General features: G+C 48.1%; 2 protein-coding genes across 2 annotated transcripts; both read right to left on the bottom strand.

Annotated features, from left to right (window-relative positions):
• Positions 1–2957: 2957 nt before the first annotated feature.
• On the bottom strand, positions 2958–14331 carry LOC144118453 (carboxylesterase 3-like). The gene is made up of 5 exons (XM_077651392.1): positions 14255–14331; positions 12603–13021; positions 11919–12106; positions 5457–6914; positions 2958–3134 (listed from the first exon to the last, which is right to left on the bottom strand). Exons 1-5 carry the CDS (start codon positions 14274–14276, stop codon positions 2996–2998), a joined length of 2226 nt encoding a protein of 741 aa, XP_077507518.1. The 5' UTR covers positions 14277–14331; the 3' UTR covers positions 2958–2995.
• A 30236-nt stretch (positions 14332–44567) lies between these two features.
• LOC144120948 (uncharacterized) lies at positions 44568–123888 on the bottom strand. The gene is made up of 6 exons (XM_077653775.1): positions 123853–123888; positions 89492–89576; positions 79048–79098; positions 53346–53522; positions 52152–52343; positions 44568–50297 (listed from the first exon to the last, which is right to left on the bottom strand). Exons 1-6 carry the CDS (start codon positions 123853–123855, stop codon positions 45928–45930), a joined length of 4878 nt encoding a protein of 1625 aa, XP_077509901.1. The 5' UTR covers positions 123856–123888; the 3' UTR covers positions 44568–45927.
• Between the last annotated feature and the right edge of the window lie 14165 nt (positions 123889–138053).

Raw genomic sequence — 138053 nt, 5'->3', positions numbered from 1 at the left:
GATAGTGTAACTAGCGGGTATTCATGTGTGAAGCTAGGTTCATAGCTCAAGTGGTGCGGTGTCCGCGTGAAGTGTGTTGTCTCTCGTTCGGTTTATGTGGTGGTCAGACGGCCTGTTACATGGCGGCTGAGTACCATAGCTACTCCTCCGGTGTTGCCATTGATGCTTGCGTCTGGAACAAATTGCAGGTTCGGTGGCTTTAAGGCTGTGCTGAAGAACGAACTCGGCTTGTCTATAGCCATAGATTCTTTGCTCGTATGTCTTGGGGGGATTTCCATGGTTCGGTTATCGGGTCACGGAGAAGTATTGGGGCTTCTGGATGGCAGTGCATCGGTCCGGAAAGCTGGACATACGTGATGAATTCAATTCTGTTATAAAAATGAAAATTTTTATTTCTTAGGTTGTGAAGCGTCAAAAGAAACTGCATATGCCACGGTGTCTGGACAGATTGTTTTCATTTAGTTGTTTCTGTAACGCTTTAAAGAAGCGCGAGAACCTCTGGCGGATAATAATAAGATTGAGGATAATCGCGAGTTCTGATGGCGACTGCGCCTGAGCAGACCAGGGGCTGCACCGTTACAGAAAACGCTGGTTCCGCATCTGACCTTTAGGGTTTGGCATTCTCTGCTGTTCGAAGCGCGGAAAACATTTCTCCAGGAAAGCTTTCGCAACAAAAGTGATGCGATTATTTGTTTAGTTTGATCCTCTTCGAGCTAATGTTTGAAAACGTCGTATCTTCATTGGCACAAAAGTTGCCTAAATAATAAACAAAATATTAGCACGAAATACATATTTTGCTTGTTCTGGGTTACCGTCAACTTGTTCACTATTATTTTCGCAACCAGCACAATTTTCCTTTGCATTTTAGCGCTACGCTGATGTTAGCTGAAAACATTTGATAATGAACTCCATATCACTCATTTATAATCGCAATTACAATTAGGATCTTTATTACAAGGCTGCAGTAGGTGTTCTCCCAAAGTCTTGGCAAGAATCCTGCATGATGTCTTAGCTTCGTCGTACTGTTTCCACTAAGCAGGTTCAACTTGCAATGTGTAGACAAACACATCGGTACGGCACTTCACTGGCGTTGAGGGCTTTAGCCTTCAAGAGGGAAATTTCGTCTCCTGCAGGAAGCGGTGATTCGTAGTATTCATTCGAGGCTGAAATCGTTTGTGAATGATTGTGTACAAGTAAAGAATGATACAATATTATATAACAACGCTGTAATCCTTATGATATAAGCTTGGTATAAAATTTACTAACATTTATATAATGATAATAGACAAAATATAGGCTTTAGGTTAACATAGACGCGCATTTGAACATTGCAATCTCCCTGCGCTTTTCATGTATAACGGGAATGAAACCAAGCGTTCCTGTATTCGCTTCTCACGAGGTTATTTTTTGACGCCTGATATTAGCGTGAGGAGGTAGATAAACCAGTTTTTTTGGGTGCAATTTTCCTCTAAAATTCAACCTTGACCCTGTCTCTACTTGACAGGTATGCTTGTTTCTCCAAGTGCCTCGATATTCTTCAAGCTAGTGGTCCTATTTGAACCTTCGCTTTTGTGGTGTTCGAAATATGATTCAGCAGCTGATTCAGCACATTCCCAACACTATTGTAGTTAGCTGTTCCACACCTGTCCACCTGTTCCACTGTGCTAATTTTTCTGTGATGAACAGCTGGTTCAGCCCGTGTCGCCTCCCTTCACTTTGTGGGTGTGCTATTTTCTGCTTTTTGCTTAGTGGCCGACTCAGCATGTGTTCCACTCCAGCTTTCAGTTTTCAGTGGGCTAAAGCTTTGATCCTTGCTGAACGCCTGGCCTACAACAAAGACGGTTTGGTGGGCTCACCGTATGCCTTATTCAGGAGAGTTAGTTTTTGTTTTTGTACTTTTTTGTGGGAGGAAGAGGTATTTGTGACACATGAAGGTGGTTTACAGAGCTCAGGAAATGCACTAGTCGCAGAATCGTTAAATTTCTTCACAGAGTGGGTCCTGTGAGATAGGAGTACTGTTTATTGGACTCAGCAACTGCATTAGGCGTATAATAATAATAATAATTGGTTTTGGAGGGAAAGGAAATGGCGCAGTATCTGTCTCATATATCGTTGGACACCTGAACCGCGCCGTAAGGGAAGGGGTAAAGGAGGGAGTGAAAGAAAGGAAGAAAGAAGTGCCGTAGTGGAGGGCTCCGGAATAATTTCGACCACCTGGGGATCTTTAACGTGCACTGACATCGCACAGCACACGGGCGCCTTAGCGTTTTTCCTCCATAAAAACGCAGCCGCCGCGGTCGGGTTCGAACCCGGGAACTCCGGATCAGTGGTCGAGCGTCCTAACCACTGAGCCACCGCGGCGGGTCATTAGGCGTATGACCAGTTCGTTTCTATTAGGCAGGTGATGATGATGATTATTATTATGAATTTTTATTGCGCAAGGGCGTCTATGGCCAAAGAGCGCCATGGCTCAAGGTATTTTTCGTTTGCTCAAGGTGGGGTCAAAGACCCATTTTCCAAGCATTTCACCCTAAACAAGCCGAGCACGAGACCAGGGGAAAGCTTGTACCCATTGTATCACCGGTGGGTACCCGGCGGCACTGGGGATCGAACCCCGCACCTCCCGCATGCGAGGCGGATGCTCAAACACTCGGCCACCGCTGCGGTTTATAAGGCAGGTGAGGACAGTGATGGAATTTCTCGCATCATCTTCAACCGCAGAGTTCGCATTCTAAAATATGGGGGCATCATCTAGCATATTCTCAGTATCTTTATAATTAACCTAAAAAGCACGCATGAACGCATAAAGCGGCAAAAGCGCGAAAAAAAGAAAATAATACCCGCGAATATCTGAACCGCGTTTTGAAAAAAGACTTTCCGTGTATTTATACGTTGAAAAGATTGGGCAACCTTAAAATACAGTGAGCCCAATGGGATGACTTGCAGCTCCTGGTATTTCTACACACACATGTCCTTCGGGCTAAACAAGTTCGCTCTACGTCACAAGTGCATCGATGACCTCCCGTGTGATGCGACACTGCTCCTTTCGCAGCTTTGTAGAAGAGGTAGCGCTGGAAGTGCCGTTTAGGACCATAACACTGTTATAGACGCCGAAGGGCGGCCAATGTAGTACCCTGCAATGTAATAAAACGAGAGAGGAAGTCAGTATTTTTCATCTCGCTTCGGTCGAAATGACCGACCTCTTCCGTAATCAAAACAACACACTTCCATTAATTGCCAGAGTCATGCGAATATGACACATAATGACTAAATTCCATACAACAGAAATACGTATACAAACAAGTTTCAGGCGGTCTGATGAGTAACTATTACGTGTATGCTGGTGCACTGCTCTCCTACGAAGCGTCATTGCATTTTCTTCAAAGCTCTTACTCGCAATTTCGCTGTCTAACAATAAATGATTTAGTACCTTATTTTTGCTGACAGGACCGTTCATATCTAAGCTTGTTTCGCGTGTCTGAAACTTCGCCGTTGAAAAGAGGTTTATCGCTTGCCCCGGCCGCGTTTAAGAAAACGAGAACTCTCTAATCTTACACGTTCGAAATTGCAAGCAAGCTGTGAAAATCCAGCGCACTGGTTAGTCCACAATCTGGAGGTTCTCGAATCGTCACGCCACGTGTAGTCGCAAAGTTAACTGCGCACAGCTCTGCTCGATGGACTCGGAATGCAGCCGACTATGCTGCCACCGTAACACACAGGCTACGCTGAAGTCTGCTAGCTTTCGGAAAATTTCACTAGAAATGTCTGGATTTCTATTTGGTGTTTCATAAATGGTATAACTAAGGAGCTGTGGCATCTTGCTTCTCTCACACTCTTTCTGCCTTTCTTCCTCAACAGTGGACAGGTGAAAGCTCTAAAAGCACCGGCTGAACACGTAGAGTTGCTAAAGAAGGAGATCACAAAATATCCATGCGATTTATGCTGTGGTGTAAGCGTTAGCATTAGAGTCCACCTGGTGTTTGCGTCTACTGTACTCAGCTTCAGTTGATAAACAACGCTGCTTGTAGTGTTCACCCTCCGTTCGTCGCTTATGACGCTTTGCCTTCGCAATGACATCCCTGCTGCGCTGAACAGGAATCCCCAGCAAGATTTCGCCCCCCCCCCCCCCCTCTTCTAAGCCGCTGCAGTCCGCTGTGCTCGGCGTGCCCGTCGGGCTTCTGCATCGCTGAACGAAGAGGTAGAATCTATCCCTGGTCCTCAACTGTCTGTGCCTGTTTAAGCTGGGATCGTTCACTGAACAACCTCAGACACAGGATTACCCTCAGTATAGGTCCGACCGCTTCAAAGTGAGAAGGAGACCATGTGTCCCCACCACGCTCTCCACGTCTGACTGGCCGCCGCGCCTCCTCCTCTCCATGTGACTCCTCTCAGCTTCTGTGATTGGCCCCTCTCCTCCTCTCCACATTTCCCCACCCTCCTATTTACATTCCATTCTGCCGTCTCAACCTGACACTAAAGGGTAGATTTTGCGAAGATGGCAGTAGGTAGGTACGTAGGCAGCAGTGTGAGGCCTAAGATGGACCTCGCCCGTATCATTAAAGTATCACGGATATTTTAAAAGACGGCAGCAGTAATGATAACTCAATAAAAAATTACAAAGCTGTCCTGGTGCCCGAATATGTCATACCAAACTATTGTCAGAAGAAGAAAACACGTCTCAAATATTGCAGTGCCAATCGAGGTGTCCGTTCTTCCTGAATCCTTCTATACGACAACGAAGCGTACTCTACGCTGGAACCAGCTGAAGTCAACATGGAATGCGTCAGTGTGTCGCTGTTACTGTCATTCTCAGGAATACTTCGCCTGCATCCCTACAACCCACTCTATTGCTGCTTCGTAGACCTTCTATTTATTGGCAGCGTCGGTTCTGTTATGGGCTTGACGAGCTGCGAAGTTTCCTTCGCTTTAGGGTAAAGGCTTCCCCACAGCCTAAGCCATATATATTACGTTTGCTTGTGGCAAATTCACCGTCCCTGTCAATGGCGCACTCACCACCTGTAGTATGCGGCGTAGAAGTCTGAGCAAATATTGCAAGGACTAAAAGAACAATAAATGTAGTAGTTATCAAAGCCTGCACTGTGGTGTGTCCTTTTCGAATATCATCCGCGCTACTCCATCAAAAAATTCGTTGTCTTTTAACACATACAACTTATGTAAGAAGCACCATGACAACGGCCAACATTTTTCTAAAACGCCGTTGAGAGCTCTCGAGCCTCCCACCGCCCTTCGCACCTTCCAACATTTAGAACCTCAGAAGGGTCCCTCATGTGTCCACTCATTCCTCTCCCCAAACTTGTGCAAACTGTGCACAATACCTATATCCTTAGCTGAATGCTACGCTCCGCTAAAATCAATCCACATTTTCTGCTGATGTATATCATGAACAAAATTTTGCATAAAGCATATTCACAAATATATTCATAAAACAAACTTACCCCTCTTTCGCAAACGTCATGACCTCGGTCAAGACCTGCTTTGGTTCAAAGCCGCCAGGATCGACGCTAATGTAGAAGTAAACAATGCCTCTTTTATCATTAGTAGCAATTGCCAGTTCTACTAGTGGGCAGTGGTAGATGGCGTCGACGAGAAACTGGCGGATTCCGGTGTAATTCAGGGTCTCAAGTATCATTTCTGGCATCGTTGAGAGGTCCTTGAATACCTCGCTTTTATTCGCACTTGCGAAGACTTGGGTTACGCGAGCGAAAATCCCGTCCAGTTTAGCATCTTCCGGTGTCATATTCTGATTCTTTATCAAGGTGTCCACGAATGCAAGACTGTCTTCTTCATTGTATCCACAAAGAATGCTCACTCCCTGCAGTGACTGAGTGATGGCGTTGCTAACGGAGGAGCCAAACGTCAGCGGTGTTACGTCCCTGGAAGGCACGAATTGCAGTGGAGGTGGAGACCGGCTTATCGCCACGACATCTTCCCAGTTTCGGCTCCTCAGGCAGCTCAGAACGTTGTCGACGTTAGCGGTGGCGTCGCTGCACGCGAGGCGCTCGGCTAGGGATAACACGTTGTCCATTCCGTTCCGCGGTAGCAAAGACGTGGGCGACAGACCGTGCAGTATGAGCTGCTGAAAGTAAGGCTGGGAGTCTAGGCTGCTAAGAAATACCGCAGAAAGTATCAGTCCACCTCCGCCGAAGCCCAGTGCGACCATCGCGGTAGAGTTCCCGTGGAAGGTGGCGATGTTGGCACGGATCCAGGAAAGGGCGACAGAGACGTCGGTGAAGGCTACGTTCCCGGGTGCTGTTTTGGAGGGCGAGCTCAAGTAGCCCAGGACTCCAAGCCTGACGTTGAGAGCCACCACAACGATGTCTCCGTCAGCGGCCATCGTGAACCAGAGGTGCTCATAATCTTCCACGCGTCCAGTATGGAACCAGTCCGAGGCCAAGGCGACGACGACCTTCTTCGGCGGGTCTTTATAAGTGCAGATGAACGGCGCCCAGATGGATAGCGTGAGGCAGTCCTCGGACCCTTCCGGCTTGGATCCGTTAAGCGCCAACTGGGCGCACGGCGGGCCGTGTGCGTAGGCGTTGAACGTGCCGTTGGCGCTGAACGTCGTAGCTGACACGGCTGGACCGAAGCGGTTTTTACCCGCCGTGGAAGCTCCGTATCGTATTCCAAAGAACTGTCGGACCGAAGCGCGGGAGTAGTTGTTCTGAGCACTCTGGAATCCGAACACTGTGCCCCCAGGCAGTGCCAAGGCGAGCTGGAGGGATGGATCGACGCAGGCCGGCAGGTTCGTCACCGTAGGGTTTTCAATGTTGGCCCAAGGGTCGAGCGAGGCGGACACCTTCTGGCGGCGGTAGCGTGGCCACAAGTACATGAGAGCGAGGGTGGTGATCGCAAGGATTACGATGATGGACACTGCGACGGCTACCCAGCTCTTCCTGCAAGGACAACGGGGGGCCATTTCCACTCAAGCTTTTCGACGTTCTGCCATGTCGTCAAGTTAAAATAGTGACACATTTATGAGCATATCTATGAGTGGGCGGTATGAAGGGTAACGTTTGTCTTTGTACAATGTCTTTCCGAAGCTTCTTTTAAAAAATGGTGCGCTAACGAGTCCTGCAACGGAAAAGTTAATTCACTTACAGGCGGGGTATACCCTCTCTCCCCTTTGCGAATTCGCACCAGGCGTGGTATTTGCAAGTTTCGCCAAGACGAGCTGGGCTAGGACATAGCATCGATTTTATCTTTCAGCTCTGAACCAAGCACTAAGTTCGAAAACACCAGACTGGAACGTAATTGCTACAAAATTGTCACCCCTGTACATACTCCTGGCTGACAAAAATGTTACGTTTATTGCTAAAATAATTATTCCGACCGTGGAAAGTAATTGGCCTTTCGTGCATGTCGAGTCAGAGGAACAAAGCATGCAGCAGGGTAATGAAAGGGCACGTAGGTGGATTTCTTGTGAACACGAAGCAAACAAGGTGGGCCTCGGGGAACTTGCCAACGTTTCGACAAGAGGGCTGTTCTTCGCCCAAACGAAGAAAAGTCCTCTTGTCAAAGCATTCACCAGAAATGTTTAATTCCTAATCATCAGGCTCGTTACCTCTGACTCAGTTTTGAAGTACTTCATAAAGCGGGTTCACAAGCGAAAAAAAATGTAACAGCGCATGTAACAATGGACGCTTCTGTCCTTCGATCTGATATTAACCAAGTTTCGGAATGGCGTAAATCATGGCACACGGAACTTAGCATTATTAAGTGTAAACACATGGATGTTTCTCGACGTAACACTGGAATAGCCACTTACGGCCTCAATAATACTCCTCTTGAAACTGTGTCTTCGTATAAGTACCTTGGTGTGCACATAACTTCTAATCTTTCTTGGAATCTGCATGTGGAATTTATTACTAACAATGCTAACCGCATGTTGGGGTACCTGCGTAGAAACTTCTCTCTTTCTTCTACTTCAATAAAATTTCTCCTTTATAAAACACATGTTCGGCCTAAATTGGAACATGCAGCATCTGTCTGGGACCCTGACCTGTCATCATTAGCATCTGATATCGAATCTGTTCAAAACCGTGCGTCATGTTTTATAGTTTCCAATTATCACCCTACCTCCGGTGTTACCGTTATGAAAACTACCTTATCATTGCCACTGCTTTCACTCCGCAGAAAAATTTCTCGCTTACGCCTATTTCATAAGATCTATTACTACATTCCTGTCCTTAAGAGCCGGCTTCTAACTACCCCTACTAATGTTTCAGGCCGCATTGATCATGTTCGCAAAGTAGGTGTTCCGTCATGCCATATTAAACACGCTTTTTCTTTTTTTGTCCCCAACACTTCAGACAGTTGGAACCATCTCCCCAGACACATTTCCGACACTACTAACCCAAGTTCTTTTAAGACTGCCCTATTTAATCTCTATTTAAAGATTTTAGTCAGTTTTATTTTGCGTTCGTTTTCGCTGTCTTATTGCTGTATGCCGGAAATGTTTTTCTATTTTTGGGATTTGTTATTTTTCTCCTTTGCCTTCTATTGCCTTATCTTTGTGTGTTTTGTTTTGTTCATTTTTTAGCCGCGTTGTCATTTCTTCTATTTGTTTTTCTGCTGCACTGTATCTTACTCAATGTATGTCTTTCCCACTCCCCTCAATAATGCCTTCGGGCCCTGAGGGTATTTGAATAAATAAACAAACACTAATATTTTATTTAGAGATAGAAGTTAGTGGGTTTATTAGAAAACGAAAACTTGTTACTCAGACTCACCAAAAACCTTCAGAGTTGTGGAAAAAGCTAAGATTTTTGGTAGGAAGTCAGAGACTAATTCAAGTCTGGCGATTTCACGCGCGTACGATTTGAGCTGGGCCAAAAGTGCAGGTCACAAAGTTCATCGGTAATCTCTGATTGGCGAAAACAACGCAGGTATGCGTTTACTACCCAGCATTGTTGCCTAGCGTCGCTGCTTCGTTTAGATGCGCAGCTGTGCTGCCTCATACATACATACACTTCTGTCGGAACTCATGGGTCCCGTAAGAATGCATGGGAAGACAGCGCGAGACACGGCACCCGAAATTTTAGCATATTGGAATAGTCTCGCTGAATAATTCCATGTGATATACCTCAGTTTCTCAGAACTTTTATAGTTTAGCATAATATAAAGGGGGAATATGTTCGCTTATTAGCAAAGAGGGGACGGTACATGCGTACCTGCCGTGGAAACACAGGACCACCTAATTCCAATATGTGTTCCCGGTTCGCGGGGGCGTAATTTTGGTCGGAAATGCGGAACTTCGAAGCTGTTTGATCCGCGTTGTGAAATAAATGTAAACGTGTTGGTTTCTCTATAAATACTGATCATGAATACTATAGCCGGCAGTAAAACCTGCCGCCCGATCCGCTCCCGACACCAACCCAAACCCACTGAATATGTCATCTGCAGAGCGCATTTTCACTCAAACTGCCGCGCCCAGGACAACCCTAACGAGACAGTTACGAGCGCCACCTTGCCTATTAGAATAAAGTGAGTGTTTAATTATTGCGTATTTTAAAAACTTTTGGTTTAATTCTGGTTCATTTCCACTCTACGCTATTTTTTCGTATATTGCGTGCTATATTATTTCGAATTCTGTGATTGTGCGTGAAATGTTGAAATTCTGCTTTTACGCTACCAAGTTGTGTTAATCCTGCTTTTTTTATCCATAAAATCTCGAGTTTCCGCAAGGATGACCATGTCCTCCTTGATGATGATGATTATGGATTTTTATGGCGCAAGAATATCTATGGCCAAAGAACGCCATGACACAAGGTATTTTCGACTTCTCAAGGTGGGGTCAAAGACCCATTTGCCAAGCACCTCACCCTAAATAAGCCGAGCACCAGACCAGGGGAAAGCTTGTACCCATTATTTTACCGGTGGGTGCCCGGCGGCACAAGGGATCGAACCCCTCACCTCCCGCATGCGAGGCGAATGCTCAACCACTCCCATGTTTTCCTTGGTATCTCGATGTATAACCTTACAGTCTATAAGAACATGCCTAAAGTTTTAGTGCGAACGCGCTACCCCAGACGTATTAACCCCAGTTAAAATCTTGTCATCTTGTCATGTACGCGAGAGGTTGCTCAGGAAGAACAGTGTAGGTCACACAATCCCTACCGATGGATGTGATAGAAACAGCCACCTGCCAATGCTGCAGTGGCGCATCACTTAACCGCTGCGCCACCGCGCTGGTAGTGGTATGAGGACTCGCCGCGATCTATGAATGTTAAGTAGAAAATGACAAGTTCTGCATATACGGGCATTAACCCACTAAAGCTATCGCGTCATACGCTTAAGGCGGAGCTTTGGGATTGGGCTGCTGATCCCAGGGTCGCGGGTTTGATCCCGGCTATACGGTGGTATTATTTCGATGGAGGCGAAATACAAAATCGCCTGTGTGCTGTGCGATGCCACTGAACGTTAGAGAGTCCCGGGTGGTCAAAATTGCCCCGGAGTTCTCCACAACGGCTTCGCTCATTGCCTATGCGCCGCTTAGGGACGTTAAACCCTGCACTTTACTTTTTTTTTTCATCCACCTCGTGTCCATGTTTTTACTATACAAGTACCTTAAAGGAACACTGAGGAGAGCACCATCCAATTATTTTTCTCTGTAGAAATTAATTTCCTGGCTCTTCCTGACCGTGTTGACATTTGTCTGGAACCAGAAGACTAATTTATCACCATGGAAAAATTGGATTTAAAATCCCCCCTGCCTACGAATCCAAACTCATGACCATATAGTTTCTAAATATTACCTAGAGGGAAATATTGCGCCACCGTCTATGCGAGTTCCTTAAAGACACTTAATCCATTGCGGCGATGCCGAGAAGACGAGGTTTCGTGTTTGGCTTGGCCAGTGTGAAACCGAAAACGTGTATTTGTCTCGAAATTGGTAGCTGTCCTCTGTGAACAGATTAGGTTATTCACATACTGCGGCTTCCACTTCTTCACTAGGTTTAACGCAAGTGAAAGTACGTTGCTAGGCCGGCATGGAAAATTTCGCAGCATTTCTTCGAATTTTGCCTCGAGAGGAGTCGTACTGTAAGGCTGAATCCACGTGTTATGCCTAGCAATAGCGTAGCCAATTAAGAAACAATCTTCCCGGCATTGATCCGCCTTTCCATGGTTGATGAAGTGTATAGAGCCGCCAGCTTTCCCTCTAGTTATATTAAGAAACTCTATGCTCATGGCATCCTGAACGAAAAAGACTGACTGCCACCGTTTAGAAGTCAATGGCGGTGCAGCGTAGCCTCTAAGATCCGTGAAAATGATCAGTGTCGACGCTCGCATCTCTAGGCACATGCCATCCTTAACGATAAGGACTGGTTTCCGCCATTTAGAAGTGAATGGCGGTGCAGCGTAGCCTCAGAGATCCGCGTATGAAATCGGTGTTTACGCACGCATTTCACTTACGAAATCAGCCGCAGGCGGCGACACCTGTATTTAGCATTTCGACCTTTTTCAGCTTATAAAAGCTCTGTTTTCGATTGGAGCGGCGTCGCAGTGCAACCTACGTAGCACCCCCAAGAAACTCCGGGAGAGGACAAAGGAAGACGAGAACAAGAGAGGAGAAGCAGGAATGGAGAGGAGAGAAAGCAACTGAACCAGGAAATTTCTCTATTTCCAGCTCGTCCTGAATCGCCCGTCTAGGAAACCTAAGCGCAGTTAACGACTCAACAAATCGCATCATCAGATACAGTATGAGAAGACTGAACTTTACGGAGAAACCATGCTAGTCGACCCTGGCTTCCTGGTTGCATTCTCTCCGTTCTGTATGATGGTTCAAAATGCGGAAACTGGTCGAAAGCTTTCTGTTAAGAAATTACGAACACTTAAATGCGTTCTACGTTAGAATTCCGTGAAGGGACGTCTATTTCTTCAGTGGAAATTTAACTTACGGGGATATGCTGGTTTGGGCTAGAGCTGACGAAGATTTGGAGAGGAACATGGGATACAAGGCGCGAATAGGGCTGATCCCTGGCGTTGATTTGGTTGCGGACGGAGTCTCCCGGGTGCCCACCGCTGCAGACAGCGTCTCAGGGGACATGTTTTCGATGTCGTTTTCAGCGTTCCACTCGAATGGCACCTGCGGAACAAGAAGGAGCCCCCATGAGAACGGTTAGATCTTTACCTTCTAGTTACGACGGTCACCCAATTTCGTTGTCCAAAGGGAAGAAGCCTGTGTCGGAGAGAGCTGTAATTTTTGAACGAAATTTATGGGCTCAACTTGACCGCGTTCTAGCGTCTGTCGTCTTTCTCACACGACCTCCTTAAACAGGGACAGAGCACTGTATAGCACATAACCAGACTAGCACATGACGATGACGTTTGATGTATTTTTTATTGATTGATAAGTTAATTATTACTATTATTATTATATTTCCCAGAGTCTTAAGAGATGACGGGATACCTTCATTTGCATTGAGGCATGTGGTTCACATCGGGCATGAATGTTCCAGCAGCTCGGCTCAAGCCGGTTATACACAAGGTAAAATACGAAGGTAAAATACAAGGTTATACGAAGGTAAAATTGCGAAAGGGCTGGCTGTAAATGACTAGCGCAACCGATTGAATTTGCTAACCTCCTGATCCTCCGGAAAAGGGCACATGTCGGTCCAGGTCTCAAAGGGTAAATTAGAGCCTGCCGTGAACAGGTGGGGCCTGGGCGGCTCTGCGTTCGGCGACTCTGAGCTTTTGGCCATGTTCGATTCCGGTGATGGCCTTTTCGCTACCGGTTTAAAGGAACCCGCAGGAGACGACGAGCCAGACTTAGGCTTGTGTCCAGCGGAAAGAGGCTTCTTTGAGGTGTTTCGTTTTGGGCTCGGAGATTTCGAGGAAGTGGGCTGTTTGAAGGCCCGCATCGCCTTGGGCTTCATCGGCTTAGGCTTAGAGTCAGGTCTTGCTGCGGAGCCAGGGGAAGGGGACCTTCGTCCAATCTCTCTAGGAATGGGCGTAGCTGCGCGTCCAGAAGATCGGCTCGGGGACGCTGGTGACGCGGAGCCTGTAAATTATCATAATAAAAAAAAGTGAAATCTCTTGCCCAAACCAACAAGTTTGGCCAAGAACCAGCTCCGACAGTAAGCTCAAGTTGGCGAGGCATATTGTCTCATGAAAGAATCTTTTAACTCATTTGATTTCGTGGAAGAAAGCGGAGGGGATAAAAAACGGCTTGACGTGAATGCCGTCCCCTTTTCGTGTAAAGTAGCAGAGCGTATGTTCCTAAAGCGGCATATATCAAATCACACAACAATTACTGTCACAACATCACCGAGAAGAAACGTTTCCACATTGAAAACAGGATTAGCATTGAGTATTTTACAATTTATGTAGTTGGCATAGTTAGGCTAAAGGCAACAATAGACAGCGGCCTGCGTTGTGTCGACTGGTTTGTACTTTGTCAACGCGCTGCTTTTACGTTACGTCACGAACCATCAGTTTGATGAAGACAAGAAATTTATGGTAATTAAATACTCTCTAGGGTGTTTTTTTCTGCCAGCTGTGCATTAATAACAGGTAAGAAAGAAAAGACGGCGAAATTCGCATGTGTGCAAATTAAATTCACCGCGTACTAAAAATGTGAAACATGTGGCATTCAACCATTCAAGTATTTTGAGTTCGCATTCAGACAAACTTGAAAGGCTGGAATGGAACATGAAAGGTGGAAGAACATACCGTACCATACCATGCCATACCAATCCATACCATACCGTACCATGTCATGCCATGCCATACCGTACCGTACCGTACCGTACCATATCATGCCATGCCATGCCATGCCATGCCATACCATACCATACCATACCATACCATACCATACCATACCATACCATACCATACCATACCATGCATGCCATGCCATGCCATACCATGCCATACAATACACGATGCCGTGCCATTTCGTGTTCCATGCCTTTAAAATAATCTGAGTAACCATCATGACTGCCATAACCACAATAAGCGTGGCCATATTGACTGCAGCACAAGGACATCTCCCAAACGATATCAAATAAATCGGCCCATGCTATGGACGCGCCCTTTATTTCCCCAAGACCTCCCTAACGTTACCCTCTCTCACCTTCAGATAAATTATCGTTCCCTTTGATATCCACTCCGTTTCTAAAACAGCACCGCCATTGCTAGCCGTTGCACTAAGTGGCGAGCCTCATCTCCAGCTGCCAGACAGGAGAATTCGCGTCCACTTCCAGCCAGTACTGGAAAGCGTAAGGAAGCAAACCTGAGCGACGTGCCGGTTCCATGAATGCCTGCAACGGTACGGTGGCGTTTCTGGGGCCGAGGTCTTGACTCGATGATGCCGCGTTCGGAGTCGGCTCGGGGTCGTCGTCTTCTTCTCGCCCAGCAATGTGGCTCGCGTACCGACGAGCGCCACGGGCTGCGTCGCGAAAAACCTCCGACAAAAAATAACGCGGCGATCGGTGGTCGATGCGAAGGGAATTCGAGATATTGAATCGTTTCCATAATATGCGACACTCCGCTGCTTAGGTTACGCTTTCTCTATTTTGCTTTGCAATTCACACAAACACAAACTTTTCTTTCAATTTCTCAGATTTTATTGCACTTCAAATCGTTACTGTTGCTGCTTGCTTCCTTTCGTTTCTGCAGACAGCCGTCCGTTTTCCGTGACGCCGTTTCTTCGACGGATCTTGTCCTTCTCCTTGAGGAACGGCAGCCAACTCGTTGTCGGCACCACGTGTCCATCTTTCCCGCGTGCTCAGCGTGCGTGAGCGTAGCTCTCGCTTCCCCTCTCAGCCTGCACGTGTTGCTTCCGTCTTACGCAAGATTACGTCACAGCTACGCTCGTATTTGTTAGCGCGATGGCGTTAAAGCTCCCGTTGAGCAGAAAATTCGGCGGCGTCGTTGGCGGCGTTGTGAGCGCAAAATCCCCGAAGAAGGTGGGACACATAGGTCACCCGACCTTGTGGCGTCATGACAACCTGACCACTAGAGGCTGAGCAAACTCACCCACAGGGACCAATGTCAGCTAAATTAAGGATTGGTCACCCGGGAAGGGCAACGTGGGCCGTACAAGGCCCACTGCTGGGAGCACCTGCCATCGCAGGGCAATAGCGCATCGCCTAACAGCTGCACCACTGCGCAAAGCGTGCTACGAAGGCTGCCAGTGATTTATATGAATGTAAACTCGAGAATGGCCAGTTCCCCATGACCGACCGACCGACCGACCGACCGACCGACCGACCGACCGACCGACCGACCGACCGACACACACACACACACACACACACACACACACACACACACACACACACACACACACACACACACACACACACACACACACACACACACACACACACACACACACACACACACACGCACACGCACACACACACACACACACCTAAAACCCGGTGTGCGCCTTTACTTGTATTTTCCTCTTCCCTCTCGTATCCCTTTTTCCACTCCGGTTCTCCGACGGGCGCCCCCGCATCGGCTGCTTCCAGAGAAGGCGTGCCATTGTTCTACCTCCCCCTTTACGCGTTTAGTCTTGGCTCCTTCTCTCGCTCTTACCCTTTCCTCCTTTCCACGCATCATGCCTATGCATCACGCATCACTCCTGCTGCACTTATCTCGCCATAGCCCCTCTAATGCTCTTCGCAATAAATGAAACTGAATTAAACCTGAAAGTGTAGAAAAAATAGTGACAGTAACACCCGCGGTGATTCGAATGATGAGCGCTAGCTGCCCCTCCTGCTGCTTTTGCAATTGTTGCATTTGCCAGAATTGATGATGTGACGATGACGTATTGTTTTGCAAGGGTTAGTGCAAGGCGCGAGGCACGTGCTTTCTGCACGAGGGGATAAACCAGATGCGCCACCTGGGGTGGCACCCTGTGCGGAGTGGCCGTGCGGGGTCATGTTTGGACGCCGGTCGCTCGATAATCATAACCACCACTACTACTGATGCTACTGCTGCCGTATTTACACGATTATAAGTCGACCTATTTTTTGTATTGAAAATCTGAAGTTTGGGGGTCGAGTTACAATCGAAAGCAAAGCGCGGCACCATCAGTAAAAGCAAGACAAACGACATATCAGGGACGACATGGCGTGGTCCGTCATTCGACTAATATGTGCTACGGAACCACACCAGCGACGACGATGGCTAAAAGCAAAATAAAAGAATATGTAACTGAAAATCCTACATGGTTCCGTTGAGTGTGCTCGATGGAATTGCACATTGCTCAATTCGTGATTTTGCCTGTCGCCGTTTCTCTATTTCAAACGTTTGCAACAAAAAATTCAAATTATTGATGCACCTTTATGGTTTTATTTCTATGTACAAACAAGTGCCGATGTATCGCTGTGTTTTGCTTGAGTGATGTGCGTAGGCTTCGATATCTATCATGCGCTATATATTTATATATTCATTATTGCTGATTTTGTGTTTTACGCACACTAGATGTGTGTATTGCCGTGTGTCGTGGAGCCGAAGCCCAGCCAGGCTCACGGCCTCTTGCCTTCGCTTACTCTCTCTTTTGCAAGAAATAAACGCCAACTGAAACAAAATCAAAAGGTAGCGAAATGTTTTGCGCTCAAACTGCCTGGCAAACCCCTCAAATACTGAAAATAAAAATTTCGATTCGCGCCTGACATTCATCATTGGCGATAACGTTTTCTACAGTTATAGTTCGTAAGGCGAAGGTTCCCAGCCTAAGCTTAGCGGTACTATAGTTGTAGTAGTAGCAGCAGCAGTAGTAGTAGTGCCGCATTTCCGCGATTGTAAGTCGACTCGAAAGTAATTGAACCCTACATATCTCATGTCAAGAAAAAAAAAAGAGACTTGCCCGTGGACACATTGCACAATAAAAATGTATTCGTCACTGCACTGCTCGCTCACATTTGTGCCACCGTTCTTACTGAACTTGGAAATTTTCCGCCTAGGGAAGTTTTTTAATAATGAAAGGCACTTCAAAAGTAGCGTCCCTTTTCCGTAGCCACTTTCACGTAGTTGACAAATGCGACTTAGACTCGCTTTCAGTGTTCTCAAAACGTCCAGTGCCGAATTTCAGTTTCGTTAGGTTTGTGTGTCTAGTATTGCCGACCGCCTGGCATTGGCCGTGCGTACAGCGAGCGCTGAGCAGGTCTCAAACTGAAGGCTACGCCTCCGTGTCGCCCTCACGCTCACGGTAGTCTGGACGGAGGTGGTGAACGAAATTCCATGTTCCCTCCAGTGATTCATCTCGGTTCTGTTCCGCTCCTGTCCGCAAAACAGACACAGGTTATCCATTATATAGCTGCATGTTATTTCTCGAGACCCTTCGGTGAAAGCACCTGCTATACAGTACGGACCGTCCGCTCGTCCTTTGAACTTCGACGGTTGGATCTGGTGGTCCAGTCTCAGGGCCTTGTCCAGTTTTCTCCAAGAATCCGGTCCAGTGGACTTAGCAATCTCAAACACCTTCACTGAATTCAAAGAAGCCCAACTCGCCGCCCGAAAAGAATGACTACTCCAAACTACTATACAGGACGCACTCTTCTATCAGACTTGGCTACTCGGAGTGCGCGAGAAAGATCTAGAAGGCAAAAAGACGTCCCTGATCATATAAGGACCACGTACACTGTCTTCTCCCCAATCCCTCGCCATGTGCATCCTAACCTCCATCGAGGAGGGGGGGGGGGGGGGGCGGCCCGACCCAAATGGATTGAAAAACGAAACGCTGGTGACCCAGACTGCACCTGTGTGGACGTAGCCCAACCATACAGCAAGCTAGGTGGTCACAGTGGTTGATGCTACCCATAAAGAGCTCACCAGCGCCACCTTCAAGAACTAATAATAATAATAATAATAACAATAATAATAATTGGTTTTGGGGGAAAGGAAATGGCGCAGTATCTGTCTCATATATCTTTGGACACCTGAACCGCGCCGTAAGGGAAGGAATAAAGGAGGGAGTGAAAGAAGAAAAAAGAAAAAAAAAGAGCTTCACCATGGCAGAAGCAGAGGAGATAGAAACTGCTTTCGTCATCGCAGAAAACAATGGACGGCACAGATCTCTTACATTAATTTAAACTCCTAAACGACCTACCGTAATTACACTAACAGCAGACTTTACAAAAGCGCTTGTATCGTGTTTCCTTCTCTTCGTCTGTTTTGTAATCGAACCTCAGGAAGAGCACCATATCATCACATCGGCCCCGGGACACGCTGGCCTGAGTGGAAATAAAGTAGCCGATTCCACAGCTCGCGGACACACCAAGCAGCTGACGGCGAACGCTACTCCACTCGGGCGTTTCAGTCGTGCGATGCAATCCTGGTAGATCTTTGAGGAGCCCGCCAAAACTACTCCCCACCTCATTCAAAACACGGCATGGAGCAGTCGGTATGCTGGAGACAATTACAAACCGCCACATTACCAAACCTCTTTATTTTAAGCAAAATGCATCCCACTCAGCACCGGGACATTTGCCCTTGGTGCGTGGATGAACCTACCCTTCCTCACCTAGCATGGGGCTGCCAGCACAGTCCATCACATACCAAGAGCCACGGCAGAAAGTGGCTAGTGATCACCTGGAAGATGAACGTATACGTTCGACTGATCGACCTGGACTGTATCGCCGCAGCAGCCGCAGGGTCCCTAGACTACGGGTTCCATGTGAGGTGTAATTACGGCTCTAACCACCAAGCTCGCTAAGACCTCTATTGAGCAGTAAAAGTTTTTCATTCATTCATTCCTGGAATTTGGAGTCCTCTTATTTCTTGAGTTCCATTCTTTGTGCCAAGAGACATGTTGCTTTAACGATGTCCGTTAAGCCATCGCTTTGGAAAAGCTGCCTCTGCACTCTAGAGTTCCCGGGTTCGAACCCGACCGCGGCTGCTGCGTTTTTATGGAGGCAAAACGCTAAGGCGCCCGTGTGCTGTGCGATGTCAGTGCACGTTAAAGATCCCCAGGTGGTCGAAATTATTCCGGAGCCCTCCACTACGGCACCTCCTTCTTCCTTTCTTCTTTCACTCCCTCCTTTATCCCTTCCCTTACGGTGCGGTTCAGGTGTCCAACGATATATGAGACAGATACTGCGCAATTTCCTTTCCCCCCCAAAAACCAATTATTATTATTATTACTCTAGAAGATGTGCCCGCGTAGATTTTAGCTCCTTGTCCTGTATTTGTGTTCGCGCGGTTTTCCGCTAACTCCCTAAAAAAAGAAAAAAAAAACTCACGTACCTTTTACATCTCCAATAACTCCAACCTTCTCATTCTGTTGTTTCTTTGTTATCTGTAATGTTCGCGATGGCACTTTTTAAAGAACAACCGAACTGCACGTCAATTCTATGCATTACTGACTGATTTCGTTCAATTCAGATTCCCATTTGCATCACAAAACGTATATTTGGCAACGACTGTACGCGAATACAGGATGTCCTACGAAAAATTCAAATGAACCATAGGAACAATATGAACTATAATATAGCCGTGCTGTAGTGTGCATTATGACAGTATTCACGTGTGTCACACAATTACAACAATGATATGAAGAATTATGCAATATTCCCGAACAGTAGTAAAACTATGCTAAAAACTCGCGGAACGTAGCGGGAATACACAGAGTGAAACTTAAATGGTTTATATTTGTCCTAAGTGGAGCAACAAAGCATGAAGTCCTTTAGTTGACGGCTAAGTTATTTCGTATGACGCCCGAGATCATCAATTGCGAGCAGTAGATACAAAAAGATCACGCAGGTATTACATCTCCACGAATTCCAACCAGTTCCAGACCAGTTTCTTGCTGGGCGAATGGCGGCAGTTTCAAACTGGCGCATATCAATGGGTTGCAGGAGCTCCTGTATCGCGAATTGTCCTCGATCTTCAAGTTGATCGTGGTTATGGAGGTCCTCTGCGATGACTCGCCCGGCTTGCCCCCAGCTGTCGAAGGTGTTATCTCACTTTTTTAAAGCGCTGATTTTTTTCCCCTTCTTGGCTGGCAGCCCAGTGACCCCAATCCAAACTCCATGAACCTTGCTGTTCTTCTCAGGCAAGGCAGGTGACTATCTATCCGCCAGCATTCGTCAACTCCTTCGAAACATAAGCACGCTGGAAATTGTTCTTGAACTAGAAGTAAAGACATTTCGGTTCTCTTGAGATGATTTACACATCTCGCAAGAAATGAAGACCCAAGATGGCAGTTTCTTCCCCCATTTTCTTCTTGTCACTAGCACGGCTAAATTCTTCGGCCAATCTTTAGCATCAGAAGTTGAACTTTTACGTCATGTGGTTTCTTAATGTAGTCTTCGTGCTTTCGAGACAGCGGGTTTTTTTTCGTTCATCGTTTCTGCCTTCTCCATTTAAACCATTCCCAAGTCCACATTTCCTTCGCTTCTTTCAGCAGTGGGAAATGTTTTTCGTCGTGTGAACGATCATATAATGAGTAATTATTAGCGCTCGAACGCTGGGACAAAAGCGTATATGAACAAACGCGATAAAACAAAACGAAAAACATAGGGGTCTAATTGTCTAACAACGAAAATTAACACGTTTAAAAGACACCGTATTGTACAATAAGCAAACAGAAAGGGCATGGCGCTGCGTCAGTGGCCAAGTGCACGTCTTCTCACGACTAATAATGTCCGCCCTGCGCCGCCAACGAGTTGGCGATCTCTCGTATGATGGGGCAAAGCTCTGTTCGCCATTTTGAGACTGGGTAGTTCGTAGCACTGCTGTTTACGAGTAAGATGTTCTCGCTGACGCTGAAGGGTGACCAATCGATGACTCTAAGAAACAACAAAAAAGCAGTCTGTTAGTTGCAACTACTTTCTACAAAATTCGATGCAGCATGCAAACCCAGAAAGAATGAAGGCAGTTTGTTCAGCGCATGACGTATGTTAACTGTTCATACGCAGTGTCACTGCACACTTTCCTCTTATCTCTCGACTGCACTTTCAGATATCCAATAAGAAATGCGCTACCATATTATTTGTACGGCCAAGAACGTTCACGTCACGGCTTTCTTCGCAAGCCCGACGTGTTGCCATTATGCTACTGCTAATCGCGCGCCACGTGTTAAGGCTAGAAACCCCTATTTAATGGTAATGATCGGACCTCTTGAACAACAGATTCTCGAAAGAGGGGAAAAACTGGTTCGTTGTGCACATGGTCCAGCTGAAACTCTCAGACCGAACCAAGTCGAAATTCCATCAGACATCATGTTTCAGAGATAGTACACAGTTTACTTTTTTTTCTGGTAGAGGATATCAGAAAAATTGAACCTAGACCAGAGCTCGAAAGCAAGCGGGAATCGAAGATCATTAACGCTAACGCGAATAAGCGCTGTCTGAATGTGTGCTAGCGTCCGCAAACAGCCCGCAATAGATGGTCCGATTCGCTGCAGATTTTGCCTACGGAACATGTAACCCAGAAACACGACGTAGGAATCACCAACACCTGTCGCTATGCCTGCCACTGTCGTACCTGTCACCGATGCTCTTCCAAGTTTTTTTTTTTTTCAGGAACGGTACCTTTCTTCACAAGTAATTGTCTGCACAATAAGCCAAACTCGCATCACGCGTCAGAGGTAACGCGCTGCAATTAGGGAACAGACTTACCCGGTCTTGACAAACATTAGGATCTGGGTTAAGTAATGGATTATTGTAGATCTGGAAGAGTCGATGAGGACGTAGAAGAATACAAGGGCCGCCTTCTGCGTAGCCACAACGGCCAGTTCTTGTAAAGGGCAGTGGTAGATGGCGTCGACGAGAAGCTGACGGATTCCGGACTTGTCCTGACGCTCCAGAAGTGTTCTGGCGCTGGCGGAGAGGTTCTTGAATGCGTCGCTTTCATTCGTACGTGTAAAGAATTGAGCTATGCGATCGAGAATCGCGTCGGGCGTGGAGTTTTCCGGAGCCGTGCTGAAATTCATCATGGTGTCGACGACCCCTAGACCCTCTTTTCGGTCGTAACCACACAGAATACTCACTCCATCCAGGGACCTGCCGATGGCGTTGTTAAGAGAGGAGCCGAACGCCAGCGGGGTTATGTCCCTGGAGGGCACAAACTGCAAAGGAATGAATGACCGGCTCTGCACCACGACGTCCTTCCAGTCGCGTGTCTTCAGGCAGCTCAAAATTTTGTCGATATTACCGCTGGCGTCGCTGCACGCGAGTCGTTTGCCTAAAGAGATCGCGTTCTCGACACCATTCCGTGGCAGCAAAGACGTTGGCGACAGGCCGTGCACTATGAGACGCTGAAAGTAGGTGTCTGAATCGGGCGTTGAAAGGAGGAGTGTGGAGAGGACCAGGCTACCTGCACCCATACCTACAGCAGCTATCTCCGTAGGGTTCCCGTGGAAGGGAGCGATGTTGGTACGGACCCACGACAGGGCGACAGAGACGTCGGTGCAGGCCGCGTTCCCTGGGGCTTCCTTGGAAGTGGAGCTCAAGTAGCCAAGCACTCCTTGCCTGACGTTGAGAGCCACGACAACGACGTCTCCGTCGGCGGCCATCGTGCGCCAGAGGTCCTCATAGTCTTCCACGCGTCCCGTCTGGAACCAGTCAGAGGTCAAAGTAACGACAACCTTCTTCAGAGGGTCAGTCGGTTGGCAAGCGAACGGCGCCCAGATGGAAAGCGTGAGGCAGTCTTCGGACCCTTCTGGCTCAGATGCGCCAGGCGCCAACTGGGCGCACGGAGGGCCGTGGGCGTAGGCGTAGAGTGTGCTGTTGGCGCTCAAAGGCGCGGCTGCGACGGCTGGACCGAAACGGCCCTTGCCTGCAGTGGAAGCCCCGTAGCGGATGCCGAAGAACTGCCGAACGGAAACGCCGGAGGGGTAGATTTGAGTACTCTTGTTTCCGAGCACTTTGCCACCACTGAGTGTCAAGGCAAGCTGACTGGACGGATCGACGCAAGCCGCCGTGTTGGTCTCAACACCAGTTTTAGTGCTGGGCCAGGTGTCCAATGTGGGAAATCTTCCGTCAAGACGATGGACTGGCCATAAGTAAATGAGACCAACGGTGGTTATTGCGAGGATTGTGATAATGGAGACTCCGATGGCTGCCAAGCGATTCCTGGAACAAAAGGGAGGGACCATGAGGAAGCTACAACTTCGTCGCACACTTGTGTCGTAGTAACAGAAGTATACCAACAGATGTCGCTTGGAAATGTCGTCAGCACGACGAGGGGCCGTACGAAGTAAAGGTCCTTTTGTTTATTTATTGAACTGCGTCCTACGATTGGTTGCTTCCAAGTGATACGTAAGATATTAGAGATAACAAGAAATACAACCAGTCGGTTCCCGCGGCACTGACCATGGGTGAAGATGCAGGAAATAAATAGGCAAAAGAAACGTTAGAAAGTAGTGGCAGGGCTGGTTAGCAAACATGCTATTTTTTATTGCCGTGCATCTTTATCATCCGCCTCATTGCTTGCTAGTAGGGAAGGGAGTGGGGCGAGGACGCGTAGAAAGTAATAGCAAACGGTGATAATAAAAATGATAAAAGCACATTAGAATGTAGCTGTAAGCGTCTCCTGGCCATGCTAGTTTCTTAGGAAAAAAATGTCCCTTTATTTCATTATCATCATTAGCATGACTGCGCCCACTGCAGGACAAAGGCCTCTCCCAAATCTCTCCATAAGCCCTATCCTTGAAATCAAAAATGATTTCGGCCAGTCTCACTTCTCTTCCTCTCCTATCTAAAGCATACGTAAGTGTGAGAAATGGGGGATAACATCTAGGTGATGCTCTCTAATCAAGAAGTTGATTGGGGATTGTAAAAAGCATGCAGTCTTATTTTCTCGCGATCGCTCCAGCTGACTGAAAAAGTTTGTTGGTTCCTTAAGAAATCAGCTCTTAAAAAAACTTTCTTTAGACAGTCTATAAACTGCCTGAAGCCTTCTGACTAGAAAGCCTATAGACAATCTATAGATTTAAGACCATGCACTGTTAGTAGACTGTTGTCTATAGACTGTCTATAGACTATGAATAGAGAAAGATAATATCTATAGGAAGGCAACAGAGTCTATAAGAGGTCTATAGACTGTCTACAGACCATTTTCGTAAGACAATTGTTATAACCATGTGCGCCTACGAGGTCTACAGGGGAATGTCGGATCAGGTATAACGTCCTCATAGCCAGAGCGCTCGCTTTAGCCTTAAGCTGGACCGTGATTTCCTACAGTGCTCCATAGGACGAATCAGTAGTAAAGGCCCTCAGTAATCTAAAAGCAAAGCTATTTCCTCTCTCCTCCTCCTGCGCCACCGTTCAAACTTTCCCCTTTCGGCCAGTCCCAGCCCAACTACAGTCGGATACAAGTCAAGTCAAAAGAACCGCCGCGGTGGCTCAGTGGTTATGGCGCTCTGCTGCTGACCCCGGCCGCGGCGGTCGAATTTAGATGGAGGTGAAATTCTAGAGAGGCCTGTGTACTGTGCGATGTCAGTGCATGTTAAAGAACCCCAGGTGATCGAAATTTCTGAAGCCGTTTACTACGGCGTCCCTCATAGCCCGGGTCGCTTTGGGACGTTAAACCATCATAAACCGTAAACCATCAAGTCAAAAGCGACGCATAGAAAATGACAATAGGAAGCCGCAGCAACAATGACTGCTGTGACGGCGGCGGCGCCGTTTGCGATAGGCCGTGGTTTTGACGAAAGTTGTCGGCGCTGCAGTGGTAGTGGTAGTAATAGTAGAAGTAGTAGTAGTAGTAGTAGTAGTAGTAGTAGTAGTAGTAGTAGTAGTAGTAGTGGTAAAAGTAGTAGTAGTCCCAGTAGTAGTAGTAGTAGCTTATTAATAAAAATGCAAAAAGTAAGCAAGAGACGTTGCCAACCACGGCAATTGCTATCTAATACCTTATCCGTAGGAGCTGTGGCTGGTGGAAATGAAGGGAGAGGAAGTGGATAGCAAGAAGTACAGAGGGGAGCGATAGCGAGGTAGGACAGGGGAGGGCTTTATATACTATTTATAATATTTACAAAAAATATAAAAAAGGTGAACCGCTGCCGCCGCGTCACGACCAATGTCTGCGTTGGCACTTTCCAATCGAGCATTTGGTTCCCTCCAGACGTTTATGCACCTAAATAGACCGGTTCACATCGGATGGCAAAGCGCGAAAGAAGCATCTGTCAAGCGAGTGCATTAGTGTTTGTGGGAACTAGGTGTGAGTAGCACACCGTCCGTTCCGTAGCGGCATGACAAATAACCTCAGTAGGGACTCTCTATAAAAAAATTGGTGGTGGTTTAGCTCTGGTTAAACCTGGAGTGACGCGATAGCTACAGTTGGCAGAGTGGAACTTGGTCACGTGACCAATCACGTGACGAACCACGTAATCAGCCACAGCGCCGGGCCACCGCAGCTGCTCCGCGACACGTGACCAACCACGTGACAGCGTGGCGGCGCCGTGGCGGGGGCGGCGCCGCCACGCTGAAGGCTCGAAATGCTGCCGTAATGTAGCTGTCGCTACAAAAGTGACCGTTGGCATGAGCAGAGCAAGAAACGGCGTCTTAGCTACCGTTCCATAAAGCTCTCCAGAGATTCTTACGGCTTACTCGTTTGTCGCGCCCACAATTGCCACAGAAAACGTCGAACATGGTGACGTGGACAGCGGGCAAAACGCTTGTCGGGACACACGAACTGCGTGATCCGGACCGCCTGGGCTACGCGCGTGACATCTAGCGATAACGCCTTGGTTCGAGACGAGCTGGGTGTGAGCATGCGTGGCCAAACTGATAGCATTTGCTGTCTTTTCGCGGCTTGCTGGCCGCCGTGACTTTGCCACCTCCTTACGCCGCCAGAAGCGCTGTCTGCGGTGCCGGCTGTGAAAGGAAAACTGTAAGCAACTATGTGCAGAATGTTTCGCTTCTTTTTAACGGGAAAGTGTTGAGTTCGTGCAGCGGAAAAGCCAGCATCGTTGTCTTCCACGCCGGCGTCCGGCTGACCTTGGGCTGCCACGACTCCGTCGCGCCGTGCGTGGTGAAAAACCTTGCGCAAGCTTTCCACTTCTCCAAGAGGCCACCAGGAGCGTTATGAGTGAGTGTGACGTCACCGTTCGTCTTTGAGGAAGCGGAGTCGAAAGTTTCGCTCGCGCACGGGGACCTCTATAGAAGCAGTGCGGAGTGATGATCACGACGCGCATGTGTGATGGAGTCAGTAACGTCTACTAGTGCGGGCCTTTCTTGAGTCTGCGCCTTCCCTAAATGCTGATGTGCCATATACATCTACGGATGTTCGATAACGAGGGAACGCTGTCGCGTTTCGCTCCCAAGGCGCAGCTTAAGCATCTCCCAAGATTTTTTTTTTTCGTGGGCAGAACGTTTAGTGCGCAACCTTTTATCGCGTCATGGTTTCGCCTCTGTACTGCATGATGATTGTAAGCACACACCTCAAGATTTCGGGCAGCGGTTTGCGGGTCTTCGGCGAGTACCGAAATGTTCATGTCATTCTTCAAGGCGGCGCGGGAACTCAGGGATGCGAAGACAGCGCTTCTGACGAGGGAAATAGGTGGCAAGCTACGGCAGCAGGCCAGCCATAAAAAAAAAAAGCGGACAACGCTATCAGTTTGCCTGCCCACGCTTCCACCCGACCTGTCTCGAACGAGGCGTTATCGCCAAGAGCGGCTCAGAGCACGCAGTTTGGGCGTTCTAGATAAGCGTTTTGCCCTGTGTACTACAATATAGGTGACGTATCTGCTGCGACAAGCTTTTACTTGTAAGAGGCCGTGTTAAGGCATTAGCTTAACCGTTCGTGATTTTTTGTTCTTGTGCACTGTCTTCCGTGCTGTCTGCCACATGAAGACGCAAGAGCTAGACTCGCATCTTCTGGAGCCACCTGGCAGAGGGACTGCACCGCGCATGTATGGGTCATGAACTTCCTTTTCATACGCTTGATCGTAAAGAAAATGGGGGCTTCCGTGATTAAAACAAATAAGAAATTTGGTACTGCCAGATCACATGCGTCCGCAGCGATGTTGAAGGCGATTCGCTTTTTGGGAGGCTATTCAGTGCCAAAAATATAGCTTGTGAAATCGAGAGAAATCGTTGACTGATAGTGAGCTAGCAGTCCGATGTATTTAGGCTGAAGGCGCAGTAGATTTCAGCTTGGGAGTAGCCGTATGGCTGAGCTCTGGTGGATGCCAATGAGTAATTGCTCCCTAACAGTCAGTCAGCCTGAGGACTTGACTACGACCTTAGCAGTCCTTGGACTAGCGCTCCTGAAATTGTAACAGTATTTCGGCAGGGCACGCGTTGTAACCAAATCTCTCACGCCGGTGTAAATATGAGAATTCAGACTAGTGATGTGCTCCAGAAACTGGTCGTCCTCGCCAGTGGATATACCTCCGGGCAGTCGCATCGAAATGTGGATGCACCGCGACCTACGCCCTTGTTTCACATGCGCCCCTCGAGCACTCACGCCGTGGCCGTGGACAAGGCGGCAGACAAGAGGCGTTGAGTAGCAACAGCCGCCGACCACTTGGCCGCGGGCACGTCCGCCCGGTTCGGTACGGGCGGAGAGAGTGTCTCGGAGTGCCTCTCGTTGACGTCGTCCCCCGCTTTGGCGTCGGCCGGTAACTGCGAGGTTCCAAGACAAGGGTTCGTTTCTTACACTTTCTCAAAACAACGCGAACGACGAGGGGCTACGGCGGAGAAATATGTAGGGCCGGCATGCTTACTCTTATGGCCGATTCACACGACGGACTGTTCGCCCGCGGCCCGCGCATCGCGTGTTCTTGAGCTACTAAAAACTGGCCTGCGATCCGATGACGTCAAGCGGATGCGACGGACCAAAAGAGCAGACGACGCGCTGGGTGTAGCACTGTTGCCAGATTATTTTAAAGCGTTTGGCAACGCTGGTCAAACTGGTTTTTCCTCCCGACCCATGACTGCGATTGAATGGTGCAGGTGGTGCCCTTTGTCCAATTCCACAGTGGCTTGCGTCTTCTTTGCTAGCCCAGTCGATCGCTTTGTCATGGTAGCGAACGCAGTGCAGCTTGTCAAAACAGCGCGCCAGCTCAACGCCACTAAGCGAAATGCGGCATCCGAAATACTGGCAAGAGCGGTGGTTGCCAGAGCTGGCGCGCGCATCTTCGCGGGCCGCCGCTAATTCCCGCGAAGGGAGAGGCACTTGAACTTCCTTGGTTGTCCAGACCGCGGGCCGACAGCATGCCTCTCGATTTGGTGACGCACGAACACGTGATGCGCGGGCCGCGGGCGAACAGTCCGTCGTGTGAATCGGCCATTACCGAAATCATTTAACGCAGGCAAGGCGGAATTGGCGAAAACAATGAAAAATGAGAAAAGACCTAGCTCAGCTCGTGTTGGCTAGAGCCAAAGCAGGTTATCTTAAACGCGTGTATATCCTTTGCAAGGTGACGTACAATGTTTGCCTCTCTTCTCATGCAGTCTAATAGCTGCGTCTGTCAGCGCTGCGGTGACTCAGTGGCTATGACACTCGGCTGCTGACCCGAAAGACGCGGGTTCAATCCCGGCAGCAGCTGTCGAAGTTCGATGGAAGCAAAATTCTAGAGGCCCGCGTACTGTGCGATGTCAGTACGCGTTAAGGAACCTAATGTGGTCAAAATTTCCGGAGCCCTTCACTATGGCGTCCCTCGTAGCCTGCGTCACTTTGGGACGTTGAACCTCCATAAAACCAAAACGAAATAGCTGTGTCTAAATAGGACCTTCGTGGCCCATGTGAACTGCTTTCTCTATTGCTTAGACACCGCGATCAGATTACATGGAAGTGGCGGCAGCCTATCACATTGTCATGAACCGGACACGCCTATCAGCCAGCCAATCTCGGCGCTAACTGACAGGGAGCTCTCTTTCCTGGAGACGATCTGAGCGACCTACATTCTATAATCTATATGGTTTTGGTGCCCTAGCACTATAACCCCCGATCCAAGGTTTCCCCGATGTTTTTTGTCTAAAACCTCTCCACAAATGGCCCGCCTAGGTCACGTGACAACCTGCCCAGTGTACTGTCAGGAAACTGCCCGCCTTCACAGGTGGTAGTTAAATTAATGATTGATCGCGAGAGATTGCTCGGGAAGAGCAACCTGTGTCTCACAAGCTCCACAGGTTGCAGCACCTGCCATCGCAGGGCAGCGGCGCATCGCTTAACCGCTGCACCACTACGCTAGGACTGGTATGAGGCCCAGCGATCTGTGAATTTAAAGTAGAGAATAACCGATTCCGCATATATGGACATTAACCCAGTAACACTATCGCGTCATACTTCTAAGGTTCCGTGCCTGCATGGTTCCGTGCCATGTTCAGTCCAATTTCGCATGATATTTGTCTGAGGCCTGCTTGACATTGACTCAAACCGAAACCTAAGGGAAAACCAAAGTGCTAGTGCTCTTTATATGAAATATATGAATATATGAAATAGGTAATTTAGTAAGGTCCACATCAAATATACCTAATACGAGGACAACAAAAAAATACCGGCCGGTTTCGCATGGTTAGTCCGAAAATGAATTAAGTGCTAGCTCTTAATTCACTTTCGGACTAACCATGCGAAACTGGTCGGCATTTTTTGTTGTCCCCATAATAGGTATATTTGATGTTGACCTTAATTAATTATTTATTTCATATATTGGCACTCGTGCTGTGCATTTCCTCTTAGTGGTCCGGCCATTGCTCTGTTTTAACCAATAAAACAAAACCAACTCGCTTAACTTCGCCTACAATCGAGAAAAATAAAGAGGTGCATGTCATCGAAAGCGTAATTCTTGTGCACAAACCTTTGCACATGATATGGCCCCGTTGCCGTAGGTGTCATCTGGTTCACACGAACGACTGAAGTTAGGGATACGATGCGCTTGTTCCGTACCATCTTTTAACCAAACTTCTCCGCGCGATCGAAGTTAGAGCTGGCGTCGGCGATTCACAGGCTAACGTGACCAAGCCGCTTGCGAGTGAAAACTGCCCAGCGCAGGCCGGCGCTCTTACGCCATCTACACTATAGAGGGCGTTTCATCGCTTTTTTCCCGCATAGCATTGTCAGCTGTGCAGTACATCAGAATACAGCTAAGATGTGCCAAATAGTAGGCTGGTTAACTAATATTGAATAGTAAACCTATCACCGTAAACAATATTGATATCAGTTATAACTTATATGGCTACTCAGTTAAAACTGAGTTAAAACCGCATTTTTGAAATTTAAGAAATTTAGAATTTCGAAAATGCGGTTATCCTCAGAGCTGTTACCTAACAAATTCTGGCTACATCGCGCCAAAATACATGCTCTTTCGAGAAGCTTGCAGGCAAAGCAGCCCTTCCAGTGCTCGTTACTCTTCGAAAGAGCCTAAATTTGCTGGGCCACAGCGCCGAGTGTAACCACGCTTACGAAATTCTAAAAGCTGATATGCTTGTTAATTACGGTGGGCTACACGCTTTTCAGTACTTAAGGAGCCTAACGGTAATAGTTAAGAAGTTAACTATTCAATATTAGTTAAACATACTGCTAGTTAGCATGTCTTAGATATAATCTGATGAGCTACTCCGCTGACAATGCTATACCGAAAAAGCCTATCTTTAAAAATTGTGTTAAAGCCTTGTGAAGCACCCTGTACAGCAAATCCCGACAGCCAGCCGTGCTGCACGTGAGGCGCTGCCCAACAACGACGCGCTTTTACGTGCTGACAGCTTGAGCAGTCCATGCATGGGCAGAAAGAAGAGCTAGTCGGTGAGGAACCATTGTAAATCAGGATTCCATCTTGAAGGCGCCCCCTGTCGATTAGGCAGTTCGGTACCGTGATTATATGGTATTCTGCCACAGGGACATCAAAGGCCCGATAAATAGAATATAATTGGCTTTTGAGGAAAGGAAATTGCACGGTAACTGTCTCACTTCTCGGTGGACACCTGAACCGCGCCTTAAGGGAAGGGATAAAGGAGGGAGTGAAAATAGAGAGACAAAGAGGTGCTGTTGAGGAGGGTTCCGGAATAACTTCGACCAACTGGGAATGTTTAATGTGCGCTGACATTGCACAGCACACGGGCGCCTTTTGCGTTTCGCCTCCATCGAAACGCGGCCGCCGCGGTCGGGTTTGAACCCGGCCACTCCGGAACCCGGCTACTCCGGATCAGTAGCCGAAAAATGAAAGCGGAACTAGGTACCGTTTTTGCCAAAAGTAACCTTACCCGCTGCGGTGGCTCAGCGGTTAAGGCACTCGTCTACTGATCCGGAGTACCCGGGTTCAAAACCGACCGCGGCGGCCGCGTTTCGATGGAGGCGAAACGCCCTGTGCTGTGCGATGTCGTTCAAGATCCCCAGGTGGTCGAAATTATTCTGGAGCACTCCACTGCGGCACCTCTTTCTCTCTTTATTCTCTTAGTCCCTCCTTTACCCATCCCTTACGGCGCGGTTCAGGTGTCCGCCGAGATATGGGAGACGATTACTGCACCATTTCCTTTCCCCAAAATCCAATTTTCATTTTTTTCATTTTCAAAAGTAACCGGGCGACAGTGGTTTGTTTCTTACACGCGTAGCGAAGCACTTATGGCAGCCCTTAAGCTCTGAATCTCTGTAAAGTAAGGTGAACATTTGTCCTCGCGTTCTGACACCTTTCGGTCTTTAGTGGTGCCGTAATAATAATAATTGGTTTTGAGGGAAAGGAAATGGCGCAGTATCTGTCTCATATATCGTTGGACACCTGAACCGCGCTGTAAGGGAAGGGATAAAGGAGGGAGTGAAAGAAGAAAGGAAGAGAGAGGTGCCGTAGTGGAGGGCTCCGGAATAATTTCGACCACCTGGGGATCTTTAACGTGCACTGACATCGCACAGCACACGGGCGCCTTAGCGTTTTTCCTCCATAAAAACACAGCCGCAGCGGTCGGGTTCGAACCCGGGAACTCCGGATCAGTAGTCGAGCGCCCTAACCACGTAAAGGCTCCGTTATACGGTTGAGAAGCAAAAACCTGTTGCTCGGTTACTTTTGGCAAAGGGGGTACGCACACTGTCCGCGTCAAGTCGCGAACAAGTTAGCTGAAATAGGAGCAACAAAACGAGAAGATTTTGCTTAAAGCAGGCCGCCTATTAGCGAATTTTACGTTTACTTTGGTGGCGCGAAAGCCACTACGAGGGACTGTTAGTATACTCTGCTTGTATTTTTTCTCCTGCAGCAAATATTTATCTCGGCTTGTTTTAAGTTTTCTGGTTAGCGTTCCTAGTTGACGCCACGGAGTAAGTTAAGACCGGAGGGCCGACTCTGGCGCGCCTCATTGCAATCTGCAGGCGCGATTTTGCTACAGGAACGCCCAGCCCGGGTTCGTGTAGCAACTTTCTCTCCCTTTGCTGTCCTTCGCTTGCTGGCGCTTTGTGCACGCTTTCCCCCTTTCACTATCCTCCTTGCAAAAATAGCCACACCGACGCCCCACCTGCCGACACTGCCGGGAAACGAAATGCTTCAGCGACCGTGGGTGCAGGAGACGCAGACGGTTGCCAGTGCTACGTATCATACGGCGCATGCGCGCGCCTGCAGGTTAAGAAGGAGAAAGCGTCAGGCGCAAAGGAACCGCCGTACCAGCGGTGCTGTGGGAGCGTTCTAGAAGCGCACAACCTGGACACATTTCTTATTGTGTAAATAGTTTGTATATATTACTTCTCCCCCTATTCTCTCTTCCTGTCCCCTCACCTCTTTCATTTCATTTCTCCATTCTGCCTGCTATCTTTTATTTCCGCTGCCCCAGCTCAGGTGCTTCAGTATCAATGGCAGATGCCGGGGCTAGCAAAAATCTTTTCCTTCCTTTTTACTATTATTTTAATAAGAAAAAAAAAACCATTACAACCATAAGCGTCAATGTCAAATGCGAGCGCCACCTATGAGATGCACTACCAAGCTTTCTCTGATGTAGCCAAATTGATCCCCTGTTATCAGTGCAGTCAGCGCTCCTTTCTTGCTCCGTGGTGACGCTAATGGTACACTACCCCTTCTAGAACACCAAAAGCTACGGTAAGCTGCGTGTGCTCAGTGAACACATGTGTCTCGCCGCTTCTTTTTCCGAGCGTCTTAAGACACCGTGATATTCTGACACCCTTTTCATTCAACCATAAAGCTTGCATTGGCCGGAACTATTCTAGTACCGGTTTCAAGACGAGCTGCAGAAGGCGAAGGTAAAACAGTGAAAAGGCAGCTGGTGGCCAGCAAGAGAATTTGCTTACCCCTGACCGCAGCGGGGAAGTCAATTTGTTGATCGCTGTGTCCGGCGGCAACTTGTCTGTTGTGGAAAGGCAGGGGCTGGTCGGCCCTACGTTCGGCGACTCCGATCCGCTGGTCAATTTCGATATCGGCGATAGCTTCTTGTCGGCCGAGACAGGGGACTCAACCGTCGACAGCACTCCGGGCTTGCGTTTGCGTCGTGTAGACTCAGACGTGTTTGCTTTCTTTTGTTTTGCGCCCTGGGATTTTCGGGTCGACGGCTGCTTTGTGACCCGCATCGCCGTTGATCTCAACGGTTCGGTGTCAGGCCTTCCTGCGGATGCAGGGAGGAAGAAAGTCACTGGACGTTTACCCTAGTGATAATTGGATGTTTAGCGAGAGCGTGACTGGGGCGAAATGCTGATGCAAGTCGAAGTATTTTGTAATTCTAGGTAGGGGTGCTGAGGTTCTCGCTAGGCATGCGTCACGCATTTCCACTCATCAGTCCGTGCAAGGCGGGCCTCCGTCTTGACAGATAGTGGGAACCGAAAGAGTGAAAGAAGGAGGTAGAGGAACGAGTGCGGACAACACCGACGACAATATGTTTTCGCTGAACGCGCCACATAGAGCTTTCGCTGTAAAATATGGCGCACTGTCTCCTGGTATTTGTGAAGTCTCTAGCCTATGGTAGAGCTGGGAGGGAGGGGGAGGTGGCGACGTGGTCTTTAAAAGTGATCGTTGTCACAAATAAAATTACAGATGCGAGCTAGTTCCCTGCACGTTCGTTTGAAATGCAATCATATTGCAGGAATGTGGAAGCGAACGCTATAGTAAAGTCCACGCGACTGAAACTCCCGTGCCTGTGCTCTCTGAACAGAACAAAATGAGCAAGTGCCGAGGGGAAGCTCCCACTCAAACCCTTATTCATTTTATCTTGTGTTTTCAAGAACTGAAAGCTTCCTAAAGCAAAAACAAAAAAACCAGTTCGATGGAATACTGTGGGTGAAAACAGACATTATTTTTTCATATACGCTAAGGAAATTTAACTTGATGATGTTTTATTTCATGTACTACTGCAGACATTAGAGATGTGACAGCACGAAGTTTAAGGGTAGGAGACAGCAAGTCTCACAGTCCACTGAGTAACGTCTCGACATGAGACCTTGTCTTCTGGGCCTGGACGAGGTCAAGCCCACTCGTTTAAACGTCGGTCAGCTCTCTATCCGCTCATTGTTCTAGTTCGTGTTGCTAATAGTCTTCGGAACGTTGGCCAGCAAACGAGGCTGTCTTTCTGCCCGTTGTTAAAGTTCATGCTGCTAATCGCATGTGCACAAATGGTTACCTTTGGTATGTCAATGTTATGCCCATGGGCCCATTGCTAAAATTCTTAAATCCCCTATAGCATAAGGGCCTAGCACAAATGAGCATCAGTAAATTCGGTCATGCGCCAGGCACCTGCAGTCTCTCCCTGCCGATTTCCCAACCTTTAACACTACATTATTTCCTGCCTTTCCTGATTAAGTTTGCCTTACCCTTGATACCACTCAATCCTAGCAACATGTCGTTCCGAACCGAACACTAGGTGCTCTGCCATGCGGCCGGGCACGAATGTTTCTGCCTCAGAAGCTGTGGGCCCTCATTATAGCACAATGAACATAAGGGAAAGCGCAAAAAAGCAAACCTGGTCGTTGTCCGGGCTCCATGGAACGTTGCCTTGATAGGGTTGCGCCTCCGTCGGTGTGATCGCGACTTCGAAGACTCAGCGTCTTCTTCTTCTTCTTTCCTGGAAACGTGGAACGTGCACCTTCGTGCAGCGTGGGCTGTCTCGTGACGAATTGTCCGCGGTAAGAAAGAAAAACAAACGTGAAATTACAGTTAGACAGGAAACGCTATTAGATTTTCGCCTCAGAGTGTGGTCCTCTTACTTCGCAAGCTCAGAGCTGACTGTGATATCCCGTGCACGATGGACCAGCGGATGCAAGTGGCCGAACAAGACATATGTTGTGTGTGGACTTTAAAGTTTCTGAAGCAGCGCAGGAGCTGGTATTGGAAGAGCCGCTGTATCGGAAAACTCCGGGTTTAAATTTTAACTACCTATGGTTTGATACAACTCAAGAACGAGGGGGAAGATACTCTTCAAAGGTGGCCCTCCAGCCAATTGCGTCGACCGATTTTCATGACGTACGTCACAGTTAATCCGATGAAGTCGTGTTAAATCCTATTTCATCTTCCACCCCTCTCGATATCACTCAAGCAGGTCCAAGGGTATTAACCAAGAGCCAGTGGAATCGGTCGGCCCCATTGGCTGGAGGGCATCCATTGAGGGGACATCTTCCTCTTCGCTCTTGAGTTGTATCTGACTACAGGATTTATTAACGTGCTACTGACATCGCAGAACACACTGGCATTTTTTTTCCTTTTTGCCTCCGTCGAAATGCAGCCGCCGTGGCCAGGATTTCATTCCGGTCTGCAGAACGCCATACTCACTAAGCCACTGGAACGAGTGGCAATATTGCTCGAGCAAGATGAAAGACGGCTGGTGTCCCGAAGACGCTCTGGTTTGGAGGAAGATGGGTGGTTGGTGGTGTTCGCGCATTCCCATACATATGGTACATATGGGGGGGGGGGGGGGGGGGCTGCGCAGAGCTACAGGTTGTGGGTGAGCCATTCGGATGGCTTTCATGTTGCTTTGGGGGCAAGGCGTAAGCATCTGCGTGGGCGTCCCGTGAAATTCTAGAAATATAGAAAGGACCGAGACTTCCATAATCGAAGAACATAACCGCGTAATTGGTCCTCGAGAGCACATCTACTGGTCCTAGCCTGAAAATGTAACCTACTTTTCATCGTCTTCCTTACTTTGTCTTTTTTTTTACTTTTCATGTGGAAAACATCGACTGAAGACAGTTACTGCGCCATTTCGTTTCCCCAAAAACCAATTTTCAATTTTACCGGCTTTCGTGCGCCTTGGTGGATTTCTAGATGATTTGCTTGATTTTCGTTGATATCAACTGTACCTTGTTTAAAATTAGACCCTCCAGGGCTTGAGTGCTCCTTGGTAGGCAATGTGCCATGAAGAGATTCGGCACTTGCAATCTACTTATGCAGTCGTTTTACGTTTTAACATAGGATGCGGAAGACTACACTATAGGACTGCGTGTTGACTCTTGCCTCAACGTGCACAGTGCGCTTTGCATTAAGGGAGCGCTGTCTCTAGGGTTTGCGCGACGAAGGATATTATGACTTTCCTCAGAGAAACAGGAGTAGCATCTTGAGTAGCCTGCGAGGCATACTGCCAGGCAAACTTCTGAAGCCTCCGCTAGAGGGGGTCTCTTCTTGCTGCTGCTCTACATCGTCTTTTATGCCAGCCTCTAACTCAAGACAGACAATATGCGGTCCGGGTTACCAGCGGAAATTTCAAGATGGGTTGTGTCAGATACCTAACATGTTCACAATACCCACTTAACCAAGTGCGGCGGGCACTGCCTCCCTGGCTGTTCCCGCCCTATCCTGTGGTACATCAGCTGTACGGGTAGAGTCCTCACCTTCTTTGTCTAAACCTACATTATTTTGGCCTGCCTGGTGAACCCGCAGGCTGGGAATATTCCAACAACTAATCACTGACATTGTCTTCTACGCTGTCTTTGCTGTCGCCCTAGCTGTCCAAGCGAGTCGCTTGCTTTACTTACACTGATGCTCTTCCGAAAGTCCGGCAGTACGCCTTAGCGTCTCTGTGAGTACTGGCATCGCTGAAGAGCGGTAGGTCATTAGTGTCATAACCTGCGGCTTGACGCAAGCTTTTCCGTTTTCCTTTGGTTATTAGTCAGTTTGAAGCGAAAGCTCTGCAACGTGGTTACTAGATAGTAAATAGGGTCAATGTCACCTACGTAGGTTCTAATCGAAAACCCCCGTGTATACGTTTTCACCATTGAGAGTGTTATCCGGGCTGTCCGGGAAGTAAAATTTTCAAGGATGGTGCCCTGGATGGTATTAATTTTCGTGTGGGTTTGCTCCCTGTGGTCATTGTTGCGGACGCTTCTGCGTTGAGTCAGAAAAAGGGTGTGCTTTAAAGTGGGCCCTGTCAGTTAATGTAATCCTAGTAGCTTCGTGGTTTCTTTCAGACCCACGTAGCCTACTTTGCTTACCTGGGATATGTGGCCTATACGGTCTGTATTGCCCACCCTAATCTGCATAATTGGCATGGCTTGCATGGTCTACCTGACCTACCAGTCCCACATGGTCTACATGCCATTCATGAACTGTTTTCGTTCAAGCGCAAAAATAACTAAGTAGACACACACAAAAAATAAGATAGAACAAGCACTTAATTTCAACAAATGGTTTACTTAAACAAACGACGGTTATATGCATGCTGCACCTCTGATGTCATGCCTGCTATCGTTACCTTATGCATAGCCGATTATTAGCCTAGGATATGCCACTACTTATTTTTCGCCATTACCTAATTTTCATGTTTTTCTAGGGTCGCATACAGCTCGTGAAAAATATAACCCGCGATTAATTTGCGCAAAATGTACATAGACTCGTTTCTCGGAAAATAAAACTACATTGTTCCTATCTCCAACTACAAGTGGAATGTGCGGTGGAAACCCTGCTGGCAGGCTCGCTTTGCGAAGAGAATGCCCCGCCGTTTCTGGATACAGCCATCTTCACTTTTCACGGCTGGATGCTGAAAGGGAAGCGTTTAAAGGATAATATTCGCAGCCTGTCGCCTGAGTTTCTGCTAGTTTCTTTTATCTTTTGTTTGCCACTTTATGTTTGCCCTCTTTTTTCCGCTAGAAGCTTGGGAGCAACACAAAAGTGCTTTTGAAGAGTTTTGGGGGGTAAAATTGTGAATTGGTCGCTTGAGGGAATGAGCTTACGAATAAAAAGATGCTGAGGTTCTCGTAGGGGCTGCGGAGTTCGACAGGCGTCCAAATTACTTCCAAAAAACGACATCTTCCAAGGAACAACAGAAAATGCATGGTTTATGCTTTTGTGTTGTTGAGTTCCTGAAAGATTGCAACGCTAGAGTGGGGCGCCGTGTAGCATTACGAACGTACCTGTATATGCATGTGCACAGAGCTTGTTGAAATCGAGGAAAAGAAAACCAAGGATTCTGCGACACTCACTTCTCGAGATTCAGTACTAGCGAAATGTTCCTGAACTCAGAGTTAAGCCGTATGCGCGAAATATTGAGCGCGGAAAAAATTAAGTTGATGTTCTGTGAGCGTAGCCGGTGCGACATCATCAGCGAGAATACTGGCGACATGGATGGTGCGACACCGTCGTGTAGCATGTAACACTTACATACTCTTTGCTTTAGCAGACCTTCAATTCAAAGTTGGCACTTGTTGTCTTACTTTTGCTGTATCATCTTCACTTTTCAAGCGCTATGAAGTACAACCATCAACAACTCTTCCAACTCTTTGTTCTTCTGCATGACCCGTCTGGCCTGCCTGAACTACATGGCCTACAAGGCCAACATGGCCCTACCTGAACCACACCATCTATGTTTCCTAACCGGCTTTAGTGACCTATCTGGCGTATCTTGTCAACCTGGAGTGTTCAAGCGGGTATAAGAGTGGACATTCTACATAATGTACCGTATGTATCAATGTCGTACAGGTTGGAGCAGTTGCAGGGGATGAGGATGCGGTACAGGCTTTCCCGACCCAGGGTGTGTTTGGCTCATGTCTACGGAATACGAGCTCGCTACTTTGTACAGCCAGTTCACCTGAGCTTCCTCGCAGGCTAAAACTTTCTCGCAGCGTTGTTTGATGGTGTAGCCTTGAAGAGGGACTATAGCTCTAGCAGTTCCACCGAGGGCGGTCATTACTACTCTTAAATTCAAATTGCGAGCTACAAGGCTTAATTTTGATTCCTAAACTATGCAATTCTCCGGGTCCTTGTGCCTGCAACGTTCCCCTTGACGCAGGGAGTTAGAAACGCGCAATATTGTTTTAACGTCCCTCATTTAAGCGCGCATGTTAATGGAGTTTCGTTGTTGTTGCGACAGAAGGAAGGATGAAAAGGAAAGTGCACGGGCCTGCTCACTGGCTCAAGCTGAGCCACAATCGCTGCCACATGCAGACAGAGGAGAGCTGAAAGATGTGCGAGGAAAGATTGAAACTTCACATTCTGGCTTCCTAACCAGTGGTGTTCCTTCGTAAGCAGCACCCAGCTGCAGCACAATATTTCGGGCGCTCCTCGCCCATCACCATGGAGTATGCAACAGCGCCGGGTACAATAAATGCAGCTTCATGAAATTCATAGCAGAGTTAGTAGCGCTCCTCTTTTTTTTACACTGTGCAGGTTCAGCTTCCTAGAGCCTTTGCCTCCATCAACTCTTCTAAAACTGTAGACTGCAGGAAGACATACGAGAGATATGTCCCCCCGAAAGATTCTTTTTTCTAAACACATAACAAGTGTGGAGACAGTAAATAAGCGATTTTAAATTTTGCGCATATACTTCAGCTGGAAATCACCTTTGTTTGCCCCCGACCACGGTACCCCCGACTCACGCCTCCGGGAGCGTGTCCCTGCTTACACTGACCGCGGATGGAGGCGTTGCCTTGGCAACGTTGCTCCTACTATTATCTTGACGGTGGCGATGGTTATATCTTGTGCAGGCGCTGACCCTCTTCTCCCCCTACACACACACTCTCTCTCCATCGGCTGCAATATTACCTCAGGGAGGTGTAAGAAAGGAAAGAGATCTCATTTTCACGCTCTTTTTGAGGGCAACTTGCGACCGTGCAACTTCGCTGAGATGTCTGCGGTGAAGAAAGTCCACCTATTGAATGCGGTAGTGACTGTGGGCCCGTTGGGACGTGTAAAAGGGTGTCCAAGGCTCATTGAAACTCCGCGGAAGTTGGGAATTTGAGGAAGAGATATTCTGCCATCATTTCTGATCTCCGCCCCAGTGTGATCTTTCCACTCAGAACGCCTCTAACAGGCTGCTGTCCGCGAGTCAAGTCTCACTTAACGTTTGTCCTTATTGTCTCTTTGAGCTAAACATTCGTGCGCGTAATGGTTCTTAGAGGAATCCCTCAGCATTCGCGCCTGTCGTAATGGTATAAGCTACACTCCAAACACGAATACGCCTATATGGGTGTAAAAAAGGGAGTAAGCTGACCTCTGGCGCACTCCCTTTTATAAGAAAGATTGCGCTAGGGGAGAGATTACTATCTTTTTGCTCATTTCTGTTTAGTGTGTATAGTGCGCACCAAATGCCAATTCCTGGCGGCGGTTTAGTGCAACTAATTGGTTTTCTGAGGCAGGCTGGGGGAAATCTGAAAAGAAAAACGCGTACTTTCACGAAATCCGGTATGCAACGTAATCTGTTATCCTTCCTTTCATTTCTTCTTCTTTTGGCGATGTCAACCTTTCTGCTGTGTGGCAATTGCCGAAGTATCTGGTTTGGCGAACTTCGCAGTTTCCATTTCACATCACCTTATAATATTTATCTTCTCACTTTAGTACTTCAGTGTCTGCCTTTTTTTCAGCTTCGTATTTTCTTGATACATCACATCACGAACGCTTCTTGAGTGCTTTGTGTTGCTGACTGCCTTGTCCTTTTGTTCCTGCTCACTTAGACTACAACATCCCCCACCCCCCAAACCCGTCTCCATTGTGCAGCGTCATCACAAAGAACTTAAGAGCACCTTGAGTAAATACAATCTAAACCGTTTGTAACAAAAAACGGATACAACGAAGGAATGACGCTTCCCCTTGGAGGCTCGGTCAACATGGGCTATAACGAAGCTACGGCTATAACGAAGTAATCGCCGGGCCCCCTCAACCTGGTTGTAACGAGGTCCAACTATAAGTATATTCTCTGGTGGTATCTGTCTTTTATTCAGGAAGTAAGTGGTTGTAAAACGATAGTTGTGTAACTTGGACCTGCATTGGACCATACTGAAATTTTCGTGTTTGTGACAGGGGATTATGCCGCAACGTTCTGCCAAACGCCACCAGTTCTTCATATGGCGCAAATAGCTCCAAGAAGAGAGAAGGTGTTTAGACTAAACTTTCTCACTGCCATTTCTCGAGGTCATCGTTGCCGTCGCAAATTGCGTCTGAAAAATAACAACATTGCGAGCACAATAAAAGCAGTTTGGATGAGTCTTGGAGAGGGCCTGGGTGATATCTGAACAGCAGAATGGAAATCACGAAGAGTACCTAAACGAATGGAGAAAAGGCCGCAGTGGTGTCATCACACGCTGTCGACCCAATCATGGTGCGTGATTTTATGACGTCATTCTTCACTCTACGAGTTCGTCCCCTTGGGCAAGAGATGCGAATTCGTCTTTGAATTATTGGTTTCAGGTAACACAAAGCTCTGAACTAGCGGGCAGCCAATACGAGCAGTCACATTGTTCGATTGCTCTAAGGAGATAGAATGCATGGTGGCGAGCTGAGCACAGCATCTGTTAAAGGGTTGAGTTCACTCTCAGATAAAGTGTGAAATAGCTTTCTTTTGTCCCGCCAAAGTCGTGGGGCCGACCTTAGCGGGTCAACTGAAGGTGGTGGTGGTGGTGAAAACATTTATTAATCATACAGAGAGTTGTTGGGGGTCGTGACCTGAAGGGTCACACTCTTACAATCACTAGGCGGGATGCCTGACATTGGCGGTTGCCGCAGCCCGGGCGCACTGCGTTAAGGCCCTTTGGGCCTCGAGGGTGCAGCAGCCCGACAGGGTCGCCTCCCAGTCCTCTCGGGTGGGGTTTGGGATAGGGGGCAGGGATGGGTTTTCTTGCAGGCCGACACCATGTGGTAGGTGTCAGACACCTCCCCACAGTGCGAGCACCGCCCGTCGAATTGAGGATCGAAATACTTTAGAGTTGCCGGGCACAGCATCGTGTTAGTGAGCAGGCGCAGGAGTACCCGCTCGTAGGCCTTCCCCAGCCCTTTGCTCGCGGTGGGAATAGTTTGGTGCATGGATTTGTAATAATCGCATATTTCCCTTAAAGTGTAGACCGGATTGAAATCGGAGTCCTGGTCAGCGGCGACATGCCCTCGCGGAGTTTCTGGGACCTCTTTAGTAGCCAGCTCTTATTTTTATTACTTTAGGTGCATGGTATTGTTATTAAAGCTTCGCATCACTGGGTAGGTCGCGACGTGACTATTGGCACGCGTGTCTGTTTCACGTTTAATGCAGTTTTCAACTGAGCATACTTTCTGGAGGTTTGGAGGCTATGTAGAGCCTACAAGAGTCTAAATAGTTTAAACAGAACAGCCTAAAACGTCTGTCAGTCTGATTAACACCAAGTATCCGCATTGCAAGCGCCACCGCCTAGCTGATTTCCTTTGTTGGAGGGCAGGAGTTCGTCCATTAAGCAGTTCGTTGCCAAAGTCTTTCCCCGGCTGCTGTACTGCTTGTCATAACCGCCACAAGAGGATATAATTCATACGAGGCAGTAAGGCGTAGCTTGCTGCTTCAGTGAATGGCAAACACTAGTACGACCAGTCTTGTAAGAGAGCTGGCAACGTCCACCACGGTGTAAGATATAGTATAGGTAGGACAAAGTAGCTCGTGCCGTTGGAAGATAAGGTCCCTTAGTTCCTCTAGGCGCCACCGGATAACTCTTCGCTAAGCGGCCCATTTTCACACGTTATTTGAGGCTGTTACTCTTGCCTGGCGTTCTTTCCTCCTTTCGTTTGTTTGCCCGATCTTTGACTCCCTCGGTCGTCGCTGCACCGCGCGTTCCTCATTGCGTGCCCGTTCTAGTGGCCGCGTTCAAAAAAAAAAAAACAACAACGCTGCCCACACGCGTAGGACGTGGTTGCCCTGACCAATGCCGTGCGATTGCATCCGGTTTCTAGGCAACATTATTGTTCATGTATGTTTTTGTTTCAAAGGGTGTAATTTCACCGCTCGGCCGATAGAAGACGCTGCGCTCACAGGCACAATATGGAAGTGCATGAGTGATGCTGCACCTGTCCGCTGGCGTCCAGTGCGTACTGCGTGTTGTGCCCTCAACTATATATCTTACACCATGCTGCCGCAAATTAATAGCTTTTTGAAGCTTTCGCATTTCTTTCTCGCAACAGGAAACAGGAAGTGCATGCCGTTACAAGAGCGTCACTGTGACATGCGTCGGAAGCTTGGCAGTCCTAATACCGGTTACTTACTTCCGTCAAATTCAATGACCGGAATCACGGATTTGCAACACGTTCGATAAAAAAAAGGGCTCATTATTGGCCGGCTAATTGTACTCTATCATCTTCGGCTATCACTAGTGGCCAGTAATAGCGAACCTAACTTCTGCATGAAGTTACATCGTGAAATGAACCCACCGCTGCTGCCCTTCATCCTACGTTCACAGAGGCCGTTATCGATAGTAATGTGTACCTCATTTTGAGCCGCCGCGGTGGCTCAGTGGTTATGGCGCTCGGCTGCTGACCCGAAAGACGTGGGTTCGATCGCGGCCGTGGCGGTAGCATTTCGCCTCCATTGAAATGCTAGAAGACTGTGTACTGTGCGATGTCAGTGCCCGTTAAAGAACCTCGGGTGGTCGAAATTATTCCGGAGCCCTCAACTACGGCGTCCCTGATAGCCCGAGTAGCTTTGCAGTGTTAAACCCATAAACTAAACCAAACCATGTATACCTCTTTGTAATTTATTGACTGTGGATTTTACGTTTTTTGCGCTGTCTTTACGGGCATGCAGAGTCACAATCATGTACGCTGAATCACAGTAGTAGCCGAACCTTTGTAAGTGGAAGAAGAGTGTAAAAGAGTGCATTGCGTTGGCGTTTTCTCTTTACACTGCTCCACTACAGCCACCATTTCCACTTGAATACGCTTACCTGAATACCGGGGCAGAAACCCGGCGTCAGCTGGCATGCTTGTAGAGATGATGAAGTGAAAGTCTGCCTGATATTTTATTACGATGCCACTGAAAGTAAGTGATTGTCCGGTCTTCTACTCTGTCTATTTGTGTTTTGTTGGTGCCTTTCACCTGCGGTGTTGCAGGTTGAGAAACCTCCTGAGCGTACTGAAGTACTGAAGCGCAAAAATAGAAAAGGACAAAGTGACATGACACACGCGATTGTGCGTTTTCTATCTTAGGCGTTTTTTTTTTTTTGGCTTTGTACCCTATAGTATTTTAGTCGTGGATCACAAACTAGGCCGCGCCCTTTTTCTAGCTGGAGAACACAACTTTGTACACTACAGGTATGCTCTATATCACAGCATTAGCTCCCTACATCTCTTGCCACATGTCAAGTACTGAAAATATGTATCTTTCTATTGTTCAGTTTACACTCGTTGATACTGCTGCCTTACATCGACAATTAACGATGACCACAGTAGCGTTTCGCTTCTTTTCAAGCGGAAGTTCCCGACACAGGCAGTATACAAGGACACCATTTGTAACATATAAGTTTCAGCGCTATTGGTGCTGTAGCGTGAAATAAATTAGGAGGAAACGAACACACAAGACAGCTTTTTTTTTAACAAAACTGTTCGGAAAGGTGTTTATTGGCAACAGCGCACCAATAATACATAACCAGCCTCGCTGAACAGTGGATGAATGAAGCGTGTAAACAATAATAATAATAAAGAAAAAATAACAGATGAAGAGTGTAGACACAGGATGCCTCCAGACCCCCCCGACTGTGCCCCGAAGCGAACCACCGCAGAAAGACGCCGAGCCGGCTTTGTCGCATTGAGCTGAGCCCCCTGCTTCTTCGTCCGCGCTGATATATCTCGTCGATTGCACTTGGCGTTAAGGCATGTTCACTTGGCTCCTTTGCAAGCTGGTACAGCGGCTTTTAAGTAGGATACGCGGACACACTTTACTCTTGCGGTAACTGTGGCTGAATCCAGCAGGGCTGCGTCCCATATTGCCTAGTTCACTGTACATTGGGTTCAAGTTTGGCACGGCCGAATTGTTTCGCGTCCATTTACCCTCGATGTGTAAACTATCGAAGCCAGAGCGTCGGCCGCGCAGACGTAATAGAGGAGACGCGCCCCTACGAGATGACATTGCAAATTCGTGGACCATGATAGTCAATGTCAGTTAATTTAGTGCGTGCCTCTCCAGCGTTGGCTTCATGTTGGCAAAGTCATCGCGTGGATGGCTCTTATTCGCCTATTCTTTTCTTGCTCAATGAACTACGCTTCACTTATCTCTTTTCGGTAGAAAAATAATGTCCCCCCAATCGCCTAGAATTCTCAATTACCGCTGGCGTGTCATCTTTCTGCGATGCAGAATTGTAGCTGCCACCACGGCCAAGACGCCTTTCCGCGCCCGGGCTTTCCCCAGCTTATGGCCCTCACCCCCCAGCGTATATGTACATGGATGGACGACACTCAGGGGCACTGATGATGTGTTCATCGGAGTCCCTGCAGCCGTGTGGCGTGAGCCGGAGTTGTCGGATCTTCCCAGCTGTGAAACTCCATTATCGAACTCAGACTTCTGCAGCAGGCCGTATCATTAAGCGAAGTGCTAACATGTTAGCTACCAGTATAACTGCAGAGTTGGCCGCACTCTTAAATGCTGTAAAACTGGTCACTCAGATTCCCACACTGTAAAAAACGCCGTCTCTCGTAAATGTGTCACGCTTCACTCGCAAAAGCGGTATCGCGATACAGTTATTGCTAAGTTCCTGGTCCGAAATTCCTCCTGGAAATGGAGCCAACGGCGGTAATTTCACTCGCATGTCGTTGTATTATAAATAACCCTATCTTTAGCCCGTGGCAGTAGCGCGAACATTAGTCGCAGTTGCACAATGCAACCGCACGGGAAGTTTCACAACCGGGAGTATCGAAGAACTCGGGGAATTGCCACCAAAGTCGTCTTAGTGGTGAGCCCGTCCGGAGCGCCTCCTATCCCTATGGGGCTCCTTCCCGTCGAGGTGCAAATCGGGAATACCACTCTTCACCAGCTCCACAATCGGGTCATGCGTTTTGGATGCGGTAGAGTCTTCCGACTTGACCCCGGAGTCTGACCCGCAGGGCTCATCATCTTTGTGGCCATCGGACTCGGAGTCACCTCCTGGAGCTGCCGAAGGCTCCTCGCCGTGGTGGTCATCAGCGTCGGGGGGAGGAGCTTGAGTTGTTGTATAGCGCGTCGGGAACTCTGTGGCCTTCGGGGCTTCAGTGACCTCGTTTGTCTTACTGTCCTCGTCCCCACCGCCTTGGGAGCCATCTCCAGAAGCTGAAGTGCCATCACCGTCGTGGCCTGCTCCAGCGCTGTCGGCAGCCGGCGTGGTAGTCTCTGGCTGGCCGCCTTCGGAAGGCGGAGCAGGAGTGGCGTGATCACCGTCAGCGGGCTCAGAGTCGACATCAGTGTCGGTCTTTGGTGGCCGGGAGCCTAGGACGTCACTATCGGAACCGGAAGCGTCAGCATCAACTGCAGGGCCTTCTGTTGGCGGCGGCTGCTCGTGTCCCGAGTCTCCAGGAGCGGCACCGCCTGCACCGGCGCCATCTCCACCGCCATACCCGCCGTCAGCACCGCCGTTTGAGGGTGGCGAGGGAACAATTCCATGGTCCAGTTCGTACTGCCGCCTGGTGTCGGGACTCAGTTGTGCCAGCAGCTGTTCAAGCGTAGGGGGAACCCTTCCTCCGTAATCATGGTGGACGTGTGGTTTGTGCTCGTGCCCGTGGTCGTGAGCGCCGCCTCCGTTACCGCCGGCTGGAGGGCTAGGACCTGCGGCCGCTCCGTCATCGTGTGAATCATCACCGTCACCAGGAGCTGCGTCATCATGCGGGGCCTCATCGTTCTGTGGAGGCTCAGTAGAAGTTTCAGGCTTTTCTCCTTCGCTGTCGGGAGAAACAGTGTGTGCCTCTTCTGGAACAATAGGCGTCTCACTAACGGGCGTTCTGCCGGTGTCATCTTCCTCGTCGTGATGCGGAGCTTCAGTCGTTGTCACGTGTGGAGGAGTTGTAGCTTCCGGTTCTCCTTCTGGATGTTCTTCGCGTTCAACATTTTCAGACTGGGTTTCCTCACTCTTTGGCGGCGCAGCTGCTGCTCCATCGGCTCCACTACCAGCTCCGAGAGCATCAGGTGCTGGACCTTGCTCTGATGGGGTGCCTGAGTCAACCGGGACGGCACTGTCGTTTGGTTTCTCATCTGGCTTCGAAGTGCCGAATTCGTTGCTATCTTTCGCTGGTACAGCTTCGTTTTCTTCAGACTTTTCTTCAGGTGCTGCCGGAGCGTCAGCCTGTGGCTGTTCGGCGGCGGGTGCAGCGGCGGCAGCGTCTTGAGGTGGCTCCTCTTCCTTCTTTGGAGCTTCGGTACTCTCGCCTGCAGCTTCGTCGTGGTGAGGCTCGTCACCGAGTGGGTGCTCTTCCGTTGCTGGAGCAGGGGTGCTTGGCTGGCTGACTTCAGAGGCAGGTGTTTCTGCTGGCGCAGAAGTAGAGGCTTCAGCAGCTGAGACTGTGACGCCGACCTCAGAAGCAGGTGTTTCTGCTGGCGCAGGAGTAGAGGCTTCAGCAGCTGTGGCTGTCACACCGACCTCGGGTACTATCGGCTCGGCCGTATCAGGCTTCTCACCGCTTGGTTCACCGGTGCTATCTTGTTCAGGAGCCTTTTCTGCTGGAGGAGCTGTTTCGGTGATGGTAGCAGCAAGGCCAGGAGCCGAAGTGGTACTCTCCGACGAAGCACTGGATGCTGGTGTAGTTTCGCCCGGGCCAGAAGGAGCCTCCGAGTCCTGGACGGAGCTTCGAGCTTCGAAGGGCGATGGACCTCCTTCTGTGCCAGAACTGTCGACAGCAGCAGTTGCCGCCGTGTCATCTTTGGTTGCGTCAGCGCTTGCGCTATCTGTAGAAGCTGGAATTCCTTCGCTTGCGACAGCCGACCCTGCGGGTGCCGATGTAGTGGTTTCACCACCTTGAGCCGCACTAGGTGCCGACGTTGTTTGGACAGCCGATTCTTCGGGCCCACCAGCAGACAGACTTCCAGTAGTTACGTCGGAAACACTGGTGTGGTCGGCAGCCGAGCTGACTGCGTCGGTGTCAGGGACAGACTCGCCGGCTGTTGTTGCCGGGGCAGCTTCACCAGATGTGGTTGTGGAAGCAGCTTCACCAGTGGCAGTTGCAGGGGCAGCTTCACCGGAGGCGGTTGTGAAAGCAGCTTCACCGGAGGCGGTTGTGGGAGCAGCTTCACCGGAGGTGGTTGCTGGGGTAGCTTCACCGGAGGCGGTTGCTGGGGCAGCTTCGCCGGAGGCGGGGGCATCAGCGGCGGGAGCATCAGCGGCAGGAGCATCAGCAGCAGGAGCATCAGCAACAGGAGCATCAGCAGCAGGAGCATCAGCCGCGGGAGCATCAGCCGCGGGGGCATCAGCGGCGGCGGGGGCAGCGTTACCAGAAGTGGTGGCGGGAGCAGCGTCACCAGAGGCCGTCGCAGAGACAGCATCGCCAGTGGTGGTCATGGAAGCAGCATCACCAGAGGTGGTTGCAGGGGAAGCATCACCAGAGGCGGTTGCAGAGGAAGCATCACCAGAGGCGGTCACAGGGGCAGCATCACCAGAGGCGGTCGTAGGGGCAGCATCACCAGAGGGGGTAGCGGTGGCAGCGTCGACAGAGGAAGTATCGCTAGAGGTCGTCGTGGATGCAGAATCACCGGCTGCAGTTGCGGAGGCAGAATCGCCCGTTGAGGACGCAAGGGCAGAATCTCCGGTCGTAGTAACTGGGCCAGAGCCATCGGCTGTTGTGGCAGGTGCAGAGTCCCCAGCCGCAGTTGTTGGAACTGAATCACCAGCGCTGGTCACAGGCGAAGCATCACTGGATGTCGAAGAAGCAGAATCGCCTGATGTCGAGGTGGCAGAATCGCCGGAAGCGGTTGCAGTGGTAGAATCAGCGGGTGTCGTTGGAAGAGCAGAGTCACCGGATGTTGCGGCTGTAGAATCTCCAGCAGTCGTCACCGAGGAAGAATCTCCGGCAGTAGCGCCACTTGGCTGTTCAGGGGCGGCATCACCAGAACCACTTTCCGTAGCATGAGTGGAAGCCTCTGTACCGAGTGTCTGAGCGGCATTGGCAACTCCCGCAGTCGTCACATCGGCGCCGTCAGTCTGGCCGCCAGCTGCCGCAGTGGATGCAGCTGCACCGTCAGTGTGAACGTCAGTTGTAGCATCTGAGTGGTCTGCTGGACCAGAGCGAGGATCTAGGGTGACCCCGGTATGGTCCGCGCCATCACCTTCAGCATGGGCACCGGCCGCTCCTGTAGTGTCAGCCTGAGTGCTCGTGGTTGCGCCGCCGTTTTCGGCTGATGCTGTCAATGAAGTATCTTTAGCGTCCGCGGCAGCACCGGTAGATTGTCCAGACGCTTCAGTGGCCGCTGGAGTGGACGCAGTATCCAATCCTGTCGTAACCGCCCCCGAGCCGCTGCCTGTCACAGCATGCGTTGTGTCTCCCAATGATGCACCCGTGGTTGCAGCGGTGCCCTGATCGGCTTGCGCACTTGGTACAGCTTGGGGATGTTCAGCTCCCGCAGACACGGTTCCCAGTGTAGTGGCTCCGCCTGCCCTTAGAGTCGGCGTGGCCGGCACTGTCTCGGCACTTCCGGTTATGTGAAAAGTAGGTCCGACGGCCGGGTGCTCGGTTCCGAGCCCGACAGTTGTGAGCTCTGGGTGGACGGGCACATTGGCGATCACCACCGGTCCTGGCGCTGGGACATCGAGAGCTGGAACGACAGGGACGACAGCGCCTGGTATAATGGTTGCAGGGAGGATATGGCGAGTGACAGTGTGGGCCCCTTCTTCGGTGGTTGTGGCAGCGTCCTTGCCCGCCGCCGACTTGAGCTTGTCTTCGACATCCTGACTTTGCACAGCAACGTCAAGTGGCTTGGCGGTGTCGGTGCTCTGCGTTCCAGTCGCAGAGCCGGCGGCGGCTTCCTCCGGTGGTGGCACATTAGCGGTGTACCTCTTTACGGGGTTGGTGACGTCTGGGACGGGCTGCGGCGAGGATAGGTCGTCGTACAGTGAGCTGGGGAACGACGTCTGCTCTGGTGAGAATCGCTCAGTGGTTCCGGTCGGCTCTGTGGCGGTTGGGAAAGCGGATTTCGTGATCAGCACCCCGTCGTCCGTGCCCTCGCCTGGGATGCGAGTGGACAGCCCAGCGCCAGGGATAGAGGTTGGTGGAAACCGGGTGGCGAAGAATTTGCCCGTCGTTCGTGGGCTCGTGAAGGGGGAAATCGGCAACTGGACGGTCGTGGTGGTCGACGGGTACTCTGCAAGTGTTAACAAAAAAAAAAGTAAGTAACACTGTGGAAGTCGGGATGAAACTACGCAATTTCTGCTAAGCAATGAAAGAAAACAACAATGTGAAACGCTTATGATAGACGCCGGTTGAAGATATGTGTGACAGAAATTGCACATTTATTTTTTTAAGGTGTAAGCCTTACTTGCCCCATTAAGTGAAAACCCATCTGTATGAGCCTCTGATTACACTCGACGGTACCCATAAAAGATTGCGTTTTTATGCAACCTGGCAGATGGTGGTTAAATTAATGATAGGCCGCGCGAGGTTGTTCGGCACAGCCTGGATCGCACAATCCCACCGGTGGCAGCACCTGCCATCTCAGGGCAGTGGTGCACCGCTTAACCGCTGCACCACTGCGCCAGGAGTGATACGAGGACTCCTAGGGATCTACGAATGTTAAGTAGAGAATGTCCAATTCTGTATATATGAGGCATTAACCCATTAGTAATCGCGTCGTACACCTAAGGCGGAGCGCGGACCACGGTACAGAGGCGGCTGCCTTCACGAAGGTAGCGGCTACGTAGAGCTATGCAGAGTTAGAATTGGTACCTGCGTTGCATCAGGTTACGTCACGCCGCAGCGCTCGGCGACTGCATTCACAAAGGCAGGCTTACGCCTTCTCACACGTAAGCAGTCCTAAGTGCCTCTGCCGACATTTTTTTTTCCTTAGCTTAGGTCATGATGAAGGTTACGGCTGGGTGTATGGTGCAACCTAATCAACTCGAAGTGTACAACTTCAGCTGAAAATTCTCTGACATGGCTCCTGCTGATATGAGCAGCTTCACTAATTGAATGAGGGGCAGAACGCAGTTCATCATTTGATGATGATTTTCAGCTTTGCGCGTCTAGTAGATTAAATGTTTTCTCAGGGTGCAGGATAAAACAAGAAAAATCTTTGAAGCGTGGTGTATTCACGTCAGAAAATATACGCAAGGAAGTAGAAGGCGACTGGAAAAACGATAACACTTTCGCACCTTGGTGACAGATAAGCCATAAGAAAAGCTACAGCACTTTTTGGAAGCAATTGAGATAAGTCACGTAATAATTGCAGTTTGCTTCCTGAAAAGCGCAGGAACTTAAGACTGAACTGCGCACACCCCTAAGAAAGGTCATAGGTACCGTTTCCTTGCGCAGTGCTTAAAGAACGGCAATCGTCTTCTATAAAGCTGCTCCGTTGGCTCCGTGCCCGCTACTGCGAATCTATAGCGCCAAATCCGCAATTTCGGGGAACAGCATGCGTCAAAACAGCGCCCAGAAAACAGCACGGCGAAAAAACAGCACAGGGAAAAACGTCACAGCGACAAAACGGCAGAAGGAAAAAACAGCATGGCGAGAAAACAGCACGGGGGAAAAACAGCTCTTCTGTCATCGTGCTGTTTTTTCGCTGTGCTGTCTTGTCGCTGAACCGTTTTGTGCGTCGTGCTGTTTTTACCTGTGCTGTTTTGTCGCCATGCTGTTTTTTCGCTGTTCCGTTTTATCCCTGTGCTGTTTTTCTCTGTGCTGTTTGGTCGTTGTGCTGTTTTCTGTGCGCTGTCTTGAGGAATGCTGTTTCGACGTGTGCTGTCCTTTCGTGTCCCCCTTTCGGGAGACGCGATGGGGGCTGCCACGTTTACGTGTGGGCGTAAGGGAAGACGAGAACATATAGAAGTCTGCGGTATTTGTTCAAGAGGCTAAGATGACGGCGCTCGCAAGGTTCTTTGCAAATTCATTTCATTCCTATTATCACTCATTCGTTCCCACAGTCTATTTTTTTTCTGTCACTTGGTCTTGGTTATAAGGTACGGAAGACATGAGAAGGAGGGCGAGAAAATGGCGTACGTACCGAGTGGTGGGCAGTGGTCGTACCGCGGGCAGCATTCGCCGTCCACGTATCGCGGCTCGCAGTCTCCTCGGAACTGGCAGGCGACCAAGGAGCAGCTGATGGAGCTGCCCTGGCAGTAGCACACGTAGCAGGGGCTCTGGGGGCTTGGAACTACCTCGCCGTCCTTGTACAGCTTGCCCTCCTGCTCGCAGCCTGCAAGACATGCACGAAAGGTGTCCAATTACAGAGAGCTCCGAATACAGCGACATACAGCCGCGATGCAGCTAAGGACAACACCAGTGGTCATAGGTTTGCACAGGATTCAAAGACACGAAAGAATAGAGACCTGATAGGATCGAGAAAGGACGTATCCCTCGAGATTGAAGGTTGGCAGAAGGTAGCAGGATAGGTTATCGAGGTTATCCAGGAAGGGAGCTCGGAAGCAGAGGATGAATTAGAATTACAACTAGAAGACAAAAGATAATAAGATAGCCTTTCAAAAGAATTAAGGAACCTTAATGGGGAGTCGGTGGGAAATCATGTCTGCGGCAGTTCCACCCAGCACCAGGAATGTGTATCTGAATTAAATTTTTTAAATAAGTTTGCGGGTGAACTGAGAGAAGCCGCTGGTGGCGAAACACTTCACTAAACACTGCTGTTCTGGCAGCGGTTTCAGACATTTCAACGATGGGAACGCGTAAGAGCGAAATAGAAAGTGAAAAACTAAACTGCGTCCATCGTAAATTTGCGCAGTAAGCAGAAAGCAGTATAGCGAGATCGAGCTCGAGCCTTTTTCGGAGAATGCGTTAACGGCGCAGAAACGACGAGGAGAAATGGAGATGAATATACAGCGCCACCGCAACAAACAAAAATAATAAAGCGCGAAACTGTATTGACCGCTTTTCCCGCGAAAAAAAAAAGGGGGGGGGGGTTTCTAGACACGCACCATTTGTTTGACACCAAACGGCGCTCTTCGTTTACAGTACTATGAAATGAAAGAAACAAAAGAGAAAAGAATATAATGGCCGAAAACGAGAATTTTCTTCCTTTCTCTCGTTGATTTTTTTTTTTTTTCTGAGAAAGCTTGACGAAAACAGGAAAGATAACCAGAAGAGACGAGTAAAGAAAAAAAAAAAGCCGTTCGATGCGTGTCGTCTTCTAAGAACAACACTGCCTGTTCGCGAATGGAAGAGGGCGAGGGAAAAGAAAACTCACCGCAGTGGTACTCCGGACAGCATTGGCCCTCTCGGCGGACGGCCTTGCAGTGGGGCTTCACCTCACACTCTCGAAGCGTGCAGGCGAAGCCAGGTGGACGGCACTTGCAGGTTTCACACGGGTCCTCGGTCGGGATGGGGTCACCGCTCCGGTACAGCACGCCATCGACGTTACACACTGGTGTGGTCGATCAAGCAGGGTGGAAGGGAAGGGACGAGAGATTGGAAAGAAGGTGGAAGTATAGGACGGAAGAAAACAATGAAATTAGAGTGGCTCAACAAGAAAATTGTAGTGATCGATTCCGCGCCATAAACGCGAGAACAAAAACCTGGCTGTCTCTTTTGCTATTGACATAGGGCGTTCTAAATGCTGAGCATACACGGGTCTCCCGGAAGCTGTGCTTACAAGACGGGTAAACTTTTGGATGGGCGTTGAGCGATACAAGAACTCTTTCGCACCTGCTCCGCCTCCGAGCGTGCATTGGAAAAAAGGGGTGTGAAAGCGGGTGCCGCAACGGCTGGAGACAAGGCGCACGCGTTCTTTAATCTCTTTTCCCGGCAGTACAAAGGTGAAGCGTTCGGTTACCAGTCGAAAACGCTGTGGTAAGATTGTCCTTTCCGACGCGCTTTCCTTCTCTTGACACTTCTGTTACAGCGACAGAGGACGTCGGATAACGTGTTTCGAAAGAATGCTCAGGGTTGCTCCAATACAAATGATAAGTATTTAATAAACATCGAAGAAAAGGCTTTACTGCGACATGTTGATGACATGGCTGTAATCATCTGGGTTAATTAGGCCAAGAATATTTTCCTAATTTTAAACCGATATTTTAGTTGTTTGCACCACACAGAGGGATGTTGCATTGCAGCGTGCTCCTTCAAGTAATGCAATTCTCACGCTTAATTTGTGCAAAAGATTGCCGTTTAAATATTTTTTCCGCACCATTAACAGATGCAACGCGTACTCTTCATTGAGGGGGGCAGCAGTTCAAGACTTTAGGCGTAAACGCTGACCTTACTCTCATCAGCAGCGCCCTGAGCGGATGATTTATCCTGGTTCTTTAACAGTAGCTTTTGTAGTACTTTCTTTCTGTTTCACTTAATTGATATAGTCTTCATATGGCTTCATTCCGAAAGATTCCGGCCCACAACTGGCCCTACTCCTTACTATCCACTCCGTATAGCCTCTAATACTCACGGGCTTTAGGCCCCCTTGTTAAACAAATCTATTCATTCATTAACCTCGTAAAAAGCCTCAAGAACTTCCCTTCTACAACTCTACAAGTGCGTGAATAGAGGCTAAGGAAGTTCTAAATACTCGTACAAGTGCTTCATGCCTGCTTAGTAGGGTTGTATGGAAGTATAGGCGGCTAATGGGCAAACGATACGCCTCGATTCCCACATATGTGATCTGCCAAAACCGCCAGATCATACCAAACACGTTGTTAGAGCCAACGATGACGTCATCATTTCAAGCGGAACTGGAAAAGCGCGAACCTCAGTAGGCGCGGTATGCTTACAGCACTCGCCCAACTATACGTCGCTTTTCATTTGCTGCGGCAGCTTTCGGGAAGGAACCGCCAACCCGACAACATGTATTCTGGAAGCAGCACGCTCACTATCTCGTAAAAGCCTATGCTGTTGCCTGTCAACTTTGTGTACACTAGAAAGTATAGGGCTTGTACCATTAAGCAAAATTCTAAAGCCAGGTCGGAGCTGAGCCGCTGAGCTGGGCTAGAACATTAACGCTGCAAGGACGAGGTTTTCTCTCTGCTTAGCAACTTGCATAAAGGGACAAATTAAGCATAAACTAAAGGTGCACAAACGACTGGCGTGGAGCTCTTGGACGGGCGAACAGCGACAGCATTGCAAGCAGGGGATGCAGTGCCGGCTGAAGTTCACTGAGAGCAACGGGTAACTAAGCGATCGCGTGGGGCAAATGCATCTTCGTTAGGCGCAGCTTTATCTTATTCAGGCGACTCTCGAGAGGGAGAGAAGGCGAAGGCAGGGCTGGTACAACGCCTGCTTCGAAAATAATCAGGCTTGTTTGGAGGCGCGCACCAGCCAGCAGCGCTGTGAATTAATGGCTTCTCCCTAACAAGGAATAACGGTGGCACAAATTAAGATGAAGTGAGGCACGAGCGAAACCCAATGCGGTGACGGCCATCGCGTGATCCATTCATCGCTTAACGGCACCTCACTAAACTTAAAAAGAAATGAAGAAAAGCAAGGCTTGAGAGGACGAAATATTCAACTTTCTCACGCAGTCAATCTACCGTACCGGCAAACTCAAAGTTAGGAAAACGGCATCCTGATACGAGATTATATACAGAAACGCTCTATGTCCATTCCAGAACTGTACATCTATCTCACGTACGATATATCGACTGTATAGGGGGAAAAAATCGCGGATGCCCGTTGATAAACGTGCTGACTCGAGTTACTTATCAATGCGTTTTTGACACAGCGCGCACGCTTTGAATTCTCCAACACTAATTTATTATAGAACATTGAGTCTTTAACGGCCTCAAGGTCGCGAAAGCACGTAAGTGTTGCCGTTATTTCTATTCTTACAACTCTCGAGAATACTACAGAGAAGTGAGCGCATCCAGTTTAATTTCTGCCGTTTTATAAAACTTTCCCCGTTCGAAGCACATCAGGGCCCAGCAGTGAGATGCGTCGCATTATTTCAATGGGCTATCAGCTAGGCGTATTCTCTCCATGAAGGATTTCAGCTTAAAAAGAATTCTCCGTTGTGTAACCGCAGTAATCGCCCAGAAATGCGACACATAATCCACGAGAAAGCAGAAAGAGCAGCTAAGGTGTGCAGCCCGAAAAGTCGATAAGGTAGAAAAAATAAAATGTCGCCGAAGAATTTAACTGATTGTTTTCGTAACGCTACATTAATAATAGCTTCTCGCAAAAAGGTTCCCTGACTGCTATCGTTCAGTTAAAGTTTTCCCAACTTTAACTATCAACTCAGCCATTATGGTTTTGCCTTCTTTCTCACCTCGTGTGGCAGGCTTAACTTAACCCCGGCCTTCTTCGCCTGCCGATGGCATCGCGCGCCACTGATTCCATTGTGGTGCGAAGCCTTGGAGAGGGCCGAATTCAATTGTCTTTTCTTTTGTCTGTTTCGTAGCAGACAACAAAGAACGTCTTAAAGAAAGCAAAATAAGCGCCGGATAAAGGTCAATCTAGTTTAAAACCAAAGACAAGGAGAAAAAGCAAAAGCAGAAACGAAGACAATCTCCGCACGTTTATCTCCGGCAGGACTCGTGCATTTCTCGACCCGCCTCATCTGCGATGCAAAGATTGCCTGCGTTTCACCCTCAAGCCGTTGTGGCATGCGGATAAGCCCACACTGCTAGGAGCAACTCCGCTGGTGCGTCTACGTGCATGCGACCAGAAAAATGCTCTCTCAGTCTTTTATTTATTTCTTTTTTTCTGCGGGAGAGGAAAACTCATATTCTCTAGAGAAAGCAGCTTGGGAACAACAACAAAAAGCATGCGGTTTGCGCATTTTCTGCCGGAGGATTGAGCATATATAAGGTACTCAAGCACTGGCCGTGGAAGAATAAGCGGGATGTCAGCGCGCGTCAGGCTTGCTCATTTCTTTTTTAACAGACGCAGTGTGCGGCTTGGCGACAGCGTAAAACGGCAGCAAGAAAGGTGCCGGTTATGCTCTCGCGTCCATATTTGCCAAACGTGGGAGAGTAAACAAGCTCTCGAGTTATGTGGTCGTGGCACCGGCCCAGGAGATTCGTTTTGCCTGGCGAAAAGCCGGTTTTTTGCGCGGATGGGAAACAGTGGAACGAAATGGAAACTGCTATGAGAATACCAGGCGACGTGGCTGAAAACTGTGGCTGCGGCTTGAGATTTTTAAAAGATACAAAAATGAAAAAGATGGGTGGAAAAAGTAATGCCCCCCCCCCCTTTTTTTTCTCCTACTTGGCTGAGATACCTCAGAGAGGGGCTACTCTCGTGTTACTTTCCTCAGCGCGACTCACTCCTCCGTTCTGGGAATTCCGTGCAGTTCTGGGGAAGACTGAGTCGCGGCGAGCCGCTTAGAAGCGCGCATGCATGCAACAAGCGAATCACACACCCCCTTCCAACATCCTATACACTCTATCTGGGCGATTTGCACCACCTTTCGTAACGCGAATCTCGAAAGAGAAGTATTTCGGGACTTAATAAGGTCTCAACCTTTTTGACACGTTCAGCAAAGTAATAAGGCAGCCTCGCCGCATATTCCATCACAGCAGAAAGCTCATAGTCCTATCCTTGTCACTCTCAGCTTCTCTTTTGCAGCACATGAAGTTGTAGCGTAGAAATTCCTTCTTGTATTTAGTTGTTCTTTAGCTCGACACACTACATTTGCAGTTGACTATAATAGTCACGTTTAAAAGCAAAATTAGAAATTTGTTTTTCTTTTGTGTAATCGTAGCATGAAAACTTACAAATAATCGATGGCAAGACGGGCGAGTTGGTGATACATACTTAAGCGAAAATAGCGCAAAAGACGAGGACAAAGAAAGAAAAGAAAGGACCAGCGCTGGTCCTGTTGTTTTTTTCCTTGTCCTCGTCTTTTGAGCTATTTTCACTTAAATTACAAATAATGAACAGAAATTTCAGACTTGGTCGAACGATAGATTCCAGGCAGAGTGCTTGCTTGACAGTTTATTCAGGATTTGCGTAGCATTAGGTTCTATGCTCTTGTGCAGTTATAATACCACTGCGCCTAGAATATTCGTAACCACAGCACACGGACTATCCTGTTGTAATTCGCTGCAAGTTAATGCTAAAGAACAACATAATCACAAATGGGACGCGTACCTGACAGATACCGTAAGGTCATTGAAATAACTTGCACATTTTGGTCACGCTGCATCTTACTTGCAAGGCATTCAAGAAACAACGTTACTCGAAAACTCGCTGACGTTCAAATTATCTCGATGGTGCAATCGGTTTATCCTTAACGACCGGTCCCCTCTATAGGCCGGACTGTGCAGCGCCATCATTATGCGGGCCTGCTTCGATGCAAGTCTAACTCCAATCTCTGACGTGTTTGTTTCGTAATCACTGGCTCCGAAGTACTCGCTGCCTACGGTTCACGATATTCAACGTAATCCTTCATGCTTGGGGTTATACGGTTAGTAGAGATGGATGAGTGTAGGCTCGGAGTGCTTACCTTCGAGCTTTGGAGACAAGGTTTGCAAAAGCAGGAGGGAAGTTGGGGGGTTCGCACTCTCGCCAAGAGAGAGCAGTTGGAAAAGGAAGGTAGGCGGCTCAAGGGAGGAAGCGTTACTCGTTCACAGGAACAGTGAAAGAGAACAACAACAACAACAACAACATGAGGAAAGGAAAGACTGAACGCAGCAAGTGATTTCATTTGCTCAATTTTGTCTCCATGAAAACACATCCTGGACATTTTCAATTCCCGTCAGGGCAACGTTTTGTTTTGATACGAACTGTACTTTACGTGGCATTTCAAATGGCACTTTACATGGCCACCTGCATGTAAAGTGTAGGACACCTACTGCCTTTAACAGTTAAGTGACTGAATGCGATACCTCTCTTTTCCTCATTATGTCTAATCACTCAACATTTCCTACAACTTTCCACTTGACAGCATGAAGTACCTTTCTCGGGTCTGTAAGAAGTGTCAGGTATGAACTGCTCTGAACTTTTACATAAAGCAGAGGCAGGAACGCTCTCGCAGTTTTCATGAAGTTATTCAGTCATAAAATAACCAGAAGTTTTTTCGTGACCGTAAACTCTTTTATTGTTTAAAGAGTTACAAGAATATCTTGAAACAAAAACTCAACACTGCAGTCATCTGCCAACAACAACATAATGTACATATATTTCAGTTCAGTGCGATTCCGATGGTTCCTGTTGAAGCTTGCTATACAGTCTGCCAACAACGTTCACGGTAGCTGACTAAGTGTGGAAGTTGACTAAAAGTTTTAGTGGGTATTTTATTGTAAATAAACTCATTGTGTTGTATTTTTTAGAGGAAGAATACATGGCGTTGAACAAGCATGCGTCAAACGTGACAGAGCATCCCATAACGCATACTTACATCCTAAACTTATAGCTGCCTTAATGTGCCACGACTTCATAAATTGCAGAAACTGGCAGGAAATAGGGCCTTCACTGTACGCGCGCGTTAGCTTCTTGAAGCCATGCCCATGCGCAGTAGGCTCAAGGCTTACGCCTACCAGCACCAGTAATCCTCCATCGCGCTCATTTCTTGCCGGGAGAGTTCCCGTGGTCCATTTCGTATTGCCTTCTCGTGTCCGGACTAAGCTGAGAGAGGAGCTCCTCAAGAGACGGGGGCACTCGGCCGCCGAAGTCGGGGTGGTGGTGCCCTCCATCGCCATGACCTCCATCGCCATGACCTCCATCACCGTGGTCTCCGTCACCACCAGAACCGCCACCGTATCCACCATCGTCGTGGCCACCATCACCACCAGAACCACCGCCGACTCCACCGTCGTCATGACCTCCGTCATCGTGACCTCCGTCATCGTGACCTCCGTCATCGTGACCTCCGTCATCGTGACCTCCACCGACGGATGGCTCAGTCGTCGGGCTGTCTTCACCGTGATCTTCACCGCCGCTGCCAGCACCGTCGCCGTGGTCTTCTGGCGGTGTGTCGTCGTGAGGTGATGGCGTCGTCGTAGCCTCTCCGTGGTCTCCGTCGTCGTGACCCTCGGATGGAGGCGTGGTTGTGTCTGTCGGGTGGTCTCCCTCGTCCCCGTCGCCGTGTGCCGGTGGCTCCGCGGTGGTGGTGGTCATCTCCTCGCGTTCGATGTTGCCCGTCTTGTCCTCCGGAGTGTCAGTGCTGCCGCCGAAGCCACTGTAGAGGCCGCTGCCTCCCGAGGCATCAGCGTCCGCGTCTCCGTGGCCTGCCGTGGTCGTAGAGGGAGCCTGCGTGGTTGTCTCGTGGTCGCCGAAACTGGGGGCGTCAGCTTGAGGGATTTCGTCAGCTCCGTCGCTGTGACTTGCTTCTGTCGTCGTCGTCGTAGCGGGGGCCTCCGTGGCGTCTGCGTGGTCGCCGGAACTGGGGGCGTCAGCTTGAGGAATTTCGTCAGCTCCGTCGCTGTGACTTGCTTCTGTAGTGGTCGTCGTCGTAGCGGGGTCCTCTGTGGCGGCCACGTGGTCGCCCTCGTCACTGGGCGTGGGAGTTGTCTTCGGAGCGCCAAAGGGGTCATCGTTTTTGGCTTCGTCCGGTTTCCTCGGAATGGCCTCGTTCTCTTCGACATTGATCCCTACGCCGGTGACAAGTACAGGGGGCTCGGCATGGAATAAGTACTTTTCCTTGTCATCGCCAGCGGTTGTCGTCGAAGCTGGGGCGGCGGTCGTCGTCGAAGTTGGTGCAGCGGTCGTTGCGGCGCTAGCGTCCGAAGATGGAGCTGCGTCAGCAGATGCACCGCCGGCTTCGGAAGATGCCCCGCCAGCGTCAGCAGATGCCCCGCCAGCGTCAGCAGATGCACCGCCAGCGTCAGAAGATGCACCGCCAGCGTCAGAAGATGCACCGCCAGCGTCAGAAGATGCACCGCCAGCGTCAGAAGATGCACCGCCGGTATCAGAAGATGCACTGCCAGTATCAGAAGATGCACTGCCAGTATCAGAAGATGCACTGCCAGTATCAGAAGATGCACCGCCGGCGTCAGCAGATGCACCGCCTGCTTCTGAAGATGCACCACCGGCATCAGAAGATGCACTGCCGGTATCAGAAGATGAACCGCCGGCTTCAGAAGATGCACCGCCGGCGTCAGAAGATGCACCGCCGGCGTCAGAAGATGCGCCAACATCCAGAGAAGGGCCACTCGTAGTAGCTTCCTGGTTATCACTCTTCGGCGTGGTGGAGGCCGAGTCACCCGCTGCCGCGGTAGTACTGCTATCTCCGGCGGAGTCGTTGTCGCCGCCTGTAATCACACAGATATCAGGACGACAAGAGCGGTCACGTGATGGCAACGTTGCTGCTCGGATGCTGCGATGCGTAAAGCGTTCCGGCGAAGCCTTGTGCGAATGAGGACGTCACAGTAGAGCCAGACCGCCGCCCCGTCCAGCAGCACGCGGACAAGCGAGCCAGCAGCATCCGCACTCCGCCCAACGGCGCAAAGCTGCTTCGGTGCTTCCGGCGACCACAAGCGTTGCTCCGAGAGCGGGATTAGTGCACCAGCCTAGCATGTTTGCGCGCGGGCCAAGCGTGGAGGAGCAACACAGAGCTCGCCGATGATGGCTACGCAGGAAGACGCTGACACTGACAATGCACGAAGAGTTAGCCGGGAAACCACAGGAAAAAAGAGAGAAGGAAAGGGCCGAAATCGAGGGTTAGACAATGCGCAGGGAAAGCCTCGCACGTGTAGAAAAGATAGCATGTACCCAGGAAAGAAATGAAGGCAGTAAAGTCACACATTCCAAAACATAACGTGCACAACAATGCAGCGAGGACTGACACACTGAGCCACTCTGTTCACATGTAGCTCTGCGATGACTAATTTTTCTAATTTCCTGCAGTTAGTTACTGCGCACTGTTCAGAGATTTCCAAGTTCTAAACGTTTTGGGCGAAACCGCCGACAAATTCTATCCTTCTGTTCGAGCCTACCATCTAATTGTTCTAACTGGATAGGCAATGCCGACCTAATACTCTTCAAGTGCCGTTCATGTCGGATCACATTGAAAAACAAACCCATACATGGTTGAGCACAAAAAAAAATCGAATGTCGACGCGCGCTCATTAACTTGCAGATCACAATTGTGAACTCGCCGAACAGTTCGCGCCCGGTTTGCACTGTACTGCGCAACGCCAAATTGAAATTCACGTCCCCCTGCGTCGCCCTATTCTTCGTCCCTTTGAGCCCCGTCGAGGTAATCGCCAGAGTATGCGCCTAACAGAAGAGCATATCGCGCTCGGTAATCGCTGAACGCTCTCATTAATGTGTCCGGGTTATCGCGCAATGTCAGGCGCCGCGACTGCCGGAACCCGCAGCACCGAAGCACGCACCGAGCTACTCTCGGGCGAACGTCGAAGGAATCGTTTTTTTTTTTTTTTTTGCATAAACCCACGGCACAAAGCTGTCGCGTGGCGCTCGTCGTTCGTGGCACACTTTTTTGTTCACGCGCGCCATCTTTCTTTCGCTCGTAGCCCCTTCCCTTTTCGCGCGCTTTGCATAGAATAATGCGCGCGCTGTGGCCTCGGGAGTACTCGCTAAGCAGGCCACGATCAGCGCAGGCTTAAAGGGGGAAACCTTGATCCCGATACAAAACCCGCCCTTTTCATCTGATATGTATCTCTCTTCTTCCTTTACCGAGCAGCTCGGAGCGCAGTGTGGCTTATAGGAAGCACGGAAAGGGAGACGCCGCTGAGAACCCGTTGTGGTGCTCCGGATCTTGAATGCCAATGTACTCGAATGTGTTTTTTCCCTCCGAGATACTGAGGTCTAGAAGAAAGAACGGTGGGGGGGGGGGGGGGGGGTGCTTATGGGCGCCAGACGCTGCGGCGATAGCACGTGCTTGTACGGAACCCCGTCGGCGAAGTGGCTGAACGCTCTCCTCTCGCTTTACTGCTGATCAGCCTTCCACGAGGCGTGAGTCACCACTAAGGTGGATGTAGGGTGTATAGGGTACTTCATCAGAGCTCCTTACGATCTCTGTGGAGCTTGTCTTGCTTTGACGCGAATTTCTCTCCGGCTATATAGGCGACTTGCGATTGTAGTGGAAGATGATTTTGTTTACGTTGTCGTTTGGAATCGCTGTGTACCATCCCTCTTGAAAGGCCATCTGTCTGACAGGCTCGACCACTGGTGTAGGCAGGGCGCAAACGTTTTCCTAGCTTCAGATCTTACGGATTACTGAGAAATTATACCATTCAGCTGACCTGGACTCATGTTTACCTTACCACTTTTTCTCAGAAAAAGGTAACAAGATAAGTGTTATGAGCGCCAAAAATTATGCTCTGCCTATTTTCCTGAATTAATATATCTGTTGTAAAGGAAGGTGCATTTGGCCTTGTTCAGTGTGGTTTGCTTCCTTACATGAATAAGCTGTCTAGCGGTCAAGCCGACTTTGCCATTGGCGTTTTTGCAGATATTTATGGAGTAATCTAGCTGTCGGCGTCTAAATCTAAGAGCCAGAATTTCGCAAAGAAAAGCTTTTCGTTCGAGGCTAGAAGAATAAAATTATCCTGATATATATTATTTCAAAGCTTATTCGTTCACTACAAAGCCTGGCATATACTGGAGCAAAGCAGAGGCAGGAGAATAAAATTTAGTTCCGCGACAGATTCGAGCTAGCTATACCGAAATTTGAAGATCCGTGGAGATTATTGTCACTCTATCGAGACTGGCATTTTCGACCGAAGTGCCCCAGGCGTGAAATCTTCAGAACACTCCAGGTAATTCAGTGGCGCAAGGTAGCGCATTAAGCATGGAGATCAAAACATAAAAAAAAGCTTTTAGCTCGCATATATTTGCATGCTTATGCGCTGCAGCATTATACATCTCCTGCTTTGAACTCTCTTCTGCCGATTCGCGCTTCAGTTTTTCAAAGAAGTGATTTTCTTCTGAAGAAGAATCCTGAACCCAGTGTTATCATACGTGCGCTTCGGCAGGGCTCAGAGGGAAACATCACGAAGCGAAAAAAAAAGGAAAGAAATGCCCGTCCCAATTTCGCTGGTAACCTGCACAGAGCGACTATGCCTGAAGAAAGATTCTATATCGCTACCTAGAGAGGCGGTTCTGGATGAAGGAGAGTGAGAAAAAAAAAATCTCTCGAATAACGTTGCTCCAGAACGCGCGGCGCGCACTCCCTATTATCCTTTTGCAATTTTTGTTTACCCTTTCTACCGCCGACAGGCCTGCACGCACTTCGTTACTTCAAGTTGCACTTTGTTCAACTTTTCCTTCGCTTACAAAATTATTCGCCCGTAATATGCCAGGTTGATAATAGAGTTCCAAATAAAGATTTTATTTTCACCCCGCACTGTTTTTTTTCTCCTCAATTTCGCTTTGAGACACATTGAAGAGTTCTGAAGAGAGGGCGGAGTCAGGCGAGGTAAATATCGGAGACGTGTGCGGTTGGTGTTAGTTTTGTGGTGATATTTCAGCCGCAGTTTCATTGTCGTACACAGAACAGAGTTCGCTGAATAGCAACGACAAGTGCAAACGCGGGAACTGCTTTCTCACCGAGATCTCAGTGCTTGCAGAACAAAAAAAAAAAAAGGTTTGTATGTTTAGGCAAAAATAATCGCAAAGTGTACCCCGGGCGTGTACAGACAGCAAACACCGTACCTGTCTTTACTTTTCGATGGAGGAAGGAGAACTGAATTAGATTGCGCACTGAAAAGCCTCCGGGTGTACTGTTTACGAACTGAATTGCAGCAGTCTGTAGACATGTAAAAAGAGCACTTCTTTCGATAATGCTTGGCTGAAGAACGTCCCTTCTTTTCCATTCTTTCTTCTCCCCCCCTCTCTCTCTCTGTTTTTTTTTTAGATAAAGATATCGCTTCTTCTAAATCATCAGAGCAAGAACGAACACAAAATTCCTTCCGGTCATCGCGTTCAAAGCATGGCGAAATTACAGAATAAATTGTATTATCCCATGATATAGCTGGTGTTCTTTTTTTTTTGTAGCATACCCAAATTACCTTTGTGTTTGTGCTCGCGTCTGAACTAGTTCTACTGTTCCCTCGCTTCTCAGTTTGTAGCTACTGTCTTGGCGATGCTGCTGAAGATTAGATACTTAGGTGGGGCAAAAACGAATGAACGCAAGAGGACCCGTTTTGTCACATTCCCTGCTTGTTTTGCTTTGTTTATTCTCAGGGCAGGTAATTAGGTTGGTCGCGTACCACGAAGTTCAAATCAATAGCAAGAGTGAAAAAATCCAGAAATAGGCCTCTGTGCATAGCAGAACACGCGCTTGCAGTTTCTCCGCGTTTATCGTCACTTTATTTGTTTCGGTAGTCAGTCTTACAAGGTAGCTCTATTTACGCATTACCCTTATAAAAAGGTCTATAGACAGTCTATAGACTTCTTATAGACTCTGTTGCCTTCCTCCAGCAATTTCTTTTTGTTTATTCATAGTAAAAGACTGTCTACAGACAAAAGACTACAAAATAATTGGGTTGGTTTTTTTTAGGGGGAAAGGAAATGGCGCAGTATCTGTCTCATATATCGTTGGACACCTGAACCGCGCCGTAAGGGAAGGGTAAAGGAGGGAGTGAAAGAAGAAAGCAAGAGAGAGGTGCCGCAGTGGAGGGCTCCGGAATAATTTCGACCACCTGGGGATCTTTAACGTGCACTGACATCGCACAGCACACGGGCGCCTTAGCGTTTTTCCTCCATAAAAACGCAGCCGCCGACTACAAAAAAAAAGTGTGGTCAAAAATCTATAGATGGTCTATAGACTGTCCATAGGATTTGTATTGCCTATAGACTGTTCGCTAGAGTTTGTCTATAGAATGTCCATAGACTTTATAGACAGAAGTTCATAGACTGTCTATAAACTCTCTAAAGAAATATTTGTAAAGGTAAACTCTCTTGTTAGGCACATTACAATTGGCGCAGTATAGACGTTATACTCAAGACTGCACTGGTGACCCGGGGCTAAAATGTCCCTCACCGTGTTTACGAATGAAATCACACATAAATGTAGCCACTTGTACATCGCTGAGTGCGTTCCTATGTGTAAAGGGTATCTCACGTCGACAGGACGTTCACAACTGATCTACTGCGGGAGAACCGTTGAGCGCGCACTAAAATACAAGGGAACTAGAAATGTGATACACTGCGATTATAGACAGCAGGATCGCGTATTAGACGTAAGTTATTGAAGAAGTTTACTTGACGAAGTCTACTGTAAAGTGAGTGGAAGCTCCAAAAGGGACTCTTAATGAAAGCGCCGCTGGTGCACGACATGCAGTACTGAAGAAGCTGGAGTTAGAAGTGCCCACACGGTTTCAAGGGAGAAAAACCTTGACGACATGCAAAGACGAAGCAGGGTCTCGTTAATTTATTAGTTATGTCCGTGATTTCAGCGCGAAATGTGAATGCATTCGGAAACGTAAAAAGAGTCCCGTACCCTGCCACCGAGGCGTTCTACAAAAGAAAACAAAAAGTGGTGGTGGGCGAATATTTTATTTATTTATTTATTTATTTATTTATTTATTTATTTATTTATTTATTTATTTATATGTTTCTTTGTTTGCTTGTTTATATTCATTTCGTGTACTATAAGGGCCAGAGTCATTTAGGCATTAGGGAACATAAAAGTCGGTTTTATACCAAATGCGGGCGGCTTAACACTAACTGTTGCCTCAGGATTGAAATATTTTTCTCAGACGAGCTAGAACGCAGGTCGGTTAGCTCAAAAAAAGGCAAAATTAATTCCTGCTTATTTAGTTGTGCGTGTGCAACTGAAGAGAAACGTCGATGCTGCCGAGCGATACTTCGCAGAGTTAAAAATGGGAAGGGGAACCAATTCCGACTTTAGCGAAGAGTACGTCGGCACATGATTGTGTTTCCGACACCATGACAGCCGTGGTGATTCTTCGAGTTTATGCTTTAGCGACCCCCCCCCCCCCCCCCCATCTCGCCACATGCCTGATAAGGTCGGGTTATTAGGACGCAGAAAGACTCAATTATCGTCAACCCATTTCCTCACTTCTCGGGTCTTTCTTCCCCAAGTCACTTTCTCCTGCAGCTCCGAAGCAGCGGCCAGGCGGAGACAATGTGCAGAATACTGTGCCCTGTCGTTCGCGTTAATATAAAAAAAACGCGCCCGTAACTGTGATATCTCTTTCATAAAGCGCGAATATTCCCTGACGCTATAACATTTAGCGTAGCAATTTTTAAAATCAACATCGGAATGCTTCACTTACTAGGCGAGCAATAATAATAATTGGTTTTTTGGGGGGAAAGGAAATGGCGCAGTATCTGTCTCATATATCTTTGGACACCTGAACCGCGCCGTAAGAGAAGGGATAAAGGAGGGAGTGAAAGAAGAAAGGAAGAAGAGGTGCCGTAGTGGAGGGCTCCGGAATAATTTCGACCACCTGGGGATCTTTAACGTGCACTGACATCGCACAGCACACGGGCGCCTTAGCGTTTTTCCTAAGGCGCCCGTGTGCTGTGCGATGTCAGTGCACGTTAAAGCGGTTCTTATACACTGTAATGAAACGACTAATATTCTCGATCAGCGCGAAAACCGCGCTAGGGTTCGTGAGTACGGCATCGGCTGCCGGTAAAGCAGGAGCGCCGGTTTGAAAATAACGCTCTTATGATCAAGCAAAGAAAAAGCGCGCGTGATTAGTGCGGTCTGTTTTGTGTGTCGGCCTTCATGTTTAAAACATGAACTCCGCTTTTTTTCTCTCTCTCTCTTTCTTTTCTTTTCATTCAAAGAAAAGCTGGAGATTACCGACTATGCTCAAAAGCGCACCGCGCGCGCAGAATAATGCATTTTTCAGCAGCTGGGCCGCTTCGCAAACAGGACACAAATCCATCCGCCAGGCAGATATACCTCGCGACGCATTAGCGGAAGCGCGCTCACGGCGTGCATTCCGGAGAAGCTCGTGCGATCCTAAACCGCCCGCTGTCTAATTTTGTCATGCTAAATATTTAATCAGGCCGTATAGAGATCATCTGCCTTGAAAAACCCCAAACCACCGAGAAATAAATTTAAAAAAACGAAGCAAAAAGCACAACGCAGCCCGAAGCTGCATTCTCCTGTCACTTATGACCGAAGGAGCAAATGGGAAAGGAAATTAAAATAAAGAAAGAAAGAAAGAGAGAAAGAAAGAAAGAAAAAAGAAAGAAGAAAGGAAGAAGTAAAGAAAGAAGTGAAGAAAGAAGTAAGGAAAGAAGTAAGGAAAGAAGTAAGGAAAGAAGTAAAGAAAGAAAGAAAGAAAGAAAGAAAGAAAGAGAGAAAGAAAGAAAGAAAAAAAGAAAGAAGAAAGAAAGAAGTAAAGAAAGAAGTGAAGAAAGAAGTAAGGAAAGAAGTAAGGAAAGAAGTAAGGAAAGACGTAAAGAAAGAAAGAAAGCAAGAAAGAAAGAAAGAAAGAAAGAAAGAGAGAAAGAAAGAAAGAAAGAAAGAAAGAAAGAAAGAAAGAAAGAAAGAAAGAAAGAAAGCACGTCCTTGCAATCGACACACCCTTCGCTCGATTCCTTCTTAATTCTAGCTGCCTCGACCGACGCGTTCCGTATTCGAGGCACGCGCCTTGCGCAGCCGCGAACGAAGAGAAAGAAAGGATCTGCCGACACCAGCGATTTTCCCGAGGCTTCAATTTAGGCTCTTCCGGATGTGCATGCCAGAAAGGGAGCGACGTCAAATGGACACGTGGAACACGTTCTCTGTCACTTCTGTCCTCTTGGCAGGCAGGGAGAAAAAAAGCGGCATGGGGAAATAAGTTGATCGCAGGAATAAATGAAGTAATCGAAGTGCGTGCACAAAAAAAGAAAGAGAATAGAGACTAAATTTGGCTCTTCCGTAGCTCTGTCGTTGTATAAGTAACGCAGTCGAGACTCGCGATGAAATGGGCGATTGTGAAATGAGATACCAAGACGAAAGGTCACAGACGCAGGGGGGGGGTGAGTTGGGAGCGTTGGATGCAAGGTGCCTGGCTCCATAAAACAACTGCTGACACAATCCGGCCCCGTCTAGTTTGGCAGTCGCTGTAGACCTTGTACGAAGTGCACGCCCAAGTGGATTGACTGCCGGAAAAGCTCGGGCACACAGCGTGTACTTTCCGCAAGCAGAAAGGCTTGTTCGATATATGCAGTAGTTAGATATAACCGAACGCGTGTGTGAAGTGCTTATGTTCGCAATAAACAGGTTGTTCGCCTCCACTATTGAGTGCGAAAGCCCAAGTGGACCGACTGCGGGAGAAGCTTGTGCATAGTGTGTACTTTCCGGAAGCAGAAAGGCTAGTTCGATATACGCAGTAGTTCGATATAGCCAAACGCGTGTGTGAAGTACTTGTGTTCGTAATAAACAAGTCTTTCGCCGCCATTACTGAGTAAAAAAGCACGCTGTATATTTGAAGATTATGAAATCGCGACACGTCAACATTCGTAGGTTAGTGCCCGTGCTGAACATGAGCTTCTGCAGTCAAAAGGCAGATGGCGCTACATGCAGATTCAATTAGGAATATTTTTTGCGCATTGAAAAGAAGCAACAGGACCTGGAAGCTACAAAATAAAAAAGTCGTGTCTAGAAGGAACCAACGCACGCTCTGAGCTTTGCACATTTCTCTCATCTTTTGATATGCGCAATTTATTCTGAGTGAATAATCGTAACAAATTTGTGAGAATTTAATATCGAGTGCAATTTTACGTATCCGAGATTGTTACACACGGTATCCCCTGTAGTATGCTAGCGGGGATAAAATGCCGAAATCGACCTGTTGACGTGAAAATAAATGAATAAATTTAATTTGCATATAAGGCGACCAGATCCGTTTCCGTCATTACGATATTTATCTGCGCCGCACTTCATGCTTCCTCAAAGCTGACGTAGTTCAAGATCCGTCTCGGTGGGTAGTAGCACCTCGGAATAGGGCTTGATGGTGCATATCTTAGAATAGTCGCGCCGCATTTCCTTAATGAGTTGGGGTGCTTATGCTGCATATCACGTTTCTTAAGAGATATTGACAAAATGGTGGACGACGACTGCTCTATTACGTACCCTTGATGGTACGTAATTTTTAAGCCGAAACTTATTAATACCACACTTATCAGTGTCGTTAAACATTTGGTAATCTCATCTTCACTAGTTCGCACACCAAACGCCTCCAACGAAAAAAAATCGAAGCTATGTACAAATGAAAGAGAGAAAGAACGAAAAAATGTTCATATAGTGTGAGGACTTTTACAGAAAAAATAAACTCGCCAGATGCTCTGCCGGGCGCGTTTATTAAAAAGCCCTCTTTTGGAATCAACGATCCCACATTATTTAAAAAAAAAAAGAAACACTTCTCGCAGTGCGGGCAGACGCGCTATAAAATCATAACGAGACCGGGTCGTTCGAGCCTCTCCACGAATCCGCGAAGACATAAATATGCTGGTATCTGCCGAGTCTATACGTCCATGCGTGCGCAAACTCGTCATTATCTGCTCAGGCCACCGCTTCTCTATCCAGTTTTCCCATTTACGTAATTGCGCAATTTGCTCGTCACTTTAGCTTGACACGTTTTTCCGGCCACCCGCCTCGGGATGTAGTCTATTATTTTCATAAACTGCGCGATTTCACCGCGCTCACAGGCTCGGGCGCATTCGCCTTTCCGCTCAGTGCATGCTCGTGCTTGCAGTCGACAAGAATGACACGAGAAACATCGAATGAACTTGGAGTTAGCGGTCGATATTTTCAATCCTATTTGCGCTCCACTGGCGCGCGAACTTCGCTTTTGCTTTGTAGTCGTTCGCTTAGTTTCAATCTAACAGTGAGAGAGAGAGAGATTGGGAGTAAAAAGAAGCAGGGAAAGAGAGCGCGAATCCCAATATTTTACCCCGTGATCACTCCAAGCGTGGCGCTGACAACGCGGAAGAAGGGAGGGTATTAGCGCGCAAAATTATAGACATTAAGCGGCACCACAGGCGCCTCCTGGGGACCCCCCTCTGTTCGTCGATGAAACGATCTAAAGGAGCGGGCTCCGCCTCGCGTTATGGAATTTGCTGGGATCTGCTTGTTAAGGCACATACTTATATATATGCGGATCTTCGAAGAGATCCCTGCGACTAGCGAGGCGGCCAGCAGCGTTTGTACGTGCGACAGCACTCTGTGGCAGATTTCAACATCTTTATAGGCACTGGCTTCTCGACGAATCCACTTATATACTACGCGCCTTTTGAACTGTTTCGTAAGTCGCTAAGCATCGCTTCGTTACGTTGCATAACCACTTGTATCTATTTCGTAGACTTGTTTAGACGACGTGTCTGTGTACCTGCGCCTATCGCGAAGTGCATTTAGGCAACTCTTTCGTGCTTTATGACCTTTGTTGACGTTTTCCGACCGAATATAAAATCGTTCACGTCAAGGATAGAACCGCCCCGCTGCGCAAGCAACCATTGGCCCAATTTCTGTCGCGCCAATACGAAGCCTGCTGGAGATATACCGCTTGTCGCGGCACCTCGCGAAGCAGTGCCTAATTATAAAACACAGCAGAACTGTCATTATCGAGATATGCGTATGTGCAACTACTTCACGACGCCGGGTTGGGCTTCCACCGACATGTTCAAGTTACAGCCGTTTCTGCATGCTTTCCGCCAGGAACACTGGCACGTAACAACGGTTATGTAACGAATTTCGGTTAGACGCAACTTCTTCATATTTCACAGCAGCAGGGATGAAGGTATATGAAGATTGGTTGCCGAATGCGTGCGCTCTTAATGCCGCAACAGAGTAATTACAAAAGCTGAAAACGAGCCCAGAAGCAATTAGCTGTTGAACTCGATACTTTCGGAACGAACGCCTCTACGTATGTGCATTTCGAAGTTCACTAGTTTGGGATGTCAGATTAAAGTTTCCCGAAGCAATGACAAAAGCTTATGAGTTGCGTGGGTAGTAAGACGCATTAAGTCACCCGGCCCACCCCATCCCCCTTGCGTAATGGCAGAGATAATTGGAGAAAATCGCTTCGGCCGCTAATTATTTTGCGGTTCATAATCCCCCCGTAAAAAACCGCGCAGCAATAAGTGCATAGCTATAGCAGCGATACAAATGGCAAAATTTAAAAAAATTACAGCGCCACAGTCACTCGGTTCATTGCTGCGGATGAGCCATGAAAGCATTAAAATAATTGTCCCACGCCTTCAGACTTGCTGCTAGAGGCTCTTGTTGTTTTTTTAATATTGAACTTAAAAACAGTTTCCGAAAGTTTGAAGAATAATGCATGCGGGTGTCGGCGCCAGCTACATACTAGTGCCTGGCACGGAATGATCCGTATTTAGGAGCCAGATCGCTCACATTCTTTCTGACGAGTTGGAACTAAGCGGTGCGGGCTGGGCAATGTAATTTTCATTGCTTTTTATCTGCCCACACTACTTTACGTCGATTTGGAAGCAAGAAAGCAGTTCGCCAGCAGCACTGATGGTCTCAGTACGCGGCGGAAAATAAATAATTGATGAACTGTTACGGCGCATCCTGTGGCACGCAGACGTGGGTAGAAGTGAACGGAGCCAAACTTCCCTAATGCGCTGCCTGGTTTAGACTGCTGTCTGTTGTGTGTACGCGTGACAATGCAGCGTACAATGTTGCTTAAGAACGGAGCATCGCTATCCACTTATGCCGAGTCAAACAAATAGAGTTACAGCAGTCCGTGCTCTCGCAGGCTGTCTTCGCCTGAACGCTATGCGCCTGAGCACCTCTAATCTACGCCTGAACACCTATTTTCACCTCCTATGTGCTCCCGTGCAATTCCTGTTCGTGGCTTCAGATCCGTCTGCGCTTGTACGTCTGCTGTCTGCGCTTGTACATCATTCTGCGCCTATACATATCACAAAAGTGCCAATCAGCGCCTGGTTGAATAGTTTATTCGAGTGTCGAACCGTTCAATGAAATGACGGTTTCGGTAAAACAAAGTCGAGCAAGAATAAAAAAAAAGACTGCCGGTAGCGCCTCTCGTGCTGTAATCTCATAACTCGATGGAAATTGAACCGCCCATTAAAGGACATTTCCAGCGTCATTGCAGACGGCTCCGACTGCAATGCAGTCCAATATCAGCTAATACTTTGGAACCGCAGCTCAGTGTAAAGGGCTATGAACCGCGAGTCATTTAAAGTTAGCAACCAAGCAGCTGAATTCCTTAATTACGTAAAGTACTCGGACAACATCAGTGATTCTGGGACAGTGTCAAAGTTGCTGTTTATTGTCAAATGTGCACGGAACGTAGTACCGCAGACTAAAGCCATCAGTTTTAAGACGTCTCGCTTTAGAAGGCAACATTTATTTTAGAAATGTTCAGCTCTACATTAAATTATGTCATTTCAACAAATTTTCGCAGGCTGCTGTTATAGTAGACAGCCAAAATTAGGGCCTAATTGAGTCACAGCAGCGTACTCCGCTACGATCAAAAGCTTTGTGGTCTGCACACTGCAGACGACATGCGCTGCAAAATTCTACCGGCAGTCTTTATCCTTATATTGGGAACGCACGTGGGACAAAAGCCGGAAACGACTCAAATAACGCAATCCTGATGCAATCACAGGGTGCTTACTATGGATATCACTTCTTGCTCGAGACGCTCGCGAACGAAATCAAAGAGAGGACGTCGGAAGCAAGGCAATTTCCGATCACCGCGCCGCGGCACGATATCTCGCGACTTTCTGATTTCACATTTTCTTGCCAGAAGCGAAAAAAAAATAAAGTGCGAAGAAAACCCGTCATTAGCTTTCGCGGCACGTTTCAATGTGCCTTGCTGTACAACTCCACAGCGTTGGACGAGTTTGCACGTCGGTGCAGCACCAGCAAAAAAGAAAATGAAGTGAAATCTTCGAAATTTATTCTTGACTGCCAGCAAAGCAGAGCAGAAGTAAAGGCCTTGGCAGGAAGGACTTGAAAGTTGAAGGCTGCTGTCTTCGTTCAGACTGAGGCTCGCGGACCATAGTTTTTCTTTTTCCTTCCTCTCATTCTTGAAGCATGCGGTGTGGTCCCACCCGTTTTATTTTTATTTTTTTGCCGAGATTATTTTTAAGTGCTCCTCGCCTCCTCCTCTGAGTGGTAAGCTCAGGGGACGTGCGCGCTTCACCAGCGAACATTTAGAAGTAAGGATAGAGCGAGAGAGAGAGAAGTTTCGCCGCACATATTTTTTTTTATATACGGCTTGGATCGGTACGTCTCGTCTCGGCTTGGCTCGGCCAGCTGTCCTTCCCCTGCTCTCCAACAGCTATCTCAGAACTTGCGGTGTGCGCGAGGCGTTTTGTTTGATCGTTTGAAAACTTCGCCGGCGAAACTCTAGTGAAATCGATCTGTAGTCTCTGAGGAAGCAGATGTGCTTATATGCAATTCATGAGCAAACGATTTGACTCGAACTCGAGTCCGCGGGTACGTTATGCGTCAGATCACGGGGGGGGGGGGGGGGAACTGACAGCGACGTGTTTACAGCACTGGAGATGACGCTTGAACGAATGGCGGTGCGAAGGAGCCAATGTTTGCTCATAATGGCCTCGTACGATAACGTGTACGCGTCAAAACGATCTTTTTTTTTTTCTCAGACAAGACCGGGAAACGCTTGCGCAGTGATTTGACTGCGACTCATGATTTTTGTCTCCTCTTCTTATCTCTGATCTGGGAGATGTTCAGGCGGCGTGGTTAGAAAAGATTGTGGAGATGTTCTCTGAAAGCTAAGGGGCCTGTTATGATGAGTATGTACAGTCTTTTCCAAAAGTAAGCAGGCTGCATGGTTTGTATCTCCCTGATATAGTGGAGCCCCTACGGCTTCCCTAAAAACCAAAAGGCACTGGAAGGTGAGGAAAAGGCGTTTCTTTACCTCACAGTGATTTATAGCTTGATGGGTGCGATAAGTGAGAAGAAAACTGTGCAGCCTGGTTACTTTTGGCGAAGACTGTACATATTAAAGGAACGGGGAGAGTGTGATGCTACGTCAGTTATGGATGAATATCGGGAAGGACCAATACACCGCTGAGCATATGTTCGTCAAAATGATAACCGTATTCAATCAACGTGCAAGTTCCTTGCAGGCTTTCGTGTCTAGTATAAGTTCAGTTCGCTTTGCGTACTCAAGAAAAACTCGAGGTAGAGTGAGTCGTACCGCATGACCACATAAACAGTTTCCCAAAGTGACGTGCGCATACAGGTTTGCACGGGACGTCAGTAGCCGAGGATTTCTACGGCACACGTGCCTCGCGTTTCTAACACCACCCATCTCTGCCAGACTTTGTCAACTTTCTCTTTTACTACCAGGGAAATTTAATGCATTCCTCGAGAAAATGACAGCGCTACTCTCGAGGGAAGGATTTTGTTCGGCACGTCGCGTTTTTGCTGTCCACCGCCATGGCGTTACGGAGTGAGAGGTACTAGCTCAGCTATATCAGCTCGCGTGTGCCAGGGTTTCGCACTTTAAGGTATTTATGGGGGAAAAAAGGAAATAAAGCCTTGAAACTGTGCATCCTTGGCCGCTGACGCTCTTTCTCCCTGTCCTGGGAGGTTCGCTTTCTTTTCTGCGTCTCTCTTCTGCCGTCTCCTCTTCGTTTATTTATTTCTCTTTTCGTTCTGCGCTACCCCCGACGAATTAAAACTCGAAACTGTGCGCGCACATTAAACGCTGGAATTCCGTGCTTCCCGCGCTGAGGGCCGCGATAAAGACGCACGGCGCCAAGCTGTTTATCCTGCATCTCTCTCTTTCTCTCTCTCTCTCGTGCCTTTCATTTTAGGGTAAAACCAGAAGCACGGCTGACGCTTGGTGAAAACCGTAAATGCAACAAATCAGCAGTCATGTTTTTTTCCCCATTTCTCTCTCTCTCTATTTTTTTTTTCGACGTGGTTTTACGCGGGCGTCGGCTCTGAGCCGAACACTGTGAGCTGGCCATGTTCTCGCACCTATCCCGACACGATGGAAGCTCAAGGCACGCATATACTTGTGTAATGTCAGATTCGTATCTGATGCATCAATATGCGATGCCGACCTTCGCGTGCGCCCACACCGGCAACAACGAGCCTACATGTCGTTCTGTTGCAATTTTCAGGCCGACTTTCTCGGTGGTCAGGCGAAGCAAAACAAAAAAAAAAGAAAGTGAATTTGGCGTATGTAGTAAGACAAGGACCTGTAGAGCGTCTGCAACTCCGCCTCACTGGCTGTTTCGGCTGCACGCAAAGTGGCCTTCGTCGCCGCCGCGATGGCACAGTGGTTATGGCGCTCGGGTATTAATAATAATAATTGTTTTCTACGGAAAGGAAATGGCGCAGTATCTCTCTCATATATCGTTGGACACCTGAACTGCGCCGTAAGGGAAGGTATAAAGGAGGGAGTGAAAGAAGAAAGAGGTGCCGTAGTGGAGGGCTCCGGAATAATTTCGACCACCTGGGGATCTTTATAGTGTGCACTGACATCGCACAGCACACGGGTGCCTTAGCGTTTTGCTTCCATAAAAACGCAGCCGCCGCTCGGCGCTCGGCTGCTGACCTGAAAGACGCGGGTTCGATCCCGACCCTGGCGGTCGCGCTTTAATGGAGGCGAAATGCTAGAGGCCCGTGCATACTGTGCGATGTCAGTACACGTTAAAGAACCCCAGGTGGTCGAAATTTCCGGAGCCTTTCACTACGGCCTCTCTCATAGCCTGATCCGCTTTGGGACTTTAAACACCCATATATCATAAACCATAAACCTGTAAAGAGGCCTTCACACTTGAGAAAAAAAATTAAAATTAAACGCTGAACACGTCCCCTTAATGCGTACACGAGAACCTGGGGCCATGTGATTTTCGCGTCAGCTTCGCCAAATTTCTACGCTACTTTGTACCCGAGCAAAGCTTTTTACCCTCTGAACAAAACATTATTCGCAGATATACATCTGTCTAGCAAAGCACGATGTTATATAATAGTTAGAAATCCGCTTAACATCTCTCCAGCTGCTAACGTCTCCGGTTATAGTGAAATGTCTGTTGTAAGGATAAATAAGCAACCACGGTCAGCCTTTTGTTGCAGCCAGGTGTCGCTGTGTCGTCTTTTTTCTTTCAGCGCTAGCCACGTGACTTAATCAGAAGCCTTTCGAACGCATCGCTCTTTTCTGCGCAGTTCAGTGGTAAGTGCAACAGCACCAAAAACAATAAACTAAATAGTAAACATAGTCGTCTTTATCGTATGTATCCGTGACTCGCACTCGTCAGAGCTCGCGAGAGAAGCCGCTGCTGTCCCCCGAGGCTTTTACCCTCTTTCACCTCCCACATCTGCGTTCTGTTTCTTTTTTTTTCGTTACTTAGTTTCTTTTTTTCTTTCCCTCTTCGCTCGCGCTCCTTTCAGTCACGCACACGTCGCGAGAAGCCATACTGTTATAGACACAACTAGAGGTATGAAAGCAGACAAAAAAAAAAGGGGGGGGGGGGATAAGAAATCCATCAATAAGTGTTCCACACTTCCCGTCCGGTAATAAGGTCCTGCGCAGCGCCATTTCCTTATGGTCACGCCCTTAACGAGCGAAGGAGGGAGCGCCGTATAAGTAAGTGCTCCACGACTTTCTCTTGTCCTCAGCTGTGTTTTATGTCTTATGTTTTATGTTATGTTTTATGTTATGTTTTATGTTATGTTTTATGTTATGTTTTATGTCTTCCACCACACGCTCTGGGAATTGAGCTATATGAAGCCATTTTGATGGCATTCCTTCTGTTTCCGCCCGTCGTGTGCTTCATATTAGCGAGCTCTGTACACGTCGTCCGAATCTATAGAGCAGTTTTTTTTTTTTCGCAAGAGGCATACACTCTGGAATGAAGAGAAGCGTTGCATTTTTTGTGGTGGTCTCTGTAAATTAGCGAAGGAAATCTCGTGATCTATTGTAGACAGCAGACACTTTTGAAGAAAGCAGAAGGTGCTCTTTACTCTAAATTCTTCAAAATTACTTTCAATGTGAAGGAATGCCTAAAATGAATTTCTTCTTTAATGAACGTACGAAAGCACGATAAATATTTTAACAATCCCCCCATGTTTCCCTTGGTTCCAAAGACCGTTAGCATATTTGGCAAACATGTCCGAACCAGCCCCTAAGCTCCATTAGTCGTCCCTGTTCATAGTATGGTAGCTAGAAAACTAATAAACGGCACTTTTCTGGGTTCCGAGTGATGATTCTTTTTTACTGTTAGTCAGTGGTTGGCGACATGTGTTTGAAAAGCTAACACGGTATATAACTACGAGCTGAGTCCAGAGCAAATTCTGTGTACTGTGGATGGCGAAAGAAATATGCACTGGACGAGCAGGAGTGAAGAAACCTGTTCTGTGCGACCAGACCACGTTGCTTCCTGTCTTCACTAAGCACCTGCTCTTTTCAAGACCTACAGAGCAGTTGTGCACTGAATGTTGTTCGAGCATAGCTCGAAATCTCTGCCCTATGGAACGCTACTTAGAAAGCAAAAACGCGCGAACAGGAAGTCTATGAAAAAATAGATAAATGTCAGTCACTTTTATGCTGAGAATAAAAACGCGCCATTCTCGACCAAAAAGAGCACGCGACAGGCGACAGAAATAGGAATGCGAGTATTACAAGTACTGCAGTCTCCACTATATACCGTCAGCTGGATAGCCTAACTCGAAGCAAGCGCGCATATTTAAATGAAAAACACTGAGCTTACTTAACACTTTTGTCGTATACCTCAAAATGAAAAGGCTGCTTAAAACGTTACTTTCAGTTCCAGGCTGCATCTAAGGTAGTGCTAAGGCACAGTCGACGCCACTTCAGAGGCGGTGGCGTTACATCAATGTCATGAGAGTTCAAGGGCCGGCAGCAACTTACGTCGGCGGGATACATGGACTTTTTTTTTCTCGTTGATAAAAAAAAGTCTTAAGTGCATCTCTGCGCATTTTGTATCCTTTCCTTGTTTCCCAGCGGTTGTTATTTTATTGATCAACGCCAGCGCAGTGGTCTTGTTTTTTTTTCGTTCAAAACCTTTCAGTCTGGCTTTCTCATCTCTATGGTGCGATGTCTTATATATACATGAGCAAGGAAAAAGGAGATGGGAAGCAGATATCCACTTACCAGTGTCGTTGGCGATGTAAAAAGCAGCTCGCTTCCTGATTGTCAGAGCCCCTGCGTGAGACAAGACAGCACGTGTTAGGAGGCGTAAAAAATGTCTCAGAGTTTTTCATTGATTTATTACTTAGTAGTGCTCCTACTTCTGACGATTTGAAGGGCATCGTCAAACGCAAAGCTTTCGATTGACTTTATTAGAGTAGGGATGCTTTCAAACTACATGAAAAAAAAAGTAAGAAAAAAATTAAAACACGTTAGCCCTTGAAGCGGTTTATGTGTTAGTGACTAAGAAAGGTCATGCCTCGACTAGACGACTTGCTTTTCATTTCTGTTATTTTTTTAGTGTTTTCTGGAGGAGCGAAGTTTTCCCTGGGGATGGCTAGTCTGCGATACTAAGGGATGAAGACGCTCCAGCGCTGTAACTAGCAGCGGCATAAAAAACGCAGGGGCACTACTACAGTTCCAGTGCTTTCGCGTCTTCTCCGCAGGACATTACCCACATGTGCTCGTTAGGCGTTTGCAGCATTGCTTGTCCTAATTTGGACACGCCTGACCTTTGCGCTGTTACTTAGTACTTGATATAATAGATTTGTATTGTGAGCAAGAAAAGAAGCTCACAATAACCTAAGCAGGAGCGACAACAAATAAAAAAATCTTGTCTTTTTGAAGCGAAAATTGACGTTCTTCAATAAAAACTCGTTGTTCGAACTTTATAGACCTTTCTAGGAATCCTTTTAAAAAAATTTAAAAATTTAAAAAAATTCTGCTTGCCCTTTCAGTTTGTAAAAGAGGTAAATCAGACCATGTATTCGTGAAATGAGAGTCATTAGACGATGTGAGTATTGTGTTTTTGAGTCAAAAGGCAAGGGTGCAACATGAAAAACACTATCAATTTATCGCGAAAAAAAATTGGCGGTTCTTTAGCTCCGGTTAAACCTGTACTGACGCGATAGCTACAGCTGGCCGAGTGGAACTTGGTCACGTGACCAACCACGGGACGAACCACGTGATCAGCCACGGCGCCGGCAGCTGCTGCGCACCACGTGACCAACCACGTGGCAGCGTGGCGGCGCAGCCACAGGGTGGCGCGCCGCCACGCTGAAGGTTCGAAATGCTACCTTAATGTAGCTATCGCTACAAAAAAAAATTAGAAGGCACACGCCGCAAAATGCGATACACGTCTAATGAGTCACAACAGACCTGAAGCGTTTCCTTAGAGAAAGGAGAAAAAAAAAACACACTGATTCAAAAGCATCTGCAAAGCCGAGCCAGGCAGGAAGAAGAAAAGTGTGAGTGTACAGCGGGAATAAAAACGGTTTCCGTCTGCGTAGACGCTCAAGAAACGAACAATTTTGAGAATGCGGAATATGTAACGAAAGCTACGCAACAACTGCTGCGAAATTGTCCGTACCTCGCCGCGGCAAGCACCGTTATCCGTGCAATCTCCGAGGTATTTCATCACAACAGCCACGCACACGCACACACTGTCAAGCAAAAATATAAAGCAAACCAAGATCAAAAGAGGGGAATTCCAATGCTCTTCCCATATGGTTGACGCTACCAGCGTTGTCACGAAGGGTCAGATAAGCTTTTCTTGCTTTCAGGTTTCGACTGGCGAATTAAATTTCTAATGGTGCCTACGGTAGCAGTGGCATTGAAAAGAACCTTGCTCGATTGGCCACTGCAGCCGTGTGGTCGGCAAAGGCTCCGTGCAGTTGGCAAAGTGCCGCCAGCAACCTCGCAATCACCAGTTTGCGAAAGTGAAGCAGTGAGTGGGGAAAAAATTTAGAAAGTTGTAAATTGTCAGAATATGTCGATGTAAAACATTTAGAAAAAGCTATTGTGCATCGAACGGTACTTTATTTTTTGGTACAAATAGACTTTTTTTTTGGACGCTGAATAGAGTGTCTGACAAGTTCTGTTCCGTGCTCAAGTGATCGTAAGTCTCTGCCATGCTTTGTTAACAAATCATTCGAACTTCAAACTGTCCTCGAGTTCACCAATATGAAGGCCACGGGCAAGGGAAGTATGTGGGTAACGCATGTTTGCTTCAGTAAGTGTGCAGAGAGTCTACACAGCCCTTACACATTAGATTCCTTGTAGATGGGTAGAAAAACAGACGAAAAGAATCAGACTGATCCCCAAATTCTTGTCCTGCAGAGCAAAAGAATCACTAAAATCGGCGGATACAAGTGAATTATAGACTTCTTGAAATCAACGAATGATTCGCTCAAAGAAGCTTCAGCTAATTTACGTAAGATCCCCAAGTTTTAATGCGAACTGTGTTCCCGCTCTATAGCGGGGCTGAAAGTTTCATCGCATACAGGCACTTAGAAGTACACGCTGAGTAATACGATATTGCTTCAAGTCCGCCAACTATGTCAACGGCGCCCGGTTTCTCAAGCACCCTTATCTTAGCCGACACGAGACGAAATTTTCTTTTTGCAATCTTTCCTACCCTCATCAGCGAGTCGGGCCTGAAGAGGTAGAATCCACTGATGCAGAAGCCAAGCATAGCCCCCATCTTGGCTTACATATTTAACTTATCAATCGCTTTACCGACCGCCGATGCGGCCCGCACGGGATAATTCAATTGCTGGCATATACTCCCTGCTTTTTTTCTTTTCCCGCTCTTTCCTTCCCTCCATCACGCTTGCTCGCCAAATCCGTCTTGCAGAGATGGTGGAGAGATGGAGTGCGCTGCTCTCGCTTCCAGCGCTCCTCGAACGAGGCCAGGCGGCCGACGAGTGCGCGTCATCAAAAATTGAGCATTTCGCGAGGATCGCCGAGATGAATGAGCGTCCCGAGTTGCGTGCACATTGTATCGAGCCTCTGTCACGGCTCGTCCACAGCGGGCGAGAAAATAAATTCCTGCTAGATGGATGGTTTGAACCGACGTCACAGCGGACGCCATGTTGGTGGACGAGGCCCACGGTGGAAGCCGGCGCTCTTATCTAATCCGCTTATCATCATCCGTTTACTGTCGTACGCGATGCGGAAGCTATCCATGGTCCCCCCACCCCGTGACGTCGCGTACAAGCTCTTGCACTAACAACCTCAAACCAGCATCACTCCGCTACCGTCATCCTGTTTGTTCCGGTCTTAGTCAGGGTATACTGTCCAGCGTGAGCAAGGCGGAGACGCCAGAAATCAATAGCCGTTAACGTAAAGGCCATCCATTGGCCCGAAGCAGCGTAGAACGCGCGCGGCGGTGGTTGGTCAGGCGAGGATAACTTTGGAACTGCATGGCGGCATCACGGAAGAAAAAAAAACAAACAGGCGCTCCGGTTTGTGCCACGCCTCGGTTGGCTCTGCGCTATATCGGGCAGTGCACTGCACTGCACGCAAATGTGCGCAAACTGCGAAGCGGCGCACCGCCAGCAGAAGCTACTGAGCATCGTCTCCTCAGCATTGCTATATAACAAGTCGGCCCTTTTTCCTCCTCTCCAAGTCGAGAGACGGAGGCTCATTACCGGAACCGCCGCGCGCGACCGCTAATGAGATCTAGGGGCGCCGTGACGGGCAAAGAGCAGCTCTCGCGCGTTCCTCGGTCCGTTCCCTCTCCTGGCTCGGAACTTGCCTAGCACGCTCGCTTCGAGAGAGCGAGCTGGCGGCGGAGGAGTAATCGCGCGCCGTGCGCAATTAGGGGGGACGAGCAGAGTCCTCGTCGTCGCGAGATGCGCAGGACGACCGACACTCGGACGCCGCCGCCGCGCGCTCGCGATGGTGCGGCCTCTCCCTCTCCGCCTTCTGTCGCCGGCAGTTAGGGATATGGGCCGGAACTGAGCGCATCCCCGGCTCTGACACTTATCGCGATGAAGACGGGGGAAGGTCCGACCACCTCCCCCCACTAACCCATGCACCTACCGTGGTCGGCTATCCGTCCGGTTAGCCTCGGATACTAAGACAGCGATGCCGCCCACCGTGATTACGCGCGCGCTCGTCCCCTTACGGGCCTCCTTAGTACTTTTTTTTTCTCTCGCGCGACTTGATGGGAGCCGATGGTCACGTGAAAAAGCCTGTTAGTGGGTGCGAGTTAAGGGTCCTGATTAGGACGGTTCATTGGCCCGTTTAATGGCCCGTGGGAGACGGACGACGCGCATTATCATGCCTTCGCAGGTGCGCCGAAAGGTGAACGGAATGAGCGATAAGTGGCATTTTTCTTGTTTTTTAACGAACATATTTATAATAGACCTGATGCACCCATAATAAAGAAAATGTTGTTGCTGTGCTTAATTATGTAACGCGGTTAACGACGAGCGGATGTCGTTAAGTGCAGTCGCTGAGGAAGCAATATTCATCGAAAACCACGTCCAAATTGCTGATAATGCGATGAATCAGTGGAACAGCGACCTGGAAGTCGAATAATAATGTTTCAACCAAAACAGACTACAGAGTGGTCTGCAGCAAAAACTACTTGAGAGGCGTACCGTTTGGTATGGCATAAGTGTATGTCATGGGCACGTATAGCATGCTTGACAGCCTGCCGCTTTCAGTGTAGACAATGTGATAAGAAATTGTTGTTCAAACTTTCCGCCATTACCTTTATATCAAAACCTATGCGTTTCGTGCATATCGCTGGGCGGTTGTGAGCGATCTGCGGTATGCGCCCAAACTTCCTACACGTGGAGACCAACCGGACTCCGTTGAACAGCGTCCTTGATATCAGCCATCGAGCTGCGCCTCTTTTTAACGCACACTTAAGCTACTACGTGTAAACTGGGCCAGTAAGCGAAACTGTTCCTACATAGTTCCTCCTATAGTCAGGCCCTACCCGTGGGAGCCAGTGGAAAAGATTTGTCACAAGCGAGATGGATCGCTGTGCACCTGGTCCGGCGACGTTCGTGCTACTTCGCAGTGACAAACTAAGTTAGGCGTGCGTGTGTGTGGGGTTTGCAGGCTCAGATGAACAGCCCGTACACGACGCCGCGTGAGATTGAGGCCAGTATTCGTTACAAAAATTGTCTATAGAAAGTCTATAGACTTCTTATAGACTCTACTGCCTTCCTGTAGATATTTATTTTCGTATATTCATAGTCTACAGACTGTCTATAGACAAAAGTCTACTAAAAGTGCATGGCCATAAATCTATAGATTGTTTATAGACATCCTATAGACTTTTCTGTAGGGATTGTCTATAAAGGGTCTATAGACTTTAGAGAAAGAAGTTTATGGACAGTCTATAGACTGTTTAAAGAAATTTTTATAAGGGATATACTTAAGCGAATGCTTGAAGCGCTACACGGCGCCACGTAGCCTATATAGCAGTGGTCTGCATAGCGCCGTCCTATAATTAGAAACCTTCGCCTATCTTCCCGCCATGCGGAGCGCAAATCGAGCAGTAGCGGGGGCAGTCTGGAAGCCATCGTCGCTGACCTGCGCGAACTTCAGGAACAGCAGCTGAAGGAGCAGCGGCGCCTCGCCTATACAGTATATATACACTTCTACACGCCAGTCTCGTAACGCAAGTAAAAGCGCTGAAAACCGGGCTCAAATAGTACAGGAAAAAGAGAAAGCGCAGGATTCTTCGCAAGAGTCCAGGCACGCCGCCACCAGTAGACAGGCAAGCTGGGAAAAACGGGCGGGCATGGCTTGCGTTACGCGCCTGGCGAGTACATACGCGCTGGCACCGTTCGAAACTGCGGAGCACGATCCGTATTCGTTTAAAACTGGCCGTGCAGGCCTTGAACGAGATGGCGCGATTGGCGCCACTAGGAAGCGAAGCCTCTCCTCTTTCATCGTTTTTTTTTTTTGTCACTCTTGTTTTGTTTTTTGTCGCTCCATTTTTTTTCTTTCTCCCACTTTTGCTATTCGCCGCGCAGGAGGAGGCCCGATAATGCCGGATTTTGAGGCCGACTTCCTTGAAGCCGGCTTCAAGGTCGCGCAGCATCGTCTTTGCTCCTCGCGTTGCTTGGAGAAAGAAGGGGGGGGGAGAGAGAACGTCGATGCGCAGGGAATGACGATGTCGGCTAGATCATAATAGCGCGGGAAGAAAGCGAAGTCGACAAGAATTTTCGGTCGCTCCTTGGTACTTCGATCGCTGCAGGGGACCTTTCAAACCTTCTTCTTGGTTGCTCTCGTTCGATATTCTCACCGGTCTTGTTACTCGTTCAGCCACTTTGATTCTGTTCCCCCCCCCCCCCCTTTTTTTTTTTTTGCCGACATCGCGTCGCCTACAGAAGTGCGCATGTGTCTGGCGCCTCCGCGGGACGTGTATGTCTTCTTGCGGTGCACCCGGAGGCGTATACGTACGCGTGTGCTCTGTGCTACACAGGCTGTTCAACTTTCGACCGAAGAATGTTATCGCGCGTGCATTTTGCGCGCATGAAAAGTGCGTGCGCGTGCGGGAGGGGGCGGTTGAGACACCATATGAGACTTCGGAACTGATCGAAAGTACATCTTCTTTCCTCTCCTTTCGCTCCGTTCGCTTTCCCCTTTCTCCTCTCTTCATTTTCAGTTCCACCTCAAAACGCTGTCGCTCGCTCTATCCCCTCGAAATAGCCGTCTCCCCGAAGGAAACATTCCAACAAATGGAGTCCGACTAGAGCCTTTTTCGAATGGCTTCTCCGCTCGCTCCCCATTCCCTTGTTGCATCGGCCATCACGGAGTCATTTGCGTGGACTATTTGAGATTTCTGATAAAGTCGGTCGCCGGCATTCCTGGAGAACGTCAGACAGTTGAAAGCTTCCTTTGAATCCGATATATATTCGCTCGCTGGCGTTGAAAGCTGCCTGGAAGTTTGAATTTTGACCGCTCGTTCCATCATCGTCTTATGCCACATATGCTATCCTGGCATGGAAAACCGTTCGTTTCACGGAGAAAGGCTAGCGAAAAGAGGGTGTGCTACCGAAAAAAAAAGAGGAAAAAGAAGGAAAAGGGGGCAAAGTTGGTGACGCGAAATGCGTCTGTCCTTCAACGCCAAGAGCTTTCCTCTTGCCGGCATCCAGTTCGCTGTTGGTGACTGCGTTGTCTTTTCCCATCTCGCAGTGCAGGCAGCCACCGACCGTTGTGTGGATTCCCCTTTACTGGAGGGACGCGCCTCGCAAAAAAACAAAACAAAAAGGAAAAACAAAACTGGAGTCGCGAGCTGAGAAAACCATTCTTGACTGTCATCAAGCTCTGCCCCACTGGTTGTTATTACACTGGCTTCGAGTGTGCGTGACGGCGCTGGGCAGTAAATCTTTCCTTTCATACGGGCTGGCTTAAGAACTACGACAGGATAGCACAGCCCGGGGGGGGGGGGGGGGGGGGGGGGGGGGGGGGAGTAAACTTTGGAACTCTTTCTCGGGGAACTGTTTCTCTGAGAGCATTGCTAATACTCTTCCTGTGATCACTGCTATATACCCCCTGGATCGAAAGTACTTCGAGATCCGCCAGATTAGAGAAACTTTGCGCGCCGCTATTGTTGGCCCGTATTTGTTTAGTTTCTTCTGGGGACCAGGTTTGTAACAGGACCCGGGTGCTACAGTGAGGCGTGTCTTGAAGGCGCACGCTTTGAGCAAATTGCATCGCCGGTGGCTGCTTGCTGCTTTCACCTGAAGCCCATATTTATAGCCAGGCTCCTTTTGTTCGAGGCTCAAATGTGTAGAGCATTTCTTACTGAAATTTCTGAAAAATCCTCTGCATTCCCGAGGTGCTGAACGCCATTAGACAGAAATGTTGCTCTGAATTAGCGGCACTAAATCCGGTTTTGTTCAACTAGAGCCTTAGTTAATGTCAGAGAGCTATTAGCTTCGCCTCTTATAGGAAGACCGCAACGGTGGCCTATAGTAGAATGAGCATCCGCCTCGCATGCGAGAGGTGCGGAGTTCGATCCCCAGTGCCGCCGGGTATACCCACCGGTGATACAATGGGTACAAGCTTTCCCCTGGTCTCGTGCTCGGCTTATTCAGGGTGAAATGCTTGGGAAACGGGTCTTGGATCCCACCTTGCACCACGGCGCTCTTTGGTGAGAGACGCCATTGCGCCATAAGAATTCATCATCATCTTATAGGAAGACTTAACGGAGCATCCAGCCAATCAGCATCGTCATCACTGCCCAGTCCTGGCTCAGGTCAAAGCACATAGCCCGGCATTTAGAGCATTTATAGTTTCAGAGCGGCATTTCTTCGAGTTTCAAAACACTCAGTCACGAAAGGCGTTGGTAGGATTTTAAATCGCTGCTGAGAAAACTACGGGGCATGATAGGGGATATTCGCATATTTGCAGCACAAGTGACAGAGGTGAAGTGATTAATAATCTAAACTAAAACAGCGTGATTTCATTAATTGATCCCCGCACTCCGCCTTGCTTCTTCAGAAAGAACTTTTGTACCCCCTCGGCTCTCGTGTACACCAGTGGAAGGTCAATGTTTTCGTTAATATCGCGTCACCCTTGCCCTTACCGACGGTATGGCAAAAGTAAGCGCGAACGATTAAAAAGAAAAGGCTAGCAGTTCGCACAACAACCGGGCAAATCCACCGCTGTAGATGATTAATGGACGGGAATTTAAGTATCGTCACCGAGAGGTTATTACTCTTGTTTCGCCATTCTGAAAGTGCTTCATAAACCTTTAATTTCCACGCGAGGGGGAGCGATGCATTACGCATAGTAATGACAGCGGCGTCTAGACACGATGTAAGAAAAACAGGAAAGGGAGTAATTAAATGGACGAGCCGGGTTTCTCAGAGAGCCCGATTTAAATCTTTGCGTTAAGGTGCACCGGTGTCTCATTCTGGACTTGGTGCAAGCACTGCATTTCTTTTTCTTTTCCGGAACGAGAAATTTGGATGCCTGAGCGAGATTATATGGTGCAGACGCGTGCATAAATTTTCTGTCTTTTGGAATACAACGCAGTCTGGGAGCCGGAGTGCTCCAGAGCAGCATTAGAAAAAAAAGAAGAATAGTCATGTTTGTGGCTCGCATTCCAATGGTTGCCTGCCTTTTTCTTTATGTTTAAAACCAGAGCCGGTTTTTCCTTCAAGAAAAAGCGAATGAATAATGCTCCCTTTCTCCAGGAGGATATTTCGATGCGCGAAATCTCGTTTTGATGCTGTGAGGAGAAAGTGCTTAAGTGTGTATGTCATGCAATGGAATGCAGTGGCTTTGCTCGTTCACTTGCGGGATGATAATTCTGGTTAAACTCTGGCGCACCGCTTTCAAAGAGACGGACAGTTCGATGTATCATGGTAGCGCCGCAGTGGTTCCAGGCCTATATAAAAGTGTCATTTTGTTGCAAATTGCTATAACACCTGGGATCTTGGTCTCCCCTCCTAAAGCGTTCTTTTTTATGCAAACGAGGCATGTTTTTGCTTCAGTGATATCTCCCACATTATGTTTCATTAAGCGCGAGAAATTATTCACGTGGTAGCTACGAGGCTATATGACAATGTGATAAGCCGAAACATGAAGAACCTGCATGCTAAAGTCTGTTGCTTAACGACACAAAGGTTAATTAGAAATCAATTACTTCGTGCTTATCTTTTTTCTTTTGAAAGTTTAACTGGCAGTACATAAGTTAAGGTAGTGCTTTGACGCATATAGTTTAGGAAAAGACAAGCATGTATACATGGAGCTCTCTTTTGGCTGTGCGTCCTAGAGGTTCTCAAAAAAGATGGGCCCCTAGTTCATCAACTCGCTCACACCGTCACACATGTACATTCATTCACGTACTCCACCCCTTAACTAGCCTCTTTCACTCACTCCCTCACTTAATCATGAACTTAACCAAGCATTCGCTCACATATCAACTCAATCATGCACTCGCTCACTCATCAACTAAACCATGCATTCGCTCACTAATGAACTCAACCACGCATTCGCTCACTCATCAGCCATGCATTCACTCCTTCATCAGCCATGCAATCACTCACTCATGAACCATGCATTCAAAAACTCAACTCAATCATGCACTCGCTGACTCGTTAACTCAGCCCCGTATTCGCTCACTCATCAACTCAACTATGTACTCGCTCGTCAACTCAACTATGCATGTCAATCACCCCCTCGTTGTCCCACAAGACACGCCTCTCTGACTAAAGCACTCATGCGCCTATAGGCCTACTGTCCACTCATCAGTGCACAAAAACCTCCTTATTCATTCCCTAAGTCAATCATTGACTCAATAGAGTTTCGTTCACTCACTAAACCAATCGTACGCCTTCCAAGCTAATTTTCACTCACTCAAATTCTCTGTGAGCAGCTGACGCATTAAGCTCACGCTAACCCTCTCATTGCCCCATAGACTCCATATTACGTCGTAAGCTGAAAGGTCGCAGGCACTCGCTCATTTGTACCCATCTTCTGGTTCAAGATTTCGCTCACACGTATTCTTTTCCCTATACCATAGTGCCCTTCGGTTGTCTGTATTCCGAGTACGCTGGGTAACAAGCATCCAACAAAACATGAGGACAAAAAGAAACATCCCAATAACAAATAGAAAACAAGATAAAGGAGAGGACAAATCACTCACTGCTCTCCGCCGTGGGGAACAGGCTTGCTGCCACCGCCGCCGCCAAAACGAGCGCGACAGTGCACGCCACTCTCCGGGGGATCGCCTGCGAAGGGAAGGAAAAAAGAAAGAAGGAAACAGGCGGAACGATTGTCAGCGAGGCTCGTGTGCAAGCGTCCCCAATAAAGCTTCAATTTGCGAACACGTTTTCAATACGGCGCGCAGGCAGCAAAGAGAAAAAGCAAATGAAGAATGACAACGCACAAACGAGCGTGGAAATTGGAGCCCTGTACTTTGTGAAGTTGAGGGGGGGGTGAAGAACGGGAAGAAGAGGAAGGGCAGCGGCGCAATCAAGAGAGACAGAGAGAGAAGAAAAGGGGGCGACGCAATGTCGTACAAATGACGCTCCCATTTTGGCGGGAACGGCGAAGCAACCTGAGAAAGCGGACAGCGGGCAAGACTGTTAGCGCGCTGCTGCCGCCTTCGGGCATTTGCGTGCTCCTATTTTTTTTTTCTTGACTCGGCATGCCCGACTGTATGTATGCGTGTGTTCGTATAAGACAGTGAGTGCATGGTTTCAAAGAAGAAACATAAAGCAAGACAAAACCACAAAGCTTGCTTCCGTGCGATAGCGTTTCCACCTCCTCCCTCCCTCCCTCCCTCCCTCCCCCAGTCAGCAGGCGTTTCCCTGTCCTGTTCTTCCGACGTTTCTCCGCTCGTTTTAACTCGGAATTTCACGTGGTTCGGCGGAACAATTTTAAGGCGCCGCGGAGCGCGTGCGTCTTACTCGGTGAATTGCGTGTTTCACCATATATGGCGTTTGCTCGAAGTATACGCAAAACTGCTTCCGGCGTAACGGTTTTTTTTCCTTTCGTTTATTCCTTTCTTCGGCCTCATATTTAACTTCCCGCTCGCCGGAGCAAATGAATCAATTGTACGGTAGGCGAGGATTTGTCCCGAACGCACTTTCTTTTTATTTTGTTATCATCTTTTTCCTGGCGTTCCGGCGAATGCCGCGTTTTTTTTTCGTTTTCGCTTTGTAGTTCCCGCAGCCGCCGCTAGGACGCGGCGCCAACAGGCACCTTATAACTGGAGCCGACGAAATTCCCTGCAGAATAAGCGGGGAAAGGGGGGGGGGGGGGGGAGTGGACTGGAAATTCTCTTCCCGGTAAAACAAACTCTTCGCTCGAACGAACGCGCAAGCCTCGCTCGGTGTACGCTGTTCGTTTTCGGTTCACGCCTCGTGCTGCTTCTTCCAATTTATGTTCCAGCAGTTCGACGGCGCGCAGAAGAAATTTGAATTACTCGAAGAACTTTTCTGGAAGGAAGCGAAGAGATAACATTAAGAGAGTGTGAAACAATAGAAAGAAAAGGAATTGCGGCTTATTTTCACGATTCGATAGGGGGCGCCGCTTAGTTGGCTGTTATTCCAGGTATGAAGATGGAGCAACTCGTTATTTCTTTTATCTTCTCGTTCCTTTAAACTTTTGCTACGGAAATTGAAACACCGAGGAGAGAGGAATTCGAATTTGAAACGCGATAGAGAGGTAATATGTAAATTTGAATGGCAGAGATAAGCCTTCGTGAGCCGTCCCGAGGAAAACTGCGTTCGTGTTCGCAAAAGCAGAAGCTCTACTTATGCAACTGAGAGTTTTTGTATGTGGGCGTGGTGATACCAGCCTCAGGACACAAGCGCTCATTGTACATTGGAACATCAACTGTCAGTGCTATCTTTGAGTGATAGTGCCGCACTGTTTTTCTTTTTCTTTCTGGCTCTTGTCGTAAGGGGGCTACATCGATTCAAAGCAATGTGGCTCGCACACTCTAGAATTAGAGTGAAGTCAGAAATGTAGCTAATTTATCTAGGGCACGCGGTACACGTGTGGACCTTATCTTGCAAGTTTCAGCGTCGACAAATTGTTCCTATTGAGCACGAAGTTCGGATCGTTCGATATTTAAAAGGAATTGCAAATCAGCGCGTGTCTGTGGCGAAAGAACTGCTTTCTTTCGAATACGCGTGTGTCGTCGAGCGGAAGAGGTCATTAAAAATGGGCGTTTGGTTTTTGTTCGCGTACTGCCTGCGTAAGTAATGTTAATTCTCATCCGAAGCGTGTGTGCTCGACTGCTGCTGCACTTTGATTGTCACGATTGTTTCTTTATTGAATTTCGCTCATCCGGGAAGCTCGCAATTACTTGCCTTCAAAGTAGGAAGCTGTTTTCATTCGTTCCTTCGTTCGTTTAAAGTAAAGTTTATTCCCGGCATGAGGCTCAGTCGGACCACTACTTCTCGTGACTAGAAGAAAGGGCCTTGGAAAGTTCTTAGTAAATCTTGCCTAGGAAGAAGAAATAAAAAAAAAAACTGCCGTACGCGTTCAGGGAATCTAAAAAGTGTTCGGAAGGATCAGATTCAAGTATAGGGTCTCGCGCTTCGTAAGCCATGCCATGTAAAACTAGTGCATGGAGCCCTTGCCGGCTGTGTACTGAAAACCAGGAGCAGTTCATGTTGCAGAACCAGCTTTTCACGTTCTGCAACATTAACAACATTACTAACACGAGAAAGTACGACAGGTTTGGATATTCTATACTTTGGTACCTATCTGCGCAGCCATGTGTATTTTATGCGCTACTGGCATCGCAGAGAGAGAATGGAAATTTATAATTTACTTTCGGTTCATGTACTTGTGATCACGAGATAACCAACTTTGCTTTTAATTTAGCTTTCCCAACTGGACAGCACAGCCTCTTAACAATTAACAAACATAACTGCATGCAAAAAAAAATAAGTAGAATAGTTATCATTGGAAGGATTTATTTAATCACGCAGCATTACCGCTAGTCAACTGCACTGAAAACTGACACGTCATTTGCTGACATGCATTTGCTTGACCCGTATAGGCAACCCACACTGAGCAGTTCACTCCATCTGTTGTTGTTGTTGTTGGCCTCAAACAGTGCTGGCACATACCCACTGCGGGGGAGTGGCCAAGGCACAGAGGGTTAATTGCTGAATACAGGAACGTTTTTACAGGAAAAGGGAGTAATAGCATGTAGGCTAATAGATTGGAAGACGCAAGGAGAGGGGTCCTGCTAACTAGGAGATCTACCGATCTGGCCAGAGCCAAACTTCATACAGAGCAGTACCACCACTGAGCAGCGCCAAACACTTCGTGTCCCTTGCGTGACCCAAATCGCAGACGATCACGGAAGCAGGCAGGCCAGCAGTACTTTCTGCATGACCGCACCCCTCAGACACTGCAAGAACACTTCGGAAATCTGACTGGTGCACGAACAGTGAGGAAGCAAACAACGATAATAACTGCACAAAACACGAGTCCCCTATCATTCGTTCAAAGCTTCTAGTGACGGTAACCAGGGGATTTCAACAGAGTAACCCGCTTGGTCGAAGCCTGTGTACTTCAGCGCATTGAGTATGCATGCGTGTTCGAGTGCGTGCCTACCTGGGCTACATACGCGGACGACGCCTAACCGGGAGAAAAACAACCGGTGCATGATCCTGCCTCGTTACCAGTCGCTGCAGATCGGAAGCGAGCCTTCCCCTCAGCTGCTCCTTTCCCTCCTGCTATTCTGTATCGACTGACACCATCTCACCAAGGACGGTAGCCGAGGTCTCTTATACTCCATATATACGTCCTCTTTGCTATGCTCCTCTTGTCCGGCTCTCTTCCTTCCCCCCCCCCCCCCCTCTCTCTCTCTGCACCTTGTCCGCATCCTCCAGGGACTACAATGGCCTCTTCGCGTCGTCGTCGTCTCCTTCGTAGGACTGAATGGCGTAGCTTCTCTCCCCTCCCCATGCCTTCAGGATCGCCGATTGCCGGTTCCACTTCGCGGAACTGCGCCGACCAAGAGGCGGACGCGTGCCATCCGCAGACAATCGGAAAGAGCGAGCCCTGGCGGCGTGTTTGTGTGTCTGTCTGAGCGATCCGGGCGATAGAGATCGCCCGCGTAGTCCGTGTGCGCGAGTGTGTTTTTGATGCGGGATCCGAGTGAGCGGGGCGTCTATCATTGTGCCCGGAGTGCGCGTGTCGAGGGGACACGGCGCCGTGACGAGGAACCGGAAGGATGTGAAGAGAGAGCCTTTCGCTCTGTTTGGCCGCTCCCGGGCCTCTTCCACTAGGGGGGCGGCGATTCGCCTGAGGCTGCCACCCTCGGTGGCACGAGAGAGACTTGGAGGTTAAATTAAACTGGTTGTTAGTGAGGTGGAAGGGACACAATTGTTGCGATTAAGGGTGCGAATTGGGAAACTTGGTACAGATGCATGGTTTAAGCGCGCAGAAAGACAGGACAAGGAGAGCACGCAGCTATTGAACTATGCACTGAATTACTCGAGCTTCCGTGGTCTGAGCAGGAAGCAAGTCAGATACGTAAGGATGGTAGAATGAATACGAACTAACCCAAAGCACATGGCCCGTGTTTGCATTCAGTACATTGTTGCGCCGAGCTCTACCTGACGACGCAGCGCAGCTCAGCTTGGCTGCTATTCGCCTTGAATTTTACCCAACTCATGTTGGGGCGTCAGTTTTGGGCTTTATGTCTCAGCAGGTGGAAGCCATTGAGAACGCTGTAAGCGAGCAGGGTGCTTTGTTCGTGCTCTATAGAGGGAGTAAGAAATGGTTGATTCAGGCCGGCATCAGCATACGCTTCAATCCGCTTCAGCAATGAAATGATAAAGAAGAGATGAATGTCGCTGCTCGTACCAGATGCATGAGCAATTCATCATGGCGGTGTCGAATACAATTCTAAGCACTACGTATAGGTTCCCGTAAGCACACCAGTTCTGCAAGCTGTCCGTACTGAAGAGGGTAGCCATCGTAGCTAGCATGTAGAAAACTTGGACGGCAAAGTACGCAGCCGTTTACATATTGAGGAGGCACGGTATTTCAGGAGGAGGGTAGAATCGGAGTGTATTATGCTTGGCATCACAGTACGGTTGAAGGTGTCCAGAAAAGTGCAGATAAAATAACAACATAAGACAAAGCAATTAGGCAGAGCCTGCCCAAGATGACGCCGATGAAAAACATTCAGCTAAGAAAAGTAAAGGAGCGTTTCCCACGCGTAATGTATTTCCCTGTACTCTCTATGAACCAGAGGCACCCTTTCAACCTCTGACATTATTCACACCTTCCTCTCCATTTGTAAGCAACATTCGGCGCGCATTTTTGCTGCGTTAGGAAGAAAATTATTTGATAGACTGATTGAAGCTCAGTCGCACATAGCTCACGCACCGCTCCTATTTTTGTTTTGCTGTTGTTATTTTTAATTTTAGTTTTCTCTAAGAATCTCGCGTCACGTATACTGCATAGCTTAGAGGGAAAACTTCTCACCGCACGCAGAAATTCGTCCTAGTTGAAGCTGCACACAACAGCTTCTCGACGCTTCCGGAGAGTTTTACGCCCGCATTCAATCACTCCTCCGCCGGTTTCCGGACGTATAGCCGCATTGGCGCGGGCAATTCGTACGCTATGACTACCACGCCACCCGCACCGTAAAGCTTTTGATGACGTCGCACCAGAGCACACTCTCGCCAGAGCGGAAAAAGCCTCCCGACTACCCCGCTTATCCAACCAACTCAGCTTTCGCGCGCTCTAAAAATGGGAAGAAAAAAAACAAAGAAATTGAGTCCGGCGAACTCTCCCCGCGTCCCGACTGGCCAGCTGCTCCCGCGGGGGCTTTCCGGCCAACGACAAGCGCGACGTTCAGGAACTGTAGACTCGCGTGAACGTCCATGTAGGGGAACACGCTCGTTCCGAGAGCCAGTCGCCGACAACAATGCGCTGGCGGTTCCTTGACGCGGAAGAAGAAAAAAAAAATCCTTTGAACGCTCGAGAGCAAATCCTTGCGTTTCCCGTACGCGCAAGCAGGCAGCACGGACCCTTGGGCGAACGGAACAACGAACGGCACCCGTTCCAAAAAAAAAAGGAAAATAAGGAGACCTTGAAAAAGGTAAACAAACCAAGAAGCAACGAACGCATTACAAATCAAAACACGCCAGAATGGCTTCCTTCCTTCCTATATACTACGCTTCCTTGGTCTTTCGTCGTTTAAACTGTATATTCCACTTCGCTGGCACCAAAAACAAAAAGATAGGAAAGCAAAACGAAAAATTAAAGGAAAAGGAGAGGAACAGGAAGTGAGCATAAAGGGGAAGCCGTAAACATAAAACGACCTTCCCCTTTAGTTCCGGAAAAACGCGCCCTCTCGCGTTAGGCGTAGCGCACCGCCTCCTCCTCGTCCTCCTCCTCCCGTAGATGACCTCTCCCTAAAACGGTGGCGGCGGCCGGAAAAATAAATTAGTTTTTACTTGTTGAGGGGCCACGAGGGTGTCGCATGCGGGTTGGCCCCCGACGGACCGTTTTCGAGATGATAAATAGCCAGACTTGGGCGCCGCGGGGAAAAACGTCTGTGGGTGAGAAAGCGGTTGCTGTTACTTTCGAACCTTGGCTATATTCCCCTATTCTTTTTTTCTCTCCCTTTTTAGTTCTTTTAAGCTCCGAAGTGAAACAAGAAAGGAAAGCAATGGGCGATTGAAAAGTAAGCTGAAAGTTGGGTGTAGACGTTTTTGCGGTTTCTTCTATTAGATTTCATTTTCTTGTTTAAACGCGAGGAACCTTTGACGATAAATATGAAAACAAAAAAAATACGAAGAGCGAGGTAGAAGTAACACGACTGCGTGCACGATGAAATTTGTAACGTCGTCTTGTGTGTACAGTCAATCTAAAGAGCGACTGACGTCACAGCAACGGCTTCGCGCAACACAAGCACGGCTTCTTATAGTCAGTTTTCTCTATGAACTTTATACGCCACATGCTCACTGCGCACTGCATAGATAATCCAAATACTAGTTTTGATCTGCGTGCTCCACGTGTTCAGCTTACTTTGTTTACTTGATGCAACACAAAGTGTTTCACGTAAGATGTTCTGCAATTTTTAAATATAGGCTTTTTGAATTATAAAAGCGGTGTTTTAGGCATGGCATTGTCAGCGGTGTAGCGCACCAGAAAACAGTCAAGACGTGCTATCTTGTAGGCGGGCTGAATAAAATTGAGCAGTGAACTTTTCAGTTATTACCGTTAGCCTGCTCAGTTATTGAGAGGCGTGTAGCTCGCCGTAAGTAATATCTATACCGGTTTTTAGGATTTCGAAAACGCAATTACCCTCGGCGCTGTGGCTCGACAAAATTAGGTCTACATCGTGCCAAAATACATACGCTATCGCAGAGCATGCAGAAAAAGCAACGTCTTCAGCGCACGTAACTAGTTGAAATCGCCAAATTTTGCCGAAATTCGAAATTCTAAAGACCGATCGCAGTGCAGAGGCATAGTGAGCAATCGCCGCATGAGGGATCCATCGTTGCCACCAGATTTGTTGCTAGAAATAAAAAAAATTGCCACGCCTCACTTTATATTGCAGCTGTTCCCTTAAAAGATTATTTTTTATTACTCTTTGCATATGCCTGTCTGGCCACTCCTGCTCTATACATTTAGGCATATTATAAAGCAATCGACAGCTTAGCGGTCGGATCCACAGAACTCTCGCTCGCTGCAATGGTCAGTAATTGCCGCGTGTCAGCCGCGGCGGTCGAATTTCGATGGAGGCGAATTTCTAGAGGCCCGTGTACTGTGCGATGTCAGTGCACGTTAAAGAACCCTATGTGGTCGAAATTTCCGGAGCCCTTCCCTACGGCGTCTCTCATAGCCTGAGTCGCTTTGGGACGTTAAAGCCCCATAAACCAAACCAAACCGTTTCGTTGATGGTGATCGTATCTGTTCACTGCTTATACATTCATCCGCCCATTGACCAGTCTTGAAGCGTGCACAGCTTTTTGGTTGCACTGCTCCGCCGTCCGTTTTTCGCATCGATTGTGTGGGTTTCAGGCATAAGAGCGCCCTTGCGGGGCCACTTTTTACAAACGCAAGTGGACGGCTGGCTTAGAGAATTAACTTGAAAAGAAGTACTGTCGGAGATGGCATTCAGGTTGCTGTGATTTAGAGCATGTTTTCTATTTATTTACTCATAATTTAGTTACGCCCCTGTAGGAACCAAGTGTACACAAGTTTTTATGCACGACATTCGTCCCTGAACAGCCCGGTCCTTGTACATGGTCTACTATCACTATCCACAGCAGCCCCAAGTACAAGGTGCTTACAACGAGCTCTGCGATTTCGATGGATTTATCCGTATCTTCACTGCGTTAAGGTTAGTTACAGCCATGACTTAGTGTATTGCTTTATAGTGCGTAAGTATAGTGCGCAAAAGACATGTTAGAATTTCGAGCCACGCTTTCTCCCAGAACTCCCTTACGCGCAGACGCCGTAAGATGTCGTCTTGTTCGGCAGCCCATCTGACGCTCCCGTATATCAAGCAGAAACAAGGCATTGTGAATACAAGGAAAGCAGTACAGACGCAAAATATTCGACTAATAATCCAAAAATTATATATAGGAACGAAAGCCGGAGAAAAAAATCTATCGAACCACATTCTTCAGCGTATATTAACGGTCTAGCGGAGACTGCAGAAACCTGCGCAGGTCTTTATGATTGCCCACCCTAACCGCTTTCATTGGTCGCTGAGAGCACAAAGGTGTATCCGCTTAAGCTAGTAATAAACACACGCTGGATGCATATAACGAACAGGAATGCGTGAATCACGTACTCGCAGACAATCGGTTGCCCATATCGCGGAGAACTGGCGCGAGATACGCGGACAGCCGACAAAAGCGCCGCGGTGGCGTTCCACGGCATCAGAAGAATGCACTCGAGGGACTCCTTTGTGCTCCTTACCTCACTGAAACAAGGCTTTGTGCAAAGCAACCGCCGTTAAGGAAGGACCGAAGCAAAGTATTTCTCCTTTTTTTTATTTTTTTCGCGTCGTCTGCGTCAGGGAGATCACCTGGTGGTTGTCCGGAAAAATATCGCAAGGACAAGCTATATCGCGATGGACGTTATACAAAGAGAAAGCTGAACGGTACGGTACGTTTCATCGGTTTTTGTTATTGTTCTTCCTTTAATAACTCGATCAAAGGCAAAGCATGCGAGGCGTGGCGATTGATGGAGTCTAAGTGAAAAATGGCGCGTTCCGGTCAATCGCCCGCCGTTTTGTCCGCACACGAAAGGCGCATGCGCAAAAAAGCACACACACATATACAAGCCAACAGGATGAGGGCGCAGTGACCGCCAGGCTTCCACCGACAAGCAAGGCGCCGACGAAATTGATCGCCCGGCTGGTTGTCGTTGCTTAAGAGCGCAACCGACAGAGTCAAAAGACCGCGTGGTGTCGGCCCCTCGATATTGTATCCAAGTGCGCGTGTGTACTTTTGTCTAGATGAAGAGAGAGCGGTAGGAAGGCGCACAAAAGAATGAAGACAAGAAGAAAGGAAGAAAGGAAGTGCAAAATGCAAAATTTTCTGGATTGACCAAACGCAGCGACGGCACCGTGGAAGCCTTAGAGCTTGGAGACGCAATTTTATGAAAAGGTAAACTCGGTGCAAGCACACTATGCGGTGTAGGCTTGTTAGGAAACCGGGCTGCCGGGTGGGCATATTGGTTTTTCGCCTCAACTTTCCCGCTAGGCGGAAAAGAGAAGAAAGTAGGGATCTGTGTGTCGTTGCGAAAAACCACCCGTCACGAGAGTTTGGAAAGAGGGCAAAGGTGTCGGAGTTAGGTTAGGGTTACAGTGTAGTTCAGGAAGCCCTGCCGAGAAAATGGAATTAGTTTTTTTTTTCGTGCATTTGTTTCTTTTGAGGTTTCTAGCTGCGAACTTGCTCACGAGCTGGAGAGAAAGAGAGACAGATTGCAATAAAGGCAGCAGCCCTTGGTAAACAGCGAAATGGACGTGTAATGAGGCGTGGCGAAAAAGAAGAAAGAGAGAGGAAACATGCAAATCGCGGGTAAGGGTAGCGCTTGGGGGAGGAGTAGGAGGGAGCGCCCCAGGGCGACGATACCGACGCGAGCATTATTAGCATACGCAACCTCTGCGGTGCGGAAAGTTGTTCCTTGTAGCGTCGACAAACAGACGGAGTGGGAGCCTGCGCGAAGGCTACCGTGCGGGAAGCGACGCTTGTGCACGACCTCCCATGACACCCAGTGTTGGTGGGCGTTCGCGAGAGAAGGCTCCAGTTTTGCATGGCTTTATGAATGCGAACCCGCCGCGGTGGCTCAGTGGTTAGGGCGCTCGACTACTGATCCGGAGTTCCCGGGTTCGAACCCGACGGCGGCGGCTGCGTTTTTATGGAGGAAAAACGCTAAGGCGCCCGTGTGCTGTGCGATGTCAGTGCACGTTAAAGACCCCCAGGTGGTCGAAATTATTCCGGAGCCCTCCACTATGGCACCTATTCTTCCTTTCTTTCACTCCCTCCTTTATCCCTTCCCTTACGGCGCGGTTCAGGTGACCAAAGATATATGAGACAGATACTGCGCCATTTGCTTTCCCCAAAAAACCAATTATTATTATTTATGAATGCGATGGTTCAGTAATTTCTTCCGCAGTTGCTGGGCCTTGTATGTCGAGCGCCACCTATGAGCATTTTGTTAATAATAATTATTGGTTTTGGGGGAAAGGAAATGGCGCAGTATCTGTCTCATATATCTTTGGACACCTGAACCGCGCCGTGAGGGAAGGGACAAAGGAGGGAGCGAAAGAAGAAAGGAAGAGAGAGGTGCCGTAGTGGAGGGCTCCGGAATAATTTCGACCACCTAGGGATCTTTAACGTGCACTGACATCGCACAGCACACGGGCGCCTTGGCCTTTTTCCTCCATAAAAACGCAGCCGCCGCGGTCGGGTTCGAAACCGGGAACCCGGATCAGTAGTCGAGCGCCCTAACCACTTAGCCACCGCGGCGGATAGAGCATTTTGTTTAGTACGCGTATTTCTTTAGCCTGATCCTGGGTCTACCTAGCTGTAACGTTGGTATATTCCTTTAGTAATGTACGGTACCGTATCCTATAAACTGTCGATTTTCCACTGTCCATTTCGCGTACGTTTCATACTCTGTCATTGCTCATTCATATATACCCGCGGCTTTCAAGCGTCTGTGGAAAGCGACCAGGTCATTGGCCGATTGGCGACCAGACCTAACCAATGGCTGCCATTGGCTGCGACCGGGCCACACCCTGTAAGCGTATTGACACTGTGACGCGATTAGGATGCGTTGATATTAAGTTGAAGCAAATGGGCTTCCAGTCAGGCGGCCTTATACTCTGCACAAGTTTGATGTGAAGGGCCAAGAAATTTTTTACTGGCGTGTGCCTTTCCAGAGCGCGCAGTTGGCGCCGGAAGCAAACGAAATTCAATTTCGTAATAATAAAAACAACGTTCCACTGGTGACAGTGGTGAATTGAAGGCCCATACTGTACAACACGCGAGAGCTGTATTACCATATCTGTGCGTCAGCATACTAAGGCCTCTCATTTGCAATAGTCCGAACGCAAGTGCAATCAGAATATGCGAAGCCGTGGCCGTATTTACTTGTAACGTGACTGGTACGTCACTGCAAGTTACCGCGAACTGGCAGTGTCGGTCGCCTGACGTTGTGTCGCAGGAAAGGAGAACGGTCAATCTGTTTAAAGATCGACTTCCTGGCTACTTTCGTAAATCTTTCATAATCCCATGCACACAGTGCGCAGATAGTCAGTTAATGAAGAGCAAACAGACATTCTCTAAAGTATATAGGAAGAAAAAAAAGAAAAATCAAACATCTTCCGCAATTTGCGCTGAAAGCAAGAAAGCAATTATCTGGAACGCGCACGGAACAAGAAAAGGAACAAGGGGTACCGAATTTAACCGCCCGTCTCGGTCACACCGGCACCACTGTCACGGAACGTACGATGGAAGTAATTGAACGCTTACAGAGCGAAAACTTCCGGCTCGCTCTTGAAGAAGAGCATGGATGGAGAGTAAGTGGAAAAAAAGAGAGGAGGAGGTGCACAGCGGAAATTGAAATTTAACGTCTAAAAAAAAAAAAGCCGAGAGTCCTGCCTTACACCAGAGAGTGGCCGCTGGGCTTCGTCTGTGTGACAAGCAATTCTGAACGCGAGAAAGCGAAGCTGAGAGAAGAGAGAGAGAAAGTAGGGAGGGTGGAAAGAGGTCGGAAAGTGATTTGGAAGGAGAAAGCTGGAAGAGGAGACTCAAGAGGCGCGTGAGAAGCGTAGTGATATCGCGCTTTAGCGCCGATAGCAGCAGCGCCGGGACAATGGGGAAGGAAGCGACTACCGCCGGCTTCTGAACCGTCTTTCACTCTCTCTGCTCTTCGGGGGCGGATTAATTAAGCGCGAAACGAAGCCTTCCGGCCAGCGGCGGTGGCGAAGGAAGGCTCCTCTTCCACGCCGGTGCTCCATATGGCGTCGCCGAAGCTTGCGAACGTCAGCGGTATTATGTGCTCCGCATGCAAGCGCATTCCCCGGTGTGCCTCCGAGATCCTCTTCTCTCCCTCCTCTCTTTCCATCCCTCTATCCCTTCAGTACCCTCTTTCTCTCCTTCTCTCTATCTGCCTTGCTAACGTGCGACCGGGCAGGGGAGATTATTCTGATCCCGCGATGCCTCGACACTGCTTCCCCCCTCTGTTGCCGCCGCCATCACCTCACCCCCCGCACTTTTCGCGCTTCTTTCTCATCGGCTAATCTTTCTGCTTTCTAATTTCGTTTCGTACCGTACAGCTTTCGCGCGCTTTCTTTCCTTGTTCTCTCCATTTTTTTGTTTTTTTTTTCGCGTTCTGATTCCGCTGCTGCTCGCGTTTCCCGATAAGCGTAAAAAGGGAAAGTTTCGCGCGCCCAGGCGAAGTTCGAAGATGGAAAAAGGGATTCGTTCCTTTCTTCCCGTACCTCCTCTCCATCCACTATCTTCCAGCCCCCCCCCCCCCCTTTTCCCTCCCTTGCGCGGAGAGACGTCGAGGATTCACGGGGCACTGTTTGACGCTTCGCCGCTTCCTCGTGTTTCCCCATTTTTTTTTGAGCTCCCTCTCAATAGGGTCCCTTTTTTTTCCTTTCACGCCCGCTTGTTTCTTATACTTGTGAATCCGTACCTATATATTTTTTTGCATTTATTCGCCACTCGGTTGTCGCAGCGCTGTAGTCGCTGTGGAATCGACTGAGTGAAGAAAGTATACCTATAGAGTGTGTTTTGAGATAGGCACGACAAAATACGGGAGAAAGGGATGAAAAGGAAGGAACGTTCGGTAGAGAAGCTGAACAAATGTTGAAGTAAAGTTTAGCTTTCACCGACGACGACGCACGAATTTTTGTTTTTAACTGCTTTTCTGTGGCCTCCTTTTCTCTTTTATTCCCTGTGCTTCCACCGAGTGCTGTAAGGAGTGCCCGTATATATTGCGCCCTATTGATGGCTCCTTAAATTTAGCTCTCCATGCCAGTTTTCCCCTGGTACTGCTTTGGTTGCTGTTGCTGTTGTTGCTGTGCACCGAGCTGTAAATACAGGACGAATGGACAAAAAAAAGAGAAAATTCTGAAAGAACCGGAAGGCTTTGAGTATCCGCTTTTGTCACGCCGTGACGGGCCCAAAATTTTTGCCCGCCGCCCCGCCGCAGTGCACTCAAGATGGGTCTTCCCTTTTCCAGTAGTCCCCATTTAGGTTCAAGATATGCATTTCCCTTTAATGTCTTGCTTCCCGCCATGCACAAGTCTTCCGCATTTCTCTCCAGCTTTTTTTTATTGCTTCTTGCGCGCATGATTTTGGCGCCAGCGATACGCCGTCCTGTGGTCACAAAGTATCCCGGTTGCGATTTTTTTTTTCTGACAAGTTGTTTCGCCGCTGGTATATTGTCAGCATGATTAACTTTGACCTGCTTGGTTAAGCCTCCTCTAATTAGTGAAATATCGGTACACCGTCTCGCACTCTTTAACCTAATAATCCGTCAGATCAGTTTGACGCAAGACGGTGACTTTGTGGTCTCTAACGAAGTTTTCGTCACAGTGAAAGGTATTATTATACCGGTATACTTTAGGTCGACAGGTCTAAACAAAGTTCGTCTCATTGCTCTCCTTGTCTCTTTGTGCCCTGGTTCGGCACTCGAATAAAAATGAACCCCCGCGGTTGGCATCCCTACAACTTATGATTTCTACAATTTCTACAATTCCTCGCTCAGGGTGAGGCCAAGGCAAACGGGTGATTCAGCACTGCCTGTGCTGCAGGACGAAATACAGTAAAAAAACGAGGACAGTCGCGTAAGGAAGCAAATTTAGGATCACGTGAGCCGTGTCCACGCTCCTGAATGCACAGAGCTCTCCGCCTTGCGGCATTGTACCATCTTGCCTCCCTTGAAATTCTTAATATACAACGCCAAGGAAACCGCGTTCACTACACTAGAGCGATCTTTCGCTCTGTGCCTAGTATTAGGCTGCCAGGCGGCTTCTCAGCACACCGAGCACTTAGGGATCAACCTATACCCCAGCTTCTCCGGAACACGCAATGCTCCTGCGCCCATGTCTTCGCTGATGGTGATCTCACACGGTAATTTACTTAAAGGGCACGTATCGACCGCCATTCTGCTCGCTCGCGTTATTGCACCCTTTTCTCCGATCATCCGATACCCAAGCAAAGAAGGAAACGCGATCCGACTGAAAGCATCTATAGGCAACCTTAGAAGGGAGCTATGGCTCCGGGAAATGCTCCCCGACGAAGAGAAACAGATCAACACAGCGTACAAATAAAGGGGAAATAGATGCACGGGAAAAAATAAAATGGGGAGTTATCCCTATACCGAGGCAGGCAAGTGCACTTTCGGCTGCCGTATAAAGCTTCTTCGAAACCAAATGGGGTGGCGGAAAGGGTGGGAAAGGAGCGTTGGTTTTTTTTTTGTACAGAGAACGAGCTGCGTATAGCTCCTGAGCGAGGCGCTCCCTATTCGGGAGCTTGGCAAATCTCCTCCCGTTCGAAACAGGCCGTGCAGGAAACAGTCGCGAAAGCCCCCAAACTGTTCATTTGCGTCGAAAGGGGGGGAAGCCTTACCGGAGAAGTCCGATAGTAAAGGGAGCGCAGAAAAGAGGCGGGGAAAAGGGGAAAACAGGAGGTAGAAGAAGAAGAAGACGAAGGAAAGGAGGGGGAAAACAAAGGAGCGGACAAAGGAGCCAGAGCCCTGTAATTCGATAGAGAATCCACCGCCGTTTTCAACTCGTGTGGGCACGCGGCTTCGCTTTGAGTCAGCGGCGTTGCGTGTAGAGAAGTAGGGAAAGAAAGGTTAGGAAAGGTCCGAGCTTGAGCTCCCGCTGAATCCTTCGAAACGAGCTGATGTATACTTACTACGGAGAAGGGGTTATGTTCCTTTTCTTGTTGTTGGCGTGTGTCTCGCATTTCTATTTGTGCATTGCATGGAGAACAGAGTACTTTTAGTCGGCTTGTGCAAAGGAAACGTATTCAGGATAAACACCGCGTATCGTTCGATGATACAAAATTTTAGCGGTGGCAGCGCTACGAGCAGCAGCCCGATATATACTTCTCCATTTTTGTCCCGACCGCCAGACAGGGCTGGACATTCGTCCACTGTTTATCGAACCACAGCGAGGGAAGGGAATCTCAGCGCGAGAATCCGATCCTAGCGCAGCGGGTGGTCGTGGGATCGACAGGCAGAAATAAAAGGAACAGGGGAAAAAAAGCCAATGAAAGATCAACGACGATAAGACAACGAACACAGCCAGCACCTTGGCCACGGCGCACTGACAGGAACGTAGAACGAGCGAGCTCCATAGTAGAGAAAGAAAGAACACGAAAGAAGGGATAGAAGGGAAGCGCTACTGCCAGACGCGGCCAAATAGAAGGTGTGTGGGCCGGTTTGAGGGATAGCGCAGAACGGGAAATTGCGGTGCATCGAATTCCTTCCTGGCCGGTCGATGTAAGGCAGGCGTGAGGCTACTCTCGCTGTTTGGCCGTTGTCATTGTTGTTCGACGCCGAAATGCGGGCGTGGTATAGAACTGGCACGGAAACGCCGAAATGCTAGCGGCAGCGAAAGAGACGCCTATCGGGCGTGCCCGAGCCCACGTGCGGGAAGATTGGCGCCTATGTGGATTTCCGTCGGGTGCGGAGACAAATCATCCCTCGTCCGAGGACGTCTCTTCCGCGCGTCCGAGCCGGCCTCCGTTGTGGCTCTGGCTATTCACGTGTGCGTCACAAGCAGGGCTGGTTCGCGCGATGATCGAAGAGCCTATAGCTGCGGGCCCGCGTTTCGCGGACTTGGAGCCGCGGTCAGCGCTAATAAATTTCTCCGCGAACAGCAAAATTACCGCTAATGTGTTTGTATTCTGTGCGCAAAAGAAATAAAAAACTCAACATAGCTAACGAAGCTCATGATGATTCGATTTCAATGGCGCAAATGAAGTTGGCCAAATGATGTCATTAGACGCTTTTAGAATAGAGTGACGCTATCGGTCAGGGGCATAAGGTAATAGCGGGGGGCCAGTACACAGGCGCAGGACAATAACGCCCCTCCCTCCATCTATTGTCCTGCGCATGCGCACTGGCCCCTATGCCCCTAGCCGATAGGCTCCTCCTATTATAAATGTCCCTATTGTGAACGTGTTCGGCCTGAGCAAAGCAGGATCAAAGACACGTTTCTCCAAGCATTTAGACCCAAAGGAAGCCGAGGATCAGCTCAGGAGAAAACTTGTACCCATTGGAACGCCGGTGCGAAATGGGTGGCACTGGGGACTGAACCGCGCACCTCGCCATTAAGAAGCGGATGCTCAAACCACTAAGCCATGGCTGAGGTCGCACGAAGATGTTAGGCAACCAGATGCATAAAGCGCGTTCAGAATGAGCAGGCAAGGAAAATGTTAGGAATTACTTCCGGGGTAACAAACACCACTGCTATTTTCGATTTATGGAGTTTGACTGCCGGCCAGAGGCGCTTATTCTTTTCCTAAACCGATGAAGTGAGCTAAAAGCAAATTTTCAGTGGTGTAACAGAAGGAGCGATGAGCTCAGCTCAAGCCGATGTGCCTGAAGAGCGCGACTAAGAAAAAAATACCCCACGTTTGGCAGATTCTTAATAACGGAGTAATTACTTATTTGCATCCACTCAAGCGCAGCCATGCAGCTACAAAGGAAAGACGCACAGCTTCCACAGAAACTTAGTAACTAAAGAAAAATTCGTCCTGGTCCGGGGTTCGAACCCGGGCCTATTACTTCACCGGAGAAGTTGCTCTACCAACTAGTGGTGGTGGCGGAAACTTTTGCCAAAGATGTAAAGATGTTAATGCAGGATGTAAAGTGCCCCCTACATGGCACTTGGATGCTCCCTCACTGTGAGGAGGCACCCCTACAAAGCGAAAGATAGCCCTTGAAGAGCAATCCTTCTCAGAGCGCTGGAGAAGAGCCGGCGCTGGTCTTGTGAAGTTTCGGTCATAAGAGTCTCCCCGTAAGACTCCGCCACAGACGGGGATGGGGGATGAGGGAAGGTGGGGCATGTGAGCAGGGTGTGTAGAAAGTCTCCTGGTTTTCCGCTAAGTTTGCATGACGAGGGGAATTGGTCTGGGTATCGGGCGTGTAGTAGTATGGGGCATGGTGCAGTCCGAGTTTGTATTCGTCGCCACTGTGCGTCCTGCGCTATGGTGAGAGATGGAGCTGGGGTGCGTACTCCCTTCGTTGTTCCCGGTAGTACGAGAGAATCACGGAAGGATAGCAGGTGCTCCTCGACCCGTGCAAGGGGCTCGACTCCCGCCCGGAATGTGACACCTAGGGCTAAGGAACGAACCTCCTCGTTGCCAGGGAGGCCGCCATGTGCTGGCGTCCAGATGAGGGTTATAGGGCGCCGGGGCTTCCAGAAGCGTAGTAAACGAGCAGCAGTGCGGGATATGTAGCCATTGGCATAGTTGAGAACGGCAGATTTAGAATCAGAGATAATTTTTGTAGCAGATGTAGAAATGAGAGCAAGCGCGATGGCTGGCCTCTTCTGCCTCTGTGGTAGAATTGGTGATGATTGAGCTGGAGGTCAGAAGCTTTGCTTGATTGTCGGCTACCGCCAGTACCATACGGGACCCTGCCGTGTACTCCGCTGCGTCCACGTAGACCACCTCATGGTCATCGCCATACGGTTTGTGGAGGGCCCGAGCCCTTACTACTCTGCGGTCCCTGTCCCGCTCAGGGTGCATGTTCTTGGGGACGGGGGATACGTTGAGGTTAGAGCGGAGGATAGGAGAAAGGCGGACCCCCTCGGTAGGGTGTGTTCTAACTGGGGTAATAAAGTGCGACCAGCCTCTGAGTTGGATAGACGGGATATTAGCTCTACCAAATGAGCTAACCTGGATAGCCAGCACATGGGCGAGAGCGAATTGAGCCAGTGAAGCGGTGGTCCCGGGTTCGAACCTCGGACCAGTACGAATTTTTCTTTAACTACGAAATTTTTGTGGAAGCTGTATAGCTTCCCTTTGAAGCCGTATGTATGGCTGCGCTTTGGCGGCGGCCAACCAGTAATAGCTCCCTTAATACAAATCTACTCCACCTTGTTGGATTCCTGTAAACATTTGACCTATGAATAGTGGGACGTTGACGCAGTTTGTCTCTGGGAAACTCACTTTATACGGTTGGTGATGCAAATCGTAGAACATGTCTTATTTCATATCTGTCACTCACGGAGTAATCGCTGGCACTCTTAGCCAAGTCTTAGTGAATGTGACGAACGCCTAATCAGTTCCCTATATAGAGAGGGAGACACGACACGGTTTCTGCAGTGTTCAATCTTTAGGACCCGTCGTTTGCATTGTCTATTTTTCTCTGCAGGCTCCTGTTCGAAACAACTGTTACCGCGTACCTCGGGACGGAGCACAATGAAAAATGTCCTACTCTCGACACCGGACGTCGAGACAAGAGAGAAAAAGTAAGAAGGAAAGAGAAGCTGTCTGTGCTTTCTAGAAAGGGAGCATAGGCCAGAAAAGTTTCATTATAAGCCGAACAAAAAGGAACAAGGCGAATGAGGGCAGTCTATGATTGGCAGGCTGTGGTACGTGGAGGCAAGCCGACGGGCGATAGGAAATGAACAGGTCCGTTGCGGCATACAAGGCCCGCCGAGATTGAAGATTTTCCTTCTGGCTGCTTTGTTTCAGTTTCGGCTCGCTCAATCTTTTTGACCCCCTCTCTCCGACTCCCCGTCCTTACTGCTTTTTTTTTTCCTTTTTCGGAGACCTAACGATGTCTTTAATAACTGTGACTGTGGATTCTGTGCTTCACTCTTTCCGCTGTGTCCGTTCCGTTCTTTTCAATCCTATGGCAAAATAACAGCGCATATTTCCAAATTGGCGACTGTCTCTCTGTTTTGCTGCGCGATTGTCCAGCTAACGGCAGCTCTGGCCACGTGCCCATTTCCCTTTGACGACCGGTACGTTACCTTAATGGCAGCGCAGTCATCCGCACTGTATGGGGAGACTTCGAATGATTCGTCGTTCATTACTACTCTAAAGATGTGTGCAGATGATACGGTACAGAAATCTTAATTTTCTCTAATGTCCCATATCGTTGCGACTTAATTTAAGCGCCTAAGGTTATTTTAATGAATTCTTTGCGCATGTACACCCGCCAATAAAGTTTATTAAACGCTAAATCAACGAAGAAAATAATTTATTTGGACACAGGACGCGTACGCTTGTGATTTATAATGTTGCACTCCGTAATTGCGCACAAAGAATCACGCTTCATATGTTTTTTTTTTTTTTTCAGGCTGTATAGAAAGACGTCGGCGAAATAAAGTTTTCTCGCTAAGGTCACGCTTTGTGAAGAGTTGAATGAGTGCTTCCGAATAACTAAGCGCACCAGCCTGAATCCAACAAGCAGTGTTTACAACTAACCAGGCACGCCTGTTATTTGTGAAGGCGACAGGCCGATCAGTACCTCCTTTACGCGTTCACTAATCATCGTAGCTGTAACTAGAGAGCATAAAATTGCGAGTGGTCGTCACGGAATACCATGCGATATAGTGTTTTCATTGTTCGGGCATCATTAGGCATCAAATTCCTACTCAGCTATTAAGCGAGTCAGGTTTCGAACGGTAGTACACTAACCTAATCCAGTTCTTCTAACGCTTTGTACCTTTCCTCCAGGGTATATTTTTTTCGCGTTGTCTTTACGATGGCATAAAACTTGTGCCACCGGCTGGATCGCGAGCACTAAGGTGCGCTCAGCGAAGCGGCCTGGCACGAAGCAGTATATAGTAAACGGGATCTCGTCAAACCACACGCGATGCAGGGAGCGCTCAAAGGGAAGTGGTTTCAGCCAACACCCTCTCAATGCTAAGGCCTCTCCACCGGCCGCGTGACGTCACGCCAAGGGACCGTGCAGGCCCCGCGCTCCGCGATTTCAGCGCGCCGCGCCCGTCTGCACTATTCGGGTACTGCCGTACGTAGCTGCCTTATAAGTGATTCCTTCATTTTCATTTTTGTCGTTGCTGCAGAAAAGAAATTCGCTAGTTTGTGCGCGCCTTAGGCTATCATTTTATCTGCTTTATATATTTTTTTTATTGCAGAACACCTTATTGTCAAGAAAGTTCGAGCTGCTAATACAGTTTTTTATAATAAACAATTTAGCATACGGCCGCCAATTTCGCATTATTGGTCATTATAATAAAAAATTGATTAGTTAATTTCAATTAATCATCTAATTATTAGGTTCTATCACGTACATGATGTCTGCCGTGCGGTAAAATCCATCCGCACAGACCGCACATGCGTATATCTAGTTGTTAAAGTAGAAGTTCGTGAACATTGAAAAAAAAAACACCGTCTACTGCGCATTGTGTTAGTTTTATTCTGTATTGTGTTTTGCTTAAAGCTTTCACACACAGCAATAATGACACTCACAATAATGTTGCGCTGTTGAGTATTTGTACAGCTAATCTGACCCTTACAATAAAAAACGACGAGACACCAGCAATGAAGTGTGCGCAAAGCATTTTTATTGCTTGGGAATAAAACTTACTTCTTCTTAAGCGTTGCTGCTTTCCGGGCTGCGGCCTTCTGCTGCGCATTGTCTTGTATGGCATCATTTCTTAGTTTGCAAAAGTTGTTTAGAACAACGTTGGTTGCAACGCGTACTACCAAGCGCAGGAGAGTTTGTGCAGTGTGGCCATTTTCACATGTCTCAATGTCGTGTTCGTCCAGGAGGGAAATCGTCTGTGAAATCACGACACCACGTTGATTTCTACAGGAGAGAAAATCTTCCGCGGTTGCTCCAAAAGACAACTTCTCTGCAACTAGTTTAGTCATCAGTACCATGTGAACTGTGCATGGCTGGGGAAACTTCAGCCCTCCTCTCGACAGGTTAGCTATCATGGCAGTATTTTCCGCTTCGATCTCTCGATTTTCAATCACCAATGTGCTGAAGCAAGCAGAACATGAAAGCTTCTTTAAAGCAGCATGAGCAGCGTATCCTGCAATGTAGACAATAGCATCCATGTCAGAGTGGGCGTGTGTAATATCGTCGTCGCTGACAGCCACAGAAAAGTTGCATGGGACAAGATCCTCACTTACGTCTTCAAACTCTGTTTCCTCGCGTGGAAATGTCAAAAGTTTTTGAAGACGAAGCTTCTTCTCACATTCGTAGAGCTGACGCACGGAAATGTGGTACTGTGATCCTGCCAGCTGGCGGTAACGGCCGAACCGGTCTTCTAGCGCATCCGTCTGAAATTTGCCCAGCAGTACGTACTTGAAGTGAAGTTCTTCTAAGCAGTAGCGCGAGAGTTCTACCAGAGAATAGCATGTCAGTCGCAAAGCACTGTGAGTCTCTTTCGTCAGCGAGCCACTGGTGATGTTTATTCTTGCCCAAGCGTCCAACCAGTCCACAACGCCGCTCAGGAAAGCTAACTGTGTGTCATCAACAGACCTTACAGGGTCTTGCATGCTGTCCCTTAGCCTCTGGCCTTTGCAAGGGGTCTTAACATTGACTATTTGCCACCATGTGAGGATAACGTCAATGAAAAGAGCAGTCGACTCAGCTTGAGGAATCTTGAACGCGGAACCATGTGTCCTGAGGGCATTTGAAACAAACTGATTAATGACGTCGAGAGCGAGCTTTACATTTTGCCGCTCCATTGAGGTTGGATTCACGGCTTTTGCGTTCAGTCTGTAAGCAGCCTTCACAAGCGACGTCTTCTCTGAAGAATAAAGCTGCCGCACAGCTGCGAAAGAAGCAGCTTTCATACGAGGAGGCCCTTCGGGCATTGCTCCACTCAAGTCCATTTCAGGGAAATAGAGGCATGTTCCAGGGTTTTTCTGGTTAATCCAATTGTTCCTAATGCACTTCAAGAGATGCACAGGATCGACCACGTAGAAAAGAGGGCGAGCGTTATCGGCTGGATGGGGATAGACAATGCTCACCTGAGGACTTGTAGCAAATAACGACATCATCTTGCGGTTCAGAGCATTGTTGTCCGTTATCACAGCGATAATTTTGAGCCCCATTTTCTCAACATTAATGATTATGTTCTTAGCATGCTCGTGCAAAATTTCTGCGCTCAGTTTGCTCACAGGTAATATGTGAATGACGTCCTTGTTTGCAGAAAGGAGTGATTGTACCATGAACACATGGGCTGTTGTTGCTGGTTCCGTTGAATGAACCGACGATCCTACTATTGTGCCCCCTTTGTAGTCGAAGTATGGTTTTATGTGGATCTCATCGATCATCAGGGTCACTGTCTTCTCGTGGTCTTTCATTGATTTGACTCGTTCTCGGATGTAGGAGAGACAGTGCGGTTGATTTTGCTCCACAAGAGGGTCAGCTTTGTAATTTGAGCAAACACGGCGCAGTGTGGAAGGATGGGGCAGAATGATTCTTGATGCAGCTCTTGTGAAGTGATATGCGTGAGGAGAAATTGAATTCAAAATACTGGCGAATACCAGCAGCTCTGCGCTATACACATGCTGTTTCGCGAGGAGAAGCTCTATCTGCTCAACCAGAAATTTCAGCAAAGAAGACTGTTCTTTCGTCGTATCACTGTCCTCAATGAGGTCTGCAAGCAGTGAACCGACAAACTGCAATACTTTAGTATGTTTCGACTCTTTCGTCACCTCAGGTATATTATGCAAGCCTATCTCGAGTTCTTCTAGCAGCAAGGACAGGCTGGAGGTGTCGCATACTTGAGCTGGCAGAATCCTGCCTGAAGGAAGCGACAGAAGCTTCACTCCATTCAAGAAAACAGAAAGTGACAGATCAGGGAGAACTACCAAGGCGCATTTCACATTAGGTGAAGGATCATTCTCGATGAGAAGGAACCTAACGCACTGCTCATCGACAGAAACGGTCCAGAATTTCGTGTTGCAGATTCCAGGCAACTTAGATTTGAACTCCTCGTAAGATGAAACTTTGTTTCTTTTCTGTTCAAGCTCATTAGACTGAAGTGACTTCCTCATAGCCTCCTGCAAAGCAGCGTTTTCCCTTCTTGCTTTTTTCGTCTCTGGCGATTCACTCCGTCCAGGCGTTGAGGACAAGTATTTTGGGCAGTTTGGAAAAACAGAAGGCGCAGCATCAATCTTCAACTGTAGCCTGTCACGCTTCACCTCTATTATTTTCCCTGTCAGTTCATCTTGGTGTGACAACGTCGTAATGAAGTCGCCTGCGTGGAAGTGCAGTTCACACACCTGCACGAGAAAATGAAGCAAGGCCATTCGCCATGACTCTCCATTGCCTAAAACACTAAGTAAAAAGAGTCTGAATAGTGAACAGCTTTTACATATTTACACAGCTTTTACACAAGCCTTATGCACATCCACAGAACTAAATGCTTCCTGGACAATTCATACATAAGTGTAAGAAGTGATATCATTGCCTACAAAGACAGCATGCCTTTCCGGGAGCGACAGCTCACAACTAAGATAATTACCAGCGCCTATTAAGCAATATTTCAGAGTCTTACCCTCGAATGCTCTGTAGGTGTGAAATCCTTCCGTGGAATGGCTCGCAACCAGGCTTTTCTTCGTACTTCGTCTCTTGGGAAGCAATAAACACGTACTTTGGGACCATTCTGGTAGTTCCCGCGGCACCCGGGAACACAGCACCGGCCCATGTTTCACGAAGTTGCACTCGCTACACGGCAGGCAATCAGTTTCCCATTCGTGCGCTAGCACAGGTACGCACGCCACACAAGAAACGGCCACACGAAACAGACACAGCCGTGCGAGGAGCGAACGGAAATGCACCCAACGCCAGGCTGAAAGACTCAAGCAGCAGCTAGACGCTCACTGCAAGACTGCGTTCGTGTCTGTGCTTGCCCGGGCAAGCGCGAGCACATCGAGGGAGACAACCGAGCGGAGCGGAGCCGCGCTTGGTGAGCAGCCTGACCGGACACTTGGCGTGACGTAGCGCGTGTGGAAAGGAGGGCCTGGAGAGGCCTGAAGAAAGTATTTAGAGGGTGTTGTTTCAGCTCGCCCGTACCCTTCCTCTCCTGTTCCTTTCCTCCTCTCCCTCGTTCTTTCTTTCTCTCCCGAGCACCCAAACTCCGACGTTTACCGCGTCAGAAAAGTTCCAATGCTGCTCCGTCTATGGTGGCGGCAGCGGCGCGGGTCAAACTGACGACCTCCTTTAACGCTTAGCTCAGGCGGACCACGAATGCAGGACAGTTCGAGTGGCTTGTCTAATTTTATCCGCTCTTCTTTCATTGCTCTTCTTTTCTTTTTGTACGCACCCGTATTGGTTCTCCGCTCTTTTTTTTCCCCTCCAGTTTGAAGCAGGAGCTGTGCGCCTCCGGGAGATGCTGCCCGTTCGCCGCTCGCATCAGCGGAGGCCGGGGTTAATTTGGAGAGACTTTACGTCCTCTTTTCTTCCTTCTCTCTCTCTCTCTTTCTCTCTTTTCCTCTTTCTCGTCGGTGAGGGGCCCGAATTCGATTCACGTGTGATACGGTGAGCGAGCTTGGAGTGCGTGCCGGTTTGGGGTGTGTGTGTACACGATGTATGGGTGGCTGCTCCTGCCTAGGCAATTGATCGTCCAACAACCCTCCCCCCTCCTATTCCAACCTCTTCTCGGCACTGCACCATTTGCATTGGTTTTTGTTTTGTTTTTTTTGTTTTTTTTTCTGGGGGGTGGGGGGGGTACGGTATGGTCTGTGTCCTTTCCTGCCTTGGTTTGTGTTTGTTTTTATACTCTTAGGCTCGCTAGGTAGTAGTGATGGCAAGGGTGTATCAGCCAGACTGAAGGACCCCGTTGGACAACAGCCTTGAACCAAAGAGCATCGATTCTTCGTCCTACTAGAGTTTCCTTTTTTGTATTTATGTTCCTCATTAGGACTGGCTCTGCGCTCTTGAGTAGTTTGGAGCTTCCCGTTCGCTTCGGGTTTTTTTTCTCCTTTTTTTGTCTTTTCAGCGTCGAGTGTGTTCGAAGCCGTGCTTTTATGCCGCGGAACTTAGTTAAGGGTCGGTTCATTAGCCGCGTACGTAAATCACGCCGGAACTCTTTTCGGTGAAAAGACAGTAAGCAAGAAAAGACTGCAGAGGAAAAAAAACGCATAGGAGAGTTAAGCAGGAAAGTAGGAAAGGAATGCAAACGTTTTAGGAGCGGACAAAGTGGAAGGATGCGACGTTATAATAAGACAGTGTGCCATGCACTATAAGCACAAATACGTCTATATCGAAATAAAAAGAGAATAAGCTCTCCTATAACGCACTCGCCTTTATAAAATGGAGTGCGCTTTCTGTTTACAGTGTGGAGGGCGCAATGCAGAGGACGGCCGGAGATTTGGGAGGGGACAGCATCGAACGAATGAAGTCTAGGTTGTACAAATTACTTCTCTGATCCACAGTTCCTGCGTAAATTTCGTCGTTTCAATAAACAGCACAGATGCTGTAGCGCTTTGTTTGGATGCTCCGTGATTTGAGTTCTGAAATATACAACCGTCGTCCACAAATATGCCATATTCATTATTAACGTAAATTATTAATCATCTCGTACTTTTCAGATTCGTGTGAGAAACCTAGTGTAGGTTTTCAGTTTTTAGCTAGGAGCTCCGACTAAACGAAAAAAAAAAGTCTTTCTATTCGAACTAGCCAAGTTTGTGCCAGCTCTCCAAGAATCGACATTTTAGCTTCCTTACTATACAAGTTAAATCATGAGCGATGAGTGCATATATTTCTTTGCTAGATCCAGACTAAGTAAGGCGCCGTCGGGGCCTTACGATCACTGAATTCCGAAACAGGCGACTGGAGAAGTCCTCGACCAGACGCTTGCTTGCGATCGAGCACGTACCGATCATTACTCAGAGCGCTCGGCTTACTAATTTCTGCCAACAAGATAGAGATCGTTTCTCGCTTTTAGTTTAACTGTAATACCGAAGCCGCTATACAATGACAGCTCTCTGCATAACTTGAGCCCTGCGTCAGTGAAAAAAAAAAAAAAACTTCAAGGTGGCTGCTGGGGTCACGTCCTGTGCCCTGAATACATAACATCATTTCGTCGGTGTCTCTCCCGCTGGGCAGAAAAATGACGGAAAAAAATAAAAATGAAGAGAAAAAGCGCTTATATGCTATAGCTCTGGAAAAAAAAACAGCGGAATTCAGCAGAAAAGACGTCGCCTATAGGCGAGCTCAGGAGGCGACAGAAGAGCGCAGCGCGGTGCGTGCTTTGATTTCTTGACACTGTCTCATCGGGTTTTACGCGAGAAGAGAGAACCGCCAGTATCGGCGCGTACGAGTTAGAGCAAAACAAAACTAAAAATAAAAACTTCCAGAATAAATGTACAGTCCGCTCAGTCGCGAATGTAGGTTGCGGATTGAGAAGAGCTTGGCGGAGATCGGATCATACGATTTATTTTTTCTTTTTGCTGCTTTGTTTCGTCATCCGGGTCTTTTTTATTATCATCGAACCACGTTTCTTCTTTAGTTCCTTCTTCCCGACTCCTGTTAGATTCATCAGTCGCGTCAAGGTTATAAGACACCGGAGCACGGCGCGGTCACGAAACTGGTTTCTCCCCTAATTTATATGTTTGATTCCGTTGGCCTTATATCCAGCCTTCTGTTCACATTTCCTTTTTTTTTTCAAGTTCTTTATGTGGACTGCCCTGTTAGACAAGCACGCCGCCTGAGCGCGCACAGAGCGCCGTCTATTCCGTGCCGACGGATTCAAAGAAAATCGTTCGATTCTGCCACACACGTGTCTGCAGGCTTCGTCGTTATCGTACACAGTGCACGTTCTTATACGCCTAAGCTAAATGGAGAGAGAGAGAGAGAGAGAGACAGGGGGGGGAGAGAAATAAAGAAGAAATAGACAGAAATACAGAAAGAAATTGGGACGTCGATGTGACTGTCAAAACGGCTCTCGTTAACGCATGACATAACTGTCTGTCGAGATATACACGGCGAACCACCAATTCGGTGCAGCACCTTGAAAGCTGCAGGGAGAGTGCGGACTCCGCCACGTGGTCGGATCGGCGTAAAAAAGTAGTCCCAAATGCGCGCGCAGCGGTACAAATGGAGTTTCTCGTCCGCTTTGCGAACGAATTCGGGGTACCTGAAATTTGAGAACCGCTGACGCGAACTGCCTCTGCGTGAGAAAAAGACGAGAAAAAAAATTAAACATGCGGACGGCCGAAATAAATGTCCGGATAAGCGGCGCAACGACCGAGTGGTTCTTGAAAGCCGTCTCTCGCTCTTCTGATTGGACCAGATACACACATCGGCTGCTTTGACAGCGTTGCAGGGATTTACCGATACGGAATGTGAGGCGATGTGTGCGCGCTTCGTCGGCTCGCGTAATAGAGTTTTTTTTTTTTTTTGCTTCTCTTCATCACCCTGTGTCAGGTGGGGGAGCTACTTATCTCTCGTGATCCGCGATATCGTAGTCGCCGACGCTGGGTGGTGACTTGAGACCGGATTCTGTTTGCGTTCTGAATGGAAGCCTTTCGGCACACGTTCCTGTTTTTTTATAAGTCAACACTCCGCATTCTTGCGCTAACGTATTCGTTAACTAGTTCCGCCCATTAGGACAATCTTCAGATTACTACGACAACAGGGAAGTCGAGGGCAGATATGAAATGTTCTGAGTTGGAAGCATGCCAATAATCAAAAAGCATAGGCGCAGCAGTATAGTGGAAATGTTATTACTAAATTGGGTAGTTTGTAGACGCTAACTGTTTATTGCCAAAAGTCAGCTAAAAAATATTCGCGCATCCATACGTACGTACGGCTTGAAGCTGAAACCGCACATCCACGTGTTGGCGGAAATACCTCCTAGTGTAATGCAAGGTGGGTGTAGGCAGTGCAGGCGATGGAGCTAACAGGTACCGATGTTTATATTACAAAAGCTTAGCATCATATGCTTCCAGGATAGTCCCAATGTAAGCCTTTCTTCTCCGAAAACCACAAACTATTGTCGCCTCAAATGTCTAAACAGAATAATCCGCCATTCTGACCAGGCACAATTACTGGCGCTCCGCACAGGCTTGCAAGCTTTACGTCACGGTATTTTACTACCCACCGTCACGCCCGAGGAAGACAGCGCATTCAGGCTGCCGTTAGGTGTCTGTCAAATAACTTTCGCCGGGGGGTCATGCTCGGTTTGCTTAGTTGGAGGTAATATGCGCTGGCGAGCGCAGATGGGAGGGAATGTTTTTAAGCGCGGTGTCTGGCGTCTGTCTGCACTTAAGGGAATGTGTAGGATCCTAAAAAACAGAAAAGCGAACCGAAGCTATGCGTAAGCATACTGCCGCTTTTCAACGTCCGCTTCCGCGTGACCTTCGACCTCACGAGAGTAAGTGCTAGGGTTAGGAAGGCGTCAAGTACGGAGGTGCATTTGAACAGGGTGGATCGGCCACGTACTCGGCTTGTGTTTGAACAGCTGGATGAGAAGAGCAGCGGACGCGCTTAAGCGGAAGTGGATTCGCCGAGTTGCTGCTGGAAGCACAGGACTGACCACCTTACACGCCTAGTGCCTGTCCCGTTTGTTCTTTAGGGGCTGCTGTTCATATATTCGCAATGCACAAGTCATGTTCTTTAGGTGCGCCATGTGGACGCGACATGAAACAAACCAACAAAAAGTTTTGTCGCTTTGTGGATGCCTTGACAGAGGATAGTCTTTCAGTTCTAGTATATACTCAAGCGCGCTAAACGCCTCTAGTTAGAGGCCTTGACCAAATTAATGTGCATAGCGCAAAATGAAGTCCCCGTGAACGGCTTCGGAAGTTACTTATGGAAGTGAAAGACTTGTTATTTTTTTTTAGGTGTGAGTGTTTCTGGTGTTCTTCTTTTTCGGTGTTTATGTTCGCGAAAAAGAAAATGTTGCAATGAGCTGATTTAAGCACATCGCGCCGAAAATTAAAAAAATCAAGAAAGCTTCGTGAGATATAAATAACGAAATGAGTACAAACTTTCTCGCTATCGATTACGCTGTTACATGACTATATTTACGTGTACGTGTATAGAAAGGTTCGCCATTTGGCACATTGTCTCCTAGAAATATTTATTCACAACTTCCCCTTTGATGATGCCTAAACAGCTGGATTGCCAACGTATTACTGCGAAGCAATAATTGGAGGGGTCACTAAATGTAAGATGCTAACATTCACAGCGCATTTAAGCATGTTGCGAACAACCGTCGTGTCTTCCGGCGTATCCACTGCGCTTAGAACCGCGAGCTTAATGCGCCGATTCACCTACACACGCAAGTCTAAACCTTGCCAAGTCTACACCCAGGGCATGGTCTATGCCTATGGGTCTAGACCTCGCCTTCTATTCTCATAAAACAACTAAACTCCAAGAGGCAAAGAAGTAATAACACATATCCACTCGCGATGCTCTCAGAGCGGCGACCTCGGCAAAATACGCCCTTCGGGAGCCACCTAATGCTTTTTCTCTTTATGGCGCAAGAGGGGCAACAGAAAGTGCCATTCGATTGTGCAAAGTCGTGTCGTTTTTCCTGCACGACAAAGGCACTCGGGGCGGAATGGCATGTATTGTGCACTTCGTGGTGCTTTATGGCGACACATATATAGCGTGAAATAGGAGAAAAGCTCTCATAGTATATACGCTCGCCGTTTCCCCATTTGCCCTTGTAACCCGAATTCAGGCGGCTGCCGTCTGGTTCGTGAACGCATTTGTTTAATAAATGCTAGGTACGAAAAACCAACGACAAAATCTCGCCGAAAAATATCGCGACACAGCGCGACGCCGTCGTATGTGGCGAGGTTGTGTAAGCTTGAAAGTCGTCCCGCTTACAGCCTGAAATGCCTTGCTCTGTTCCATACCTCTCCAGTCTACACCCCCCCCCCCCCCCCTCCTACGCTCTTGTCTGTCTTGATCCTGACAAATACGTTCCTAAGACTTGGGGCAGCAGATGCATACTATACGCAGGATTGTACGAGACATTATGCGCACATGCTGACTGAAACAAACACACATTCTCGACAAAAGTAAAATAGGCCAGCGAAGCATTATTCGCCTCAGCAAGCGTGGAAGCGTTGGGTTGAGCTGCGCCGTGTATATTGTAGCGGACGACACATTCCACGGGCTCCGCCCCCCCCCCCCCCCCCCCCCCCCCGACCTGTGCTGACAGGTCGATGTGTTCGCCAGTTGCCTGCTTCCTGCGTTAGGGCCCTGGCGTGGATTTCGGAGACATGAAACCGTCGTGCAAAGCGGTGCCGAATCATCAGTGGCTGTTAAGTATTACGATATGGTGGTTAGGTGAGATTTTTCGCAATTTGACGCGGAGAGGAAAAATAGTGTATGTAGTGGGGAGTTAGTAAACGGGATGCCTCTATTCTACCTCGCTATATTACTCGTCGTAGATTTGAAGCTAAGAGCTCGAAGCAACGCCTTTTATTAGATCATCATTGTCATGCTTTCATGAGCCAATTTCTGCAAACCTTCGCTTCGCGCTCTTAGCTTTCATAAAAAATGCTAGAAAAAGTGAGATGGCGTGTATAGGTTCCTAGAAACCAGGCAAGTGAAATTGTTTAGGTAGCCTATTTTGTTTATCGTTGTGCTGCTTATCGTTGTGCTGTTTATTTCTGCTTGCTGCCCTAATTGCGCTTCATGAGAGAGCGGCCGCAATTCTTCGCACAACATTTCTGAGCGATAAAACAAAAGCGCAATTTTATACTTTCTGCGATATGTCTAGCGTGGTCAGTGTGAGCCGATGTCAAAGGCCGTAGCCATCAGGACAAAGCTATCTTGATAACTATTAAAGGTTTGATACGCCGTCAACTACCTTGCAGTGTAATGACTGTACATAAATGCTGTTTTTCTTACCGCGAGAATTTTGATGATTTTAAATGTTTTAGTTCGTTAATGCGCGCTTCTCATCGTCGTCAACCTAGCTCATTCACATTTGTTGGTATTCTAGGCATGACCACTGCTAATTATGCTAAGGCAATCCTGAGGCACATTTACTTTTTGTAGTCATTGTTTATTAGAACGATAAGTCTTGTATTCTATTGCCATGCTCGTGCTATGTACACGAGGCATTTACGAAGAAATGTCAGCGAAGGACTACTTAAAATATGTACACAGGTATTTTCGTGACAAATGTCGGCGAGATTTTTTTTTTCTTTAGCTGCGGTGTTTCTACAATTGAGTAAAATCTGCTTCCAAGCGGTAAACAATTTGAGGTGACTTCAGCTCCTTCTTTAAAGTGATGAATAACCGATCGACAACTTGATGCACAGCCCGCGGCAGAACATTAAAAAAAGAGCACACAATACATGCGATCAAAGATAAAATCAAAAGCTTCGAGGTTTGGAGGCCGGCGTGATTTTTTTTTTTAGTGCAGGCGAGAACAACTATACGCAACAGTTCAATATTTTTTCATTGATCAGAGCACATTTCGAAGACTACTAGAACTAAGTTATTGTTTGAGACTATCCAGCACTGACACTAATCCCTTGTATGAAAAGCGAAAGTGGGCTTTGCCTCCTAAAGAGCAGTTGCGTGGCGAAGCGAGCAGTGCGTCTTTTGTGTCGACTGTTCAATGGCCATCTGCTCTAAGACGAGGCAGCATTTTCCCGAAGAAAAAAGTGAAATATCTGAGTAGACACTTCGGGGAACCAGTTCAAATACTCATAGCTCGAGCTAGAACCATACTACTGCGCAATCACCAAATGTTGTACACCTCAAGCACTCTGTATTCAGTAGTAAGAGGGTTGCTGCGAGGTTTTTGTGAGTGTAGTCGAAGCTACACTGACGGTCTCGACGTTTATGGAATGCTCTGTAGAAATAAAGGATCTGATAGACAGCCATATAAGGATTCGAGCTATTAGTAAGTGTTAGAGTAAGCCGAACATGTTGACACTGCGCCATCAGTTGTGACGCCAGAGGCACAACGCAACGAATCCGCCACAAGGTGAAGCAAGCTTTATGGTACGAAACCAAACGAAGACACTTAACAAATACACCAAGTTAGGTTCCATGTTAAGTTAAGGCAACCGCAAGAACACTAGTTTAACAGCGTATATGCTTCAAGCTACTTTAAGTTTACTCTTTACGGAAGCGAAGTTTTAGTACGTGTATAGCGAATTGGAGAAAGAGTGAAGAGAAGGCCTCTTTCTGCCGTTTTTCTTACCTCCATCAGGCGGGCAAGAAATTTTAACGCTCTTTAAAAACGGTCTACAAGCAAATAACGTGGTTAATCCTCCAACAAGTCTTGACTGGAGACCCATATGTGGGCGTTAGCGCGTCCCTCGGCAACAACATGCGGGCACATTTAAGATGACTGGAGATCTCTTCCCGGAATTTTTTCTTGCTTTCAAATCAACGCCATGTAAAGCAATCAGTGTTGCTTCCTTTATTTGTCCTAGAAGTAGCAAGGAGGTTTGTTCCCAGAGAGCTCGGGCATAATAGGAAAAAAAAAAGGAAAAGGGGGATATTAGGTTTAGAAAATGAAGGAAAAACGCAGCGCCTGGCAATTTCCGGTGCTGAATCCGTGGGAAAAGTACCAGGCGTGCCGCCATGCAAGCTTTATAACTGTTTTAGAGAGCGGGCGACATTCTAATAAGGAACCCTAATAACCTCAAGAAAGTGCGTCTGGCCATGCAAAGCTCTGGACGACGTGTTCAAGCAGCTGTCCGCTCTTTGTGCTCGGCTTTTAAAACAAAAAGTACAAAAAGAGTTCGTTGGAACAGGACGCGTGAGAGCTGTTTTGTGTTTGGCGTGGATGCTCAGCGAATTGTCACCCGCCGTCGAGCATGTCCCATGGAAAGAGAAAAGTCACTTTTCAATCCTGAAACACGCCGCCGATCTGCGCACTTCCCAGCTACAACGTTTACTCTTTGAAAGAAAAAGTCGCTTGTTTAGTTTGCACTCGAACAAGATGAAAGATTAAAGAACTCTTCGCTTTCTGTTCTTTTTTTATTTTCCTTTTCCAGTTCGTCTTTCAAGTGCTTAGTAAGCAGGCGTGCGTCGCGAATTCGCGCTCAGTGTCATTTGCTTGAATTAGGTTTTTTTTTTTTTACGCGCCAGTCTTCCTTTCTCTTCGAGCCGCTTCAAACAACGCGCCACGAAGTGGGAGTATAGTGCATACGCCTTTATTACTGTCATCGATCAAACTTTACCACGTCACACTCGTGGGCTGCTATTCACTTTTCTACTTTGTTTCTATACGCTGCAAAGTTTGATCCCAAAGCAGCAGCTGCGTCTACGCTGAACACCTCGTGCTGTCGGTGATAATGCTGCGTCATCGGATCTTCGCTTTGACCTTTAGCTTTAACTTTTATTTCCCCTCAGTCACCACCTAAATTAGCCGGAACATGTTTTTGCGCTAGCTTGCGCTTCGCCGCAAGTTTTTTTTTTTTTCTCGTGTCTTTGTTTGACCGGAAATCGCACTTTACGCTTACGTACTTTCATAGAAACAGCGCTCACGAAAGCTGTGGGGGAGTAGGCTTTGGATCAAGCTTATTTCATTATTTGATAGCAACAATGATGCGGAAATTTAGACAAGTGGCAACAATTTGTTTATAGCAAGCGAGTGGAATTATTAGGCTACACGCGAAAACAATGACAGGCGCTAGAAGTTCGCGATAAAGATTTATCAAAAGAACGTGAAATATATTTACGGACATTTCAAAGTGCCGGTCTACGCGTGCGTAATGTCACGTGGGAGCTAGCGGCATCGACCTCGATACAGTGCGATCGGCCCGTACCGTATCATCTACCGCGGCATTTATGAGGCGCAGCTCTTGATATAAAAAACAGTACCCCCGAGTACTGTCATCTTGATGGGTGCAAAGGTGACATCATTAGTACTTTAACGTCGCCCTTTAAAGCCTTTATACGTGCTTTTGGAAGCGTTCGTGATTGATTTCCTGTACTTTAATCTATCGGTTACCAGGTCGTGCTAACAAGGAATAAAACTATTGAACAGCTGCTGAACACGCGGACGGCAGCGCGCGTTCTCATCTCCTGTAACGATCCTGAATATAGGCGAAGATTGTCGCCAGCGTTAAGCCAGAATGAACGAGCACTCACCATGCTTTTCTTGCGATACTGGCGAGAGCACGCGGCGTTGTTGTCGTCAGCGAAGGGTGCGCGTCGTTGTCAGCCAAGCACGCCGGGATTGAAGAGAACGTCGGAGCGGCCGGAGACAGAACGGCAAAACAAAACAAAAACAAAAAAGAAAACGAGGAACTTTCAGCGACGTCAACAGTGCGCTTGGTCGGCCACCGGCTCAGCCATAGAGGTTAGGATAAACTGTCCTTTTTTTCCACCCCCGCGCGCGCCTCTCTCTCTCTTCTTCTCGGCTGTGGCGCGATCTCGGCGATCCGCCGGTTATCCCAAGTCCTCCGATGAAGAAGAGCAAGACAGGGCCGATGGGCGGCTGGCACGCGACGTACTACGCTGCGCTCTGGGCGAGCGTCGATTGACCAGCATCCGCTGAGGTCCACCTGTTTTTAAGAGGTGTCCTCTGCCCGCTTCCGCGCCGGCACGCCGCCCACTGCGCCTGCGCTGACTGTTCCTCCTCCTCCTCTTTTCTGCCCCTCTCGCTCTCTTACTCCTCCGGTTTCGCCCTTTCACTCGCTCCCAGCCTCACACCCTCGCCTCCTGCACCTCGCCCTTTCCCCCTCTCTCTACGCGACGATCTCGCTTTCCCTTTCTCATGCGGCCGCCGTTGCACGGCCCAATCGAAGCTGAGCCCGTATGGGGGCAGAAGACAGCGACGAAGACGCCGACACTTCTTGCCGAAGAAGCGCAACCTGGCCTGTCTCATTTCATCCCGCGACTGAGGGGCGCAGAAAATGCTTCCCCCGCCGCCACCACTAGCGATCTCGAAGAAATAAAAAGAAAATGTGATGAAAAAGTCCGATATTACCTCCGAACGCCCCCTGCCCTTCTCTCCCCCGTGTCCCCTCATCTCGCCTTGACGCACGCACGCACACACGTCCTCCTCAGCACGAAATGAACCCTGAAACAAAGAAGCACAGCTTACGGAAAACGACGCGTACGCGGTGAAGCAGCAGCAGCAGGAGAGAGGACCAAAGGCAGCAATTGCGGCTCGCCAGAGAAAGCAGAGCAAAACTCGGCGCAGTTTCGCACGCGCCTGCCGCGATCGGATCACTGTTGCGTTTTGTTGTCTGATGCCCTTCCCCTCACCGATGAGCCTTACTTCTTCTTTTCATCGTTCACTCCTTCCTTCTGTCTTTCCTTCTGTTTTCTTTTCATCGCTCCGCGCTCAGGTATCTTCTACTCGGCCTTCTGAACGCGCGCTTCCATGCGCTCTCTCTCTCTCTTTCTCTTACCCTCGCAACCACTCCCCTCACCCAGACGAGCTCGCGCGCACTTTGAGGGGCGCCGTGTTGTCTTCTCAGGCGCTCGCTTCGCTTTTTGGGCGGCCCAGTTCGATTCACGGCGAAAATTGTAGAGACTGGTTGACTTATCGTCTCCGGGCCCAAGAAGCAACGACGGCCAAAGCGTACAGCAGTGGCAGCAACAGCAACAACGCCGGCGCACAACGGCGAAGAGTCGATGTGCCGCGCCGAGATGGCGGTGGCGGCGGTTTGCTGGCTGGCCGTGTTGTGCGTGAAAGAATGAAGCGGGCTGGGGCGGCTTTAAAAGCGAAACAACAAATAAATAAACCGAAAAGGGGAAGGAAAGAAGCGGTGATGTAGAGTGGTTGTGTTGTTTTGGGACGGGCGCTCTCTCGCGGGCTGTTCTTGTATTGTTTAGGCTTTGACGCTGGGAGCAGTTTGAGGCGATGCGCTCTGCCCGCAGTAATGGCACCGTTTCCGAGGGCTTGAGTTATCGTCCCGGAGAGCGAAACGTTTTCAGCCAGGAAAGGTTAAACATAGAAAAAAAGGAGAAAAAAAAACAGTGAAAAGGGAGCTAACAAATAAGTGAGAAGGAGAAAGAGTGGAGGTTCGGGGCAAAAGGTACGGCAGCGAAAGATCGGTGCCTGAGACGGAATTGAAATCTGAGGTAGGCGCGTGGAAAGAACAAAAAAAAAAGAAAGGGTGGTAACAATGAAGAATAATTCATCTGGAAAGACGGAAAATGGAATGGAAGTGCTGTGCCGGGATGTGCGCCGCGTACGTGCTGTATTGTGCGCCGGCGATCATTGTATACAAGGCTATTTCGTCCGTGAAAAGGAAAGCACGAAAATACAGACAGCATGCGAGAAAACAAACAAAAACAAGCGAGCAAAATTCCAACGGGCCAAAAAAGCAGTCAGAATGAGGAGGCGAAGAGGAGAAGGAACGTAATGAAACCGTCTCTGTACTCTCTGGCCGCCTGCAGTGTTCCATCCGGCATCCTCAAGAGGGATCCAGCAGTGGCAAAGTTACGCGAATCTCAGGTCTGAACCTCAGACGCTGATGCTGCTTTGTTGTTTCTTTATTTACTTCTTCACCTGTCCTTCGTCGAGCACATTTGTGCCAGATTTCATTTGAGGCTGCGACGAATGAGAAACGCCTGACACTAGGGTGGGAAGGCGAGGAATAGGGGGGGGGGGGGGGGGGGGAGGAAGGAAAGGAAGGCAGATTCAGAAGCGTGGAATTCTTAAATCAGAATTCGAATCAAGCGCCGTCGTCGTCTTGTCGTCTTCCTCCTCGTCTCAACTCTGCAGCTTTGAGAAGAATTGTGCGCATTCCTGGGTAATGCCCTCCCCCTTTCTCTCTCTCTCTCTCTGCAAGCGTCGCGTGTCGTCTTGCTCCTCCTTGCGCTTTACAACTCAATTTTTTTCCTTCTTTGCGCCTTGCTCTCTACCTCCGTGTTTGTGTGACTGGGTCTTCTTGTGTTTTCTGTATTTACCTGCGGTGTAATCTCGTTCATGGTTCGAGGCGCTTTCAAAGGGGGGGGGGGGGGGGGGGGGGTGCTCCCACAGCGCCCTTCGCGCGCGCACACTGTCTTCCTGCTTTGGCAGGGCGAGGAATTCCTGGCGCGAGAGACATGTTTATTAATGAGCTCCCCGGTGTTACCGTAACCGTCTTGTAACGTCCGCACGCTGGTTATTCTCTCGGCCCGGCTGTCGCGAGATGGGAGAAGAAAAGAGAGAAAAAAAAGACCACGGCGTTGCGGAAGTCAAGTGGAAGATGTACGTGAAAAAGAAAAGAGCGTTTAGAAAGAAACATTAAGAAAAAAAACAGCTGAGAACGCGTCGCTTCTGGCCGTAATGCAAACTTGGCGCCGATGGTTGCGTCCTGAGAGTAATTTCAACGAAGTGGCCGTGTTCAGCTGGTTCGCTGTCAGCGACCAAGTGGAGGCAGCGAGAAGATATAAAAAGGAGGGAAAGGGGGAGGAAAGAATGCGAAGAATATTTCGTTTAGCTGGCGCTGTTCTCTCTATGTCGCGAGGTGTTAAGAAGTTTTGGCGATTTGTATCTGCGTGTTCGTTTCGAGCACATGAAGAAAGGTTCAGCAACCGCGCACTATGCGTTACACGAGAGGGCCCTCGGTCGCGGGGGATACAGCTAGCAAAGCAGCTTATGCAGACATGTGGCGGACGCAAACTGCGATCTATATTTGAGTATCTCGAAAAGAACGTGTTTCGTAATGACTCTTTGACGGCCAGTGTATCGGCAGAGGCTGCGTTAATCTAAATTAGAGCGCCGTGAGTCCCTGCCGTGGACAGAAGCGTCATGGTTAATAGGGCACTTTGGCGCTGCTTTAGTTCATAGGCATGGCCCCGTCCCTAATTCTCTGCTTACCCTGCCGTAACTTTTCCAACCCTATAGGTAGCGGGTCAGGTATTTGTAGCGCGCACTTCATTCCCTTGGGTACAACGAAGAGTTTGGGATTTCCTACCGCAGTAATATCTGTAAACTGCAACTGAGTCTGTCGCAGCCGAGACCTACTGCGGTCACCGCACAAGCATTGTGAATAAGTTTAGGAGCGGGCACTTTCTATGCTAGGTCCTTGTAGTCATGCGGCCTTGGTGGGCTTGGTACTAGTGGTCATGGGGAAGGATTCTGCTTGAGACAGGAGGATGGGATTTATCTGGGGTTACATCTTCCCCCCTGAAGAGAGGGGAAGGGTGTAAGCACTTTTTTTTACGAAGTCAGCTCGTATAGACTTTTGCATCGGGTGAGGGAGATGTAAGAACGCCTCCTGTGTGGACTGACACAAACCACTTTCGACGTCAGCTCCACCTTGCTAGCGCGAAGTGCAGACGACAGTACCAAGAGCAGTAGGGCGACTCCCAAATAATATAACATTCCCAGTCGAAAAAAACCGTAACAATAAGTTCTGTACAAGCGTATTTTTCAAGGGGAAATTGCTTATGACTAATTTTTGGTTAAGAATTGTAAGGTTTTACCATGATAAACAATATATCCGTAGAATTTTCCACTGGACGCTTGTAGTTTGCCGTTATTTAGTGCGAAAAACGCACCGCCATTGGATTTCTATGGCTGGCTTAGCTACGCTGTTCGAGCGCAGGTCAAACTTTAAAAGCGCAACGCATCCGAAGACTAGGCTATTCCCATCAGTCGGTTCAGAACAGTGTCTTGCAGTTATCCACTGCTGCTTCACAATTAAAAGGGGTGTCCAAGAAAGCTGTACTTGCAAAGAATTGTGCCCAGGATACCACAACGCGTAACGGCAAATTTTTCGGTAGTATTGTAGCATTTTTCAGTTGTTTTGTCGCTACGACAAAGATCAGCACAATACTACGGAAAATTGCGTTGTTGCAACAAAATATTTTGTTAGTACAAGTTCATGGCAAAAAAAAAAACACTTTAAAAATCAATCTGACGACAAAAACCTGTTGTATTTTTCGACTGAGCGGTACCATAGTGCGACTATATGACGCTGTTACAACTATAGCGTCAGCTCTTGTAGCACTGTGTACATAGTCGTATAAAGCGTACAGTGCATACCTGGTTGCGTAGGTGAGATAAGATGTGCACGTTACCCAGGTCAGTGTGGGAGAAGATAATGATGAGGAGTAAGAAATAGCAGATGAAGACGATAGCCTCGAGGAATGCATGGACCTCCTCCATTATCCTCACTCACTGAGTTTCGGGCATTACGCCTCTTAAAGTTCCTGAATCCGCTCCATATAAATTCGGTAAGGTTGTTTGGGTGCCGGGGCACATGGGCTTTCACTTAAATGAGGTTGCAGATTCCTTAGCAAGGGCCTCTGTCTGCGGCCCAATTTTTGCTGTACTGTCAATCTGTGCATATACAGCTGCGGTGAGGTTCTGAAGCTACACAATTTTTCAGGAATTTGCAGCCTCGACTCTTATATCATCTCCCGAATATCAGCGTCTCCTCATCCTTGGAGTAGCAAAGACTGGCGCTCGCGCAGACTAGAGGTCTCTTTCACGCGTTTGCGTTGCCGCGTTCCCCTTCTAAATTTTTACCTTCACAGGCCTGGCCTGGCGGTTTCCCCACTGTGCCTTTTTTGTGGTGAGCCTGAGACAATAGATCACTTCCTGTTGTTCTGCCGCCTCTCTTATTTGAGGAGGCGCCCATTGCAAATTCCGTTTCACGAGCTGGGTTTGCCTGTCTCCTCTGCGGTTACTCTTTCCATTGGCGCTTCTTTGCTTGGACGAAGCAACAAGAGTGTGCGCTCTTCTGTGCAAAATTTCCTTCAATAAACGCAACGACTCCCATTCTGACGTTTTTTTTTCCCTCTTTTCCCGCTCTCAGTCAGTGCAAAATTGAAACATTACAGGCGTTGTATACAATTATGCACATAAACCCGTTGTCCCGTCCTCAATCTTCCAGTTAAACAGACCCATGTATTCGCGTCGTTCAATCTGTCAGCCTATTACTATTCCTATTACTATTTCTTATCCCCTTCCAAATGCTCCTGTTTACATCAATTCACCGCCTGTGTCTTGGCCACTCCCCAGTAGTGGGTACGTACCATCTTTATTTGAGGCCAAGCAACCAAGTATGTGTGAAACGCAACGGCAAGGTACCCACGGCACAAAAGAATGCCCCAGTGCCTTTCATGCATTGCGGTAATCTAGGCTTATAGCACGAATAAGCCTGAATACATTTCAGTGGACTACACATTGGCGCGCAACTGCATTGCAATGTAGGGCATTCGATCCGCCGACGCACGAATTCTGGCGTCACGATATTTCTAACGGCATAGCATTTCAAGCCAGTGGCGCCAACGACAATTTTCGCGTCATCATGCAATATCTATCGTCCCCCTACCAGCCATAACACAATGTGATCTTTCCAGGGGTCGACGAGCTTGTTTTGGCTGCACCGAGAAATGGGCGGCAAGGTCTTTTGCCATCCGGTTCACTTAAATTTCCTCCGCAGAAAAAAAAAAATAAATCTGAAAAAAAAAACACCAGCGTTGTGGTTTTCCTCGCCCCGTCTGAGTCACTCACAGGGCGAGTCCAGACTGGCGCGAACCCAATTAGCGAGAAAGCACGGCTTTCAATGTCCGCGGCGCGTTGCATAAATTACGCGGTGGATAGCAAAGTAAAGTGAAATGGGGAGAACTGGGGAAACGTGCACTCATAAAAGAAAAAAAAAAGCGGAACACAGTGTATATTTTGCGATTCAAAGCACGACAGACACAATGGGTGCTGATAGATACGGAGGCGGTTGCCTTTGGGCTGCTGAAAGGTGAGGTGTCTGTACCACGAAAGACAGCGATTCCGGATTGTCTGTGCGCTCTTGCGTATACGGAGTCACACTGGAAGAACCGGGAGCCCGTCGCAATTAAGGAAGTCTTCTTGAGAACCCGCCGGCGAGTCGGGACTTCCAGGAGGATTAAGAGATCAGTGCCAGCGGGTCGACGGTTCGAGACAGGCGGCAAGGGTGAATGAGACGCTCTAAGTCGGACAAAGGTCGCTGCTGTTCTCTGTACGGTGGCGGAGACAGGACAAGAGCTCGGTTTAGTATCTAAATATTCGATTTGTTCCCGCCGTTTCGGATAGCGGCCGTACATCCGAATTAGCACCGACATCTGGAAAAAGGCAACTTCGAGAAAAGAAAAGTCCGAAGAAGCTGTCTTGAAAGTTCCGCGTGTAGAGGGAAGGGGGTCGTCTATCGTTATAGCTACTCACGCAAGTAGGAAATTTGAGAACGAAGCTGGTTGCGCTTAAGCATGAGCCGCCGAGTTCTCGCAGGGACATCGTTTGCGAGATGGGTGTTGTAGACGCTGTGGTCTAAGTTTGTCAGAAATCAATTTGTTCTTGCTTTTTAATTAAAAGGGAGAGAGTGCCGCGTCAAACAGTAGAAGTAGTAGTAGTAGGAGTAGTAGTAGGAGTAGTAGTAGTAGTAGTAGTAGTAGTAGTAGTAGTAGTAGTAGTAGTAGTAGTAGTAGTAGTAGTAGTAGTAGTAGCAGTAGTAGTACTAGTCATGGCGCTGTTTGGCCATAGTCGCCCTTGCGCCATAAAAATCCATCATCATCAGTAGTAGTAGTAGTGGTAGTAGTGTTAGTGGCAGTAGTAGTAGTAGTGGTAGTAGTAGTAGTAGTAGTAGTAGCAGTAAGTGGTGGTAGAAGTAGTAGTATAGTAGTAGTAGTAGTAGTAGTAGTGGTAGGAGCAGTAGCGGTAGTGGTAGTAGCAGCAGTGGTAGTTGTAGTAGTAGTAGTAATAATAGTGGTAGTAGTAGTGGTAGTAGTAGTAGTAGTAGTAGTAGTAGTAGTAGTAGCAATAGTAGTAGTAGTCATGGCGCTCTTTGCCCATAGTCGCCCTTGCGCCGTAAAAATCCATCATCATCAGTAGTAGTAGTAGTGGTAGTAGTGGTAGTAGTAGTAGTAGTAGTAGTAGTAGTAGTAGTAGTAGTAGTAGTAGTAGTGGTAGCAGTAGTAGTATAATAGTAGTAGCGGTAGCAGTAGCAGTATTAGTAGTAGTAGTGGTAGGAGCAGTAGCGGTAGTGGTAGTAGCAGCAGTGGTAGTGGTAGTAGTGGCAGCAGTAGTAGTAGTAGTAGCAGTAGTAGTAGCAGTAGTAGTAGTAGTAGTAGTAGTAGTAGTAGCAGCAGTTGATTTTTAAAGAATAATAATAATAGCAAAAGGAAGGTAAAAATATTTGCTAGCCCCGGCATCTGGCATCGCTACGGGAAGCACCTGAGCTCGGGCAGCGGAAATAAATGGATAGCAGGCAGACTGGAGAAATGAAATGAATGAGGTGAGGGGACAGGAAAAAAGGATGAGGGGGAAGGGTGAGGTACAATATACAAGTATTCTATTTGCACTAAAACATACGTACAGCGAACAGGCATCTCCGACTGATTCACTTGAGGCCGTGCAGATCATGAAATCTGGCCAATATTGGAAGTGTGTTCACGAGCACTGACCAGATATCAAGGACCATATCTGCCAATTTACTTCAGATATTGGCTATGCCACTTTAAAAACGTTTTTATCAACTGCCGGGATTACCAGACTGCTTTTCTACCTCATGCCACGTGAGTAGCCACGTCATGCTGAGTCGGCTAAGTATAGAGGTGGTAGGGGAAGCAGCGAAGATCTGATTTATAGTACTATCGCAGTCCAATTTGCAAGGATTTTTACTGCGACGCAAACTAATCGAGCCGATGAAATTAGCCGCTCTTCACAGCGGCGCTATTTACACTCAGCCTTCGGCATCACAGAATAAAGGCATTGGGCATGAAAACCGGAAATAATACTTACGAGTAATTTGCTTATTTGTTGCTCTGTCTACACTATAAACACGAATACACCTATATGGGTGTAATAAGGGAGTGAGCTCTCTTCTATCGCACTCTCGTTTAGTAGATGGAGTGCTCTAGAGGGCAGAATACTCTCTATTTGCTTCTTTCTGCTTTGAGTGTAACATTTTTTCTCTGAAAAGGTCATTGCTTTAACTTCTACGGTTTGTTACAGACAGGTAAAACAGTTTAAGTTACTTCTATAACGATTAGGACAACTTATTTCTACTCCATGATCTTAAGAAAAAGCTTTCATCATTGCTTTCATTTGTACTCTTTATTGCCAGTCGAGTAAAGTACATACCACCGACCATTAAATGTTCCTACTATGTGCATGCGCAACCGTACAGGAAACAACGGTAACAACGTGAAACAAACGCATCCTCCTAGCGATGTTCTAAGCACTCTGACTCTTTTTTTTGTGGAATGATTTAAAGGGTTTAATTTAAACTTTTTTCATTCGTGTCGCTATCACTTAATTGCGGAGATTTTCGCGGCAAACATGCCCCGCCCATTTAACGTTCGGTGACCTTGAAGGTACAAGCGCAGTCGAAACCCGCGTATACGTAAACATTGGGAGGAGTTACAGAAAAGTAACAAAGAAGGATGTTGAGCCAAGACTGTGCGATGAATATTTGCTCGTCAAGGTCTCTGCATCTCAAAAACAACTTGAGCCAGTCATTTTGTTGCCAGCGATTTTCGAACCAAATGATTATAACACGCTTAAAAACTCCTATATGGTTGTTGTAATGCAGCCATTTTTTGTAATCATACCATATAATGTGCTTATTTTATAAGCTGTGGAAAAATCACTACACTGCCTTCAAGAGAAACAAATTAAACCGGGTTCGTACTTCCCCATTATGTTTCTCTTTTTGCGACTCGCGTGTGGTACAACACGACCAGTTAAATGTGTTTGTGTGGGCGATTCCTGACTGTGGTGTAATGCAAGCTCGGGCGTAGAGTTCCCAGTCTAAGAAGGCTGAGAACCGACACCACATCAAACTCTCAGGTTATGAGGCGCAAGAGTATGTTCCTCTATCTGTGGCTGGCTTGGCATTTCAGCTCCTGTGGATAGTGTACTTCCGTCTCAGGAAAAGGTGCGTGCTTTTTTAGGGTAAAGCCTTAAAGGGGTAGGGTTTTAACGCAGTTAAACCTAGTCGACTTGCGAAAGCAGGTGTTCTTTCTTCAGTTGGAGGAGACACATAAGCTCCGCCTTAAGGGAATGACGTGATAACTTTTGGTGGGTCGATGCCCATACAGGCAGAATTGGTCATTCTCTACTTAACATTCATAGACGGCAGCGAGTCCTCATACCACTACACGCTCAGTGGCGCAAGCGGTTAAGCCGATGCGCCACTGCAGCACTGACAGGTGGCTGTTTCTATAACAACACCGGTAGGGATTGTGCGACTCATGTTGCTTCTGCCGAGCAACCTCTCGCGACCAATCATTAATTTAACAGGCACCTGCCAGGGTAGGTTGTGACGACGCTTCTTCCCATTGACTGCAGTTTACTCGGCCACTTACCCGAATAACTCGTATAAGATCAGGTTAGTTATTCGGGTAAGCTCAGGAAAGTTCGGAGCACAAGACAAGACGACAATATTCTTCCATGGGGTTGGTACAGTCTTTGCCAAAAGTAACTAGGCTGGTGGGGTTTGCTTCTCGGTCATATATTGAAGGTATTATGCCAGCCCTCAAGCTCTAAATCTCTGTATGGTAAGGAGAATCCTTGTCCTCACCTTCCGAGAACTTTTGGATCTTTAGGGAAGCCGAAAGGGCTCTGCTGTTCGAACGAGAAGCAGACGATGCAGTCTGGTTACTTTTGACAAAGGCTGTACATCTGGAGTAATGCTTTCGCAATGAAAGATGCGCGTTATTTTCCTCATACACTATCATTTGGAACAACTTTTTAGCGTACGCTTTCCGCAGCACATAGAATAGGGTATACAAAGTAACCGCGTTTCTGGCACGAGTGAGTCAGTTGAATCGTGCAGCAGCACCGTTACTCGTATTTTTATACCCCGAACACAGCAAGGCACTTAGAAATAATAGCAAGAAGAACACCGTTGCTCATCGGTAGAGAGATAACGGCGCAGGAACGTTGCTCTTATTTTCATTCGATTAGCTTCTGAAGCCAGTTTCGGCCACAGTGCGGTTCTCTCCGGGGAAAAAAATGGCCTGCTGCAAAAGCGAGCTGCACCTGAGGCAACAGCTTCGGATCTGATAGCGGCTTGGCTCAGCTAGATAGGAGAGGCAAGACGAATAGCCTTGCGCAAGGCAAACCGGAGGCTAGGTAAAAAGAATGCTCATCTCTATGTGCAACATTAGAAGGCGGTATAATGAAAATGTGAGAAAATGCGCGGCTGCAGTAGCGTGAAAAATAAAAGAACATAAAAAAAGATGTATAAAAAAATAGCTTTTTAAAGATTACAAAAGTGGAAAGAAAAAAAAAGATGCGAACCGCGGACGTACTGCCCTGCAGTCTGTCAGCGTAGAGACCAACCACCTAGCCTGCTGCGCTTATTCAATTACCTGCGTTTGCGGTCTGTTTCGCAAGAGCCAGCTGGTTGCTGCGGCGTCTGTTATGCACATCAACTTTCTTCGTTTCTTCGTGCACCGTATACGAAGCCTGCGGCTATGGGCCCGTTCGGCAAGTGTTTCTGTCCAATGTCCAATTCGAATGTTTCCTGTCCTTTGCATCCCAGCACACATTATCTCATTCTGTGCACGCGTTTGCTTATTTCGCTTGTGTCGAAAAGTGCGAACCAACGGCTGCTGCTGCTTCCGTTGGCTTGCGAGAGCCTTTCGGCGATGACAGCCCATGATTTTGGTAGCTGTCTGGCGAACGTGAAAGGCCGCTTGCGTCTGTCAGGCTTGGGGAAATCGTCCGGCTCTCCAGATATCCTACCGCTCGAGCTACGGATGTGATGTGGTCTAGAATTCATTGCTAATTGTTCTCTCCAGCATTAAACAATGCAGGCTTCCTTGCACACTGACACCGCTTGCTTACTGTCATCACAAAACTACGTGATGCATGCGGTGATTCAGGGGCAAAAAAAAAACAAAGAAAAGGCACCCATCGTCTCATCAATTCTCGCGCTGCGCAAGAAATGGTTGTGTTCGTGGTTGGTCGTAATCCTAGCCAAGTACATCCTCCTAACTCAGGCGAAGTTTCTTGGCTCCAGATGTGTCGTATTCAAAAACGTCTCGTCACCGCTCGTCACTTATTAGCGCTGAAAATTAAAATGATCGGCTAGGCAAGCCGGGAACCGAGGCTTCAGCTTCCCGAGTTTGTATAAGACCCACGATCGATCAATTCAACCGTAAGCGCATTTTTCCTTTTTGTGGTAAGCTGCCATTTATTGCTTACCGAATCAACTCCTGTATTATTGAATTCAGGGCAATAATGAAAACACAAAACCACCATGAACGGTAACATTGACTGGGACGCATTGAGCCTGTAGTGTAAGAAAAAATATTGACCAACAACAAAAAGGTCCTTAGTGAATTGATGTGGCCGAAAACGTATTATATAGCATGGGCTGCAGATTCTGTTGGAATATCCGTGCATCACAAAAAGATGCGGAGTTGCCGGACAAAGAGGTTTTTACTTGAACGCATTTAATTCCGGAGGAGCCGCTGGAGGAAAACCCGCAGCGGTGGCTCAGTGGTTAGGCGCTCGGCTACTGAACCGGAGTTACCGGTTTCGAACCCGACCGCGGCGGCCGCGTTTCAATGGAGGAAAAACGCAAAGGCGCCCGTGTGCTGTGCGATGTCAGTGCACGTTAAAGAACCCCAGGTGGTCGAAATTATTCCGGAGCCCTCCACTACGGCACCTCTTCCTATCTTCTTTCACTCCCTCCTTTATCTCTTCCCTTACGGTGCAGTTAGGGTGTCCAACGATACATGAGACAGATACTGCGCCTTTTCCTTTCCCCAGAAACCAATCATCATCATTATTATTATTATTATTATTATTATTATTATTATTATTATTATTATTATTATTATTATTATTATTATTATTATTATTATTATTATTATTATTATTATTATTATTCAATTTGTTAGGAGAAAGCACGTCCACGATTTTGTATCGACCATTTGACTAACAGCGGTCTGGATGAGTGGCATTTTTGTATTTGCATACATGCATGTGTATTTTTTACGGCAGACAGTTCGAAGGACTCCGAGTTAAAGCACTGTGTGCCTACGCGACAATAGTTTGCTAATGGAAACCGTCTGCGAACTAGTTTCGTCATTTGAGCAGAGGAGGCGGTGCTATATTATCCGTGATTTTAATCAGCCCATTAAAGTTTCTTTTGGGGCAAGAACGCCATACTTCAGAGCACTGCGTTTTAATTAGCAAAGGGAGGGCTGTTAAGCACGAAAAATTCCGCTGCATACATGGCAATGCATGTGAATAATAATTTCAAATAATCACAAATAATTTCAAATCGCTTTCTTTACTCATAACCACCAATTCTGGACAACAGCTATTTTTCTGCGGGAAACCGGTTATGAACGCAATTTTTTCATGTAATGTAATAATAATTAATAATTGTTTTTTGGGGAAAGGAAATGGCGCAGTATCTGTCTCATATATCGTTGGACACCTGAACCGCGCCGTATGGGAAGGGATAAAGCAGGGAGTGAAAGAAGAAAGAAAGAAAGGAAGAGGTTCCCGTAGTGGAGGGCTCCGGAATAATTTCGACCACCTGGGGATCTTTAACGTGCACTGACATCGCACAGCACACGGGCGCCTTAGCGTTTTTCCTCCATAAAAACGCAGCCGCCGCGGTCGGGTTCGAACCCGGGAACTCCAGATCATGTAATGTAAGATTTCACTATAATAATCAATATATTCGCAGATCACCCGATGGCAGTCTCGTATCTTTTTTTTTTAATCAGAATAATGGACCGTTACCTTTAATATTTCCGTAAGATGGAAGAGTGGTCAAACGGGCTAGTTGGTAGCTCATATTTGGAAAAAACAGCGCACCTTTAGGCACGGACAGAGGCAGATATAACGACACAGCGCTGTTAAGATTCTGTCACAAATTTTCAATTTTCGACATTTCTGCCCTCGAAAGCCGGACTTGAGTCTATTTGTCGACGCAATCAGACGTCGACTCCCGATTGGAACACTTCTCCAGAATCTCAGCCTAAGGTAAAGAAAGAAGGAATCACCGGAATATAAAGTGAGTTTTCGGGAGCTGAAATTCGAAGTGCGAATCTCAAAGGTGAGCATCAAATAGAGCTCACCTTGTTTGGCATAGAGAAGCAAACAGCACTATACGAGATCGGCGCTTTGAAGCCTCTAGTCCTCCTTTGAAGGCAACTTTGAAGCGCACATATGCTGTATAAATATTCCTTGCATTCGCTTCACCGGGGCTTGAGAGTTTGAAGTTGTATACGTGCTTGCCTTACTTTGCGACATATAAAAAGCAAAAAGCGAGCGCTGATGTGAAACTTCAATACCTCATCTCCCGAAGTGCTCAGCACGGTTGATCCGCATACGTTATAAGATTGCACTCTGAGTCAGTTCTCTGTTCTCTTCTGCTTTTCTTCCTTATTTCACCTTT

The sequence above is a fragment of the Amblyomma americanum genome, chromosome 2 (genome assembly GCF_052857255.1).
Source record: "Amblyomma americanum isolate KBUSLIRL-KWMA chromosome 2, ASM5285725v1, whole genome shotgun sequence".
Taxonomy (NCBI): domain Eukaryota; kingdom Metazoa; phylum Arthropoda; class Arachnida; order Ixodida; family Ixodidae; genus Amblyomma; species Amblyomma americanum.
Note: the sequence above shows the minus strand (reverse complement) of the source record. Positions and strands in the feature narration are given on the sequence as shown.

Excerpts from the sequence above, each read along its gene's own strand:
- LOC144120948 (XM_077653775.1), bottom strand. Across the intron at positions 79,099-89,491 it reads GTTCCCCACGGCGGAGAGCA|GGGCTCTGACAATCAGGAAG; the intron begins GTGAGTGATTTG and ends TGTCTCACGCAG. Across the intron at positions 52,344-53,345 it reads CTGTCCGGAGTACCACTGCG|GCTGCGAGCAGGAGGGCAAG; the intron begins GTGAGTTTTCTT and ends CATGTCTTGCAG.
- LOC144118453 (XM_077651392.1), bottom strand. The coding sequence starts at position 14,276 with ATGGAACCGGCACGTCGCTCAG. Across the intron at positions 13,022-14,254 it reads GGAACCGGCACGTCGCTCAG|GCTCCGCGTCACCAGCGTCC; the intron begins GTTTGCTTCCTT and ends GATAATTTACAG. Across the intron at positions 6,915-11,918 it reads GCCCAAACCAGCATATCCCC|GAAGAGCTGGGTAGCCGTCG; the intron begins GTAAGTTAAATT and ends TTGTCCTTGCAG.